General features: G+C 36.6%; 2 protein-coding genes across 2 annotated transcripts; one reads left to right on the top strand and one right to left on the bottom strand.

Moving 5' to 3' along the window:
* The first annotated feature begins 70,462 nt into the window (after window positions 1-70,462).
* On the top strand, window positions 70,463-87,613 carry LOC120780042 (UDP-N-acetylglucosamine--peptide N-acetylglucosaminyltransferase 110 kDa subunit-like). The gene is made up of 3 exons (XM_040112315.1): window positions 70,463-71,758; window positions 77,576-77,756; window positions 87,410-87,613. The coding sequence occupies exons 1-3, from the start codon at window positions 70,561-70,563 to the stop codon at window positions 87,594-87,596; spliced, it is 1,566 nt and encodes a 521-aa protein (XP_039968249.1). The 5' UTR covers window positions 70,463-70,560; the 3' UTR covers window positions 87,597-87,613.
* Window positions 87,614-99,096: 11,483 nt separating this feature from the next.
* On the bottom strand, window positions 99,097-117,007 carry LOC120780043 (CCR4-NOT transcription complex subunit 11-like). Its single transcript, XM_040112316.1, has 4 exons — window positions 116,597-117,007; window positions 115,412-115,551; window positions 100,543-100,708; window positions 99,097-99,350 (listed from the first exon to the last, which is right to left on the bottom strand). Exons 1-4 carry the CDS (start codon window positions 117,005-117,007, stop codon window positions 99,180-99,182), a joined length of 888 nt encoding a protein of 295 aa, XP_039968250.1. The 3' UTR covers window positions 99,097-99,179.
* Window positions 117,008-121,716: the final 4,709 nt, after the last annotated feature.

The raw sequence follows: 121,716 nt of genomic DNA, 5'->3' as shown, positions 1-121,716 counted from the left end.
TGTGTTAATATGTAGAGAATATATATGTAGAGAGATATGTTTACATATATGGGTGTTTGCTTTTGTATTTTCTCTTTTTATACTCTCGCAACAATGTTGCTAACGAGAGTATTATAGTTTTGTTCACATAACGGTTGTTTGTAAGTCCTAAAACTAAAAGAGTCAGATATAGGGTTATATATACCAAAGTGATCAGGGCGACGAGTAGAGTCGAAATCCGGATGTCTGTCTGTCCATCCGTCCGTCTGTCCGTCCGTCCGTGCAAGCTTTAACTTGAGTAAAAATTGGGATATCATGATGAAACTTGGTACACGTATTCCTTGGTTCCATAAGAAGGTTAAGTTCGAAGATGGGCAAAATCGGCCCTCTGCCACGCCCACAAAATGGCGGAAACCGAAAACCTATAAAGTGTCATAACTAAGCCATAAATAAAGATATTTAAGTGAAATTTGGTACAAAGGATCGCATTAGGGAGGGGCATATTTGGACGCAACTGTTTTGGAAAAGTGGGCGTGGCCCCGCCCCCTACTAAGTTTTTTGTACTTATTTCGGAAACTACTATAGCTATGTCAACCAAACTCTACAGAGTCGTTTCCTTAAGGCATTTCCATATACAGTTTAGAAATGGAAGAAATCGGATAATAACCACGCCCACCTCCCATACAAAGGTTATGTTCAAAATCACTAAAAGTGCGTTAACCGACTAACAAAAACGTCAGAAACACTAAATTTTACGGAAGAAGTGGCAGAAGGAAGCTGCACCCAGACTTTTTCTAAAAATTGAAAATGGGCGTGGCCTCGCCCACTTATGGACCAAAAACCATATCTCGGGAACTACTAGACCGATTTCAATGAAATTCGGTATGTGACATTTTCTTAACACCTTGATGACATGTACAAAATATGGGTGAAATCGGTTAAGAATCACGCCTTTTTTCAATATAACGCTATTTTGAATTCCATCTGATGCCTTCTCTGTATAATACGAGTATATACATTAGGAACGAATGATGATAGCGGAATAAAACTTTACACAAATACGGTATTTGAAAAAATATGTAAATGACGGATAATGAAATCTCGATTATCACTTTATCGTGCGAGAGTATAAAATGTTCGGTGACACCCGAACTTAGACCTTCCTTACTTGTTTTATTTTATTTTATATGGTACAATTTTAATTATTATATGTGCCTTTGCTTATTTAATTTCTGCAATTCTGCTTATTGTTTTGTTAAACATAAGAGGTATTCCGGAAAATATGAGAAGTAAATTAAATTTTGTTTTTTAGTGTGTGTATTTAAATACACGAACGTAAGCTAGTAAATAGGCATCGATAAAGTTAATATATGTATTTATATTATATATACTGAACAGTTCTCGGGTTTCCCGGTAAATTGAATCCAAAAATTAGCACCGTTTGGTAACCGCATTAAATTGTTAAATGGAATTTGTCATAGGTTTAATATTCCTATATATGTATACATACATACGTGCATATAATATATTAAAGGACTTGATACGCTCACTTTGTATTTTCGTACGATATGGTTTGCTGGGTATATGTACATATGTACACGTGTTGCGTTAATGCGTTTTGTTCCTCTTCCTTATCTCCAGCTCGCTGCCTCCTTCTGGTGTTGTATTGTTATGTGTATGTATATTTGTTGTAATGTTCGCGCCCGTTGGTTTCGTTTTTGTTTGTTTTATTGGTGTTTTAGTATTTCGCTCCCGATTTGTATTTTAGCTTATTGTTTAATTTTACCTTTCGCGCACGATTGTGTGAGTTTTTGTTTGTATAAAACTTTTAACATATATCTTTGGTTTTGTATACATCTATATGTAAATATGAACACAGCGCAATCTTATTTTTTCATATGTATAGACGTATGTGAGTATGTATGCTTTTTGCATTACCACTGTTTTTGTGTTTTCTTTTTATACTCTCGCAACAAGTTGCTAAGGAGAGTATTATAGTTTTGTTCACATAACGGTTGTTTGTAAGTCCTAAAACTAAAAGAGTCAGATATGGGGTTATATATACCAAAGTGATCAGGGTGACGAGTAGAGTTGAAATCCGGATGTCTGTCTGTCCGTCTGTCCGTCCGTCCGTCCGTGCAAGCTGTAACTTGAGTAAAAATTGAGATATCATGATGAAACTTGGTACACGTATTTCTTGGCTCCATAAGAAGGTTAAGTTCGAAGATGGGCAAAATCGGCTCACTACCACGCCCACAAAATGGCGAAATCCGAAAACCTATAAAGTGTCATAACTAAGCCATAAATAAAGATATTAAAGTGAAATTTGGTACAAAGGATCGCATTAGGGAGGGGCATATTTGGACGCAACTGTTTTGGAAAAGTGGGCGTGGCCCCGCCCCCTACTAAGTTTTTTGTACATATCTCGGAAACTACTATAGCTATGTCAACCAAACTCTACAGAGTCGTTTCCTTAAGGCATTTCCATATACAGTTTAGAAATGGAAGAAATCGGATAATAACCACGCCCACTTCCCATACAAAGGTTATGTTGAAAATCACTAAAAGTGCGTTAACCGACTAACAAAAAACGTCAGAAACACTAAATTTTACGGAAAAAATGGCAGAAAGAAGCTGCACCCAGACTTTTTTTAAAAATTGAAAATGGGCGTGGCGTCGCCCACTTATGGACCTAAAACCATATCTCAGGAACACCTCTACCGATTTCAATGAAATTCGGTATATTATATTTTCTTAACACCCTGATGACGTGTACGAAATAGGGGTGAAATCGGTTCACAGCCACGCCTTCTTCCAATATAACGCTATTTTGAATTCCATCTGATGCCTTCTCTGTATAATATTTCCGTAGCATCTATGGTTCGAAATTGGGCGAAATATATTCACAACCACGCCTACTTCCCATATACCACAATTTTGAAGTCCATCTGATTCGTTCACGTTAAAGTATATAAGTTCAACACCAGTGAAAATAACGGACCAAAACTTTTCACAAATACTGTATTTCTGGTGTAGCATAGCCCGAATAAAAATCACCCAGATCAGACCATTTTATTGAAAATATCGGTAAATATCTCAGAAATTCTAAACATATTCATAGGAGATGTGTTCCTTCCAACAGCGTTCGTCTGTGCCAAAAATGGGCAAAATCAAGCCAATATTTCTTCTTGCCCCCACATATATATATATAATATATATATTGGTCAAATTTTGAATTACCTTAATAAATTTGCATGGAAATATGTTCATACTTAAGTCAACGTGTTGGCCCCCATATACATATGTAATAACACGATTTCTGCCTTTACTTTTTACTTTACGCCAAATATGTATATTGCGTACTTCCTAAGATATCTTTAAAATATTATAAGAATACATATATGTGACCTGGAAAACGGAAAGGGGGCTTGGGTGTCAAAGAATCAATTTTCACTTTTTAGTTGGTTAGGATGGAAGATGAGATGCTTTTTCACGTGATAGAATCCAAAAAGTCATAACTTGTTTGAAAGTTAGCTCCCTTTTCGTGGACCAGGTCACATATTATACATTAAATTTTTTAGGCGCATGTAAAATCCAACTATATTTGAAAATCAGTAAGAAATACTAACGTAAATTAATGGTAGTCTAGTATCAAAGGCACGCAATTAGAAAACCTGCTTTTCAGATGGACCAAATTATTTTTAATTGTTTTAATTTGGCTTATGCGAAAAAATCGCGATGTACAAAGCACCATAGATAGCTTATGGAAGGTTTAGGTATTAAGACACAGATGTGTACATAGACGTAATAATTTACAATATTTAGCATATATATTTAATGGGAATTAGTATTTTTTCTTTAAAATTGTTTTCAATGTATTTGGCTGCAAATCCCCTTACTCAAATGTTATTGAATAATTTTTAAAACAAAAATGGCTTACCTACCTGCGTCTATGCATAACAACTCAAACTTTCAACCTTGATATATGGTATACTTAAAAATTGTTTTCACAAATTTTCTACCAAATAGTTTAGCCTTCACGAGCGAACTTTTGCGGAAGATGAACTCCTTTGTTTCAGAAAGCATTAAAAAATGCAATTTACGTAGGAGTTTTCCGTGTAAATACTTTCAAGGCTATTAAGCAAATTACTAATTTCTAAGATATATATATTTGTATGTATAATATATATATTATTATGCTAGATGTTTATACTTTCAGTTACACTAAATAACTTGAGTAGTGAAGTCTACATTTTTAGCTGAAGTTTTAATTAATTAAGTGAAAATTTACCATAGTGGTGTTAGCATCATAAATCATATCAATATAATAAAATATAGAACGAATCTATATCATCATCCACTTGAAAAGAAGACTGAAAGAAGACCACAAGTTACCCTAAAAAGAGAACACAGGAGTCATTCGGAAGAAAAATCAGAAAGTATTTACACACTTGTTTTAATGGATTATGATTAAATTATTTATGTTTTTAATAGATTAAGATTAAATTATTTATTTTCTTTAGTAAGATTGAATTTTAAGAAATTATGCCTAGATTAAATAAAAGATCTGTTGTACAAAGTCGACTTGAAAGTAGAAGACGTATTCAGATTCTTCGGGCTAACTCATTATATAGAGCTAGTGAGCAATCACATAATACTCAAAGCCAGGCTAATCGCAGATTAGATCCAGAAGTCCGCCTGTCAGAACAAAGTACCAATACAGTTCAACATAGGAGAAGGCGACAAAATCAAGAGGTTCGGTCAGCTGAACAAATCATAGATACCAATCAGCATAGAACCCGGCGACAAAATCCTCAATTTCGCTCTGAAGAGCAAAGTAGGAATACCAGAGAACATAGGTCCCGCCGGGAGAACCCAAATCTTCGGTCTGCTGAGCAAAGTATAAATACTGTTCAGCATAGGTCTCGGCGGGAAAATCCCGAAATAAGGTTAGCTGAACAAATCATAGATACCAATCAGCATAGAACCCGGCGACAAAATCCTCAATTTCGCTCTGAAGAGCAAAGTAGGAATACCCAAGAACATAGGTCCCGGCGGGAGAACCCAGATCTTCGGTCTGCTGAGCAAAGTATAAATACTGTTCAGCATAGGTCTCGGCGGGAAAATCCCGAAATAAGGTTAGCTGAACAAATCATAGATACCAATCAGCATAGAACCCGGCGACAAAATCCTCAATTTCGCTCTGAAGAGCAAAGTAGGAATACCCAAGAACATAGAATTCGACGCCAAAACCCTATTATTCGGTCAAATGAGCAGTCTCATAATACCGTAGTACACCGAGAACTTAGAAGAAATCCTAACTATAGACATTTAGAGCGCATACGTGATCAGATACAAAGAGAACGTTCAAGAAGAAATCCTGAAACAAGGAGAGAGGAACGTTATAGAGAAACGCAACGACGACAGCTTATCAGGAGGCAAGGGAACAAATTTTAAATCAGAGACGTCAACAACAAAATCTGGTCCGTATTCATAGAGAAAACTTAACAAATAGGCAAATTCAAAATGAAAGGCAGTCCCAACGAAATATATTAAACAGAGAAAATAATGTCTCTGATATTTTTGCAAATGGTGGCATTTCAAGAGATTTTCGAAGCATTTATTTTGAAAATATAAAAAAGGTCCCACTGAAATATGTATTTGCTGTGGGGGATTATGGTTTCCACATCAAGTACGCAAGTTAAATTTCGGAACTATAGCTCAAGTTCACCCAGATGCTACATCTGTTTTCTTTTTAAAGCAAAAGTTTCCTTCTGAAGATGGAAACTACAATTTTTGCTTAGCTTGCAAAAATGGGATTACCAAAAATAACATACCAAAAATATGTTTGTTAAATGGTCTAGACTTTCCGGATATACCAGATTGTTTAAAAAATTTAACCCCTAAAGGCTAATAATGCCTCGATTGCCTTTTATGACCATTCGTCCATTGGGATATCAAGGCCAAAGTTCGATTAAAGGTGCCGTTGTCAATATACCTATTTCTGTTAATAATGTTGTGACATCTCTACCGAGGACTTTTGATCAAACTCATGTGATACAAATTCACTTAAGAAGACGTATGGAATACAATCATGATTATATGACTGTTACCATACGGCCTGCGAAGGTTATGGAAACTTGGCGATTCTTAGTGAATACTCCTCTGTATCGTGAGCATAATATACACATAAATGAGAATTGGATTTCAGGCTTTAATAACCAAGAAGAAGTTCCCTTTGTTGCATCTGCTGAAGATGATAGATTGGTTCAATCTCTTTATGAGGAACAGACTTCCCATAATAATCACACAGACATTCCAATAGCACCCGTACCTGCAGAACTGAACCCAGGTAGTCAAGAGACTCTTTTAGACAATATTCCTATAGAAAACATGGAATATAACCGTTTAGTTATAGCGCCAGGGGAAGGGCAAAGGCCAATTGACATAGTTCAAGATAATAATTCGGAAGAATTGCCATTTGGAACAATATACGTTGGGCAAAAACGTACATGCTCTGAAACATATAGTAAGATAGTACGTTCGGAAATTCGCCGCTTTGCCCGCAGAGCGTGTACCATTCCGAAGTTGTTCTACGACTATAAAAAATTAGAACTACTGCAAATTAAGAATAGTACATCCATTTGCCTCCGAAAGTTTTCAGGTCGTAACCGTGTTACGGCTCAAAATGTATTAAATGAAAACTTTGTTCAAAACTTGATTCAACATGATGACGGTTACAAAGTTTTGAAAGGTGTTAGATCCTCTCCTGCTCACTGGGAAGCTGAGAAAAAAAAAGCAATTGCAATGATTCGCCAATTTGGGCTTCCAACCTTTTTCATAACTCTATCGGCTGCTAAATCTCAGTGGGCTGAGCTGTTGGTTATTCTGTCGAAAACTGTTGATTCAAAAGATATTTCACAAGAAGAAGCCAACATTTTATCAACCCAAGATAGATATCGCTTAATCCGCTCAGATGCGGTTACTTGTGCTAGATATTTTGATTACCGCTACCGGCAAATCCTTAAACTTTTTAAAGATAATACCGGCATTTTTGGAAAACATTTTGTAAAAAACTATTACTGGAGAGTAGAGTTTCAACAGAGAGGTTCCCCGCATATACATGGCATGTATTGGCTTCTTAATAATGCTCCCAAGATCAACCTTCAAAGTCCTGAGACATTGTCCGAAGTCATTGATTTCATTGACACTTATGTTTCAACAGATGGTTCAGTAAGCCACTTGGAACATTATTTAGATTATCAAAAGCATAATCACAGTCGGTCGTGTACTAGAGAAATAAGAGGATAACAATTTTGTCGTTTTGGTATACCATATCCACCAATGCCTTGCACATGGCATAAGGAAAGGCATAAGGAAAACTTTTCTAGAATTCAAAATGTTTTAAATTCAACTCTGACTACAGAAAATATATCGAATTTAGATAATTTTGGAAATTTCTTGAGCGATAATAGAATAAACATGTCTTTTGATGACTATTTGTTAGCTCTGAGATCAAGCTTATCAAAACCTAAAATTTTTCTGAAAAGAAAAATGCAAGATCGTTTTATAAATGCTTATAATCCTCTTATTTTGGAACTCCATAGGGCTAATATGGATATCCAATATAAACTGGATGCATATGCTTGCTGTTCCTATATAATTAATTATATTAACAAATCGAACAGAGGGATTTCTAGGCTCTTAAATGAAGCTATATCAGAAGTAAATGCCGGAAATTATACAATAAAACAAAAACTTCAACAAATAGGTCATAAATTTATATCAGGCACGGAAATATCTGCACAAGAAGCTGTTTATTGCTGCATTGGGCTTTATCTTTCGGAAGCTAGTAATGGAGAAATATTTATCAATACCTCACGACCGGAGGAACGTGTGCGAATGGTAAAACCTAGGGCGGAACTTCAGAACCTTACTTCAGATTCTACTGAGATATTTGTAGCTGGTATTTTAGACCGTTATGTGCAGCGGCCCGATCAGTTAGAAACTGTTTGCTTAGCAGATTTTGCATCTATGTTTAAATTTGTGAAATCCAATAGAATAGTGCAAGACAGTGATCATGAAGAAGAAGAGAGGGAAGATAATAACGTACCAGATATTGGGGTACCCATTGCACTTAGAGACGGTAGCGGTTTTGTTAAAAACGTACCAAACCAATTATTATTCGGTACAGAAGGTTTAGTCCTGATGTGACCAAAGTTGAGTATTTCCGCGAAATGGTAATGCTTTTCTATCCATGGCGGAACGAACAGGAAGATCTTATTGAAAATGATAATGAGCTAACTTGTATAACTCACCGTATTTTAATTGAGGGAAATCGGAAAAAATATGATGTTTTTGATCAAAGAGAACTGAAAGTGTCTTAGAAAGTCTTTATAATGAGACAGACTTAGAAGAAGCTGTGCAAAATGAACTACCTGTTGTGGAAAATGAGTTTCGGGTGTTAGCACTTCCAGAAATAAGCCCTAATATTAATTTGCTGGATTTGCATGGCGAACATACAACAGATAATGGTACTGAATCTGATTGCAATATTAGGCTTATTAAATTACCCCCTTTAATTTCGGTTGAGCAATTATTTTCTCTAGTTCAAGGTTTAAATATTAAGCAAAGAACATACATGACTCATTTGATGCATCAGATTAAAACAAGTCGACCATTTTATGAATTCATTGGGGGCGGAGCAGGTGTTGGAAAAAGTCGTTTGATATCTGCAATATATCAAGCTCTTAACCATCGCTTCAATTCTACACCTGGATCCATCCCAAGTTCTTTAAAAGTTCTCCTTTGTGCACCTACGGGTAAAGCAGCATTCGGGATAGGTGGACTGACACTTCACTCAATATTTTCTCTTCCTGTAAATCAGCTAAATAGAGAGTTGAGGCCCCTAAGCAGTGACATAGTTAACTCTTTTGTATTCCAAACTTGCTGATTTAAAACTAATCATAATTGATGAAATATCAATGGTGGGCGCTCGAATGTTTAGCTATGTTGATGCTAGGCTTAAACAAATTTTTAAAACAAACAACCCATTCGGTGGCATACCGATTATAGTGCTTGGAGATTTGAAGCAACTCTCACCTGTTGGAGATAGGTGGATATTTTCTTCTAACTCTAATGATGCTTACAGCACTTTAGTTGGTTCTCCTTTGTGGGACTTGTTCAAATATTTCGAATTAACAGAAATAATGAGACAAAGGGACGATCAAGCTTTTGCTATTGCGTTAAATCGTATGGCATCTGGCACTATGACAAATGATGATATATCATTAATTCAAACTCGGGTAGTTAATTAAGGGACAAATAATTTCAATGCCCTTAAGTTCATTCGAATTACAACTGAAGCTATTTCTTCAACTGCCAAAGACTCTGTAAGAGGAATGGGTATAGGTGATCAACAAGGGAATATTTTGGAAGGAGTTCAACTCTTCAAAACTTCTGAAACACAGGGACTTCCTTATCAGTTGACACTAAAAACCACTGCAAAATACATGATTACAGTGTATATAAACACATGTGATGGTTTAGTTAATGGGGTAACTGGAGAACTAATGCAAATTGATTATCCAGTAATTCTTTGGATTAAATTCTTGGAACCTTTTGTTGGTTTGATAGCACGATCAAAAAAGCCTCATCCTTTAGAAAGTTCTTGGACCCCAATTGAAAAAGTTATTAGATCTTTTCAATATAAAAGAAATGAGTAAATTATAATTGAAAGAAATCAGTTTGCAGTTGTTCCAGCTGAGGGAATAACCATTCACAAAAGTCAGGGTGCTACATATAATAAAGTTGTCGTTCATACTCGACCCAGAATGCCTAGAGCTTCGATATATGTCGCTTACAGTCGAACTACTACGGCAGTAGGTCTCTTTATTATCGGAAATTTTATTCCTCCTAATAAATTTTCTGAATCGGATCCAGTATTTAGGGAAATGATGGAATTGAGCACATCTAAAGCCCTGATTACAAGTTTCGATTTTATGATTTCTCGATCATCAGCACTTCAAATTTTATATCATAATGCTCAGAGTCTCCACGCTCACATTAAGGGGCTATACCAATGTGACACTTTCAAAAAAAAAATTTTTTTTTTTTGCTTTTTTCGATAGCTTATATATTCAAAAATATCCTGTGAAATCGGCGAGGTCGTATTTTAAATAGTTTTTGAATGGCAGCGTTCTAAATAGCGACCGCTCAGAGGTGCAAACATATATGTATAAGTGAAACTTTAAACGCGTTTTTCTCGAAACGACATTTTTCAAATTTGCTGACATTATAACTCAACGAGAAATTAACCGATCGACTTCAAATTAAAACTGGATATAGTTGAATACATTTGCTATACAATAGACTACGATCTTTTTGATTGGCTGAAAATTGTCAATTTGGCATTAAAAAAACGACATTTTTTTCGTAAAAAAACGATTTTTTTCAAAATGGCGCCATTTTCTTAATTTTTGATATTTTTCAAAGATCGTAGTCGATTGTATAGAAAATATATTTAAGTTTAATAAACATTTTGAATTTTTTTGTTTCAGCTACTCAATCGACCGGAATCATGCCAGCAGTTGAGGCACTTTTTTTTGGCACTTCCGCAGACAGCACATTACTCCGTTATTTTTCAATATTTTTGTAAATTTTTTTTTAATATAGCTAAAAATATACTTTATTACGTCCATAGAACGTCGAAACATTCAATCTAGTACTTTCTTTTAAAAAAAATCACGAAAATCGCCTAATTTTTCATGCGTCACACTGGTATAGCCCCTTAACGATATAAAAGGCGACTGTCTGATCCTATCTTCAGATATTTTATGCTTCGTAGAAACCTGGAGCACTCCTGTTGAACATTTTGAGATACCAGGATTTACTCTTATAAACGAGCTGAGGGGCCTTATAATTTATGCAAAGCATAGTGTTGCCAGCTCTATAGAACCGAAGATTATGAAGAAAATTTATTCAGGCCGCAAAGTTTTAGAAGCAGTTTTGTTTAAATGTTTCAACAACAATATTCTGGTTCTTTACAGAAACTCAGCTTTTCCCCTCAGGCTTTTTATTGTAGAACTTCAAGAAATTCTTACTACAGAGTTGTGCAATCAAAATGTCTTAATTGTGGGAGATTTTAACATTTGCTTAAAGTCTACAGGGTCTACAATAAAAAATCTTCTTCAAGATAAAAACTTTGTTCCCTGCTTAGTGTAGAATATTCAACTACACCTGCGGGGAGGCAAATTGATTGGGCATTTCAAACATGGATCATTCTCATGTTGATGCTATCACTTATGAGACAGTGCATAGCTATCATGATGGTATTTGTGTCTCTATTTCGGACTAAGGCTATGTACAATAGTATCTTTTTCACACATAAGGGCATTAGAATAGGTTAAAAATATGACATTATGAATTAATAAATAAATATTTAAACTTAGAAATTTTAAATCATTTGTATAATTTGTTAATATATAAGAATTTGTATAAACATAAGGTAGAATTAAAATAATTTAACAAATCTTTCAAAATTGTAATATTATATAATAAAATATACATTATTATATATTAAGAGAAATGCAGTTTTTTGAAAAAAAATATTGTTTTAAATAAAATATATATTTTTGGTAATATATAAGAATTTGTATAAAAATAAAGTAGAAGTAAATAGTTTAAGAATAAATGAAATGTACGTAGGATAAATTTTGCTATTTATAAAAGCATATTTTTAGGTTTTAAAAATAAAACATTTAATTATTAAAGTATATAATACTTATTACTTTTAAATCAAACCTATATAATCTAATTGATGTAAGAAATGAAATGTGCATTAACTTCAAAAAACGATTGTTTTTGTTTTTTTTTACATAGTCCTCAATACAGTCAAAATAAATGAAAATACAATTCAATACTCAAAGTACACAAATTGATCTAATCTTATTAATTTTACAGCAAAATAAAAAAAAATGTAAATGACGGATAATGAAATCTCGATTATCACTTTATCATGCGAGAGTAAAAAATGTTCGGTGACACCCGACCTTAGCCCTTCCTTACTTGTTTTTTCTGTTTTTACTTGCTCACCATACTAGCATACTTATGTATGTATCTATATATTTATTATGTTTTTGTATTTGTACAGTTTTTTATATTTTGTTTGTATAACCTTATGTTTTTTCACCGTAGTTTTGCTTTTGTAATGTTTCGAAAATGTTTGTGTAATATTGTTCTGCTACCAATAGCACTTGATTTTTCTTGTGTTTTGCTTGTTCACATCACTGCACCTTCTGTTGATTTTTTTTTTTAGTTATATGTATACATGTATGTATGTATATAAGTATATGGACTGGTTTTTTCACTGCACACTGTTTTTTGGTTTTTTTTTTGTTTTTTTTTTTGGTTTGATAGTTCGACACTCCTATTCTCCGCACTGCACTGGATTTTCTTTTATTTTGATTTGTTTAAAACTCCATAGTGCCTGTCACTATGGTTCGAAGGACCATGTTTACACGGGGGCAAGAAAAAATACTTTTATATATTTCAATACAATACACTAATTACTAATTAATTAAAATATTTTTTTTTCATTGAGTTATAAAATTCATAAGAAATACAAAATTTTTCCAAAAATAGTCAAATTTCAACCGTTAATATCTTTTAAACGGTTGCGTTTACGAAAAAATCATACGAGACCATATTTTAGAGCATTCAATTTCCTACAAAACGTAATAAACAAGATATTTTTTCAAGTAGTTGGAAGCGAGATATAAATTTTTCTATCTGATAATAAGAAAAAATAGAAAACCGTTAGGCGGAGGACCTTCCCGTTACAATTAAAAACTCATATTTGGAGAGGCTTTCTTAGAGGTGTCTAGGAACCTATTTTTGCGAGTACCAATTGAAAAAAAAAAAAATTTTTTGAATCACCCTAATGTACATACATATGTATATGATGTATAAACGAGTTAATTGTAACGCGCGGGTTGGGTGTCGAAACAACGAAAAAAATGATGTGCCAAGTGCCTGTGACGAATGTTGACGTGCGAAATGTGTGTAACGAAGAAAGTCTGTTTTCCCGATGCCCATCCTTTTTGTTAAGTGGGTTGGCGTACAGATGTGTTGAGTTTTGCAGTAGTGTCATCAGCTGTGGTGAATTACACTGTAGCATTAGGATGCGCCAGTTTTACCGGGTAGAGTAGGTGGATGCTTAACTCATTTAAACAGGCTCTATGACACCATAGTAAAGCCCATCTTGTTCTATGGTGTCTTCAAGTGGTGGAGGGCTTTAGGGAAGCTGGCCAAGAAGCTCGAAAGCGTTCAACGAGGTGCGCTAATTAGCATATGTGGTGCATTAAGATCTACTCCAACCATGGCACTTAATACAATTTTGAATATTACGCCGGTGGACATTGCCGGTAGGTGCATAGCCGCGAAGGTGGCTATCAGACTCAGAGAATCTGGTTTCTGAAAGGAACGTGCATCTGGTCATTCGGATACAAACTTTGACTGCATACCGGATCATCTGAATCATAGAGTCGCCATACCGAACTCTGGCGGCTCCTTCTCTGCCCATATACCGACGAGGGAGATGTGGGTGGGAAGAAGCCGTTGGAGGAGGGGGCAGCAAGCTTCTTCACGGATGGGTCAAAGCTTGGGGGGAAGGTTGGTGGAGGGGTCTACTGTCGGGAGCTCTCCATCAACTCCTGTTTCAGACTTCCCGACTACTGTAGTGTATTCCAGGCTGAGGTCGCAGCCATCAAGGTAGCAGCTGATTTGCTGCTACAGAGTGCATCCACCTTCAGACAAGTGACCATTCACTCATATAGTAGAGGGGCTATATTTGCCTTGAACTCATTCGAAGTGCGTTCAGGGTTGGTCGATGAATGTCTAATGTCGCTATCTCTAGCAGCTAGAGTTTTTGTGATTAGACTGGTGTGGGTGCCGGGCCATAGCGGAATTGCAGGCAATTGCAAAGCTGATGAGTTAGCAAGGAAAAGCACCCTAGAATCATTATCGGTAGAATGGAAACGGATCGGTGCTCCTGTTTCTTCTTGTGGTCTACTACTAGATAGCTGGGCCACGCGGATGCTCGTTCAACGCTGGGCCAGCACCGGCACTTGTGCGGTTGCAAAAGCCTTCTGGCACAGTATAGATCGCAGGAGATCAAATGATCTCTTAGTCCTCAGTAAGGCTAACCTCTCATGGTTAGTGGGTCTTTTAACAGGCCACTGTCCTATTGGCTTACACGCGGTAAGAATGGGTATCTTACCGGATGCTGACTGCAGATGCTGTTTAGAAGAAGATGCGGTAGAAACAAGCCAGCACTTCCTGCTTGACTGTCCCGCTTTTGCAAGACTCATACACTTGGGGGCGCATACCTTTGGACACCCCACCGAACTGGCAGGTGTTGAAGTTAAGCGTCTGTGTAACTATATATTGGCTACAAAGCGCTTCGGCAATCTGTAAGTGCGATTTCGGGAGTTTTCTTTTAATGGCATCACAAAGGACTAATTTGTTAGTCTACGTGGAATCATCGATCAGACATTTTTACCTACCTACCTACACTATAATGATAATGATTTCGGAGATATATACACTAAACTTATAAGAGAGAGGAGCCATGCCCACTTTTTCAAAATTTTTCGCCCACAGATGGCCCTGACTACTGCGATGCCCTGTGCCATTACAGTTCTATATCTTAATTTAGTGCTTAATAATGGCACTTTAGAAGTTTCGTTTAATAGCGTTTTGTGGGCGTAGCAGTGGTTCGATTACGCCCATCTACGAAAACTCATAATTTTTTTGCCAAGGAATGCGCATATCAAGTTCCAACAAGATATCTCAAATTAAGTTCGTTGCAAATTTTGACAAAAATTTCATTTTTATCTAAACGTAGTCAAATTTTTACCGATTTTTGAAAAGAAACATTCGCTAAATTCGGTATTAAGAATCCTGTTGGAACCAAATTAGAACTCAAATAGTTATCTCATAAAATATTGTGTGAAAATATCGCGAAAGTAAAAAAAGGAGATAAAGAGTAATAAAATGTAAGTTTATAATGCTAAATCAAATAAATCTCTTAAACTTAGTATTCTTTCTTTAACCATTCTTAAATTAAAAATCGGTTGATAACTATTTAATATTTTGCAAAAGTACGAAAAATTGTGTTTTTAGCTTAAGTCGAGATTTTAGAAGTGTTCGGTAAATTCCAAAATTTGACTCTCGTTCACCATGCAACTCATAAACCCAACGTGTTAGAAAGGAATGTGCGATCCCACGTACATAAAGGTTTCAGTTAGAATTGCCAATTGGGATGAATCTTAAACCAGAATATTTAAAAGAAATCTCCGAGAGCACTGTTGGGTATAAAACGGTGATTTTACAGATAAGTGGCTTGCAGGGATAGTCGCCTCAAAAGTATCTTTTCATTCAAAAAATTTATTAAATTTAACCATTGTTTACACTTTAAATTTCTGCTGGAAGCGTAAAAGGAATGTTGCGGAAATACTTACAATTAGGTAAGACTTTTTAATGTTCTGAAATGCCGAGTATCTGTTAGCAAACATGTAAGCGACTTGTTATTGTACACTTTTGCAAACGTTCAACTATTTGTTACTTTAGCATAGCATACCTATGTATGTCTTATGCATAACAAAAAGTATTTGTTACCCAAATTTCTGTTAGTGTTATTATTTGGGTCAGCAGTTTGTTATCTTTAACATGTAAACATGATAGCAGTAACAAGAATATCTGTTCTCTCATTTGTTATTATTTGTTACTTCTAATAAATTCAATTCTTTAAAAAAAATTCAGTATTTTTTATATATTTTGCTTTATTTAATTGTAAAATCATATTTACTTAAACTAATTGTTAAAATTAATTAATACTATATATGTATACATAGCGTGTGAGGAAGAATCAATTTTATAAATACGGGTTGTTAATATAGACTTTCAAAGCTATTAATACATATATAACTGTCTTGTCTCTTTTACGTAAATATACATATTATTTCAAGTTATTCAAACAAAGCACAAAAGGCAGGTATAGGTATAACTTTAAAATAATAACAATGTTAAATTTCTTTCTATAACTTTTGGCCCTTGCTACTATTGTGAGCTCTTTGTAAGTTTTGTAATACTTTTCTTAACTTTCTTGCTTCCTGCATACATCCAAAAACCATCGCGACCCTTTGCCATCTCAGCCAAAATAACTCCGCCGATAAAGTTGGAGCGGATCTTCAAGATGAATTTTAAATTTCTGGTTGTGGTAAAATGGAATTGAACATCTCCAAAACATCGATTTATCGCATTTTGACTGAACATTTGGGCCTACGAAAGGTGTGTGCCCGGTTTGTTCCGCACAAATTGACTGACGACCAAAAATTGCTCAGAATCCAACATTCGATCGACGATTGTGACCGATTATTTGACCAAAAATCAAATTTTAACCATTAATCACTCCCCGTGTTCACCTGATATGGCACCATACGACTTCTTCCTTTTCGGAAAAATGCATTTGTCTTAAACGAAAGCGTTATGCAGACGTAAAGGCCATTCGAAAGGCTTGCACCGGCATACTGGCGGCCATATCGGCTAACGAGCTAAAACACTCTGCTTTTGGACCGTGCAAAAAGCTATATTGAAGCAGAAGGAGATTATTTTCAATAAAATAAATTGATTTTGCCGAAAAGGTTTTTTTTAAGTCCTGTTTACTTTGGAAAGCACCTTGTATATCGATATCGCCTGTTTGTATGGTGTTAAACATTGATCCAGCGATTCCTTGTCCTCCAACGTTTATTAAATGCCATGTTTCTCATTTCTTATGCAGTTTCAAAAGCAGCGGTTTGATTAAACACATATCCATCAAGCAGCTGCAACTGTAAAAAAGTAATTTCATAATTTTATTAAGCTTTGTTTGTCTAACTTTAATATTATACTAATATATGTACTACTAAGTGCCACTAACCATAAACAGATATCGAGTGATATCACGGCCAGCAATGTCCACTCGTTATCAACTTCCTTCAATAACTTTTTCTCGGCTTGTTAATCTGCAAAAAAGAAAGTTTTTTATAAGTGTTAAGGGCCGTGGAAATATACATTTTTTTGTAGACTTTGGAGAATAAAATAATAAAATATGTAAACATTCTGTTGTGATCCAATTTCACAATACTATATACATATATATTATATATTATATATTATATAATATATACAATATATCTCTATATACATTTACCTACACTCAGAGGCATTAGAATGCCCACAGTGTCGGAGAGAACTTCTAGCCCACCTGGATAAAAGAAAGATTATTACAAAAAAATGAATTGTGCAAAGCCAAGGTCTCTTAATTGCATTCAGCGAAATATAAGTAGATTTTAAGTATTGACCCAATTCCACATATTTTGGATACACAGAATTACTACTGCAGAAAAAGGATTCTGTCTGAATTTCGATTACATATAGAGGTAATGGGGTTCAGAAATGCGGTACCTAGGGTCTTGAACAGATTTTATAGAATTTGAACAATTTTTTTTTGATAAGGTGGCATACACTAAAAGCATTATTCGTGAAAAGTTCAATCCCATTATATTAATTGCTTCCTGGTTTGGGTACTGGAAAGTAAAAGAATCAAGTGGAATTTAAAATTGTGCTATATGGGGAGTAGGCATTGTTATTGTTCGGGATAAATCATTTTCACAGGGTGACATAGGAACATGAAAAAAGTACCACGTTTAAAATTTTGTCCAAATCGTTCAGTCGGGTCCCAAGATATGGGATTTCACCAAAAATTGGACGCTTCCACGCTCATCGTTCAATTTTGACACCAGCTCTATTAAAGTCCTTTTGTACCATCTCGAGGGTAAAATTAAATGTCTATGGCGTACTTAGTTATTAACTTATCACGCTTTTAGTAGTTTTTAGCAGTATCGTTATATGGGGAGTGAGCGGGGTTATCCTTCGGTTTCATCCATTTTCACACTGTCGATAGAAGTTCTCATTGGATTTGTACTCAGCAAATTTGGCTGTTGAAGCTTAAGTGGTATAAGAGATATGTATATAAAACATATTAGAGGGCGGGGCCAAGCCGACTTTTTACAATTTTTTATCCACAGGAGCTCCTTACTATTGCGATCTCCTGTGCCAAATTAGAGTTTTATATCTTAATTTAGTCCTTAGTTATGGCACTTTATTGGTTTTCGGTTAATGACGATTTGTGGGCGTAGCAGTGATCCGATTACGCCTATCTATTAAGTCGAATTTTTGCGCTAAGGAATATGTAAGCAAATTTTCATCAAGATATCTCAATTTTTACTCAAGTTACGGACGGACGGACGGACAGATAGTCAACCGGGTTTCAAATTTTCTCGTCATCCTGATCATTTGTATATATACTATATACATATCTTTCTCGATTAGTTTTAGGTGATACGTACAACCGTTAGGTGAACAAAATATAATACTCAGTTGCTACCAGGTTGCAAGAGTATAATCGTGATTAAAAATCAGGGGTTGATCCTAAAAGGTTGAAAATTAAAAATTAAATTCTGTGAAAAAATTTTTTGTTAAAAACCAAAAACATTTAAAAGTAAGAAAATACTAAGTTCGGATGCAACCGAAAATTATTTAGGTTGTCAAAAAAGTCCTGCGGTATTTTTGCTGGTTGGCGCTGAAAGCGCGTAGTTTTAGTTTTATTCGTCGCATCGGATCATGCTATACCTTTTTGGAAAGCTCATTTCACGCGCTAACGCGTGTTTTATTGATTGTCGTTTCTTTTAAGTCGTTCGTGAGTTATAGCGTCGCAAACATGGAGCAAAATAAAGATAAATTACGGCATATTTTACAGTACTACTACGATAAACCCAAAAATGCATCTCAAGCCGCCAATAAAATTTGTGCAGTTTATGGACCCGATACAGTTTCCATTTCCACCGCACAACGATGGTTTTTACGTTTTCGTTCTGGTGTAGAGGTGGTCGAAGATGCGCCATGCTTCGGAAGGCCTGTCGTCGAAAATTGCGATAAAATCGCTGAATTGGTCGAAAGAGACCGGCATAGTAGCAGCCGTAGCATCGGTCAAGAGCTGGGCATGAGTCGTCAAAAATTTATTTCAATTTCAGTAAAAAAAAAATTCAATAAAAATTCCGCAAGACTTTTTTGACAACCATTATATGTATATAGTATTTAAATATAGACGTACGTGTTTATGTACTTTTTTATTTTTCTGTTTTTTTTTTACAAAAAATGGTATATGCTTTGTAATAAGTCATATACAATAACCGACATATTCGGCATAAGGTTTGTTAGAAAAAGGAAAATCATTATATGTAGTAACTATATGGGAGTTGGAGTAGTATCGGCTCGATTTTTTCTACTTTTGCCAATACAACATACTATTAACTCTTAACTTAATGCCTCTGATGTATTCTGTTATTGATTTATCGCAGTGCTACTTGGTGGAAATCGGCCGGGCGGATCCCAAAATACGCGATTTCACCTTAAAGTGGGCAGTGCCACGCCCATCGACCAACTTTTATCTCCGATCCTATGAGGCCCTCTCATACCGCAGGTGCTTCTTATTGCGGCGATCGCCTGTGCCAAATTTTAGTCTTTCATTTTATTGCTAAGTTATGGAAAAGTATAGGTTTTCGCTTAATGGCGTTTTGGGGACGTAGCAGATGTCCGATAACGCCAATCTTGGAATGTTGCAAGAGTATAAGTTTGAATGACCACCCTTAACATTTAGGGGCATGAAAAATAATTTTTCGCCGAGCACACTAAATTTCATCAAAAGCTGTCCAATCGTTTCGGATGAGTTTAACAAAAAATACCGGTGGTTGGAAATTCGTTTATGAGGTACGAAGAGTAAAATTAAACCGATTTCATCTAATTTTGTTATCATGACATTTACTAGTATTATTGGAAAAATGTCAACTGGTCCACATATTCCGTATCTGGAGATTTATTATGTAAGTTACAGATTGTTGCCTTCTTTTGTATTTTATTTAGAGTACTTTATAAGTTTATTCATTAACCGTATATTGAGGGCACGACAATCTGCAAATTCCTCTTATATGAAAGACCAAGATCCGCTAATTTCCAAGAAACATATGTACCAAGTTTTGTAAAGATATCGTAATTTTTGCTCACTAATCTATAATAGATGTAATAGCAACCGTTAGATAAACAAAACTCTTATATCCTGTTGCAAATTGCTGCAATAGTGTTAAACAGCTCTGCACTAAACCTTTTAAGTCTTTCTCCAAGAAAGCATAATGTCATTCTTTAATGAGGATTTTGATGTTATTCTGTTACAATTTCGGAGCAAAGATGTATTTATTACTCAGAACAGGGTATAATCAGTTTGCCACGAAGTTTGTAACACCCAGAAGGAAGCGTCGGAGACCCGATAAAGTAAATAAGTATATAAATGATCAGTATTTTGAGCTGAGTCGATTTAGCCGTCTGTCTGTCTGTCCGTCTGTCTGTATATATACGAACTAGTCCCTCAGTTCTTAAGATATTGTATTGAAATTTTGCAAACGTCATTTTCTCTTCAAGAAGCTGCTCATTTGTCGGAACTGCTGATATCGGACCACTATAACATATAGGTGCCATACAAACTGAACGATCGGAATCAAGTTCTTGTAAGGAAAACTTTCACATTTGACAATGTATATTCACAAAAGTTGGCATAGATTATTTCCTAAGATAACAGTGTAATATACAAAGAAATTGTTCAGATCGGTTAACTATAGCATATAGCTGTCAAACAGACTGAATGACCGGAATCAATTGCTTGCATGGGAAATATCTTCACGAAATTTGGTATGAGTTATTCTTCATATAAATAATGTAATATCGGAGGAAATTGTTCAGATCGGCTCACTATAGCATATAGCTGCCATACAAACCGAACGATCGGAATCAAGGGTTGAATGGAAAACTTTCGCATTTGACGTGGTATCTTCACTAAATTTGACATAAATTAAGGTAATAATATCATCTCCGAAAAAACTGTTCAGATCGGATTACTATGGCATATAGCTTCCATACAAAATGAACACATAGTTACTAAAAGAAAAGAAAGCACCTGTGGTGGGTATATTAGCTTCGCTGCAGCCGAAGTTAACGTTTTTTCTTGTTTTGTAAAGCATTCTTGTTCAGTAAAGCATTCAAAATAAATAATTCAATGTTTTAAATTGGGTAACTTGAAGATAAACTAACGTTGATTGCGACTCGACCTTGTGAAAATATGAAAACATGTATGTGCATTAGAGATATAGTTGTCTGCTCTGGCCGATCTCGACAAATAATCAGTAGAATGGCAAAATGGATCTACGTATTAAATTTCTTTCAGATATCTGAAAAACTGACGTAAAAACTTTTATAGACACGCAAAAGCAGACTTCAGATTCAAAAATTGCTATCCCAAAACCGGTTTTAGACCCATATTCTATTAGTTGTTCAGAATAATCCGCAGAACGTTTCCCGTATTCGATATTTTGTAGAAAAAAATAAACTCGCTATAATGTGCATATATGAATATTTTTTAGTCGCCTTCAAAGTAATCCCCACCAGACTTACATATGCCAACGATTTTTTCAGTCCTCAAAAAACTTATGATAAGCAGTTTTTGGGATGGCCTCCAGATCTTTCAGTGAATTTTGGTTTATCTCTTCGGTCGACTCAAAACGGGTTCCACGTAGCGTGCTACTGAGGTGTACCGACATAAGCAGCTATTGTAAACAAACTCGTTTACAGATCGCTTTCGAATTTGTCATAGTAATTAAGGACAGTCCTACCAAGTAAGCGAGATACATTTTTTTCGAATATCATTTACCCGGGGAATTTAATTACAATTTCCGTGTGCTTTTTTGCCACAAGGTACATTTTCCTTTTAACGAATAACCGCACGAAGAAATCTAAAAGCCACTAAACAATTTAATAGTATTTTGAAATAGTATTTAATAATAAAAAATAAAAACTTTATGGAGAACAATGTGAAAAATGATTAAATATCTGTTTTGTTTTATTTTCAGAAATTTCAACCATGATTTCAGATAAAAGCATTCTTGGTCGAATTTCTGCTTTTCATTTTTACTTGTTATAGAACATATGTACTTTCCTGAACGGTAGAGCTTGGTGAACTAGACTAGAACTAATGTTAAATATGACCATTTTGAGCACTTTTATGCGTAAGCATTCAATATGTAGTTAAACTGCATTTGCAAGCCTTAATGTGAGTGCATAAATTATAAAATATTGTATATTTACATAAAACATTTTTGCTTAAAGATATCTACTCGGAAAAACATGATGCCTAAATAATTAAAATCAAAATAGACAACTCCTTACTTCTTTTACAAATGTGTCCGCCAAGATACATAGATATAAGATAATGTAATGGTATTCATTTTAGTATGGTCCAGAGATTGCTCATACATATGTGTTCTAAAATGCGAAACTTTACTATTACTTTCCCTCAGCGGACTTTCTATTCCACCACCCTGAGCATTCGACCCAAAACCGGCCAACAACCCATATGCGTCACACACCACTCACCAGCATATATGTGTATTCATTGATGTGTCTACATACATAAATATGTGAATTAGAATGTATGTGTTTATCATTATTGCCAACGTCAATGTGAATGTCGTATACTGAGACTGTATCAAAGCTGTAGCTGCAGCCTATGTCGCCGTTGCTATCGTTTCATTTCTGCTCTAAACTTACGCTATGGCAACGATAGCAGCTACCGAATTCACAGCCGACGTTAGAACCACATGTTATCCTTCTTCATATATCGCAAGTCGTATGCAAACAACGTTTCCCAATGATGGTCTAGAGTTGATTTTCTTGGTCTTCGTTTCATCTTCATGCAAGTCTTTATGGCAGTGCTTCGTGGAGATGGGGAAGTTTGTTACAGCGACGAATACAAGTTCAATTATATGTGCACACATAGACGTGTGTAAGTAACTTCCTATGGACCAACGGTAAAAGTGTATGAGCAAATGTCCATTTCAAAACTCACAGACACAGCAGCAATGGTCAGCAATGGAAATTATCGATCGAAATGGCTTTGGGGTCAGGTGGACGAGTGGTGGTATGGATAGGACATGGAATCGGTGTGCATGTGGATAAAAGAGCTGAATAGTGGTGCTAGGAGGCAAAGTTTGTATATAAATGGTGAAAATAGATGAACATATAACGGACGGACAAACTAAAAGCAAAATGAAGGACTTTAGTAATTTTAGCTTGACGACGGGAATTGCGATAGCAGAAGTAAAAGACGGTAACGATGAAGGTGATGTGGATAGAAGTCGTAGCTAAATGTATCGGAGAAGGTGTAGGGATAACTGGGGATGTAGTATTGTTTGTAAGAACGTAAGCAAAAGGGATTGCGTTGACGGTGATGGTACACAGTACCTCATTGATGCGCTCGTATAGGGAGGTTCAGGTTAGCTAAACGACAAGTACGTACACGACAACGTCTAGCTGACCAAAAGGAATTGCGGGTTTTTCTTTATGTTTGTTGTTGTTTCTATTTTTGTGCTTAGCGTACAGCGGAAATCGTCATGTCAGTCTCCTTGCCACAATCTGTGTCCATTGATTAGGAGATGGGTAGGCCAATTCATGCCCGCGCAAGGATACGTTCATAACAATAGCGGATGAGTTGGAAGCCAAATAGAAATGTATGTAAATACGTACATATATGTATGTGTTGCAGAGGGTGTTTGGATACGCGTGGTCGTTTGGGTTGAGATCGCTGATTCGACGTCAACTGCTTTTGCCTTTACTTTAGTTTTATTGTTGCACGTGGTAGGGGTAATGCTAGCATGAGGTACATGTAAGTAGTTTTAAATATGGATAGCATAGTGGTGGGCACAACGATGCCGTTAAGTTGAGGTTCTCTGTGTCCGACAGCTTGGTTTGGACATGTTCTCAAGTATAAAGCTAAAGTCTGTAGCACGATGTTGCATAGCCCATCCTTTTCTTCTTCTACACACATATACGGGACATTGGTAAAAGTACAGGCGGAATAAGAACGTATATGAGTATTCATTTTACCGTCAGATGTTATTATCGAAACGGTTTGATGTTGACTAGGTGAATGGTTGTGCGGGAGGCTTAGGTAAAGTAAAAGGCGCAGTAAAAGGCTCTCACATAGCGTTAGAGCGAATTGCTGGAAACTTTGGAATTTCGCTGATTGTGTTCTGGCGACTGTTGGTCAGTGGTTTGTAGAAAGACTACAATGGTTTGAGATTGGGCGTGATGTTATTGAGTTAGAACAGCATACAAACTTTTGAAAAGATTCGTTTCCCTTGGCTACATCCTATACTAAAACCCTTTATTCCCAAACCTTTTATATAACATTTCTCAGAGTAAAAGCCATGCATGCAAATAAAAAGTTAAATAAACTGGTTGTGGGGATGCAAGCAACCAGGTCTAACGTTTTATTTCGCTTGATGAAAGTTCGAATCGTTGCACATAAATACTACTTTCCATGCAATTTTCAATAACAAAACTCGTTTCGTTACTGTGGTTTCTAAGAGTGGCAATGGTAACACAGAATTAGAAACACCTTAACTTTCTACCAAAGATTCATAAAACTTGAGTTTTTATTACTGATGATGCAGGAATATTTATATTTAGATATAAACATTCTGTATAAATAAATCGTTAAAAAATAATTATAATTTAACTATTCCTATGACATATTATTGTTCACGAACAGCGTAACACTAACGTTCTAAGTCTTTTTCGTCTCAGCTGTAAAAATAATTATATTTAGATATTAGTGTTATATGCAATGCGATATGAGATTATTGCTTAATTTTTTAGCTATCGGCGTACTATACATATACTTACATATATATTGATTATATTTATGCCATTTCCTGCTTTATTAGCTATGTTTGCAGCTTTCGTAACCGGCTTTTTCACCCTCTCTTCCACATTCAGATTCCCCATCAGTTTGCTCTCGAAAATTACCCGCAGGTCTTTGGTATGATGCTTAGTGGTTAACTCTTCCCGGCTAAGCTTTGAGAATTTCCTTGACGGGCTTTTGTACTTCTTTGTAAAGTTTACCGTATCCGTCTTATCCGCATTTATTTCCAGGTTAGTCGATATTACCAATTGAAAAATACTCCCAGGGTATATGACCCTCGGCTCGTTCTAAAGAATATGGACATGCCTTAAACATCAGGTATGGTAACAGCACTGCATCATGACTGGGAAAATACTGTCCATACCAGGGAATTTAAATGGTTCAAAACCTTTATGATATATCCAACAAGTTGGTAAAGGTCTTCTAGTGATTACTTACAGCGCGCAGTCAACTCCTGACATTTTTTGCATACTAGCAAGCGTGGATACTAGTGTCTTAAGCTTAGTCATCGCGGTTGTCTTTCCTAACTTGTCCCAGAAACTTTTCTTTTTTGGCTTTGTGAATTTATTTCTTATATTCCCTCCAGCAAAACGTGTCATCGGCTATCTTGGGCAGCTTGAAGAGTTACTGAACACTATGCCTACTTGATCCGGGCTCTCTGTTCTATAGCGGCGGCTTTTCTTTGCTTCTGTTGGATGGCATGTGATGCAATACATTTTTTTGAGAATATTATTAATTGTGACGGTTTCTTCCTCCAGTTCGGAGGTTCAGTCACCTATATTGAGTCTAATTAAATTCCCCATTACATTCTTTTTGTACTAATCCCTGTAGACTAGTACAAACGCCTTTTTGAAAATTAAAATGTAAGAATAAAAAAAATACATAGTACATTAAAATCAATTTGCGGAAATCGAGATAAACCGTTTTAATCCTTACAAATATAATTCCTTCCTTCCTTTTCTCGACCTCTGATCGGCCGTAAATTATTTACCCTTAATGTTTGTTATTTTGTCTTTCATTTCCTATGGAATCTGGATCGTACTATGATTATCTATCCAGGTCTGATGGTAGTGCTTTTAGGATTGTCTGTTGGACAAAAAGTGTTTTTTAATAAAAAATAAAAAATAAATCATTAATTACTTCATATTGACTGAGTTGAGATATTAACTCATTTTTGAACTATTCGAATCGGACATTCCATTCGAAAGATATCACGGATGTAAAAATGTAAATATTAGAAAAAAGTCGCTTGTGAGCGATGACCCACTTGGCTAGGTTGCAACATAATAAGCGATGCAGGTGCCATTGGCTAGGGAGACAAAAATATTTTAGATTGAAATTTTATTGTTTTGGTCGTGTTGTTAATGATTTTAAGTTTCATTGAAAAATTAATATACATATTTTTTTTAGATTTACGAATAGAAAACAAAAAATGTGTAAAAATATATTTAATACATACATAAGTCCATTATATTTCAACTAATGAAAAACGCGATGATTAGTAAGGGATTTTTTACCAACAGACCTAATAATAACAGTAACATAAAAATAACAATAACACACAAGAACAAAATGTTTAATGCTACTTTATCATTACTCATTGAATGACTCATCATCACTGTTAGATTCATCTGAATCAGATACTAGATAATCTTTATCGTCATGGTCACATGTTACCTGACGTGGTACTTTTGATGGTACTGAAGGTGGGACAATTAAATTTAGAACTTCCACCGGTAATTTATCTGTTCTCTTTCTAGGAACTTCTCCGAGTGAGTTGATTACCGGATCGGATGTTATTAAAAGCATACTAATGTAGTAAATCTATATTCGTGGCTATACGTGACTGCTTTCTGGTGTGGTGTTCGCGAAATCTACGGCAGTCCTTATTACGGGTCTCTTGAGATTCCTCCGAGAGTTGCCCGATTGGAAGAATACAAGTTCTAATTACCTCCGTACTATGTACCAGGATTTTGTGCACGATGCATCGCGATGACTGGCATATAGTATCACGAATATAAATTAACTTCCCACTCAGTTCCGGATTCATAAAGAACCTGCGGGCCGTATTCCCATCATTAGAGTTCCCATATCCAGGTTTCGGTGTGTGTACTATAAGTCTGGTTTTTAAGCTTTTGCCTTACTTCTTCCGAACGCTATTTTACACTAGCCTTTTCTATATCGCTTTTAGCTTGCCACATTTTTATGTCCAATCGATAACAAATGTGTAACATGCATTCAAAGGAACGAATCCAGGCGTGCAAAGTAGACAAACCGAAACTGTAATGTTCTTTTTTAACCACTACGTCTTTTAATTCGCCATTCATCAGTTTGGGAGTAGCACCACAGATGTAACATTTTTGTGAAGAAAGTGTACCAGTCAAAGCCTTACATACTTTTCCGTCTGCCATTGTAAGTAAAAAATTATGTTTTACCGAAATTTGAGAACCGCTATTATCACAAAGTATTGGAAGAAGTTGAGATGCTTCTTCCAAAACCTTGTTAATTTCTGATGTAGTAAAATCTGTTGTTTCCTTTCAAAAAATCAGCTTAATTGGGCGCGGATTTTGCCATAAAATATTTTGGCTGGCATCGTCACTAAATCTCAATGGAACAATAGCAAAAACAAACAGATACTCATCAGTAGCATCGCAGTTCTAAAATTTCTGTTTATAAGCGCCATGTCCGGAGCTCCCGTCACATCCCCATTTGCTGATTAGTGTGAATGACGAATTAGAAGATATATTTTCTTAGAATACTTCACATTGCGCTTCAATTAAACGTTTAGCGGTTTTATCCAAAATGGCTTGAAGTTTAATTTCGGCGCGCGTTTCTGTTACCAAGATATGCTCATCTGCAGGGTAACACAAATTTTTAGACTTACGTAAACTAAAATAGGATGGAAAAACTTTATGTCCCGCCTTCAATGACCATTTTCGCGTCTGTTTATACGAGTAACTTGTGCACTTAGAATCCACATAATAAGCTAATGCCTCATCACTTGTCAATTGCCTGCCTTCGCATGTAGTATTACCAGACTTCTTTTTTTCTGTAGATTTCAAACTTTCTCTAATCGAAGTAGCTATGTTTCTATTACCCTCCAAGCGATTTGCTACTTCAGCGGCTACGGTCAACTCGATGGCACTTCGCGATTCTAGTAAGTCTTCAACCCTTCGTTTTATTGTTTTAAAATACGACTCTTAAAAATTTTTTTTTTGGTCTACCTTGAGGTCGATTGCTTCCAGTTGATGAAGTAGGACAGAGATGTTCCATTTGTAGGTGAAATTGTAAATCTGATCCTTCTAACCAACTGCGATTTTTGTTTAAAAAACGTTCAATCGTCATATTTGCTTCAGTCCATTTTTTTGAAAATTTTGACGAAACACTCGAAATGTTTAACTTTATGTCCTTATGTGTATCAGGCGTTACATCAGTAGCACTAAATTTTGTCAAAACATAATCCACTAACCGGGAATTTCGCTCTATTTTACATTTACGCCATTCTCCAAATAACTCCATTTTTGAAATAAAGCAAACTCGATCTGGAAAAAGAAATAATTAAAAATAATGGGGGAAAGATGTGGTACTCGATCAAAGGTCATTGTTGCCGTTATACAATATTCAAAAATTAGCTTGGGTATATGTGGATAAAAAAAGTTGCATACGTTAAAAACTTGAAAATGAAAAGAACACAAACATTTTTATATGAGTTTTCAAAACCCCGTACAACGTATTAGCTAAACGCAAACCAAGTACTAAACTGCATAAAATATACATACATACCTTCTAAATTAAATTCCATTTCATCAACAGTCGTGGTTTGATTTGACATATCAAGAGTTGTTATAATCAGAGTACTGTCAATTATTTGATTGTTTACATTGACTTTTGTCCGCCTACTATGATCCAGCGAATCACTGTGACTCGCCCAGTTGGCTTCCTACGAGCGATGGCATCGAATGAGGAATCTGTCCCAATATCTTTATGTATTCTTTAAAACTATGCAACAGTTTTTGACGCATTTTTTTAATAGATAGAGTGATTGAAGAGGAATAACATTAAATAGTGGTGAAATACTGTTATTTTTGAGTTTTCTAATATGATGTCGTAAATAATTAAATGTTTCCCGCTTACATTACAAACGCAGGTTGAGCCTCCGATATTTAACAAAATAATGTACTAAATATTGTACACGTTGAAAAGGCCTACAGAAAACTCCACGATGGTATAGGTCTATCTTTTATGGATATTCCACAATATAGTATATGCATACTATTTCAAACTGATCCTTCCTAATAGATAATAAAATTGCTAAATCTTTGAAATAGTAGAATCGAATTGCAATCAAAAACATAGTGCAATGGATTATTACTGACTCAGTAATCAGTCGATCAATAATTTACCACGTGCATCCCAAAATACTGATGTCATAATCTTGCCAGTCTACTTTTTCGTCTTTCTACGCTTGAAGACCGGTTCATCATGTGCAGTTCACTAGTACGACTGTGGATTGGGCTGCAGTGTGAAATGATGGAGCCGTGTTTCTATTGTCACACACTGACCCTAACATTCGGTTTTATTATGAACTTGCGAGGCACCCACTTTGCACAGAGCTTTCACCTCTTTAGGGCGTCCACTGCCTTCATTGTCCTTGCTGCTCATATCGCTTCTTTCCAGCTTAGCAAATGTCTTTTCAACGGTGGATTTCCCTGAGCCTAAATTCAACAGTTTTTTCCCCCCAAAAAGCAATGCTTTATTAACCCATGAAATCCTTGTATGATGCATTTTTTTGTACACTAACACAAGTTGCTTCACAAAGTGCTATATCACATTAACTAATAGTTATAATCTAACTAATAGAAATCATGTAGATGGTAGTAGTAGTATTATCTATGGGTCTGCCACAGTAAAGCATGGACGGGTCCTCTAGTTAAATAATAATAATAGTAAAAGTTGGATGTTCACATCTCATCCTTTATGCTGGTGTTAAATAAAAGCTTAGGTAAATGATCCGATAAATGTTCAATCTCTTTTATTGAGTTTTTATAAAAACTTAACTATTGGTAATGGATATTAGCAAGTATAAGTTATCACTATCTCTATCTCTGTGAGACACGCAATATTAGTCATACCAAAAGTTCTGTTACAAGTTCAGGTGGTTAATTATTTTTTATTTTTGAATAAAGTCAGTTTTATTTAAAAATTTATATATTGGAGAGTAATATAAAATTTTTATTCGAAATGGTCACATTTTGCTCTCACACATGGTCATTGATCAAAAACAGCACGCATAATTTCCAATGGTATTGACGCATCTGTACTAACGAAAGATATTTGAGATTCACCCAATTTCTCTTGGGTATTTGCTAACCATATCAACCTACTCTGATCACAAATCGTAGTGCAAACAATTCAAATCTGGACTTCCGCATGACCAATCATCCATTCATAAACACAAAAAAACGTTGAATATCGAATTGAAAAATGTTATGCCATAGTACAACAGTTTTGTTCACCCAACGGTTGTTTTTACATTCGAAAACTAATCGAGATAGATATAGAGTTATATATAGTTCAAAATTACGAGACTCAGCTGGTAACCATGCCCATTCACCATATACCATTTATATCGAAAACTAATTAAAGTGCCATAATTTTCTAATGGTACGGATGGAGTTCGTGTGAGCCAAAATTAGACTATGGGTGGGGCACTTTTATATGAAATTCTATATATCCATTTCAACCAAACACGCCCCGTTAAACTATTACGACATTTTTTAGTTACATTTAACACTGCCAAGTATCATAATTATTAATTTCATATGATTCTTGCATTTTCTAGAATATTAATTGAGCACCTATGATATTTGTAGAATAAACAATAGTGTCTCTAAGTTATGCCATGTTGCGTACAAAATGTGTTGCATACTCAGATTTGGACCGAGAATTTTCAACCCCTCAGTTTTTAGAAAAAAATGTTGGTAAAACTTTGAGCTATATTATTGAAATTTGGAGAGAGTCGTTTTATGATAACAGTGTGCTCTTATTTCAAAAATGTAAAATATCGGGCCAATATTACCTATAACCCTTTATATCTCATATACGAAATTCAAACTCCGGCTGAATTTTTACCATTTACTGTATATCATCAGTATATAACATGTAAAATTAACTAAACGTATTTATAGGATATATTGTACTATATACAACTAAATTCCAAAAATGCCTTAAATTTGTTCACAATTTTCTTCAACTCTCATACATAATCCGTTATGAATTTTTTTAGAAATTTTAGCAGACTTTATGCAGATTATGTTTATAACTTTGGAGTTGATGTTAATAAACTTGGTTGTAAACATGTCGTGTGATATACCTGAGTAAAGACAAAACTTAATGCAATTATTCCATTTCCGTAGCCCCAATAAACGCCTATAGTGATATATTTTAATTTTGACTTCCTATTTATATTAGGCAAATGTGCGATATTTTAATGCAATTATGAAAGACTAAGTTTGAGGGTTATTGAACATTTTATACTCTTGCAACGCGAAAAAATTGAAGCCTTTGGGAAAATATGGGATTTGGGCGTAGCATTGACCCGATTTTATCTAGTTTTGCTAGTAACGCTTACATACATGCCACATACTAAAAAAATGTTCTCTGGATTTCATAGAGGCAACACACATAGAATCACCAATCTGATATTAGCTATATAGGAGCCAGGTCAAGTTTTCGCCCAACTTTATCCATTTTAGGCACAAAGATACACTGTTATGAGTAAAACACGCTCTTGCAATTTCATTGAGATATTTCGCATATTGGCTTATATATACGGTGTAAGGTCCAACATCTTTATATAAGGTATATGGGGCCTCAGGGAAGTATTGACCAGATAACCCCCATTTTTAATACATAGAGGCACTATTACCAGCAAAGAATTTTCTTTGAATTTCAATTGTATATCTCATAGACTGACCGATATTTTCAGTCAAAAGTTAACTATAGATACTGCAATTCACACACCCGGTATTTGGGGCTTCAACAGTTTTGGTTCGATTTGGAAAATTTTTGGTCATAAAGTGGCATACTTGAAAGGAATTATTAGAGCAACATTTTATCCCGTTATATCAATTGCATCTTAATTTGTGTACTGGAGTGGAATTTAAAATACTGCTATATGAGAAGAAGGTGTGGTTGCAGGCATTTTCGAACCATGAGATATTAATCTGAGAAGAATGTCGTTTACCAAACTTGGTCGAAATAGGTCGGTCGGTAAAAGTTGGCATCATCGTCCAATTTTTTCACCGGCTTCCATAAAGCCTTCCCACACCATCTCGGGTATAAAATTGTATGTCTCTGTCTTATTTAGTTAACGCTGTATCGCGCTTTTAGTTGTTTTTATCGATATCGTTTTCTGCGGATTGGACGGGATTTCAATTATTTTTATATTGTCGGAGGGGTGCTTAAGGGATTTATCCTAAATGAATATGGCTACAGTAGCTTTAGTGGCCTAGAGCATAAAAAGTCTGCGTAAACGGTACCAAACCAAGTAGCTCATTAAAAAATCGCTTTTAATTACTTTTTATAAAATTCACTTTATTTTGTTTTCATTAAAGGATATTGAAAATTTAATTGTGAAAGTAAAATTGAATAAGTTCCTAAAAATAACATTTACACAAAAACCTACAGACGACTAGAAAATTCATTTAATAGGAAGTTGGATATCCCCTACGTTTTAGAACTTCCGCTAGGTATTTTGGCATTGAATCAACAAGATTTGAGGTAATTGTGCGTTGGCGGGTTTTTCGTTCCATTCAATCCCACAGGTGCTCTATTGGATTCAAAGCTGCTTGGGAACGGTGTAGAGTAAGCAAAGCTTAACTATGTCTGCGGTATGCTTCGGGTCGTTATCTTATTGGAAATAGTAGTCACTTCCTAGACCCAATTCTTCCGCGCTTTCCTTCAAATTTGTTTTTAAAATAGTGAGGTAAGGATATACATATGTATGTCCAACTGCTCCACCACCACCATGCCTCACAGTAGGCCTTATCAAGTGCCGCGCCCGTTTTTCTACAATCTTGCGCCCCTTGATTCGAAAGACGCAAAACTTGCTTTCATCGAATGAAAGAACACTCTGCCATAACTCCCGGGGCTTGCTAAGGGGATCTTTTACGGACACAATACGCTTTTGCCTATTCACTTGCGATATGAACGAAGACAAAACTATAAACTAGGATTCTTTTTGTATGTCTATGTCACGGCGTAAAAATACAGCAAAATTTAAAGTTCCACCTGATCCTTTCACTTTTCAGTACACAAATCAAGAAACAATTAACTTAACGGGATAAAACTTTGCAAGAATGATGTCACTATTGTATGTCACCTCATTACCAAAAATTGGTTAAATTCAACAAAAACTTTTCTTTATAATAATACTAGAGGGCCCGTTCACGCTTCACTGTGGCTGATACGTATACATAGATAATAGTACTACTGCCATCTATATGATTTCTATTAGTTAGATTATAACTATTAGTTAATAAGATATAGCATTTTTGTGATGCAACTTGTGTTAGTTTACAAAAATATGGATCATAAAGCATTTCGTGTGTTAATAAAGCCTTGCTTTTTTGGGAAAGCACTGCTGAATTTGGGCTCAGGGAAATCCATTGTTGAAAAGACATTTGCTTAGCTGGAAGCAGGCGAATTGAGCACCGAGGACAATGATGCTCTAAAGATGCGAAAGCTATGTACAAAGTGGGTGCCTCGCAAGTTCACAATCCAATAAAAACAACGAATAACTGATTCTGAGAAGTGTATGAGTGCTCTCTAATCGTAATAAAACCGAATTTTTGCGTCGGTGTGTGGCAATAGAAACGTAGCTCCATTATTTCCCACTGGCGTCCAATCGACTGTCATTCTAGTGAACTGCACATGATAAACCAGTTCTCAGGCGTGGAAAGACGAAAAAGTCGGATGGAAAGGTTATGAAAACAGTAGCAATTGTATTATTTTTGAGGAAGAATCTGTTTAAAATTGTACGCATATATTCAAATGATTCCTATAAACATGAATTTTGAACAAATGCTTATTATTTTAAATATAATTTTTGAACTTATGAGTTGTATTAAATTTTGACATAAAGAGATGAGAGGTATCCTATGTCCTTACCCTGGTTCTAAGCTACCTCTTCACCAACCTTCACTCAAATCTGTTCAGCCGTTCTTGAGTTATAAATGGTGTAACTAACACAACGTTCTTTTATATACATATGTATATAGATTTTTGTGTATTAAAAATTGGTTGAATAGAGTTAGATATTCACGAAATTTGGTATATGTTATTTTTTAAGGCAACAATGTAATCTCCGAAGAAATTGATCAGATCGGTTTACTATAGCATATAGCTGCCATACAAACTGAACGATCGGAATCAAGTTCTTGTATGGACAACTTTCACATTTGACAAGATATATTCACGAAATTTGGTATATGTTATTTTCTAAGGCAACAATGTAATCTCCGAAGAAATTGTTCAGATCGGATTACTATAGCATATAGCTTCCATACAAACTGAACACATAGTTACTAAAAGAAATGCACCTGTGAAGGGTATATTAGCTTCGGTGCAGCCGAAGTTAACGTTTTTTCTTGTTTTTTTTTTATGTAGGGAACCTCGAGATGGTTCACCCTTTAGTAGTAGTTGCAACCGCGTGACCCCAAAGCCTTTTGGTTTAATTTGTAATCTCCGGAGGTTGTTTATTATCTCTACCAAGCTTGCACATTGTCATCAATTCGATAGTTATAAAATCGTCTTTCATTGACTTATAGACGCATACTTACCAATTTTCGAATATTGTTGCTGATGTTGTGCGAATTGCCATGATTATCGCTGGTTTTAACTATCCTCCCTCTTGCAATGTCTCCGTCCTCTACTCCTTTTATGATCTTATCCAATATCACGGTGTTGGCCTTTCTTCGTTTTAGTATGATTGTTCCAATTATAGTGACAAAAAATAGGAGTAGGGGAAAGGTGCAAACGCATCTTAATAAGATTATGCAGACTTGCTATGATTGCTATGCTTGAAATTCCTCATATTTTCTGTCTGCAAATATGGAACTGGAAATAAATCAATATGTTCAGTGAAAATTATTCTTTGTTCGGGTTCTGCCTCAGAGTATAATCGTGCCAGTCTGTTTAAGTTGAAGTAAATAGTGGCATTTATGATCATTTTGCGAAAGAAGAAACGAAAAAAGATTTCCTGATTTGTGTTTGTTTTGCATTTTTCAAGTGCAGTTTTTAATGTCTCAGCCAATTCGTTCATTCTTTTTGAGTAGCTAAATTCATTGTTATTTGTTATAAGTTTCTTTCAATTAAGTTAGCGATTCCGGTCTCGAGTGTTTAGAAGTCGTCAAAGGACGTAACGAGGACCTGCTATGTACTTTAATTATACTAGTTTACAGTACATTTGTTGCCGAAGAAATTTTAGCTGTTGCTGACTACATATAATATGTTATTTCCAAAAATATAATTTTAATATTTTTATCAGCTCTAGTTTCAGAGTTTCAGCTATGTAGGTATTACACAGAAAAAAACATGTATTTATTAAGAAAAATAATTAATCATTAAGTTCCCATATTTTTTAATTGTAGCAGAAGGTCTTCCACAAGTTCAATATAATTTTCAGATTTTTTATTTCCGAGAAAATTCTGCATCACAGATACAAATACTGTTCAAGCCTTTAGTTCTGACTCAGTCATAGAATTTCTAAATTGAGTATCTTTTGTAAGTTGTATAATTTGGGAGCCATCAAAAAATCCGGCTTTAATCTTTTCCATAGTGAGCTGAGGAAATTTTTGGCAAATGTAAGAAAAGCAGTTCCCATCTTTATCTAGTGATTTTACAAACTGTTTCATGATGCCCTGTTATATGTAATGGTGGAAGGATAATTTTGTTACGAGCTACTAATGAATTGTGGACTATATTGTGCTTTCCAGGATCCATTTTTCAGTTTTTTCTCACCCAATGCTCTTGTTTAGCTCTACTGCCCCAAAGACATACATATAAAACAGGGAAACTTGGTATAACCACTTTGTTGACCGATAAGAATGTTGACCATTTTTAAATCGACACAAATTTGCCACTCATGGTCATTGTATTTTATTTTGTTCAAGACTAGCGAAATGTTACAATATTCCTCCTTTAACTTTGTACTGTGGGCAATATGTACCCCAGCGTATTTATTTCCATTATGTAATAGAATACATTTAAGGCTACGCTTTGAGCTGTCAATGAATAAACGCCAGTCGTTTGGTTCGTATCGCTTCAAGCCCATTTTTATCAACAAGTTTTTGATATCTGAACAAAAGGTAATTCCGTTTTCTTCGGAAAAATAACGCCGTAATTATGCATCTCTTTCACGATAAAAACTTATTTTAGTATCCAAGGATAGCAAGTTTTTTCTTTTAGTCTTGATGCTAACTTAACTGTTAAGTGAACACAACTAGTACTTGGGTACTGCCATTTAGCTCGATTTTTAGTGTTTAAACCGTTTATGTTCACACCACAAAAATAACAGTCTACGAGATGATTTCGTGGTTCTCGCTAAATAGTCAGTGTTCCAAATTTAAAGGCACTTCTTTTACCACTTTTCCATAATCTTAAATATTCCACACAAGATTTACAAACACAATTGGGAGCCCAAGAATTCTCATTTTTATCCAAGAGCACCCCAAAATATTCAAAATAGGCATTTTTCACCAACTCTGATATAACTTTTCTACAATTTTTAAACACATATTCTCCGCATATCTGGCAAAAATGATCTGGTTTATTTAAACAACGTCTTCTTGAACTACTCATGACGCAAAAACTTGAGAAATTAATCTTAACACAGAAAAATACGCCTGTTTTCGATTAATATATATGCTTAAATGATAAAAATCAAAAACAAAGTAACTCGAGCTGCTCAAAAATGTTTGAGGGTAGATTTGACAAAAACAAGTAATAAGTGAAAAATATCAATCGTAGAACTCGCGGCAACAGACACAAAGTTCAATACTGTATAATTATTAATGACTCTAGCGTAACTGCGATGTATTTTAACCACGTTCAACAGATGTAATATTTCATTACCGTCACTTCCTAAGCGTCGTTGGACATGTGATTGTTGGAATTGGTTTGGTAGTTTGTTAGTCTCTTCTGCTATTGCTGCGAATGTCGAAATAATAGTATCATGGAATAGAGAGTTGCATGGGTTGGGGTCAAAATTCTGCTTTTTTGGAAATTCTGCATTCATAATTCCGGAAGTCGGAACACCGGGAATCAAAGTTATGGAAGTCAATATTCTGGAATTCAAAATTCTGGATAACGAAATTTTAAATTGCAAAATTCTGAATTGCAAAATTCTGAATGGCAAAATTCTGTAATTAGTGATTAAAAATGCGTGTTGATAACAAAAAATTGCGCACTTTTTTTGTTATCAACACTCATTTTTAATCATTAATTACATAATTTTGCCATTCTGTAATCATATGTTTTATTGCCTAGTAAGTAGTTTTTTACAATTGCATGATTGTATTTGTTATTGTTATTTCTTTGTTTGTTGTTGTTCATTTACTTTTTTGTACTACCATAATGATTTAGTTTACTATGTACCTACATATATGTACATACATAGTTAGTTATATGTATGTACTGACTAAGCAATGTGTTACTGCAATTTCATTAATAAAAACGTGCTAAATATTTTTATGAAATGATGGAAAATATAACTGTGGTGAAATCCAATAAAGGAAAAGACATGTTAAACGTCAACGGCTACTTCTTCTATGTATTTGGAACGAAAAAATAAGAAAACATTTAACTGGACTTGTTCTGAACGAATTAAAAACAAATGTACCGTCCGTATTGTCACACAATTCGATGGCTATGAACATGTTATACGAAAAAAAAGAAATGAACATTCTCATGATCCATTAATGGAGTATCTATTTGATCTTTATTTGTTAATAATGTTGTTTTTTGTCTTTCCGATAAACATGTTTGAATTTGGAATAATTTTGGAGGTTATGTTTTGTTTATGTTATATTATTATGTATGTATAAGCAAACACACACGATACACGATTTGGCTCAAATTTTGGGGAAAAAATTTCCAGAATTAATTCTGGAAAACGTAAATTCCGGAATTATGAAAAACCAGAATTTTGAAATGCAGCCAAAAAAAGCGAAGGAATTGCGGATCTCCGATTTCCAGAATTTTGTCGACCCAGAATTTTGATTCCGGAATTTCGACTTCAGAATTTTAATTTTAGAATTTTGACCGTTTCCCGAGTTGCATTCCTCTTAAGCAGCTACCTTCCCTTATGTAAATGGAGTAGGAGTTCTTGTAATTGAGGATTTTGCGTTGACCCAAAGCTAAATGCAAACTGGATAATCCCAAGAACGAATGGAGGGGAATTGTTAATATTTTAAATTACTCTTGTGTGCTTTTCGTTCGTTTAACATTACAAAAGTGCCTAGATCTTTTTAAAATATTTTCTCAACATAGAGTTTTGAAAATTTGTTCCATTTTCACTTGTCGTTTTAGCAAAAACTCTATCTCCTGGCCTATACTGTCGGGTTGGCATTATGTCCTTGAAGGCCAGTATTAAGTTAGCTCCTAATTCGTTTCTAAGCTCTTCTGGAATTGATCAAAGATATATCTCAAGTTACTCGCAGCGCGCAATTTCCGTAAAGTTACTGTGAAATCTTATAAATTGACCATTAAAATCAAAAGGTAACCTACCGAATTTATACTTTCCATTATTGGCTGAGATTGTCGATCTTTTTCTGCCAATTTTTTGATGGAAGCCTAACTCTAAATCTATTGTTGTAAAGACTTTATTTCTTTCCCATATGTGATAAATTTAAGATTGTGTCTGTTATTCGATACTAGTCACTTTTTTATGCTCTTGTAACATGTTGCTATAGAGTATAATAGTTTTGTTCACCTAATGATTGTACGAATAACATAAAACTAAGCGAGATAGATATAAGGTTATACTTGTATATATGTACATTAAGGTGGGCCAAAAAAATTTTTTATTTTTTTTTTTCTTAGTTACCATGAAAATCTCATCCGACATGACTAAAAACAAGTTCTGTTAAGACCTGAGCTCTTAATATTAATATTAAGACGTGCCTCATCGACATTTTCGATTTCCCATATAAATAACACAGGAAATTTTGGTTTTTTTGTTTGGAGTTTTAATGTACACAAACAAATAATTGATAAGCGAGAATCAACACTTATTCTTATAGGAAATTTAACGATCTACAAAAAAGGTCTAGAACATTTTTTGGCTGAGTCAACTCATTCAAAGTTATTCGTAGTTAAAGTCCAACAAAAAATTATAAAAAATGATTTCCACAATTTTTCATCTTATATTACAAATTTATGGCTAAGAAACATAACAAATCATATTTTTCTGCTGAAGTGACAGCTTATAGCTTACGATATACGGCATACGAATAAGTTTGCGATATATTGTAAGCTAAAAGCAATGTGGAGTCTCCACAGGCAATAGGCACGGCAATACAGTTAGCAAGACATAGATTTTATCCTGTCGAGATGCCCCGTAACATATAACCAAAGGCAGAAGAAAAAAAAACAACAACATAACAGTGGATATTTATGTATGTACATATGTATATGTATGTATGTATATCGCGATTCAACTATTTCGCTCCTTTATCTCTCTCTGGTATACATATACGTACGTATGTACATCGAGTACTTATCGTAGTTTCCTTTTCGCGCAATTAACATAACATCCCAAACTTTCACGAGCTCAAAAGCTGTACCATCTCAGGTACAAAACAAAAGGGGAAGCAGGCAGTATCGTCAAGCGTTTCGCTTTAAATGACGAAAACTTTAATCTGGCTTGGGAAGCACTGGTCGAAAGATACGAAAATGAAAGAGTATTGGTAGACAACCAAATAACAATTTTAATGAATTTACCAAAAATTCGACAAGAAACCAGCTAAGAATTTCAAAAACTATACTCGACAGTGACTTATTGTTCACCTGTGTTAGAAACACAAAAGATTTTAACAGAATCGTGGGACCCTACCCTAGTTAATATTTGTGCAGCAACACTGCCTGATGCTGCTTTGCTACGATGGGAGCAATCACTAGTGGCAAGAAAGAAATCGCCAAAATGGCATCAAATGAAAGAATTCTTAACAACTCAGTACGAAATAGCTGAGCGAGTTGACAAAAAAATAGTCCAGCCAAAAAATAATCAAAATGAGTCGAAGAAAAACTTTTTTAAACCCCAAGCCAGCAATAATATACAATATAATAGGCACGCTAATAGAAGCTAAACATTTGTGGCAAATCAAACAAATCAATGGCATTCATTATGTGAAATTTGTAAAGGAGGTCATAACATAAGATATTGCGAGAAATTTAAAAACCTATCCGTTTCTGACAGGAACAATCTTGTCAGACAACATAAACCTTGCATCAACTGTCTGTCGAATGCTCATGCGACAAAAGATCGTGAAAGCAAATTTAATTGTGTGTACTGTCAACGAAGACACCACTCATTGCTTCATATTAAAAATTTTCAAAATATGAAGCAAAATCAATTTCATAAAACCACCGGGTTAGTCACTACAACCCAAAGTGGTAATCCCGAAATCTCAAATCCCGAAAAAAGGGAAGAACAACCATGTTGCTCTAAAGCAGTAACAATTCAAGCTCTTCATTCAGAAAATGAAAGCAAAATTCTTTTACCCACTGCGGTCATCGCTATTGAACATAAAGGAGAATTATTCGAATTAAGAGCATTAATACATCAAGGTTCTCAAAGATCCTTTATATCATCTAAGGCTCAAAATCGGCTAAAATTGCCAGTCAAAAATTCTAATTTCCAAATTTCAGGAATGGGCGGAAGAATTATACAAAATTCAAACAAAATTTGCCCAATCACCATAGCCTCCGCAAACGCGGATATAAGAATAGATGCACAAGCCATCGTTCTACCGCAGCTCACAAATTTGCTTCCAAGCTGGAAAGTAAATAAAAAGCGATGGGAAAAATGCTCATATCTCAAATTAGCAGATCCCAACTGCCATACCCCATCACAAATCGATTTAATATTAGGTAGTAACTTAATACCTCAAATAATTCTTGAAGGTATAGAAAAAATATCCAATAAATTGTTAGCCCAAAATGCAATCTTTGGTTGGATATTAAGTGGCCAAGTCACAGAAAAAATTAATTATTTTACAACTGAAGTTGAAAATATTTCAAACGAATATTTAAATAATGAACTCAAAAAATTCTGGGAAGTAGAAGAATTACCCCAGACTACTCAACTTTCAGAAGAAGACTAGGCATGCGAGGCTTATTACAAGTCCACAACAACAAGAAACGAACATGGTCGTTATGTTGTGCGACTACCATTCGAACCCACTTTTCCTGAAACCATAGCTCTAGGCCACTCTAGAATATCAGCAGTCCAGCAAATTCTAAGCCTGGAAAACAGCCTGATAAAGAAAAGTGAGCTTAAATCAGCATATGATAATGTGATGGACGAATATCTAGACCTCAATCAAATGGAAGAAGCTGTACCATCTGAAAAAGTATCTAAAGGTAGATATTTATCTGCCACATCACGGCGTAATACGACCTGATAAAATCACAACAAAAGTACGAGTGGTTTTCAATGCCTCAAAGTGTACAAGCTCAGGCAAATCACTCAACGACGTACTATACACAGGGCCAACCTTACAACCTGATCTCATGCTGTTAATATTAAATTGGCGCATGTTTAAATACGTTTTTAATGGGGATGTAGAGAAAATGTACAGACAAATTCTAGTACATAAAGATTACCAAGATTTCCAGCGTATAGTCTTCCGCAAATCAAGTAATAGTCCAATCAGCGACTACAAACTTAAAACCGTCACCTTTGGTATCATTTGCGCACCCTATTTGGCGATCAGGATTCTGCATGAAGTGGCAAAAGCATGTGAAACAAATTTGCCCTTAGCAACTTCTGTGTTACAAACACAAACATACGTGGATGATATTCTAACAGGTAGCCACAGTCTGTCATTAGCGTGCGAATCACTATCTCAAGTGATCAAAGCACTAAATTCAGCGGGATTCCCCTTAAAGAAAATTACATCAAATCATCCCGAAATAATAAAAAACATAAAAAATGAAGACTTATTAGATCCGGATTTCCTTAAATTCGAAACGGGCAGTACAACAAAAGCCCTAGGGATTCAATGGAATGCGATAACAGATGAATGACGGTACTGAATGGGATGAACGTGTAAAACCTGTACGTTTAACAAAATGGGTTCAATTTGCTAACACCTTGCATACTATATCAGAAATTCAAATCCCTCGATGGGTAAATTTCACCCCCAACATTAACGCAGAAGTACATGGTTTCTGTGATGCATCTGAAAAGGCTTATTGTGCAACAGTCTATGTACGCACTCAGTATGATAATAAAATATCTGCACACCTCTTGGTAGCCAAAGCCAAAGTTGCACCTTTGAAGACACTCAGTCTGCCACGGCTTGAACTGAATGGGGCTCTAATGTTAGAAAAATTAATTTCAATAGTTCAAACCCATCTGAAACTAACCGATCATAAAACGTAGCTTTGGTCAGACTCAGAAATAGTTTTAGCGTGGTTAGAAAAACCACCCTATTGCTGAAAGACCTATGTATCTAACCGAATATCTCAAATTTTAGACTTAGTTGGCCCAGCAAAATGGCAACATGTTGCAAATGCAGATAACCAGCACTACACTCTGGTGGAATGGTCCAACATGGCTAACAGAATCACGAGAATTCTGGCCAAATATAATACCACCGGAAAGTCGGAAAATTGAAAAATTTCATATCACTTCAGAAGAGGATGATATTCTCCACCGATTTTCTTCATTTCCTAGAGCACTAAGAGTAGTCGCTTACATGCACAAATTCACCCAAAGACTTAAACAAAAAATGAAAGGGATACCACATGATCCTTGCGTACAACTATCGCATTCCGATTTGCAACATGCCAAAGTTAGTCTCATCACATACACCCAAACTCGCTATTTCAGTCGAGAGAAAGCAAAGTTACTCGAAAGACGACCACGAAGGGAAGCTCTCTTCTCGTCTTAAATCCATTCTTGGACACTACGGGATTGATAAGGGCAAATGGAAGATTAGCGAATTCCAGCCTCAGTTACAACGAAGGGCATCCCATTATTATACCTGAGAAAGTTTTACTCATTTATTCTTAATATATCTTCACCAGCTTACACTACATGGTGAGCATCGCTTGATGCAGCAAATGGTCCGACAAGAATTTTATATAACGCGACTAAAGCCACAACTTAAAAAGACAATTTTTATGTGTAAACAATGTACCTTGTACAAACATAAAATGCATACACAGATTATGACAGCTTTACCACCTGAACGCTGCAATTATGCTCTACCCTTTACTATTGATGGGTTGACTTTGCTGGACATTTCCACACAAAGGCCTCGATATTAAGGTCTTCTTCATTTAGAAAAGGGTATATGGTTGGCTTTGTATGTTTTACGACAAAGGCAGTACACTTCGAGCTTTGTTCAAATTTGACAACTGCGGCTTTCCTCGCAGCAGTTGCACGCTTTGTCGGACGACGCGGATTTCCCTCAAAGATTATGAGCGACAGTGGGAAAAATATTATCGGAGCTCAAAGACCTACCGAGAAAGATTGTTAAAAAAATATGCACCTCAAGGGATCGATTGGCATTTTATGCCTCCATGTTCTCCACACATGGGCGGACTTTGGGAATCAGCCGTAAAAAGCTCTAAGTCCCATTTAAAGAAAACGGCTGGTAATCATAAATACACTTATGAAGAGTTTACTACACTACTCACTCGTATAGAAGCCGTATTAAATTCCAGGCCTATATCTCCGCTCTCGCAAGATCCCTCCGATTTCACAGCCCTTACACCTGGACACTTCCTCAGAGGAGCTCGTCTAATTTTTTTTCATTGAGTTATTAAATTCATAAGAAATAAAAAATTTTCCCAAAAATAATCAACCTTTAACTGTTAATATCTTTTAAACGTTTGGGTTTACGAAAAAATCACAATAGACCTTTTTTGTAGAGCATTCAATTTCCTACAAAATCTAAGGAACAAGATAATTTTTTAAGTAGTTGGAAGCGAGATATACATTTTTCTATCTGATAATAAGAAAAAATAGAAAACTGTATGTAGGAGGAAATTCCCGTTACAATTAAAAACTCATGTCCTCCAAGCTTTCTTAGAGGTGTCTAGGAACCTATTTTTCCGAGTACCAAACGAAAAAAAAAACAAATTTTTTGTTTTGAATCACTGTAATATATATATATATATATATATATATATATACATATATAGTGAGTACCATACTATTAGCAAAACCATGTTTAATATACATATTCCTATTCCACTAGAAATGGAGTGAGGTCCGCAATTACTGTAAATACAGCATCCGCCACACCCAACGACACACCAAGGAGGCAACAAGGCACAAGCCCGCCCAGCCATTCATCCGTTCCACCAGTCAGGGAAGCAGGCGTGGAGCATTTAAAAGAATATGTACCGCCACGATGCAGTCTATGCCATCGACCCCATTTTTTGAAGAGATGCACGATCTTCAAGTCGCTGAAGCCCGCTCAGCGCCAACAGATCGCTAGAGCCCACGGCCACTGCATAACATGCTTGGCAGACACGCACGCCACGTTGGAGTGTATGTCAGACGGGTCATGTCAGTACTGCCACCGATCACATCACACATTGTTTCACCGCTTTCCTCGACGCGCTGATCAGTCAACACACGCCAGTCACCGGCATAATCAACAGCGGCACAGTCAACATGGGAATCAAGTGCAACGCCGAAGAGCCCATCGTTCTAAGCAGTCCCGAGGTGCACGCTCGCAGACACCACCACATCATAGTAATCGCAACCAGCGAAAAGCGACGGGATTCAGCGCTGTAGTGAGCACCCTACAGAAACTACAGAGGCTTCTAGGCAATTAATTCGCCTAGGGGGGCCGGGATGTTTATGCGACTTCATGGCATCTCACCCCTCAACACAAAATTCATCACACCACACAACATTCAGCACACAACACAACATTCATCATACAACTCACATTAATACAACACAACATTCAGCACACAACACAACATTCATCGCACAACCTACATCATCATACCACGCAACCCCACGCAACAAACCAACCACACTACACACACACCATAATCGTTTTCACCACCAAACCGATCAAAAAGGATTGGTTAGATCGGGGTGGACCCCAATTCGATTTCTACGCCCGTAAAATATACACACGTCTCGCCAGCTTATCAACGGTTGATCCGCTTTAATTTAATTTGTGGTCCAAAAATTGGAAAAACCTTTTCAGTCGTGCGTGTGGTTGTGCACTAGCAGCAGTGTATAAATAAAAAAATTATATTTAATAAAAAATATAAAATACTGTGAAGATATTTAAGTGTCAATCTGTTGAAGTTGTACCCGGATAAAAATAAAACATAAGTTGTTGAATTTTTACCTTTTTATTTTCAAATTATAAATCTTTCACTTAAACACAAACAAAAAGGGATACATAATCAAAGGCAAAAAGTAAGTACACCCAGTGGAACTAAGTGCAGCGAACAACACATGAAATGCTTTATGATCCATTTTTTTGTAAACTAACACAAGTTGCTTCACAAAAATGCTATATCTCATTAACTAATATTTGTAATCCAACTAATAGAAATCACATAAATGGTAGTAGTATTATTGTCTATGTATCAGCCACAATGAAGCGTGGTTTTAATATGGAAAACACTAATTACTGCACTTGATAACTTACTTTTCCACGCGTTGTCACTGAGCATTTCAATAGAAAGCCACGAAAATTCTTACCAGACACTTTGATAACGGTACTTTCCGAACATATACAAAAAAAATTATATTCAATTAAGCGAAAAAGTATCTCTATACTTTTACGTTTAAAGCAGCGCTGATTGTTTTGATAACTTATTTTTTCTACCTACTGTACACATATATGTATAGCACAAAACGAATCAAAACTTATTCTTTTGTTAAGTATATGGAGGTTATGGTAATAATTGATCGAATTTTACCCATTTATAGCACCATTAAACGCTTTTGTTTAAATTTAGATCTAATATCTTACAAAAATTTTATTTCCATATCAAAAATGGTGCAATTTTTATGGTGCAAAGGAAAATAATCAAACAGAATTCGAAATTTTTACATATGGGAAGTAGGCTTAGTTGTGGCCCGATTTCGTATTTTTCCAACTTAACTTATAAAATTCAAAATAATGTTAGCTACAAAGTTTTCTTAAAATTTGTTAAGTAGTTCCTGAGTTATAGAATTTAACCTAAAGATGGGCGGCACACCCATTATTCAGTTTTTATACCGATTACTATGGGGTATGCTTCTACACTTTTAATTGTTAAATTGAATGCTTCTACCGTATTTATTTAATGTCTTGTAGTCTATTTAGTAGTTCTCGGTATAACCATTTTATAGAGAGTGGGCATGGCTATCATCCAATTTGATTTATATTCAGATAGTATGAGTAGATGACAGAACTGCTTGTACTTAGCAAGCTCGATGGTTTGCGAGATATGCTCTGTAAATCTGTACAAGCAAAGAGGTGGTTAGAGTCATACGGGCACTCATTGTAGAAAATAATGTTTTGTTCATCTAACAACATTCCAAGGCTAACATAAGTGGTATTATACAAGTTTTAAAATGATGCGAATGACAATGACTTTATTTGAAGAGTTATCTTGCGACTTGATTATATATATGTACGTCGATGCTATGAAATATCTCACACAGCTTAGAACGCCAGACCGTTGTGGTACCTATAAACTTCTAAATACTGCATCATAAGCCTCTTACAAAACGACAAAGCGCTTTGAGCATGTTAGTAATTTGTTGAGACGGCTAATATCAGTTTCGGCTGTCTTCTGGTTTGCCGAAGGTAAGATTACCGAGATGTTGCAGCCTCAGTCTTGCAAAAGTAGGACGATGGAGGAGAAAGTGCTTGTACATATATTTTCTCCTAACACTTCTCCATACAACTTTGTCAGCTAGGGTGTCACAAGCTTTTAAGCTTTACTGAATGAATGCCTATTGGGTACAGCGCAGTAAGAACTCCAACAATTGCGGCAAGATGAATCTTGCTCAGGTCGCATCATTGCTGGCGGAGTAAATACACAATGAGAGGGAGTCTCCTCAGTATGTCCGCCGCTACACTGATGCAGCCACCTCTACCTGAAAAGTATTACATTGCTCCGGTAGCCTAAGTCTAACCTTTCCTCTTACCCATCCGCGAAAAAGCTTACTTCGCCTTTTCTCCAGCGACTTTTTTCTTCCACATCTTCCTCGTCGGTAACGTCTAAAATTTAGTGGCCTCTGCGACAAAGTTATCCAAGATTTTTGGAATGCAATTGAATGAGAAAAGAACACCGTCGTATTCCTATTCAGCTTTGCTGAGCCTTAGAGCACACTTCACAGCAATGCACCTATCGGCAAGCCACGCGTGCTATGCTTAAAATGACATTAAGTGCTATTGTTGGTGTAGTTCGTAATATATCGGAGATGCCGATGACAGTTCTTTAAACACACTCAAGCATTTTAGCAAGTGTAAAAATTTCAAGCGCCTGTCGAATACACCATACAAATAATTGGCTTAACTATGGTTTCAAAAAGGCAAAACCCTGCTATTAGTAACCCCACCTTTTCACTTCGGCTCCTTTTTTTTTTATTGGCGTAGACATCGCTAATTCGAATGTAGCTGAGTATACCACAACGCGCCAGTCATTCTTACTTTTCGCTGTTTGGCGCCAATTGAAGATTCCAAGTGTAGCCATATCCTTTCGTATCTTGTTTTTCCAACGGAGTGAAAATCTTTCTCTTCATCTGCTTCCCGCGGCTGGTACAGCGTCGAATACTCTCAGAGCTGGCGTGTTTTTATCCGTTCGGACGACATGGCACAGCCAGCGTAGCCACTATCTCTTAATTCGCTTAAAAATGTCAATGTCGTCATATATCTCGAACATCTCATCATTCCGTCGAATGCGGTATTCACCCTTGCCAATACGCATAAAAACATAAATCGTTCGCAGAGCCTTTCTCTCGAAAACTCGTAACTTCGACTCATCAGATGTTGTCATCGTCCAGGTCTCTGCATCATATAGCAAGACGGGAATAATGAGTGTATTATATAGTTTGGTCTTCTCAGTTCAAAGTAGCACCTGTTGGCAAGAGTTATTCTGCGTTGGATTTCGAGCCTGACTTTATTGTTGGTGTTAGTACTGGTTCCAAGATAGATGAAATTGTCTACGACTTCAAAGTTGTGACTGTCAACAGTGACGTGGAAGCCAAGTTACGTATGTTATGACTGTTTAATTGATGACAGGAGGTATTTCGTCGTACCCCCTTTACTACCAAACACATTTTCTTTGCTTCCTTATCTAGTCTGACGTGGGTGTTAAGGCCAATAATATCAATGTCATCGGAGTGTGCCAGCAGCTGTACAAAAGCAGCTTTGACATCGACGAATGAGTGCTGTGAGTGTTCTCAGAATGTAGGAGCGCAAGTCGATTAGAAAATCGTTCCGCTGTGATTGCAGCAGGCGTCGAACATTACTGGTTTTTGTTGACGTGCATTTTTTGCTTCACAGATGAGGGTGCGTATCTTCGCTGCAACTAGATAGTTTTTCGAGTCATTGCCAGGACCCTTGACGCACACACGTCTTAAACATTGAAGACATGTCTTCCGTATAATACAAAATGATCGATATGGCCTTTTGATCTGGAGACAGCCAGGTAGCTTGGCGAGATTTTCTATGCTAGTATCTAGTACTACAGCTAACCATATTCTATGTCGATCAGCCTCAACCTATTTGGGAATGTTTCCTCATGGAGACCGAATTTACGACCGTTCTGCCAAATATACTTTATTTGCGTTTATAGAAGACAGCCTTGGTCACATCGTCCTTCTCTACCGTCGGAGCGTGAGCGCATTGAGTGATATGTTGAAGAACTTTACTTTAATACAGATTGTGGTTACACGTTCATCCACAGGCGTGAATGCCAGTACTCGGTGATGGAGCCTCTCTCCCACTACAAAACCATACCGAATTTGCGCTTCTTTATTTGGACACTGTAGTAAATGCCACAATGACCTACTCATCTCTGTCCTTGTCCTGTCCATCGCTTTTCTTGGGCGGCGTTGATATCAGCTTTTAATTTTACGAGGGCCACAGCTTGGCGGATGTTTTTTGGCTACCCAGAGGGTACTTGATCTAAGGCGAAAGTTGCGAGCTGCTTGAAATCATTTCAGTCTTACATGTCTGGACGGCTAAACCGCTTCTTTTAGCCCGGTTGGATATGACGTAGACGATATTAAAGAAGTTTCCTTTCATCATAAGAAATATGAGGTTCTTGAGGTTCGATTTAACCTAAAATTTTTCAAGATATCGAAATGGGTGCCTTTTGTAAACTCCCTGTGCGTAAGAGCTCTCTCCAGCCATGGCAATATTGTGTATAAAGCAGTATCGATCGACCTGCCTTTGAGATAGGCATGCTGGGCCCTTAAAAATTTACACCTCGGAATTCTGCTTTTAATATACAGATGCTTGAGCCTCACCAACATTTTCAATGAAAATGAGGATAGGTCAATGGGCTTGATTTTCTTTGCACTGACGAAAGCTATCACGTCCGGCCTTCGATATAAAGTTAATCTTTCTTCCAAATAAGCTCCTATCTTATTTTTAAATTCATCTAAATGTAAATGCAACATGTGCATCTGCAGAGACATTTTACATTCGCTGATGAAGAAATTGATAATCACATCAGTAATCAGCAATATGGTCTCCAAGGTATCCATGCACTACTGCCTTAAAACTGTTCCAGGCCTTTTTCTCCTCATTACTAAGTAATTTTTAGTGTCAATATTTTTTTATTTTTACAACAAACGGGAAAATAAGCTCACTGTTCACATGTCCAGCTCATTTCGCCTTATTAAATTGTTAAATAATTGATTTTTACCTGATTGATTGTAGTAAACTTGATTCGGTCTTTCTCCCAAATTTTAATAATTACCTCGCAAATATAGTAAAAAACCATTTGCAACTTCTCGAAGACATTTTGTACTGGCTGTTACAGGAAAAAAATTATGAAACATATTAGTGGTATTCGTTAAAATGTGTAAAATCTTCGGAAACCGTATACATTCTGTCAGGAAAGTATCAAAATTTCTATATTTCCCCCATTCATCTCCCGCTTATATGGAATACGGGTAAATGTTTTGTCCTAAGTTAGTACAATTATCTTTAATTACGATGCCAAAAATTAACGCGATATGTCAACCAGTGTGTTTACAGCAGCTGTTTATGTCACTCGACCTCAGTAGTGTTTGTCGAATTTTAAAATCTAAATCAACGTATTTATAATAAATTTTGGCCAAACACTCAAAAAATATCATTGAGCAAGCACCGTATTCATCTGATAAGGCCCCCTGTGGCTTTTACCTTTCTCCACACTGAAATATCCACTTCGGGGAACCCGCTTCGACTCAATTCAAGACATCAAAACAAATTCTAATGTCTATAAAAAATGTTTTGACGATGGGATGAAGCGTTGGCACATGTGCATTGCTTCAAATGGATGTTACTTTGAAGGCGATAAAATAAATTTGGATGATGATTGAAAATGTTTCGTTTTATTTATAAATTCCGGAATCTTTTTTGACAGAATGTAAGTTTATGATTATTCAATTACATGTCAAAATTTGAGTTATAATTCTTTTACGCACATCAGATAAGTTTAAGTAGCAATTTCGTTATGCCAGCATGTGCTTAAACTTACAGGATTATGAATGTAAAGGGTCAGTTTAAACTCCAAAATGAGAGAATAGGACCTTAAAATTAAAATTTGAATTTTCTTCCACTACTGATTACATTTTAAAACTCACAATAAAAGCTTAAACGAAAGCGAATTAACCCAATTCATCGCTGGACAGAGTCACAGGAGCTTCATTAGATACAAGCAGCTGCCGATATGTTAAAAGAGGCTCCAGAGTCGCTTGAAAAATTAAAAATAACAATTTTATTTATTTGCGTATGTTTATTCTAGGTTTATTAATATTTTTTAGAAACCAACGACCCATAGGTTTTACCAGAAATAATTTTTGAAAACACCCATGTTGTTGATACGCTGGTAGACACAACTGGAAAGTCAAGTTGTATGAAAGTTTAGTCATCTGACTATACCCCCCAGTGCCATTAAGGAGCCTTTCCCCCACAGAACACATTTAATATTGGAAATTAAAAAACAATTAAAATCCTATTGCAAATTCGCTTTCGATTCAGAAGAAAATATTTAAATTGGAAATCGGAAAGTTCGAACTAGAAAAAGAAATTCCAAGTCAGGGTGATGGTACTAGGTCAGTATAGTAAAACCCTCAAAGGCTTTGGCGTTCGTATGTGTCAGTTTTTTTATGACCTTTTAAATTTTTTTCTTATCCTTTTTGCGCCTCCTTTAGTCGCACATGCATAGCAATTCAATGGATTGTGACCTTCGCCAGGATTAGTCCAAGTCATTGGGATACCGAATGGCATACTTTCACATCTTCTATTTTTCCAATCTATTAGATGGTTGTAGCAGCTTTTACACACTATATTTGGTACCCCATTTTCGTTCACTATAACATTTTGGTTGAAGTACATCTCGTATGTTTGAACAAAATCAGTACTGAAATTTCCCCGTTTTTTATGTGTTGAGGCATATCGAGTTATGTTAAACTACGTTTTTGCCAAAATGTTACAACTAAGCGAAAAAACATCAAGATAAGGAAAAAATTTAAAAGGTCATAAAAAAAAACTGACACATACGAACGCCAAACCCTTTGAGGGTTTTACTATACTGACCTAGTACCATCACCATGACTTGGAATTTCTCACCCCCCATACAATAATCCCAAAAATGTTCCACAGTGTATTCGGCCGATTGATCGTATGTTACCAAGTCGTAAGCATAGACCCAAAACTCATCGCCGGTATTATAACAATCCGCTTCAGAATATATAAAAGTATACATACATATGTGTGTATGTATACTACGACTGCGTTGCGTTAACGTCTGTGAAACAATGCTTTCCGACTGCCAGGATGTTCTGAACCGTATTATTACCGGCGATGAGCCTTGGGTCTATGCTTACGAATATAAATTAGTTATTATTTTTCGAATTCCACATAATTCAAATTATTATTCTCGTAAAGAGAATCACATATGGTAAACCTGAATGGATCAACATTATAAATGTACAGGATTACCATATTTCACTTAACGGTATAGGTATAAATCAATCACAAATTTAGTTATCGGTATAAAACTTTGCTTAAACGAAAATATAAACATCTAAGAAAGGTCTAAGTTTTCGTGTATATTTTAATTCAAAATAGGAAATACTGCATCCTCTATTTGCAAGGAGCAAAGGAGATACACTGTTACGAGAAAGAGAATCCTTTCGAATTTCACTCAGATTTTTTCCTACTGATTGAAAGCCGGCTGTTCGAAAATATGGATATCAGGTATATGGGCACTAAGAGAAGTATTGGACCGATTTTTTTAATTTTTAACAAGGGGGTTTGCTGTTATCACAAAAATATTCTCCGCGAATTTCAATACTAGATCTCCTATGGTCCGATTTGCGCTATTTATGCAAAGTTTTAATAAGTTCATGACTTTCATTGATGTGTGATTTGTATACTGTAAAGTAAAAGAATCAAACACGACTTAGAACTTTGTTATGTGGGAAGTAAGCATGGTTGTCAACTGATTTCATTTTCGATAAGAATGACTGGGTAATCTTTCACACCAAATGGTGTTGTTACTGAGATACAGGATTTCACCTAAAAGTGGGCGTTGCCACAGCCATTCTCTAATTTTTTCAACGGATACCATAAATCTCTTTCCTGCCTTAATGATTTTGAAATTTAATGCTTGTGGCTCATTTATTCAGTAAATTATCGCACTTTAATTCATTTTCATCATAACCATTTAATGGGGAATGGGCGTGAAGAAATGTTGAAGGTACTTCTTCAAAGCAAGCTCTGTAAGTTTGTACAGACGGTCACATGGATATTAACACCATTTTATATTCACTTAAAATATTTATATTGTTCAGTTTTAATAATAATAATTTATCTCCATCATTAAATTTTTCTATAGTTCTATATTATTTACATACTATTTTTTTAAATTTCAACTGATGGCTCCTGTATTTTATTATGTTAATATACATAGAGTATTATTTATATTAGTTTGGAAAATTTATAAAAAAAAAAGTAAAATGGTCTTGCCTTCTAATAGGTACATGTCTTCAAAATCAGTATAGATACAATAACAAAATTCACTTAAACATATTTTTATAAAAATTCCTATGTTTTTATGTTAGGTATACTATTGACCTGATTCAAGCCATTTTTAACATAAAGACATACCATTGTCAGAGAAGTATCATCTCTGAGTATAAATAGTATATCTCACACATTGACCGATATTTTCCAGGGGCTTGCACAGTATTTTTTTGTATTTGAACAATTTTTGATTATAAGATGGCATACGCTAAAGACATTATTCGTGCAAAGTATAATCCCGTTATGTTAATTGCTTTTTGGTTTGTGTACTGGAAAGTAAAATAATCAAGTGGAGTTTAAAATTGTGGTAAGTATATGGGAAGTAGGTGTGATTATTGTACTATTTTACCCATTTTCACAACGTGACATAGAAATATTAAGCAAATACCACAACCAGATTCTGTCGAAACCGCTGAGTCGGGTCTCGAGATATGGTATTTCACCAAAAAGTGTGCGGTACCACCCATATTGTACAATTTTTACCCTGATCCCTATAAATTCTTGTCATGCCATCCCGGTGGCAAATTTTTGCGTCTCTAGCGCATTTAGTTATTGATTTATCGCGCTTTTAGTAGTGTCGAACGGTACCGTTATATGGGGAGTGAGCGGGGTTTTCACTATCGGTAGGTGTTCTTGTAATTTGTGCTGGGCGAATTTGGTTGTTGTAGAGTATATACATATACAATAAAGCACCCCTGGCTACTGCGTTCCACTGTGCCAAAAATTTGTTTTATATCTTAATTTGGTGCTTAGTTATGGATTTTTATAGGTTTTCAGTTAATGGCGATTTGTGGGCGTAGTAGTGGCCCGATTACGCCCATCTACGAACTCGAACTTTTTCTGTACTAAGAAACATGCATACCAAGTTTCATCAAGATGTCTCAATCTTTACTCAAGTTATAGCTTGCACGGACGGATGGACAGACAGATAGTAACCCGGATTTTAACTTTTTTCGTCATCCTCATATATAACCCTATATATTTCTCAGTTAGTTTTAGGTGATACGTGCAAGCGTTAGGTGAACAAAACTAAAATACTCTGTAGCAACAGGTTGCAAGAGTATAAAAATATGCACACAAAGCAAAAATTATCGCTGACAATTTGTTTTAATAGAGGCATGTCCGAAATGAAATGACCGGATGAATGATATAAACAACATAACAATTTGACAGCACAATCCCCATCTTAAAAAAGTTGACGCAATAACCCATTACATAACATTTATTGAATTCATTTGTTATAAAAAATTTTATAAATGAAGAACATATTGACCGATTTTGTACAAACTTCATACAATATGAACCACCTACTAAAGAGTCCGAACAAAGCCTCAAGATTTGGTTTGGATAGGTGAAGCCTTTCTGGCTAGATGAGTTAGCTCTCCCTTCTATACACCCGACACTGAACGACCACACGACAACACACCACACTAACGCGATCCAAATATGAAGACACCACATATGCAGACATTCCAAATGAAGACACCACACACTATTACACACGAATATACACCACATGCGGACATCACACCACAACTCTACACTATCCAACAATCACAACCGAGCTCCTCTTTTTTTCGTCGATCTCGCACCGAGCGAACGTGTCACGCAGCGTCAATTAAACATCCTCTTTTTTCTACATCGAAGTTGTCTACCAAAGTGCAGTGGCAGTGAATAAAATAAAAAAAAAACCCAAGCATACTGTGCTTTTTCTCTTAGATATTTTGCGGGTGAACAAACTGTGTTTTTCTATTGAATAATTTGTGGTGAAAGATCTAGCGCCGAGGTAAAGGTGGCTAAAACCAACGAATTAAACATTGGTCCTTCGAGCCATAGTGAGAGGCACTATGGAAATGTAAACCAAACAAAACAAAAAAAGAAAAAACAAAAAATTAAAATATTGAGCGGTGACACATATTTGCATATTTTTTATAAACAAATACCGAGTCAACAAACTTGAAAAAAAAAATCTAAACAAAATTATACAAGTAGGTACAATTAAAACAGTGAAAAAAGTGAGAAATCAACGATCAGTGACTAGATAAGAGTGCAGTGCAGTGGCGAAATATACATATGTACATACAGACATATATGTACATAAGGGTGAATAATAGGCAAAACATTTGCCCTCAAAAGAAAAACAGAGAAAACGAAGATGCAAACTACAAAAAAACATATACATACATACATATATATACGTATAAAGAGCGGGCGTGAAATAAAGAAATAATCGACATAGCGGGCGCGAAGCCGGTTCAAATAACAAAAACAAACATACATACATAAATAGCCACCAAAAAACGGGCGCGAAGTAATACAAAAATAACAAAAAAAGATTTTAACAACAATATCACCGTCTGACCAAAATTCACCGCACCAAAAGGACTGGGAGAAGAGACCACAAACGCACACACACTCTAATCCACAATACACTCAAGTTGCCCCCAAAACCCCTGGCGGAAATACAAGTGAGTTGTATCGTTCCTATCAGTATTTATATATGCATATGTATGGTTTTTTAATTGCAAAAATTAAAAATAAAGATAAATTTGCGGTTCTAAAAATCCGTTAGAATAAAAGAAGAGAAATCCGTTGCCAAACTGTTTTAGAATTCGGTTTATTTCCCGGTAAAAACCGAAATACTGCTAAGAATCAAATCAGTTTGGTAATATGTATGTATAATAAATAATTGATTGCCGATAAATACTTACCGTTGTGTGAAAACACAAAATTATTTCAACAACAAAAAACCTTTTTCAAGTATTTACTTGCACCAATTTCCAGCGGTACCCCTTACACTTAATGAAATGTAAGCAGGACTGCTTAAAATAAGCTAAAGGCAAATCATAAGCAGACAAAAGAGAGAAAATATTTTAACTTAAAAACATACATACATACATACGTGTAAATGAAATTTTATATATATCATATACATATATCTCACATATATTTATGTATATATCTATAACGTGCAAATAGTAAAACTTACTCTTTTATACATATATAACAGTCTAACAACATATAATAGTAAACTCTACACATTTACTTATATACATGCAAGTTAATACCACCAGTTCATATGACCATATCTATTATTTGTCACAAATATGTAACATGACACTTACGACCCATAAGGTCCATCATAAGTGGATTGGATATGTACTAGTTTAGAAAGAAATATGAAACATTGTACTTTGCCAAGATGTAATTCATAGATTGTAAGATGAATCTTTCCACTTCTAACATATGGTCTATCTCAAGTGGATTGTAGATATACTTCCTAGAATGTAAGAATAATATTTGTATCTAGGCTTAAGCAAAATATTGTATTTAAGAAAACGTAATAAAGAAAACGAGGCAGTTGCCCGTGGCTGCCCACAAAACTCAAACAGAACAAGTAAGGAAGGGCTAAGTTCGGGTGTCACCGAACATTTTATACTCTCGCATGATAAAGTGATAATCGAGAGTTCATTATACGTCATTTACATATTTTTCAAATACCGTATTTTTGTAGTTTTATTCCGCTATCATCATTGGTTCCTAATGTATATACTCGTATTATACAGAAAAGGCATCAGATGGAATTCAAAATAGCGTTATATTGGAAGAAGGCGTGGTTGTAAACCGATTTCACCCATATTTCGTACATGTCATCAGGGTGTTAAGAAAATATTATATATCGAATTTCATTGAAATCGGTGTAGTAGTTCCTGAGATATGGTTCTTGGTCCATAAGTGGGCGGCCCACGCCCATTTTCAATTTTTAAAAAAAGCCTGGGTGAAGCTTCCTTCTGCAATTTCTTCCGTAAAATTTAGTGTTTCTGACGTTTTTGGTTAGTCGGTTAACGCACTTTTAGTGATTTTCAACATAACCTTTGTATGGGAGGTGGGCGTGGTTATTATCCGATTTCTTCCATATTTCAACTGTATATGGACATGCCTGAAGAAAACGACTCTGTAGACTTTGGTTGACATAGCTATAGTAGTTTCCGAGATATGTACAAAAAACTTATTAGGGGGCGGGGCCACGCCCACTTTTCCAAAAAAAATTGCGTCCGAATATGCCCCTCCCTAATGCGATCCTTTGTGCCAAATTTCACTTTAATATCTTTATTTATGGCTTAGTTATGACACTCTATAGGTTTTCGGTTTCCGCCATTTTGTGGGCGTGGCAGTGGGCCGATTTTGCCCATCTTCGAACTTAACTTTCTTATGGAGCCAAGGAATACGTGTACCAAGTTTCATCATGATATCTCAATTTTTACTCAAGTTACAGCTTGCACGGACGGACGGACGGACAGACAGACATCCGGATTTCGACTCTACTCGTCAACCTGATCACTTTGGTATATATAACCCTATATCTGACTCTTTTAGTTTTAGGACTTACAAACAACCGTTATGTGAACAAAACTATAATACTCTCTTTGGCAACTTTGTTGCGAGAGTATAAAAATTAATTTGCACATACGTGTACATACGAGGGCTGCTATATATATTTCTGGCTTAATAATGAAAATAGGAATATTTATCAACGAAAATGGTTTTATTGTTTTTCAAAATATTCTCCATCAAGATTTATACACTTTTGCATGCGCTCAAACCAATTTTCGAAGCACTTTTTCCACTCCGATTGAGACACCTCGAAAACATGGTTTTTGAATGCTTCAACAGCATCTTCTGGCGACGAAAATCGTTGACCACGCATTATTTTCTTGATGTGAGGGAATAAAAAGAAGTCATTGGGTGCCAAGTCAGGGCTGTACGGCGGATGACCCATCAATTCGACGTTTTGGCCGGTCAAAAAGGTGCTGGTTTGAGCCGATGTGTGAGAGCTCGCATTGTCATGGTGCACAATGATTCGTCTTCTCTTGTTGGTTTTTCGAATTTCTCCGAAGACTTTAAGTAAACAAATTGTGGTGTACCAATCAGAATTGACCGTCCTATGTTGCTCAAGCGGAACAGTCGCCACGTGACCAGTTTTGCTGAAGAAACAAGCGACCATTTGCTTCGAAGTGCTTCTTCCACGAACAACTTTCGTTGGATCTGGCTCGTCTTGGAAGACCCACACGGTCGATTGCTGTTTTGTTTCGGGCTCATACGCATAGATCCATGATTCGTTACCTGTGACGATCTTATAAACGTCTTTTGAAGCACCGCGATCGTATTTTTTCAGCATTTCTTTACAACAATCCACACGAGTATTTTTTTGAGCGATTGTCAAATTATGCGTGATCCAACGAGAACAAACCTTTTTTACGGCCAGGTGTTCATGCAATATCGAATGTATGCTGGTGGGAGAAATGCATAGGCATGCCTCTATCTGAAGGTATGTTACATGACGGTCTTGCATTATCAGTTCACGTACGGCATCGATGTTTTCTGGCACAACGGCTGTTTTTGGAACGACCTTCACGGAATTCGTCTTTGAGCGAGCGTCGGCCACGATTGAATTCGTTGTACCAGTTTTTCACAGTGCTATAGGATGGTGCTTCATAGCCATACAAAGATTTTAGTTCATCGATGCACTCTTGTCGTAATAATCCACGTCGAAAGTTGTGAAAAATGATCCCACGAAAATATTCACGAGTTAATTCCATTTTTGGAAGAGATGAATTTTTAATTCCTGTAAATAAAACAATTCACGATTAAATGACAAAACGTTCTGAGTGATGTTATGCTAAAGAATGTCAAACTTTCCAATGGAAATGTCAGATTGCACCTGGCAACACTTAATGTTGCCTAGGCCAGAAATATATATAGCAGCCTCCTATGTTTTTGTACGAGCATCAAACGTAAATCGGAAGACGTAGTCTATTTTAGAGAGTATTGTATGTCAAAACATATTCCTAATATTTTAATGTTATTTACAGAAGTTATTTAATTGTTGTCGAAAATTAGTTGCGGGTATGAACATTTCTTTTTTTTTAATATTTTACATTTAGAAATTGAGATAAATGCTCCGGACAGAGAACCCGATTTTTCGAACTTTGCAAGTACTTCATTGAATACATTAGTTGCCGCGGATCTTCCAAATTAGTGTACATAAAAGCAAAATCTGCATACATAGTTATTTTAATATTTTGTATGTACCTGTAGAAAGGCAGATTCCAATTCACAGTATGCTATCTTACTGTCTATGCGAATTGACGGTAAGGAAAGATTTATAATAGCGTAGGTCGTGAAAACGCCAACGATGCTTCTCCCGGATGTACTCGTATTCTTCGGAAAAATTTCCGTCAGCGGAATATTGAGAACAATGTCGGGCGAAAGTTGCTCGAATATCTATGGAATCGCATAGAACCGTTCCATGTTTCCATACTGGTTAGAAGTTTATTGTAATACCAAAGTTTTTAGAGGTTGCTGAAGGGGAAATTATCGAGGTGAAAGTTTAAAAATTCTTTCTCTTGGCCGCCCTTTTGAAGTATGCATTAAATTTTTTGCAACTAATTATATTTTTATCGTGAATTTTTAAGCGCGAAGGTCTTGGTGCTCTATATTTCACAGCTGGGGGAGGCTTTCGAAACTTTTTGTTTTGCTTTGGAGAATTGAATTGTTTGCTGCAAAACGTATAGCTTTTGTAATAATAGATGTTTTTTTGGTCTATATTGCCTGTGGGTTAGTTATTCATATTGTTTATTATTTCTGCTTGAAATTTGTTCCACTTTGCTTAGTCTGTCTTAAATTTATGATCCTACACAATCATGTCCATTCTTTTTGTGAGTATACTAGCTAACCCCGCAGCCGTTGTCCTGCGTGAAATTATGTGCTTTGAAATGGAAAGAAAGTTATATTTATCATTTCATTTTTTTTTTTCAATGTAACGCAGCTTGATAAATAACATTTTTTGGTTTCTGTTCCGGTGTACAGAAAAGATGGTTTACCAACTCGTGAGAACGCCACGTATGTATATCTGACCGTGTGAAAAACATAGCATTTCCAAATTTATGCCACACACTATGCGACTATCCTTGTGTCCTGTTGATTGTCATCTCAAATGCAATTTTCACTGGAAACGGAATACGTTTGAACTGAAATGGCAAATAGTTAGAACTCAAAAGAACTTTTAGAATCAAGCATTCTGCCCCCCTTGTATTATATAGTGCAGATTGTGGATTTTGAAGGCTGATATGTCGAAATGTTTATCGCGAAAACATGTTCCAGCAAGTGTAATTGCTGGCTTACTTCTCCAAAACTTGCACACATCGTACCATTCATAGTACGCAACGACTCAAATAAAGTGGAACCGCGTACATTAATCAATAGCAACCGAAGTTAGAAGCAATCGTGGGTTTTTCGGGTGGATTGTGAAAACTCGTCTTAATGTGTTGAGAACATACCTGGATGTCCATCTACTGGTTTGCCTTGCTTTCTACGTAACTATTACTTCGACGATGCATTCCACGTATAATATCAAGGCATTTTCGAATGAGCAATGTTCTCGGATCACTGACGAAAGTTGAGAAAAAACTCGTCAATGTTAATTTAGTTGGTTTTCCAATATATTCTCTGGGTTGAAATACACTCTTTGGCCATTCTTCTAATTAACTGCGAGACGCACAACAGTCGGAAAACGTTCATGAATTGCAAAAGTAAATATCTTACTTAACACTTCATTGCAGTACACGTAGCGACCCATTTGTTATTTCTTTCGGGGACGGACTTGCAAACGCATTTGATCGATTTCAACAAACTGCAATACTCAACATTGATATGAGTTTTGAATGTGAATTAGACAATAGTGGTGAATATAGTACTGTAGATGTGTTGTCAACTTCGATATTCACTCTTCTAAATTGAATGCTGAATGTTCTGCCATTGTCGTCTGGTGAGCGACGCCGATACAGTGAATATCCATCATTTCCCATTTCCGTTTCCGAAAGAAAAGCACATGAGTAGTGTTTCGTGCATTTATTGTCAGACATACAAACCAAAGAGGGATTGTAAAGTTCGCAAGGTCCATGAACCATATTGGTTTTCATCACTTCGTATAATTCTGTTTCTATCTCTGGATCAGAAATTTCCGCAGAAATGATTTCATCAAATTGATTTGGTGTAACCACCATCCACCATCCAAAGAAGAATATTTGCGTGCGGCAAACCTCTCTTTTGCCACTCAACAGAGTACATCCAGCATCTAACTGCACCACATATACGTTGCTTTAAGATAAAGTTTACAAAACATCCCAACTGTTGTTTGAAAAGTTGTCCTCTGACATCGTGACGATCGTTTGCTGATTGCCCGCGATCCATAATTTCATTCGTATGTCATCGCATCCTGGGAATACTCGGTCATGTGCCATGGGCTGTCAATATACATACTTATGTTGATGCCAAAACGAACGCGACCTCTTCGTGGCATCGTAACAAATTTTAATCTGTAATTGAGCACTTTGTGTGAAACACACATAACGTTTTCACTGAATAAATTTCAATAATTTTTTTTTTGAGTAGCCGGAATAAAGAAAGCAAACGACAAATTTGACAATTGAAAAACAAAAGGAAAAAAGTTGAAAAAAAAATTTTTGTATGAAAAAAAGTTATTTTTTTGGAATCGTCCAATTTTCCGACTTTTCCTCACGAAAAGCATACGGTTTTTTTATTTCTAAACTTTCCTCGATCCACAGCGAACAACCTCTGAAAATTTCATCAAGATTGGTTCAGCCGTTCCGTTTGTATGGGAAAAAGAAAAGGGCTCTTTTTAGGGGTTTTCCGGCAATTATTCGAATCTTTTTCGCCATAAATTCATTGATCTCTTATAATTTTTGTAGCGCCGAAAGAAGTCATTTGAAAAGACGAATTGTACTCTTGTATATGATTTAAAAAATGTTTCGATTCTGGTGATGTCTCAAAAATTAATAATTGTAATGGTTCAGGAGGCGGTTCAAATTCCGGCAATTTTACTTTCCCGTTAGCGCAACACATTCCAGCCGTTTCACCCGAGAACTTAGCCGCTTCACAATATGGGCATATAACATCCATCATTCCAGTATATCCATGTACATTATAGTCGATTGAAACCACGACGTCATATTCGCGTAGGTCTTGCTGGATATCTTGCATGATGAGCTTCTTCAAATCTATTTCGTGGACGTCGCACTGCACTTTGTGATACTCTTTGTGACAACACGCCCCGAGCATTTCGAGTACGTCGACTTTGGACGTGCCGGCATTTTCTTTAAACTAATTTCTTATATGATCACTTCGTTTGAAACACACATAAAGTTTTCACTGAATAATTTTCAATAATTATTCTTTTAAATAACCGGAATAAAAAAGCAAGCGACCGAAATTGAACGATTAAAATAATTTACAAATCAAAATATTGAAAAACAAAACAAAAAAGAATTGTATGAAAAGTCACTTTTTGGAAATTTCCAATTTTTCGACTTTTCCTTATGAAAAGTATATGGTTTTTTTTATATCTAACCCTTTCCAGATCCACAGCGAACAACTTCTGATTTCATGAAGATTGGTTCCGCCGTTCTCGAGCGTTAGCGTTACATATGTACATATGTATACATACGTAAAAATATATACGTTTGTATGGGAAAAAGAAAAGGGGTGTTTTTAGGGGTTTTCCGGTAACTTTCGTAATTTTTTCTTACCTAAGAACCTTCTCCTCATAATAACAAAATCAGCCAAATCGGTTCAGCCGTTTATGAGTGATGAAATTACAAAGAAAGTGGCATTGATTTTTATATACTTATATAGATTTTGTAGCATGTAGTTCGGTACCAGTATTGATTAAAATTGGTTCACCTTTAAGTTCGGAAAAAAGTCTTCACTCGATTCTGGGAGACTGTTCGGGGGTAGAAAGGGGAGGTCTACATTGGTGAAAGGTGAATGCGTTGAGAAGTGTGTGGGAGCGCCATTATTAAATAATGTCATTTTGTGGTTTATTGTAAGGTTTTCAATTATCAAGCCTCTTGCATTTGATTTGGGAGAGCCCCAAAGTGGATTCCAAATATTGAAGGTGCCAACTCATAAGACAGGTTTGAGAAGCTGTTTATACATATACCTTAGGTCAGTTTCGTTAAACGCTTGTTGGGGGGGAATTGTATGTATTGACTATACAAATTGAATGATTAACTTTTAATTTCATTGTTATGGTTGACAGTGTTGAAGTTATATTAAAAGTTTCGTCGATATGTATCTTTTAACTAGTGTACCAACTCCTTGTTTGTTAGATTGTACTATAGTATGTTGTGTAAATTAAAAAAGTAGCCAATGTATTGTTTGGAATAAGATGTTTTGTTAATATTTCTTATTGGAATGTGAGTCTCTTGAATACATATTACATCAGGGTTATTTTCTTTGATAAGTACCTAATTGCACATAATGGTAGTCGCTCCATTCATGCTCCACTGAATAATTTTTCCTACTAAGTAAGATAAGACTTTATAATTTAAATTTTGCTCGAAAACCCGTTCGGTACGTGGCGCCAATTGGATATTCCAAGCGAAGCCAGGTCCTTCTCCGCTTGGTCCTTCCGACGGAGTGGAGGTCTTCCTATTCCTCTGCTTCCCCCGGCGGGTACTGCGTCGAATACTTTCAGCGCTGGAGTGTTTGCGTCCATCCTGTCAACATGACCTTGCCAGCGAAGCTGCTGTCTTTTAATTCGCTGAACTATGTCATGTCGTCGCATGCATCGACATACAGCTCATAGTTCCATCTAATTCGACATTCGCGGTGGCCAACGCGCAAAGGAACATAAATCCTTCGCAGAACTATTGTTTCGAAAACTCGCAATGTCGACTCATCAGATGTTGTCATCGTCCATGCTTCTGCACCATATAGCAGGACGGGAATAAAGAGTGACTTATAGAGTTTGGTTTTTGCCCATCGAGAGAGAACTTTACTTCTCAATTGCCCACTTAGTTCGAAGTAGCACTTGTTGGCAAGAGATATTCTGCGTTGGATTTCGAGGCTGACGTTGTTGTTGGTGTTGAAGCTGGTTTCAAGATAGACGTCTGTTTGTTTGATGACAGGAGATATTTCGTCTTGCCCTCGTTCACTACCAGACTCATTTGCTTTGCTTCTTTGTCTAACCTGAAGAAAGCAGAACTAACGTCGCGGATGTTGAGGTCAATGATATCAATATCATCAGCGTATGCCAGCAGCTGTACACTCTTAAAAAAGATTGTATCTGTTCGATTAAGTTCTGCAGCTCAAATTATTTTCTCCAGAAGTAGGTTGAAAAAGTCACACGAAAGGGGCTCGCCTTGTCTGAAACCTCGTTTGGTTGCTGCTCAACCAGCAGCAGATTGAAGAAGTCGCACGATAGGGAGTCGCCTTGTCTGAAACCTCTTTTAATATCGAACGCCTTGGAGTGGTCCTTTGCGATCCTAACGGAGCTTTTGGTGCTGCTCACCGTCAGTTTACACAGCATAAAGACAGCTTCTTTTTGTGGTGGCAAAAGCAGCTTTGAAATCGATCTTTTCCTAGATTTGGCGCATGGTGAATATCTAGTCAATTGTTGACTTGCTAGATTTAAAGCCATACTGATAAGACCCAATCAGTTTGTTGACGGTGGGCTTTAATCTTTCACACAATACGTTCTATAGAACCTTATACGCTATGTTGAGCACTCTTATTTCACGGTAGTTGGCGCAGACTGTGGAGTCTCTTTTTTGAGGATTGGGAAACGCACACTTAAATTTCAATCCTCGGGCATGCTTTCGACGGTTCATATTCTACAAAGATGCTGATGCATGCTCTTTATCAGTTCTTCGCCGCCGTGTTTGAATAGATCGGCCAGTAATCCATCGGCCCCCGCTTTGTTGTTCTTCAGATGGGTAATTGCTACTCGAACTTCGAATCGGGTTCACCATCTTCTGATCTTATGCCTTCACTGCCATTCAGCAGGCTGGTGTTAGTATGGAGGTGTTCCATCCATAATTTTAATTTTAGTATGCTCTTTGCATCGGTTATTATCATATAACCTCTAGGTGTTCTACAAGAGTACGCTCCGATCTTGAAATCCTTTGTTAGTCGCCGCAGCTTTTCGTAGAATTTTGGAGAATTATCCCTGTCGGCCAGCTTGATTCGCTTGCGGGTGCGAATCTTGGCTGCAGCAAGATAGTTGTCCTAGTTGATGTTAGGACTTCGAAGCGTTCGCACGTCTCATACACTGGAGACGTGTCTTCCGTCTATCACAACATGATGGATCTGGTTGGTGGCTTTTCAATCCGGAGACAGCAAGGTAGCTTGATGTATTTTCATATGCTGGAATCTCATGCTGGAATCAACCCATTTGGGGATGTTACCTCGTGGAGGCTGAATTTACTGGCTATTGTGCGAAAGATACCTTCCTTGCCCACCCTGGCGCTAAAGTTGCCAAGCTCGATTTTGACATTGTGACGGGGGCAGATCTCACAGGTGCGCTTCAAGCGCTCATAGAAGTCATTTTTGGTCTCATTGTCTTATCCTTTCGAAAGGGCGTGGACGCAAATCAGCGATATGTCGAAAAACTTCGCTTTAATGCGGATTGTGGCTAGACGTTCATCCACCAGGGTGAATGACACACCGAATTTGCGCCCCTTTATATGGCCACTGTAGTAAATGCCACAGGGACCTACATGCCTCAGTCCTTATCCCGTACATCGCATTTCTTGGACGGCGATGCAGTCAGCCTTAGTTTTCAGTCTATCAGTGTCCGATCATTGGATTGTTAAATAAAAGTCCCAACTTAATTGCTATGCACTTACATATCTCATTTCTTATTCAAACAACTTAACGCTTTCGAGTTTACAATTTCTTTCTTATAGCTCTTTACTTAGCAACACTATAATTAGTATTGTGCCTGCTGCACAACCCTGCAGCTCTTATATACAAGACAGTTAACAAAACTTCGGCACTCGAGCATTCTGGCAACTACGAATACCGCTGATTACTTAATTCTGTGCATTTTTTTTCTATTTTGCTCTAACAAATATATATTATATTTAATTAGGCTTCGAAAAGTGTTCGGTGGAACAGAGTTCCAGGCCTTTTCTTTTTAGTTAAACGGGCCCAATATTTTCCTTAGCAGTTTTCCATAAGTTTTCGATTAGATTCAGACTTGGTGATTGCGCTGGGCAAGCCACTACCTTAACACCATGATCTTAAAATCCATTCTTTTGCAAAACCCGAAGTCTATTTCGGGCTGCTATCTTGTTGGAACTGACAAAATGCAAGGCGAATTCTATTCAGCATAGCGGAGTATGACCCTATATAAAATTTTAACGTATATATACCACTTTAATGAGGTATCCGCATACTCTCTAGTATGAATTCATTAGACTAGCACTAGACTAGCAAAAAGCGAGCAGAGAAATTACAAATCGATCTTGTTCAATTGTAATAAACATTATAAGTATATCATAAAAATTGGAGTGAAATCATACTTATTTATTTTTAGAGCCAAACTGAATTTTGTTGAAGGAAGTATGTATGTCAAGGTGTGTTCCAAAGTAAACAGGACTTAAAAACAAAACAGAACAAATGGTTTTTAGGCGATGTTAATTTATTTTGTTCAAAATAGTCTCCTTCTGCTTCAATACAACTTTTTGCATGGTCCAAAAGCATGTCCAACGAGTGTTTTAGCTCGTTGGCCGGTATGGCCGCCAGCATGCCGGTGCAAGCCCTTTGGATGGCCTCTACGTCTGCATAAGGCTTTCCTTTCATGGGCAAAGGCATTTTTCCGAAAAGGAAAAAGTCGCACGGTGCCATATCAGGTGAATACCAAACGCTTCAAAAAGGTAGAATACGGCATTAAATTTTTAGCCGGGTGGCCTCTTTAATGATATCTTTCGAATGTTGGATTCAGAGCAATTTTCGGTCTTCAGTCAATTTGTGCGGAACAAACCGTGAAAACACCTTTCGTAAGCCCAAATGTTTGGTCAAAATGCGATAAATCGATGTTTTGGAGATATTCTATTCCATTTCCATGAATTTCAGGGATGATTTCGGCTGATTTTTGATGAATTAACGCACAGTTTCCATGGAATTTCCGGTGATCACGGATTTTGATTGGCTCACATGTTGATCGTCATTTATGTCCTCACGACCACTTTGAAAACGTTGAAACCACTCGTGCACTCTGCTACGGGATAGGCAATCATTGCCATAAACTTGCTTCATCAATTGAAACGTTTCAGTAAAAGTTTTACCAATTTTAAAACATATTTTAATGTTGGCTCTATGTTCGAAGCTCATTTTCGCGTCGATAGCTCAAACTACTGACACTTAAAACGCAATAACTTCACTTCCAATAGATGAAATGTCTTGAAATTTTCACTGGACAATCGATAAGGATAGATTCTAACGCACCAGTCGACATATAGATGGCGTCATCAGAGGCGCTAGAAAAAAAGTTCTGTTTACTTTGGAACCTACCTTATATTTCGTCACCAACACCAACCTTGATTTCATTTAATAACACGTTCAAAAGTGAGGTGGTCGAATTTTCAAAACACAATACGTTAGGTGCTTCTTATGATGTTTATGCTGTCGGGCTATTTGGGAGGATCCTTGTTTTGTGATTAATCTAAAATGTAAATAAATTTATTAATCAACTTTTAACGGTATATGTTTGCTTAAAGATGTATCTTCTTCTTCTGAGTTTAAAACAGCGTGCCGATCGTTCTTCCTTTTCGCTGTTTTGCACCAGTTGGATATTCCAAGTGTAGCCACGTCCTTCTCCACCTGGTCGTTCTAACGGAGTTGAGGGTTTCTTTTTTCTGAGAGTCTTTGTTAGCTCTCAATTACCTACTAGACAAAATTATCTACAACTTCGAGGTCTGACTGTCAGCAGTGACGTGGGAGCCAATCGCGAGTGCGCAAACTTTTTGTTTGATGATAGGAGATATTTCGTCTTGCCCTCGTTCACTGCTAGACCCATTTGTTTTGCTTCCTTGTCCAGTCTGGAGAAAGCAGAACTAACGACGCGATTGTTGAGGTCAACGATATCAATATCATCGGCGTACGCCAGCAACTGTACACTCTTATAGAAGATTATACCTTTTTTTATTTTCTCCAGGAGTAGATTGAAGAAGTCGCACGATAGGGGTCGCCTTCTCCGAAACCTCGTTGGTATTAAACGGCTCTTTTCAAAGGTCTTTTCCAAGATTTGGTGCTTGGTGAATAACTGGTCAGTTGTTGATTTTCCAGGCCTGAAACCACACTGATAAGGTCCAATCAGTTTGTTGACGGTGGACTTTTATCTTTCAAACAATACGCTCGATAGAATCATAAATGCGATGTTGAGAGGCTTATCCCACGGTAGCTGACGCAGATTGTGGGGTCTCCTTGTCACTCAAATTCCGATTGTGGGTATGCTCTCGTCCGACCATATTCTATAAAGAAGCTGATGCATGCTCTTTATTAGTTACTGCCGTATTTGAATAGCTCGGCCGTCAATCCATCGGTCCCGGTGAAGGAGCTGAAGGCCATCTCGAAAGGTGTTTCAAGGACTGGAAAAATCGTTGGCATAAATAAATTTTATCTTGTAGGGACTATCGACAAAATAAATATTGATGAATAATTAAATATTTTTCGATTTATTTACAATTTCCGGGTACATAGTCACAAAACAAAAACCGAATCAAAGTAAACATATCGATAATAATGATTAAACCTTTTATAATTGAGGCATAGTAAAAGAGATTGTAGAGTGTAGGTTTATATCCTATACGAAATATAATGGGTTGTCAAAAAAGTCTTGCGGCTCTACACCAGAACGAAAACGTTGAAACCATCGTTGAGCGGTGGAAATGGAAACTGTATCGGGTCCATAAACTGCACAAATTTTATTGGCGGCTTGAGATGCATTTTTGCCTTTATCGAGTTGTACTGTAAAATATGCCGTATTTTCTCTTTATTTTGCTCCATGTTTGCGACGCTATAACTCACAAACGACTTAAAAGAAACGACAATCAATCAAACACGTGTTAGCGTGTGAAATGAGCTTTCCAAAAAGATATAGCATGACCCGATGCGACGAATAAAACTAGAACTACGCGCTTTCAGCGCCAACTAGCGAATATACCGCAAGACTTTTTTGACAAACTAATATACTAGGCAAGAGATGCCTGCCGGTGCGATTGGTGCTCCATTTGCTCACTCCAGACAACAAAAGTTCTTTTGGGGTTATTTAAGCAAATTTCAAAGGAGTTTCTGTGTCGTTTCTTGACTGTCCACGAAACAAAGATCCTGTGTTCACACCAGAGACCAAGTAAAGTCGAAACAGTGGACTTCACCCTGTAAACTACATGGACTACCTGGACAAAAACAAACCGGTACCAGGGCTCATTTGAGTTCTTTTAACTTGGCTACGTATTGGCCACACCCCCCAACTTCGCCACGGTTAAACTCATGGATTAGGCCACGAGCTGCTGCTTATTCAGCAATATCTCACAGATTTGTGCGAAGTGTCTGAAAAGCACTTAATATTTTTGTTCAAAGCATGGCTTAAAAGAAATTCAGTGTTTTTGTAAATTCATCTTTAAGAAAACCAATTTGATATTATATTAATAATGTTAATTAATTTATTTATTATATTTTCGTTACTACTTTAGTGACGAGTTACTTAACTATAATATGAAAAATTTGTATTGTTTCTCAAGTTTAAAAATACTACTATTTTTACAGGTTAAGGATGCCGAAGATTGTTACAATACTGCTTTACGCTTGTGCCCAAATCATGCTGATTCCCTTAATAATTTAGCGAATATCAAGCGAGAGCAAGGATATATTGAAGAAGCCACTCGCTTGTATCTGAAAGCGCTTGAAGTATTTCCAGACTTTGCCGCTGCTCACTCCAATTTGGCTTCGGTATTGCAGCAACAAGGAAAATTAAAAGAGGCTCTAATGCATTATAAAGAAGCTATTCGTATCCAGCCAACTTTTGCGGATGCTTATTCTAATATGGGTAACACACTAAAAGAGCTACAGGATATTAATGGGGCGCTACAATGTTATACACGTGCGATTCAAATAAATCCCGCATTTGCTGATGCTCATAGTAACCTTGCAAGTATACACAAAGATTCAGGCAATATTCCTGATGCTATACAGTCATATAGAACCGCCTTGAAATTAAAACCAGATTTTCCCGACGCCTATTGCAATTTAGCTCATTGTTTACAAATTGTATGTGACTGGACGGATTATGATGCTCGAATGAAGAAACTTATCAGCATTGTAGCAGATCAATTAGAAAAAAATCGTTTACCTTCTGTACATCCACATCATTCAATGTTATATCCATTGTCACACGAATTCCGCAAGGCTATAGCAACGCGACATGCAAACCTTTGCTTAGAAAAGATTCATGTCCTCCACAAACCCGCATACAAATTTTCACGGGAGTTGCCCACTGATGGTAGATTGCGCATTGGATATGTAAGCTCAGATTTCGGCAACCATCCTACCTCTCATTTAATGCAATCAATCCCAGGACTTCATGATAAATCCTGTGTTGAGATTTTCTGTTATGCTTTAAGTTCAGATGATGGGACAACGTTTAGATATAAGATCATACGCGAGGCTGAACATTTCGTAGATTTGTCTCAAATTCAGTGCAATGGTAAAGCTGCTGATCGCATTTATTCGGATGGAATTCATATATTAGTTAATATGAATGGATACACTAAAGGCGCTCGCAACGAAATATTTGCATTACGCCCCGCTCCAGTGCAAGTTATGTGGCTAGGATACCCGGGTACTAGTGGTGCAAGTTTTATGGATTATATCATTACCGATTGTGTTACCAGTCCTCCGGAACTTGCTTCACAATACAGTGAAAAGCTGGCATATATGCCTAATACATATTTCATAGGTGATCATAAGCAAATGTTTCCCCATCTCAAAGAACGTATTATAGTTTGCGATAAACAACAAACATGTGTAGTTGATAATATCGCCGTCATAAATGCAGCAGATTTATCACCGCTAGTAGAAAGTACCGACGTCAAAGAAGTGCGAGAGATAGTAAATGCCCAGAAACCTTTAGAAATTACACATAAAGTTGCAGAATTACCAAGTACTACCCAAATTGTATCTATGATTGCCTCCGGTCAAGTGCAAACATCTCTTAATGGGATTCTTGTTCAGAATGGGTTAGCTACTACCCAAACAAATAACAAAGCTGCTACTGGGGAAGAAGTACCACAAAACATTGTCATTACAACTCGCCGACAATATTTATTACCTGACGAAGCAATAGTATATTGCAATTTCAATCAGTTGTATAAGATAGACCCACAAACTTTACAATCTTGGGTATCGATTTTGAAAAATGTGCCAAATTCAGTGCTATGGCTGTTGAGATTCCCTGCAGTTGGAGAACAGAATATTAAAAAATCTGTCGAAGCATATGGTGAGTTGGAAATATACATACATACATTTATTTTATTGATGTTATGAATAAATGGCTTACGCAGCGACCGTAACTGTTATGAGGAAATGGGCAAAAAAGTTTAAAATGATTTATACAAGTATATTTTCCTCACAAAATCATCGTTATAAATCGATATTTATTTTTTGCTTACAAAACAAGAGTTATTTAACAACAGTTATTTATTACTTTTATAATAATGATAATTCACCGCATAACTTTTATTCTGTGAGCAATAACTTTCTGTTGTCAAATTACTTTTATTTTCTAAGCGAAAAATAAAAATTATAATTAAAAGATTATCTTGTGAAGAAAGAATAAAACTCAAATTTTAAAAGGTTTCTGTATCTTCATCATATATATCCGACTCTTCCTTTATAATGATTTTTTTAGTCAAAAATTATGCAATAACTCTTATTTTCTGTCCCTGGTTTTATCAGTAAATTTCAATAATATTTAAATTATGGGATTTTTAAATAAGAGTTTAGACTGCCCTTAACATTAGAAACAAATTAAATTCCAAACCAAAACAACCACACCAAAGCCGCTCAAAAATCGAGGTGATGCTACTTCTTTATATTCGTTATTCGTAGTTTGGTTCGGAGGGACAGACGGTGAATAAGGAGTTCATTTGGCCGTATTGAGGCGTTTGCATTATTAAATATTTTGCGTTTTATTTACAATTTCCGGGTACCTTTTTGTCACAATGTACACAAAGTATAACCATACACCAACCAGAAAAAGTTGACATTTCCTAATTTTGCAAAGTAATTCATTAATAAACTAATACTAATATTTTCCTTAGGCTTCGGAAACGAACCATATATTAATTTGTTAACAACTAATTTTGATCGACACAAAATAATATTCTTAGTTTATTACATTAATTCTTAATCGAATACAACTCGAGTTGAAACCGAAATGCAACTCTGCGGGTTCTTGTCCGCGCTGTAAATTGAATAGAATAGGCCACTTAATTGTGAGAAGGCGAAGAACGTTGTGACCATTCTCAAGAAAGCTCCAAGCATTTCGGGCGAGGAAGAAGGCTGGCTCCTCAGAATCTTTCGTACGCATGACGAAGAAGAAAGCTGGGCTAACGACATATAAGGTACTGAAAGTTCCGGATAGAAACGCCGTAACGAAACCGCAAAACAACGAGCTAAGAAGCCAACTGATGATTTTGTTAAGAAATTCGATTGATGCATAATGGATGGCAAGAATTACGTTTTAGCTGACTTTACTCAGCTAACTGGACACAAATTCTAGAGGAAATATTGTTGAATCAAAGCTAAGAAACAAAATGCAAAAAACTCCTTGTGTGGCAGGCAATTTGCAATTGTGTCAAGAGGAGCAGCTCATTCGTTACATCGGGTACAATCAGCAGCGAAATATATGTGAAGTAATGTTTAGAAAAGAGACTGATCCAATTTTTAAGCCAACATGAAGTGTCCCTACTTCGCTTCATGTCACTGTAGCAAAACAATCTCAGAACGGTTCCAACAAAGTGGAGAAATAGGTAGTACCTAAAAAAGCGAATCCACATAACTGTCTAGAACTAAGGCCGATGTTGAGATACTGAGCTTTAGTAAAAAGAGAGATGAAAGGGAGCAAAGACCTTCAAGACTTTAAAAGAAAGTGGTATTCAGCAACTATGAGAATATCGGAACTACCTTAAAAAGGCTGGTTGACGCGGTTCCTGAAAAATAAAACCTTTTTATTATTAAAACATAATTATTGGTTTAGGAGGATGGAGTCATGTGTAGAAGTTCACGCACGTGAGGAAAGTTCTCTGATTACCATTCGCTCGGGAGTGGCCAGAAACGATTCCATTACATATAGCTCAAGAAGATCACGACTTCCTGTTCTAGACGAAGTATCCTCTGGGTAGACAAAGAACATCCGTTTGAAGGGGAGCTAATTTGAGAAAGCGAAACAGGGCAGGGCAGGGTTGTGCGCTGGGTTTGGGACCCGCCACGTAAAAAAACGCACCCAATGGAAAATATTAATCAGCCTCGGATGAGAGACCCCCCTTTTGATGGCGACCATGGCAAACGAAATAAGGACTATGATATAATGGCATGCACCTGGAATGTCCGGTTGCTTTATTGGGAAGATGCCGCTGCCCAGCTGGTTGATGTCCTTGTGAAAATAAAGGCTGACATCACCGCCGTCCAAGAAATGCGATGTACGGGATAAGGACTGAGGCACGTAGGTCCTTGTGGCATTTACTACAGTGGCCATATAAAGGAGCGCAAATTCGGTATGTCATTCACCCCATTGGATGAACGTCTAGCCACAATCCGTATCAAAGCGAGTTCTTCAACATATCGCTGATTTGCGTTCATTCCCCGACGGAAGAAAAGGACAATGAGACCAAAAATGCCTTCTATGAGCGCTTGAAGCGCACCTGTGAGATCTGCCCCCGCCACAATGTCAAAATCGAGCTTGGCGACTTTAACGCGTGGGCAAGGAAGGTATCTTTCGCACAACAGCCAGTAAATTCAGCCTCCACGAGATAACATCCCCAAATGGCTTGAGGCTCACCGACTACGCCGGGGACCGAAATATGGTTATCTGTAATACTAGATTCCATCATATGAAAATACATCAAGCTACCTTGCTGTCTCCGGATCGAAAAGCCTCCAACCGGATCCGTCATGTTGTGATAGACGGAAGGCACGTCTAAAGTGTCTTAGACGTGCGTACGCTCCGAGGACGTAACATAAACTAGGACCACAATCTTGTTGCAGCACCCGCCTCTGTGCAGCAAAAAAGCGCACATCAACAAACACAAGAAATGTTCGACGTCGAGCAGCTGCAATCAGAATAGACAGCCCAACGATTTTTTTACTAGACTTGCACTCCTGCTCTCTGAAAGCACTCAGTCTAAGGGAGCTGTGGGACAGCATTTTAAGTTCCTTACGTACAACTGTAAACGAAACCATTGGTTTTCGAAAAAGGCAAAAGAACAGCTGGTATGACGAGGAGTGCCGTGTCACAGCGGAGAGAAAACAGACCAACGTTTCAATCCACCACAACACGTGCGGGATGGGATAGATACCGAGAGTTGAAGAGGGAAGCGGGACGCATTTGTAAACAAAAAAAAAAGAGAGCCCGAAATGCGTGAGTGTGAAGATCTTGAGAAGCTGACCGACAGTGGTAATTCTCAAAAATTCTACGAAAAGATGCGGCGACTAACAAAATCTTCTACAGTTTTTTTTAAATCAAATATAAAATTTTTAAATAAAGTATTTTAGTTTACAATTATAATCGAAATACTAATTTAAAAGATTTTATCGTTTTTGTAGCGGACAATTTTATTCGGCACAGTCCTTAGTAGCCGTTAGGCAAAAGCGAGTTTAGCAGCTTAGTTTTAGTTGAGCTAGCCTTATTTGATTTTTTTTGCATTAAATTATTTGGTCCAATTGTAGTCTGGCTTCACGACAATAGATCAGTATCATCGCCCTAAGTAGCAATAAATACATTTTCAGTATACCGGAACAGATGTAAAAATTGTGTAAAGTACAAGACTAAGCATTTTTTCCTGTGGCACTCCAGCATTCATGCATCTAATGTCAGATGTCATATATGTATCTTTACATAAAGTCACCTATTTGTTAAATAGGACTTAAAAATTAGATATATTTCAGAGGAGTGTATTATTTTTTTTTATACGAGGTTTGTTTAAAAATTATCACGAATTTATTTATTCATGAATATCTATTTCCTTACGAAATGTGTGTGCACGGTTTATTCCGCACAAATTGACTTACGACCAAAAATTGCTGAGAATCGAACATTCGAAGGTTGATTATTAACCACTGCCCGTATTCACCTGATATGGCACCGTGTGACTTCTTCCTTTTCGAAAAAATGCAAATGCCCACGAAAGGAAAGCGTTATGCAGACGTAGAGGCCATCCAAAGGGCTTGCACCGGCATACTGGCGGCCATACCGGCCAACGAGCTAAAACACCCTTTCGACATGCTTTTGAACCGTGCAAGCTGTATGGAAGCAGAAGGAGACTATTTTGAATAAAATAAATTGATTTTGCCGAAAAAACAATTTGTTCTGTTTTTTAAGTCCTGTTTACTTTGGAACGCACCTTGTATTTTTATACTCTCGCAACAATGTTGCTAAGGAGAGTATTATAGTTTTGTTCACATAACGGTTGTTTGTAAGTCCTAAAACTAAAAGAGTCAGATATAGGGTTATATATACCAAAGTGATCAGGGTGACGAGTAGAGTTAAAATCCGGATGTCTGTCTGTCCGTCCGTCCGTCCGCGCAAGCTGTAAATTGAGTAAAAATTGAGATATCATGATGAAACTTGGTACAACACGTATTTCTTGGCTTCATAAGAAGGTTAAGTTCGAAGATGGGTAAAATCGGCCCACTGCCACGCCCACAAAATGGCGGAAACCAAAAACCTATAAAGTGTCATAACTAAGCCATAAATAAAGATATTAAAGTGAAATTTGGCACAAAGGATCGCATTAGGGAGGGGCATAGTTGGAAGTAATTTTTTTGGAAAACTGGGCGTGGCCCCGCCCCCTACTAAGTTTTTTGTACATATCTCGGAAACTACTATAGCTATGTCAACCAAAGTCTACAGAGTCGTTTCCTTTAGGCATTTCCATATACAGTTCAAAAATGGAAGAAATCGGATAATAACCACGCCCACCTCCCATACAAAGGTTATGTTCAAAATCGCTAAAAGTGCGTTAACCGACTAACAAAAAACGTCAGAAACACTAAATTTTACGGAAGAAATGGCAGAAGGAAGCTGCACCCAGGCTTTTTGTTTTAATTGAAAATGGGCGTGGCGTCGCCCACTTATGGACCAAAAACCATACCTCAGGAACTACTATACCGATTTCAATGAAATTCGGTATATAATATTTTCTTAACACCCTGATGACATGTACGAAATATAGGTGTAATCGGTTCACAACCACGCCTTCTTCCAATATAACGCTATTTTGAATTCCATCTGATGCCTTCTCTGTATAATATATAGTACATTAGGAACCAATGATTATAGCGGAATAAAACTTTACAAAATTACGGTATTTGAAAAATATGTAAATGACGTATAATGAAATCTCGATTATCACTTTATCATGCGAGAGTATAAAATGTTCGGTGACACCCGAACTTAGCCCTTCCTTACTTGTTTTCAAATAATATTTACCTTAATAATATTTGTTGTGAAATATTGTTGTAAAAACTTACAATGTTCATGAATATATTAATATTGTATGATTAAACAATATACAATTTAAATAATTCTGCATTAAATATTATAAATTCCTATACGCTAGGCTAGACATATCAAAGAGTTATTTCATGCAGATTCAGCAGTAAAGTATTGATAACATCGGCTGCTAAAATTTCATACGTTTACATGTAAATCAGGGTCTACATCAGGGCCGCTGAAATTTTGAAAAATTATCACAAATACAAGGCGGAATTGTTACATCTTACATCTAAACGTTCTATTTATTAAAATAATCTGTAAGGATATTTGTATGAATAAGATATTATTGACGAAAATAATGATGAAAGTAATGCCATTTATTTAAACTGATTCTCCAATTATCCTAGGCCCACTAATAATTTACATTGACAAAGTGAAATAATTGTTAGTACTTATTATGAGCCCTAGTACTGATTTAGATAAAATAAAAATGTATTTAAGAAATACTTAAAAAAGATGGAGTACAAATTAGTATTACCCATATTTTTATTGATGTAAAAAAAGTTAAAAAAGTATTCATATATTTTTTCTATTTGCTAGGGTTGTCTGGTGATCGCGTAATTTTTTCGAACGTAGCAGCGAAAGAGGAACATGTCCGCCGCGGCCAATTAGCAGATATCTGTCTTGATACACCGCTTTGTAATGGGCATACTACTTCTATGGACGTTTTGTGGACGGGAACGCCTGTGGTGACTTTACCAGGAGAGACATTAGCTTCAAGGTATATGTTTTATGGTGGTCGGTAAATTAAAGGCATGCTTGCTGTTCTAGATTTTTTAGAATATGTTGGCACATATGCCTGTATAAAAGATTTATTCTACGCATGTATTTGTGTTCATAGCAGATAACGGCCAACGTTAATAGAAAACAAGAATATTGCAATATGTTGCTACAAATTATAATAGTTCTAATCGAAAACCTTTAAAAGGCTCCACAATAAAGTGCAAGACCATTATTTAGTACAACGAACTGCATTAAGAATCGGCATCGACTGGTCGATAATTTTTTAAAAAGGGTGCGCGTCCTTGCCCTCTAATAACTTTATTGTAAATACTATACACTTATACTATGTTCGGACCGACAACGAAAACATGTTTTCGTCGGAAAAACTGGTTTTCGCACGAAAACATGTGTTTTCGTCCATGTAAAATCTGTCAAACGAAAACACAGTTTTCGCTAAAAACTACTTGAAAACACTCATTATAATCGGTGCCTGCTCTAGTTTAATCGATGTTTTTGGAAGACATATTTTGCCGACTCTAAATTGTCACTTGATATTTGTTTACATTCCATATACAAATCATACACAACAACAAACACACGCAGAAAATTATTTGCAATGGCTGTAAAATATGCCAGACCAAAACCCATGTTTATTTTCGTGCCGTCATATATCACTAGATTCTGCAATGGGTGTTCTCTTGGCCTTGCATATTTCGGTATAGGATTTTTGCATTTTGTGTCATCGTGCAATCTTGCAAGAACAAGAGAATGCCGCTATTGATAGTTGTCAGTGAAAACTCATCGAAAACACACATTGTCGGTCCGAACGACTTAGATGCAGCAAACCGGTGCATACAGACGTAATTCAGTAGCATAAAAATTCGATAAAAATGTCATCGCAGTGTTTATTTAAGCCTTATATTATATTTCCGCCCTAAATTAAATTATTGTACTCCAAATTATCGATAATTATCGGTAACACGTCTCGGTTGTTGAGCAATTGGTATAACTCCGATTTTTTTTGATGTTCCGTTAAGTAGATTTTTTAGTTTTCAGAATTATATTCCTTATAAGTGATAATGCATGCAAAGGGGGAAAAATTGACATTGGATAGAGAAAAATCATTATAAAGAAGGAAAAACTTTCTGAGAAATAAGAGCGACTGTTGGCTTAACACATTCCTCAGTATAACGAGTAATTTAAAACTTAAAGAAAAATGGGGTCTACGTTTCCCGGCCGACCACCTTTACACACATGTCGCGATGTTTTGCAGTAAGTACAATGAAATCTTAAGCTGACAACTAGAAAATTTTCGGAAAATATTAAGCAACTGTTTTCTGTCTGTTAGCACTGCTGTGCTGTTCAATGAAGTTTAAAATAATCGAATTTCCTCAGCCGTATTGCACGAAGAAAACCTTTGATATCATTGGTTAATCGACAGAAGTGACTTACCTATGCAAAGGAATATGTAAATAATTCCATTGAATTCTGGAAAAAGTACTTTTTACGAACAAAAGTAAGTTCTGTATTTTGAAGGAAAAAACAAGCAGCTTGTGTGGAGAAAACTTGACACAGCCACCATATTAAAAATGTGTAAGCAAATATTAAAAATTTGAAAGCAACTGTAAAACATGGTGCAGGTGGAGCTATGGTTTGGGATTGTACACATTTAGTCGAAAACTAATTTTTCGGAACCTACACGACTTATTTTAACCAAATTCAGCAAAAGAAACACGCCTACTTCTCATACTACTGTGTTCAACTTTAAAGGTGAATTTTTAATTTATGCTTCGCGTGTTTTTCGAATCGTTAAATTTTTTTTCTGTAAGTTGGTAGTACTGTTAGTGACATCTATGCTAAATTTCAATTCAAAATATTCATTAGTATTTGAGATACACATCGTTTTGTGAGGCTCTAAAAGTGAATTCTTCGTTTTTTATAATGTCTGAATTTTTTGTACAAAGAAGTGGGACTAATTCACCATCTCATACTACATTGGTTATTCGTGTTCATTTCGCAACATTTTCAACTAATAACGAGCCGCAAGCACCGCATTCGTCTGATTTACATGCGTGTAACTTCTGCCTATTCAGAAAATTCACACGACCACTCCAAGGACACAGTTAATACTAAATTGAGGATATCAAAAGTGTAGGTTGTGAATCGAAGACGGCTCTGATGGTCATTACGACGGAGATTTTTTCAAGTGCTATGATGACTGAAAAATTCGTTGGCATAAGTGTATTGCAGCTGGAAGAGAGTACTTTGAAGGAGATGAAATGGACAAAATTGTATTCAAACCCCCAGATACCGAATATGTGAACCCCTGTCCTATTGCAGACTTCTATTGGAAAAATAACTAAAATCTGCTTAAATAATTTGGGAGCAATTGTTTTCCTGGTAATAGTATGTATGCTGTATGTCAAAAATAAATTGAGTCGGATCAACAATTACCTTAGCCTTCATATACCAAATAGATCCGGTTGACTTTATAACGCATATGTCGCCCAGTATATGATATATTTATAAAATTAAGTGAGCTTGTTTTTCTAATAACGGTGAAAACGTGCTCTATCCTCAATATAACTTAAATCAGGCTTTACGAAGATCTAGTTGACATTACTCCTTATATATTGGTCAAATAGCATCTTTAATTACTTTTAATTTAATAATATGTAGATATCTTATCCGAAATTATGTGAAATTGATTCCCGAGTTAGCCAAACTCCCGTATAATATATATACTATATAATGACTTTCTTTATTCAAACAAACCTTATGCCGAATATGTCCGTCAGTGAGTTACATATTTATAAAATTGCTGGAAAATATGTTCTCGGGTATACCAAAGTAATTTCAAAAGCTTGTGCAATAGGCTCCGGCCTGCTCTCAATATATCTTAGGTAGTGTTATCCGAGTTCCCACCTGCCTTTTAACCGTGTAGGTTGGTCAACATGTGTGATATTTTAATGAAATTAAGTGGAGAAACTTTCTTATGGTGGTTTAGCGCTTAATAAGAATGGAATTGGTTTAGCGTTTAATATGAATGAAATTGATTTAGACCTTAGACTAAGCTTCATATCCCTAATGTAATAAATCCAAATCCTTTGGTAGACGTTTTGTACATCTTCTCAATATATTAAATTAAGCCACTTTGATTGAGTTTAGGTCAGATATATCTTATTTGAGGATGATTCTAATATAATGAAATATTATGAGACTAATTTAGTCTAAGAACTATAAGACACATAAGGATAGACTTCAACACAAATATGTATGTATGTGAACCCCACCCAATTTGAATTGGATGTTTTTTTCTAATTCTTCTTCTTCTTCTTAATTTGCGGAGACGCCGCTTACGCGATTATAGCCGAGATAACAACAGCGCGCCAGTCGTTTCTTCTTTTCGCTACGTGGCGCCAATTGGATATTCCAAGCGAATCCAGGTCCTTATCCACCTGGTCCTTCCAACGGAGTGGAGGTCTTCCTCTTCTTCTGCTTCCCCTGGCGGGTACTGCGTCGAATACTTTCTCAGCTGGAGTGTTTTCGTCCATTCTGACAACATAACCTAGCCAGCGTAGCCGCTGTTTTTTGATTCTCCGAACTATGTAAATGTCGTCGTATATCTCGTACTGCTCATTGTTAATAAATCTTTCGCAGAACCTTTCTATCGAAAACTCGCAACGTCGACTCATCAGTTTTTGACATCGTCCAAGCCTCTGCACCATATAGCATTATAGAGTTTGGTTTTTGTTTGTCGAGAGAGAACTTTGCTTCTCAATTGCCTACTCAGTCCGAAGTAACACCTGTTGGCAAGAGTTATCCTGCGTTGGATTTCCAGGCTGACATTGTTGGAGGTGTTAATACTGGTTCCTAAATACGAAATTATCTACAACTTCAAAGTTATGACTGTCAACAGTGACGTGAGAGCCAAGTCGTGAGTGCGACGACTGTTTGTTTGATGACAGGAGATATTTCGTTTTGCCCTCGTTCACTGCCAGACCCATTTCTTTTGCTTCCTTGTCCAGTCTGGAGAAAGCAGAACTATCGGCGCGGGTGTTGAGGTCGATGATATCAATATCAGCGGCATACGCCAGCAGCTGTACACTCTTATAAAAGATGGTATCTTCTCTATTTAGTTCTGCAGCTCAAACTATTTTCTCCAGAAGGAGGTTGAAGGAATCGCACGATAGGGAATCACCTTGTCTGAAACCTCGTTTGGTATCGAACGTGTTGCTCAGCGTCAGTTTACACAGCCGTATTAGTTTTGCGGGGATACCAAATTCAGACATCGCGGCATAAATGCAGCTCCTTTTCTGTCGAAAAGCAGCTTTGAAATCGACGAAGAGGTGGTGTGTGTCGATTCTCCTTTCACGGGTCTTTTCCAAGATTTGGCGCATGGTGAATATCTGGTCGGTTGTTGATTTTCCAGGTCTAAAGCCACACTGATAAGGTCCAATCAGTTTGTTGACGGTGGGCTTTAATCTTTCACACAATACGCTCGATAGAACCTTATATGCGATGTTGAGGAGGCTAATCCCACGGTAGTTGGCGCAGATTGTGGGGTCTCCTTTTTTATGGATAGGGCATAGCACACTTAAATTCCAATCGTTGGGCATGCTTTCGTCCGACCATATTTTACGAAGAAGCTGATGCATGCACCTTATCAGTTCTTCGCCGCCGTGTTTGAATAGCTCGGCCGGCAATCCGTCGGCCCCTGCCGCTTTGTTGTTCTTCAGGCGGGCAATTGCTATTCGAACTTCTTCATGGTCGGGTAATGGAACGTCTGCTCTATCGTCATCGATTGGGGAATCGGGTTCGCCTTCTCCTGGTGTTGTGCATTCACTGCCATTCAGCAGGTTGGAGAAGTGTTCCCTCCATAATCTAAGTATGCTCTGGGCATCGGTGACTAGATCGCCTTTGGGGGCTCTACAAGAGTATGCTCCGGTCTTGAAACCTTCTGTAAGCCACCGCATTTTTTCGTAGAATTTTCGAGCATTACCCCTGTCGGCCAGCTTATCAAGCTGTTCACACTCACGCATTTCGGCCTCTTTCTTTTTCTGTCTGCAAATGCGTCTCGCTTCCCTCTTCAACTCTCGGTATCCATCCCATCCTGCACGTGTTGTGGTCGATCGCATCGTTGCGAAGTAGGCAGCCTGTTTCATCTCCGCTGCTATACGGCACTTCCGAAAAGCAATGGTTTCGGTTGCAGCTGTACGTTAGGAGTTTAAACTGCCGTCCCACAGTTCCCTTAATCCGAGTTGTTGACGAGTGCTCTCAGAGAGCAGGAATGCAAGGCGAGTAGAAAATTGTTTGGCTGTCTGCTTCCTTCTGTTTGTTGGCGTGCGTTTTTTGCTGCACAGAGGCGGCTACGTATCTTTCCTGCAACAAGATAGTGGTCCGAGTCGATGTTAGGACCTCGGAGCGCACGCACATCTAAAACACTGGAGACGTGTCTTCCGTCTATCACAACATGATCGATCTGGTTGGTAGTTTTTCGATCCGGAGACAGCCAGGTAGCTTGATGAATCTTCCTATGCTGGAATCTAGTACAGCAGATAACCATATTTCGGGCCCCGGCGAAGTCGATCAGCCTCAACCCATTTGGGTATGTTTCATCGTGGAGGCTGAATTTACCGACCGTAGTGCCAAAGATACCTTCTTTGCCCACCCTGGCGTTAAAATCGCCAAGCACGATTTCGAATTCATATACTTTAAAATGATTAGAGCAGATTCTGGAAGTTTTGCTAAACTCTTCATCGCAAGAGATATAGCAGATCTGCTTTAAGTCCTCATTTTTTAAAAATCTCAAACGTATATAACCTACATATATGTACTTGTATACACTAAGACGGGTCAATTTGTGTTCATTAAATTCGCGTTTGTGGGAAATGTTTTACGGTTCATCAGGAACAACTTTACCTATGTAAGTCTAAAATCGGTTTCGAGCCAGCGGTTTTTAAGTCATGTTTAATTTTTCGAGATTATAAAAATTTCTTCGTTCGTTTTTGGGATATATGAAAGAAATTTAATACATGGGTAAAGCTTGTGATTCTTTGGATCATTTGTTGGATTGGAGAAAATCGCACTACTGTGCCCAAAAAATGAGGTGACATTTGAATTTAAACTGCGCGCGTCGAAGGATTTGGATTGTTTTTTTTAGGTTGGTAGTACTGTCAGTCATATTTATGTCGAATTTCATGTCAAAATATTCATTAGTGTTTGAGTTTTGTCGTGAGTTTTGTGAGCTGCAAATTTTAATTTGAAATATAATCTATAGTCACTACCACTTCTTTTGATCGGTTTCAATTCTGATTCCGACAACTATCAGATTCCACAACACCCCTGAATATGAGTTATCACTTTTACAGAAAACCGAATTCAAGGTCTTTTATTCGATTCCAACGATCATGAAACTTTCTGAGACACAAATTCGAAAACATCAAATGACAATGCCAATTATAAAATGTATACAAATATTGTTTCTTATCTGCTAACTATTACACTAGTTTACAGTACATTTGTTGCCGAAGAAATTTTAGCTGTTGCTGACTACATATAATATGCTATTTCCAAAAATATAATTTAAATATTTTTATCAGCTCTAGTTTCAGAGGTTCTGCTATGTGGGTATTACACAGAAAAAAACATGTATTTATTAAGAAAAATTGTATTAAGGAAAATAATTAATCATTAAGTTCTAAAAAACTTCGTTTTAAAGCTCTTCTCCGATGTGCAGACTTTGGAAAATGACGTATTAGAGACCAAAAATAATCAGGTATCATATTTGTATCCCAGAAACCCTGATAGCGCTCTTCTCCTCAATTTTCCGGAAACCTCTCTAGGTGACTATGGAGGAAGTGGAGTTTTATACTCATATTGCATCCCATATTTTTTAATTATAGCAGAAGGTCTTCTACAAGTTCAATATAATTTTCAGATTTTTTATTTCAGAGAAAATTCTGCATCACAGATACGAAGGCTTCAGTTCTGACTCAGCCATAGAATTTCTAAATTGAGTATCTTTCGTAAGTTGTCTGATTTAGGGCCATTAAAAATCCCGGCTTTAATCATTTCATCAGTAGTGAGCTGAAGGAAATTTTTGGCAAATGTAAGAAAAGCAGTTCCCATCTTTATCTAGTGATTTTAAAACTGTTTCATGATGCCCAGTTTAATTATATGCAAATGGTGGAAGGATAATTTTGTTACGAGCTACTAATTAATTGTGGACTATATTGTCCAATGCTTTCCAGGCTCTATTTTATCTCTCAAAGGGCCAGTTTTTTCTCACCCAATGCTCTTGTTTAGCTTCTACTGTCCCAAAGACATGTAAAACAGGGAAACTTGGTAGCAAAACTTTTAGTTGACTGAGATAGAGCATGTTGACCTACCATTTTAAATCGACAACAAATTTGCCACTATGGTCATTCGTATTTTATTCTTTGTTCAAGACTACAAATTACAAAATTCCTCCTTTAACTTTGTATCAGTGGGCAATAGGTACCCCAGCGTATTTATTTCCATTATGTAATAGAATACCCATTTAATGCTACGTTTTGAGCTGTCAATGAATAAACGCCAGTCGTTTGTGTTCGTATCGCTTCAAGCCCATTTTTTATCAACAAGCTTTGATGATATCTGAGTCAAAGGTAATGCCGTTTTCTTCGGAAAAATAACGCCGTAATTTCTGCATCTCTTCTCAATGATAAAAACTTATTTTGAGTATCCGAGGATAGCACTTTTTCTTTTTAGTCCTTGATGCTAACAATTCTGAAGCTTGTTTAGAAAGATTTAAATTTCCTTCAAGATCATTCAACTACTTTTGGGAAAAGCGTTTTCCGCTCATTAGACATACCTTCAAAATTAGCATCAGCTTCTGATGAGCTTGGTCTTTCAATGTCTTGCTCTAATGGTTCAGATATATTTTAGGCTCTGAAGAGTTAGGTGAACGCTACTGGACGTTGAATATATTTTTCCACAACCCGTACACTCGCCGCCATTTAGCTCGATTTTAATGTTTAACCCGTTTATGTTCCTCACACTACAAAAATAACAGCTTTACAGATGACTTTGTGGTTCTCGCCAAACAGGTCAGGTGTTTTATTTTGTTTAAAGGCACTTCATTTACCACTTCTTCCATAATCATAAAATATTCCTACTACAAAGATTTACAAACATAATTCCAGAGCCCAAAATTTCTTATCAGTTTATCCAAGAGCATCCCAAAATACTTTAATAGGTATTTTCAACAAAGTCTGAAATAACTTTTTATAATAATTTTAAACACATATTCTCCGCATATGTAGCAAAATGATCTGGTTTATTTTTAAACAACGCCTTCTTGAACTACTCATGACGCAAAAGTACAAATTGAGAATTTGAAATATAATCTAGTAAAATACGCTTGTTTTCGATTAATATATATGCTTAAATGATAAAAATCAAACACCTCTGAAAGTAATCTCTTCTTTGCTCAAAAATTTTGAGGGTAGATTTGACAAAACAAGTAATAAGTGAGACACAATATCAAAACATCAAAACTCAGCGGCAATAAAATGACAAAAATATTGTTCAATACTGTAAACTAGTGTTACTAGCCAGCAAAGTTCTGGTAGGAAAACCGTTTCTGAACCTATAAAAACAGCAGAAACTAGCAAAAGAGTGCATATGTTGTGTTTAAAAATTGAGAAACTTGCAAGTTTCCGTTAGTGCAATTAACAGCATATTATATTATATATTTCAATCATTTGCTTTGATTTTGTTTATTTTCATTGTTTAATTTTCGAGTGTTGAAATGAAATGATTGTAAAAAATAACATTTCCATATTTTCTTGCTAGTTTCAGCTAGTTTTTCGTTTCTTTTTCGTTATTTGCTCTTTGTGAGAGTAACTTGCAATCTTCAGTTATGTGCTGAGCACATAGAGAGCGACACGACATGAGTGCACGACAGTGAACTGTAAATGGTGTCGTGAAGCCTGCTACATGAATATTTGTAAGACGGCAGCGACATATCAAACACAAACACAACACGAAACAACAGAGCTGTCCATTTTGTATGTACACAATTTCGTTGTTGCCATACTAATACCTTTCATTTCAATGAAATTTTAATACATATTTTGTTCAACGTGAAATTTTGTATGCAAAAAATAAGTATTTATTTGTTTTAAAATATCAATTGTTATTACAAATGATATAATAGAGCTATTTTATGCTTCTTTTTGTAAAATAACGTCAGCTTTGTTAGAGCTTTGAATAATTTTACATATTAGTGACATCACTCCCCTCTACTGTCGTTAGCAAAATTAGAAATAATTTTAATTTAGCGAGAGCGACAACCGAGAGCCTGCTGTCGTGTAGTCGTGCAGCTGTCCATAACAATATGTGTATTTTAATACTTGAGCGATATGTTTCAAAGTCTCAAGTAATCCACTTCTTCGTTAGCGTTTGGGTACTTATGAGTCATTTGCGATTTTTCTATTTTATACAAGTATATACGTATGTTCATATATGTGTATATTCCTAAAGAAGCAAGAAGTTATACATACGAAAACATAAATACATGCCTATACACTTTTGTATGAGAAATTAATTTGAAGATTTTGTTTATTATAAGAAGCGTACTATTTTATAATATTATTTTATTTACAGAGTTGCTGCATCGCAATTGGCTACATTGGGATGTCCGGAACTTATAGCACACACAAGACAAGAATACGAAGACATTGCGATTCGTTTGGGTACTGAAAGGGAGTATCTGAAAGGGATGCGAGCAAAAGTGTGGAAAGCACGAGTGGAAAGTCCATTGTTTGATTGCGCCCAATATGCTAGGGCTTAGAAATGGTTTTAAACTAATGTGGGATCGGTTTGCAGCCAATGAACTCCCAGACCATATTTCTGCTGTTTGTTTCGGACAAGTAGAATTTTTCTATACACTTATTTTAAATATTTATTATTTTACTTATATGAAATTAGAAACTGAATGTTGTTTATAGAGCGGCTTAAGGTTATTAAATAGAGTCACTTGTATATTTTGAATTTTTTGTTAATATTCTAATACTATCCACGCATTTTCATTACCGAGCCCAATATTCAGAATAATGTAGATTTGTTAATCTTACGGTTATTAGATATAGCACTAAAAAATCATACAAATATTACGGCTGTAATTTCGGCTATAATTACGAAAAATTAAAACATACAATTATTATAATTATCCGTTTTGAAGTTCGGATCTTTCGGTAATCCTTCTAGGTGCGTATCTGTATCCTTTTATTTTAATTATCGGAGGCGCTATTGAACTCATTTATTATTGAGTCTGTATTCGTGCGGATTGGAGGAGCATGGCGTAACTTGATCATTAATTGTTTAAGAAACCACTCCCGAAAGACATCGAATTTTGGTGGAAGTATACATATAGTGAACGCGCTCTAACTGTGCGAACTTATCAAAAGTTGTGATTTTGGCTTGGAAAACGAAGAACCCAATTAAAAGTTTTGAATGTGAGGAACTGGAAGTACTCCATAAAGATTGTTGAAGAATTTTTGGAAGTCACTCAAGCAGACATTTCAAAACGTTTAACCGCAAGTAGAATCAACGACAATTCCGAAGGACACGAAATTCGCGACCGGCCTAATGTTGCAAAGCCGGTTAAAAACTATTTCGAAAATAGTGGCTGGGGATTTTTAGCATCACTCGCTTCATTGTACACATCTTGCCCCTTCTTACCACAATTTGTTTCGATCAATGCAACGGGTATCAAAAACAAGGCTTAGTTCGTTCTTGGCCGCCAAAACGGCCCAGTTCTTACAGATGAAAGTTAAGTTTCGACATTTTTCGTCGTGCATCCCAATGTCAGAATTTTACCCAACTTAAGGGCTAAACAAATTTTAACAACTTAAACAGATATACATACATACATAGAATTATAATAATACATAAAATATAGGGCGCAAGTAAGTTCCCGCTGTTTGTCAACAGATGGCTCCAGCATATAGGGGTGATCGAGTCTTATATATCCAAAACTTAACATAGACATTTGTAAAATAGACTGCGATTCTAGATGCTTTCAGTCATAGAAAGCGTATGTGCCGTCCTACTTGAAACAACGTGAAGGGTTTCGTCGCTTCAAAGATGGTGAATTGTAGACGTTGTTCGAGGATCCGTGTCAAACGCAAAAAGAACAAGCATTGGGAGTCACCCGCCAAGCCATTTCAAAGATGAAAAGTTTTACCGTAATGGTATTTGAGCTTGCCAGAAAGATGGAAAAAGTTGTGACCAGCGATGAGCAATATTTCGAATAATTTTCTATTTATTAATTATTATTTATTAACAGTTATTCAAACTGTGAATCATTTTGGCCTTGTGAAATTCATTTTTGTGTTCAATAACGCGAAAAAGTAATTTTTCTTATAAAAATGTCTTCAAAACAAAAAGAAACCACTAAATCTCAGCGTAAAATTATTTTACATCTGCACAACCAAGGCAAGTAGTATGCTGAAATAGGTGAAATTATTGACAGAAGCCGATTCACAATTCGCAACATCATAAGGCGGTTTAAAGAAGCACCATTTTTAAAAAGTGCTGACCGTAGCGGTCATCCTCGAGTTTTAAGCCATCGCGAAAAGCTGCACATTGTTCGGAAAGTCAAAATAGATCCGAAAATATCATCTACGCAAATTTCTGCTGAGGTGAAAAATTAATTTGGAAATGTTATTCATGTCATGACCGTTAGAAATGTACTACATGCGGCTGGCTATGATTCGCGTGTTGGCCGAAAACATCCGTTGATATCTTTACGTAACCAGAAAAAGCACTTAAACTACGCGTACGAGTATATCAAAAAACCAAACTCATTCTGGGACCAAGTATTTTTCTCAGATGAGTGTAAGTACAATAGCTTTCTGGGCGTTGGTCGTACTTTGTCGTGGAAAAGCCAAACACTGAATTTGAAAAACAAAATCTTACTCCAGCAGTGAAATACAGCGGTGGTCTCGTAATGGTGTGGATATGCATGGCTGCTGCATGTGTGGGTGAGCTGGTATTTGTCCATCAGACAAAACGATTTATTTAATTTAATTTTAAAGGATAATTTGAAAGAAGTGCCCAAAAACTAAATTTACCAATCCGGGTCATTGTCTTGCTGAAATGTGCATGATCAGCAAGCCAATGCCCCGAAACATTCGGCCCATATTGTAAGAATGTGGTTAACCTATAACACCGCATACGCTTTGTCCCATCCTCCACAATATCCTGAACTCAACCCAATTGAGCATTTGTGTGTAGGAGTTGGAAAGGCGGATGAGAAAGCGGGCCGTTTGCTATCAAACCAGAGTTGAAGAAGGTTTTGTGGAATGGCACAAATAACCCAGCAAACGACCCAAAAATTTGTTTATTCCATGCCAAGGAGTCTGGAAGCTGTCATCAATGGTCTACCCACCAAATATTAATTTAATAGCATACTTGTGTGTGTGTGTGTTTTCGCTTTATAATTTACTCAGTGTGCCAATACTTCGAAATACAATCACTAACTTTTTAAAGGATCCAAGAATTGTTACAATAGAATAGTCACTGTACTCACAACAAGTGAACTGACAAAACGGCACATTACACAACTTGACACTGAGTTGCTAACAAATTATAGCTGAACCAGAACTATTAGTTATTCGCTAACGAATTCACCAAATATTGCGAAAATATTGCTGAAATATGAAAATGAAATACCAAAGCCGCTTTTTATGATAAGTACATATTTTGGGAAGAAGAATTCAATTCCGTTATTTTAAACGATGAAAAAAATGTATTTTGGACGGTCCTGATGGTCACCACAAAAATTGGAGCAATACTCGCCAGTCTTGCCACAGGTGCTTAATAAAAGTCCGAGATATGCTTTGTACCTACTTGTATCAGCGCTGAAAATTATGTTGACATATTGGAAAGTGAGCTTATTACATTCGGTGAAGGGCTCAATGGCTAAAACTGAATATCTCAACATGACAACGCTCCGATACTTGTACCAAAGTACATAAAAGTTTTTGTAACTACGAAACAGTACGATTTTTTAAAACAGCTGAAACAGGACATTGTTAAAGAACGGGCCAAAATTGATATAACAACGCTCAAAAAGTTGGCAAATTCAATGCCGCGGCGACTACAAATGGTCAAAACTCACAAACGGCATACAAGTTATCGAGGCTTTTGCTTCAGCTCAAAAAAAAAAAAATATGTTTTTAATTTTTTAAGGTCCGTATGACATTCGTGGTAATTTGATGACTATGTCATATTTACTTCACATTTATTTTTTAGAATCAAAATAATGATAATTGCAATTAAGCGCATCATGCAGATGATTATGAGCGAAAAATTGGTAATTAAAGCTGTAGTGTGGGTTATTTTTACTGTTTCCAAGTGATGTGTATTGTTTAGATGAAGATCCTTAAAATTAAAATTTCTTCTTCTTAAAACGATGGTTTATTCGGTTGTAAAATTGCTGCTAAATTTTTCATTAAATGAGTATGTTTGGTATTCTATCTACAATGTGAAATTGCAGTAGAATAGCATATGATCCGAAAAGATTTATGTTTGGCTGTCAATTTTTACCGTACCGTAGCATGTCGAACGAGTATTTTAGCTCGTTGGTTGGTGCAAGCTTTTTGAATGGCCTCTACGTCTACATAACGTTTCCTTTCATGGGCAAATGCATTTTTCCGAAAAGGAAAAAATCGCACGGTGCCATATCTGGTGAATACGTGGAGTGGTTAATCGTTCAAATGTGATTTTTGGTCAAATAATGATGTCCTTCGAATGTTGGATTCTGAGCAATTTTTGGTTGTCAGTCAATTTGTGCGGAACAAACGGTGCACACACCTTTCGTAAGCCCAAATGTTGAGTCAAAATGCGATAAATCGTTGTTTTGGAGATGTTCAATTCCATTTCCACGAATTTCAATAATGATTTCTGCTGATTTTTGATGAATTCGCGCACAGTTTCGATGGAATTTCCGGTGATCACGTATTTTGATTGGCATACATGTTGATCGTCATTTATGTCCTCACGACCACGTTGAAGTTGAAACCACTCGTGCACTCTGCTACGGGATAGGCAATCATCGCCATAAACTTTTTTCATCCATTGAAACGTTTCGGTAAAAGTTTTACCAATTTTAAAACAAAATTTAATTTTGGCCCTTTGTTTGAAGCTCAATTTCGCACCGATAACACAAACATACTGACATTTAAAACGCAATAACTTCACTTCCAATCGATGAAATGTCATGAAATTCTCACTGGACAATCGTCATTTATGCCCTTGCAAATATTGAAATTTTAACTTATATAATTTCTGACATGTTGAAAAATGGATGGGACATTTTTATAAAAACTGTTAAGAAAAGAAAACGTAGCTAAAATCGTTTCTTTCTTTCTTTAATGGATACTGCAAAAAAGAACAGTGATAAAAGTCAAATAATTTTCAAAATTATTGAATTATACCCTGATAACATCTTTTGTTACATTAATATATTAAACCAAACATAAAACTGATATTTAATAAGCAATTCACTTACAATTCCTTCTCAATCTTATCGCGCATTCAAAATGTTTATGATGCGTTTGTTACACAAGTGATGCGCAACAATTTACTGACTGAACGTGTTACCTCGGCACTGTTACTCGAATTTTCGCATAGAACGTGATGCTTTCGCATTAAAAGCAACACTGCCGCAGTTGAAAGTGTTGCCAAAAATTTAACCAGAACGTGACACTTGACAAATTTGGGACACTTCTGTCGTGATTGCCAACTCGAACGCACCCAATCTTATTTATGTCCGCTTATGTGTTAAACGACCGTGAAAGGTAGAATCGGAAGACGGCATTTGAGATTTCATACGGCTTTCTTGTCTGCACGGGTTGCACGTGTGTTTTGCTAAAACATTTCTACTTGTCGTTCTGGAAGGTTTTTTTCAATCTGTAAAGTGAGTATGTAAAGAGAAACATCCACATTTATTTTAATAAAATTGGCAGCAAGTCTTACCCTGCTGCCGCTGAAGGTTCGTAACAATATTCAGTTTCGAAGGATACCGATATTGCTCTCTAAAATTGTATTCTAAAAAATAGTAAACTTCTCTTTAGCAACTATTTGGAAACCCAGAAGTCAAAGGATGCATTGATGCAACTCATCCAGCTCTGGTAAAACCCTTTGTGTATTTGTAAACCTTTAATACTCTTCTTTTTCTTTACTGACGTAGACGCCGCTTACGCGATTATAGCCGAGTTAAAAACAGCGCGCCAGTCCTTTCTTCTTTTCGCTACTTGGCGCCAATTGGATATTCCAAGCGTAGCCAGGTCCTTCTCCACTTGGTCGCTTCCAACGGAGTGGAGGTCTTCCTCTTCTCTGCTTGCCCCAGCGGGTACTGCGTCGAATACTTTCAGAGCTGGAACGTTTTCATCCATCCGGACAACATGATTTAGCCCAGCGTAGCCGCTGTCTTTTAATTCGATGAACTATGTATGTCAATATCGTCATATATCTCATACAGCTCATCGTTCCATCGAATGCGATATTCGCCGTGGCCAACGCGCAAAGGGCCATAAATCTTTCGCAGAACTTTTCTCACGAAAACTCACAACGTCAACTCATCAGTTGATGTCATCGTCCAAGCCTCTGCACCATAAAGCAGGACGGGAGTAATAAATGACTTATAAAGTTTGGTATTTGTTCGTCGAGAGAGGACTTTCCTTCTCAATTGCCTACTCAGTCCGAAGTAGCACCTGTTGGCAAGAATTATCCTACGTTCGATTTATGCGATGTTGAGGAGGCTTATTACACGGTAGTTGGCGCTGATTGTGGGGTCTCCCTTTTTGTGGATTGGGGAAAGCACACTTAAATTCCAAGCGTCGGCCATGCTTTCGCCCGACCATATTGTACAAAGAAGCTGATGCATGCTCCTTGTCAGTTCTTAACCGCCGTGTGTGAATGGCTCGCTTTGTTGTTCTTTAGACGGATAATTACTATCGACTTCTTCATGGTCGGGCAATGGAATCGTCATCGATTGAGAATCGGAATTGGGATTCGCCATCTCCTGATGTTGTGCCTTCACTGCCATTCATCGGGCTGGAGAAATGTTCCCGCCATAATTTTCGTAAGCTCTGGGTATCGGTTATTGGATCAGCTCTAGGTTTTCTGCAAGAGTACGCTCCGGTCTTGAAACCTTCTGTAAGCCGCCGCATCTTTTCGTAGAATTTTCGAGAATTACCCTGTCGGCCAGCTTGGCAACCTCTTCATACGCATTTCGGCCTCTCTCTTTTATGTTCACAAATGCGTCTCGCTTCCCTCTTCAACCCTCGGTATCAATCAAATCCCGTGTTCGAATTTCGATTAAACTATTGTGAACTTCGGCAATCAGCCGATGTGATGACACATTTTATTACAAATGAATCTCCCCAGGCTGAAGTTTTTGAAGCAATACAGGGGTCGAATCGTTACATCCGTGAACGTATCACTTGTCACGTAAAAGTCTGTATTTCGTATTATGATATACGTGATCGTAACGCTTCTATCGTAATCTCAGAGAACGTCTACAGACGTTCTCTAGTAATCTGGCATGATGACATACTTACGTGAACGAGTATATAACCGTATCCGTTCGTTCGAATCGTCGTTCGAACGCAAACTACCAATCGTAATAGACAAATTTATGGAAATGTGAGCAAAATTTTTTTAAATTTTGAGTTTTTTATCATTTTTAGGAATAAAAAACATAAACAAGAACCAGGGCATGGAATATCTCATTAAAAATTAAAAAAAAAAATTATTTATATGAACAAAATTTTTGTATTTTAGTTGGCAATAAAAATTAAATTATTTACCAGGTTAGGAATATATACATTTTTGAATTAAAAATATTTATTTAGTCGATTGCGGTGAAGCGGTTCACTACCCCGTTGTCCATTTCTTGTGTGATAAGAATCGCAATTTTTAATGCCAATCACCGCATACGATTGACGTATCACGTAATTTTCTTTCGTATGTTTGCCGATCCGTGCACGGATGTAACGATTCGACCCCAGTTTGATGAAACTGAATCCACCTACTCCTATATCAATATCTATAGGCTAGACGTGCTAGAGCTTTTATTGGGAATTCATTATAAATTTAAAAACATGCTTTATTAATTTAAATACAAACCATTTTTATTGTACTTTTAAAATAAAATATTGTTCTTTCTTTAAAATAAATATACTAAATTTTATTCACAAATTTTATTAACATTTAATTTCAATAAATGTAAATAAGATGTGTTAAAAAAAGTAAATATAGTTCATTAATTTCATTAACAAAAAAAGAAAAATTTGAAAAGAACGAAGAGGTTTCCTATATAAAACAACATTACTAGTAGCTTTTCTTTGCAACCAATAATTTTATTTTATGAACTTCGATTTGTACCTTTATAAGTTCTAGTTCAATCTCTACATTGTGACGTTTTGTTTGTTAGTAAATTATCTTGATTTCTAAGAAAATTTGTAATGTCTTCTTTTAAATTGCTTACTTACTTCTTTATTTCACTTCGTATTTGTAGACTTTTTCTTAAGTTAGCACATATTTCTTTCTGTATTTGCAGTTTCATACTTAGTAGTCCAGTAGTAGTTTTATTCTGGCGTTGGCCTTGTAATCAGGCGTTGTACTTATATTTTCCGTTGGGTTTTCAATGGCACTTTCGCCGTCAAAGGTATTATTCAAAAAACTTTGGTCTTTTGTATCTGTGCCTACATCACGTTCTTCATTCTTACTTGTTGTTGTTGTTTTAACGGTTTCTCAATCCCCGTTAGGATGATAAGGGTTATCTGAGTTGTCGTCGACGTCTCGGGAGGCCCAGGAAATGTGCTGTTTCGACGGGGTCGGGCCAATGGGAAAAGGGTGTTAGATGAGTAGGGTTGGTAAGGCATGCAAGGGGTGGTCAGTGTCATACGGAGACTCGTTGCATGCTGGACATACATTGGGTATGTCAGGGTCTATACTGGTTAAGTAGGAATTCAACCTGTTACAATATCCAGAACGCTAGGGTTACTCGCGTTTCTTGCGGCAACTCGAGTCTTCGTCTGCGATGGATGGTGGTTTGACTGCAAGAACGCCATTCACGCGAAGGGTGTCGGTAAAGGTGTTTCTACGAAAACATCCCAGCAGAAACTGCTTGGAGAGGAGTTCATTATGCTCCTTAACTTGGAGCATAAGCGTCTCACTATGTAGGTGTTCGATGGGAGACAAGAAGCATCCCGTCGTGGTCCGGAGTGCAGTATTCTGACAAGTCTGGAGTTTCCTCATCTGCGTGCCACTGCATCTAGGCGACCAAATTGGTGCTGCGTAATTGAGGACCGGCCGGCCAAATGCCTTGTATGTTGCCAACAACGTTTCTCTGTCTTTTCCCCATGTGCTGACGGCTGGCGCCTTGAGGATTTTGTTGCGGCTCTGTACCTTGGCGATAATCGCGGTAAAAGTTAAACGCTATGGGCCCTCCAGTCAAGGACAAGACTGGTTGGGGAAAGGTATAAAAAAGTGAGCTGTGAGTTGACAGTTGGCAGATGTGAAACATCGAAATTATTTTATACAATTATTATGACAGGAACTAAATATAGTACATAAGTGAAATATCCCTAATCGTGAACATTCTATATTATTTTAAGTTCTCTGCTACATATAGACTGCGTATCACCCATATATTCCATAATAATAAAAATAAAGCGTGGTGATCGTAACCACCTCCTGTATCGCCACGGCGACAATCATGTTTACCCACGCCTATATGTAGATGTTTCACATCAAAAACATCACGCGTTTATATTATCGGTTAATATTGGTTAATTTATAGGTTTGGATTGATTTTAATTGCAGTTAAAAGGAAAATGGTTAAAAATACAAAGCAAATTTGTGGAACAGGAGGTGGGCCGTACAATCAAGTAAATTTAAGTTTCCCCGAAGAGGAGGTCAGCGGTATGATTTCCCTTAAAACATCACTGGAGGCATTGAAAGGTATACAAACATCAGCATACATTTCAGATGACTTCCTTAGTACAAATAAGAAAAGACATATCTTTCCAGCCCCAAATACAAAATGAAATATAATTTTTATCGTCTGACCAGCAAATGGACTATGAACTTGTATTAAAGAATTCTAAAAAACTATCTCTAACTCTATTTGCTTCATTTGTAGGCATATCGTCTGTATCTTTCTCATCTTCGTTGGAATATGCATTTTCAGTTGTATTATGTTTTCATTTGAATTAAAATCCTACAAAAAAACGAAATACTGATTTTAATAAACCTATTGTTTTCTCGATAACAATTCGGCCATTAGTGTATTATGTGTTGAGTCTCCTGCTCTCTGAGATCACTCGTCAACAACTCGGTATAAGGAACTGTAGGACGGTATTTCAATCTCCTTACGTACAGCTGCAACCGAAATCATTGGTTTTCGAGAAATACAAAGGAATAGCTGGTACGACGTGCCGTGTCGCAGCCAAGAGACAACAGAATGCCTACATCAAGATACAAGATAGATATCGAGAGCTGACACATTCCAATTAAAAAGTCGTTTCGAACTGAGTGTTGATAGCCTCCACTCGCCAAAAGGGGCATAGTCGCTGCTAATCGAAGAATTGGTGGTACTGCGGTTGATAAATGCGCGTTAAATTCTATTTCCGATAGGATGAAAGTAAATGCGTCTTTGGTCAGTCTAAACCGCTTCCTGAATCTGTAAATGATTTAAAATAATAAGATCTATACCAAGTTAAACGGTATAATTAAAAATGTTCCTACGCTGCTTCAGGTAAAGCCATGGGATTACTTTTATCACGAATCCTGGACCTTATGTTCATTTGGTGATGTTCTTCATCTGAATCAGATGAACTTGAATAGAAAAACACGTTAGGGTTAATTTTATTGTAAATTTATATGTATATAAACGTATTATAAATTTGAATATTTACGTTCAATTCCAATTCAAATACTTCTTTTTTTTGTTATTCGAAAATGTCATTTAGAGCTACACCAGGGAAGTTATTTCATAAATTTTCTATTCGTTTTGCATCGAGTGCGACGATCCGCACACTCGACACGTTACGAAATTTCACTCGATTCGATTACTTGCTCGCTCGCGACTGCCGCGATTCGGGTCCTGGATTTTGAGTTCCAGGCAAGCCGTCAAAAGTTTCCCCATAACTGTGTTGACTCTCGACGTTATGAGGGAAAGTCCTGAAGCAGCAAATGGCTTCCTTATCCGTGCAGAGGATTAGTGCCGCCAGGCCTTTCATCTCATCTGATGTCGATTACTGTGAATATTTCGCACTACGATTCGAAACGAAACGCTCTCGAACGTATTTCGCAATTTTCTTTTGTATGGTTGCCAAGGCTAAGCACTATTTGACATGCTGCGTGGATGCGCAGGTCATGACGTAGTTAATTCCCGTTTTATTATACCACTTCACGACGATCCTGAGGAAAAACTTGCATTAGCATCTGGGGATTTCCTCATTGGGCCGCCACTACTGACGGTCCCTTAAGCAGATATCAAACATATTCCTAGCAACCGACTAAAGCAAATGCAACGGATACGTCAAATACAAGGATTTTGGGAGCGATAGAGTGAGGAGTATATTACCATCCTGCAGAGTAAAACAAATGCCTTCGGAGCATGAGGAATACAAGGGTGGATGATATCGTCCTAGTAAAACGAGAGTACCTGCCTTCAACCCACTGGTGTCGGGGTCGAGTGACAACAGTACGTTCCAGGGCTGATGGAGGTGTTCGTTGTTTGAAAGGCTAGATGAAGTAGAGTAGAGGTCCAAAAAAAATGTTGCGCGCCCTAGGCTAAAATTAAAGACACTTATCGAAGAGACATATTGTAAAACCTTTATTACATTCGAAAGAGTAATACTTTTTACAGAAGACTCCAAATTTAATTTAATCTGATGGTCGTCGATTTATTTGACGTAAAGAAGCCTAACCGCTGACCGATAAATAACAATTCAATTTCAATAGCGTCTACTGCACATACAAAGTAGTAATTTTCCTGAAAGGATTTCGTTTTATGAAAACTACAAGTTTATTTGGTCTTCGAAAATGCAATTATTATGGATTTTTTTAATTTTTTAAGCACACTGGATTTTCAATAATAAATTTCAATTCCATTATAAAAATAAATGAAGCGACTTTTACACACTCTTAAATGAAACTAAAAAGTTCTTATAGTTTAGGAGATAAATCAGTTCAAAGTCAAACCATCTTCCTGTAGAAGTTTTTTTGTTTTGTGCGCTGTATACTATCTACCATATGTACATATGTATATGTATGCAAAGAAAACCCTATTTTATTTTATTTACTTCTATAGCATCTCAAAACAATTTACTTTACTCGTAAAATATTAATAAAACTATTTTGGAGATATAGTTTCATTTTTGTTCGTAGAATACGTTAAACTTCCGTTGTTGGTACTAGAGCCATGTTCTCCAAGTTCCAAATTCTTTAGAAGCCTATATAAACCTACAGCTTCTTTTATTCGGCTGAAACCTACGCAGAAAGCTTCGATTTCAATTAATAATTCCTGCAAATAGAATAAAAAAAAGTATATTGGACGTATTTGAAAATAATATATTCAGATATTTCTAAAATTTTATTTGGGATTGTTGTCGTTTACGCTTAAAATGAAAGACATATGTACATATGTAAACTGAAAAAATCGTGCAAGGACAGTAGCTTTCCAACGCATGTTGGAAATATTGGATTAATAATCAAGCTACGCCGTCCTTGGCAAACCGCAACGACTAATTAAGACTTATAAAGATTAGTAGTATAGCAAAAAATTCTTCCTTCCACAAAAAACATAAACGAATCTATAAGGTCTTAACTTATATCGTACCTAATCCCAATTGAAAGTGTGATAAGCGCTTTTGTGCTGTTAACTTAAAATAAGTGGCCATTTTTTTAATAACCTAAGTATTATAAGATTGCATACTGCTACAGAGGTGAGATGAATTATACAGCCATCGATACTATAATTTTAAATCGGTATTTTCACACTTCATTAAAGTATAGCTCCACCAGTTCAATCGACTCATTCATCTAACGGTTCATTGCCACACCTAAACCTACATGATCACAATAACGATTGAAATCCGGATGACCTTGTGTCTGTCTTTACGTCTGGGCAACTGAGATATTTTGATAAAACTTGGATGTGTACCATAGGAAGGTAGGTATTGCAGATGGGTAGTATTGAACCATTCCCACTGCCCACCTTTATCCCAATCTCAAGATCTGCTCGGGCGATTTTAACCAAATATGGCATATATGTAACAGTATCTTTACATTCTTATATTACGAACGACAACCTCGCCTACTTCCTGTATAATACTACTTTAAATTCCTTTTTTTCCGACTTTCATCTTGCAGTTTATAAATCATGAACTAATGTGCTTTTAATGAGTTCTTTTTTATGACCAAAAATTGTAAAACTCAAGTTCCCAGATACCGACTAAGTGAACCCATAACTATTGTTAACTTTTCCCATAAATACCGGTATAGGTCTGAAGTATTTTATTGAAAGCGTGAGCCCTTCCTAATAATGTCATGTCTGTGAGTCAAAAATTTATTCTGTCAATGATATTTATACCAAAGTCGACGCACTTATATTCTAGACCACTTTTTCGTCAGATATATCAATATACATACATACGGATATATAGCTATAATGAGAATTTATGAAATTTGAAAGAAATATATTTGCGGAAACTTACCTTGACATTAATTATTTTGTTCCTTATAAGTGACTGCAAGAAAACACAAACTAAACGCACCAGACGTGACTGCATATATTTGTCCTTAACAGTCTCACATGTAGAGATGCAATTGCTGATATATAAATGTATAAACTCTGTAGGTAAATTCACTGAAGTAGTAAGCCTGAAAATTTAAAAATAAGCAAAACGTTAATATATATCGTCACCTAAAATGCAAAATAACGTAACAACATTTTCGAAAATTTACAGTGGCGTGAATGAAACACGAAATAAAATGGAACAAGAGTGAAAAAAAATTTAATATTGGTTAAAACTGGTTTATATTTGAGCGCAGAACCTGAAAATGTTGGACAAATGTCATATTATGAATGTAATTTGAAGTAGTGAATGTAATCAATAAGATACTCATTTTCGAATTCTCCACCGAGAGATTTCAACATTACTAAACCGATAAGACTTAACAACAAAACAATATATCTACAAATAATCATCTCTATACTCGTAATATAAATCTTGTATAAGTTATCACGCGACGCAAGAATGTAAAATATTGCGCGTGGCCTGAGTCAGCAACAAGTAGCGCACTCAGAGTTATGAACGGAAACAACAAGTTTTGAGTTGCATCCAAATTGCGCGTGGACTGAGTCAGCAATTTTACGTACTCACGTCTGCCAATACCATCAGCTCATATTCATGCTTACGCCTGCAAATACCAGCTCATAATACCACAACTGCTTCGCAGCAGCGGCGGCAGCAACAGCAACGGGTAGTTTTGTAATTAGAAGTTAAGTTTAGTTTCTGTTTTGGTGTTCTTCGAGCTGGACGCGCTCCACTCGAATTAATAAAGAGTTAATAAAACAAAGGTGGCTTATTTTTAATAATTGGCGCCCAACGTGGGGCTGTGTTTAATCAAAGTAGTTTGTCGGTGTCGGTTAAAAACGAGCAACTACAATCAACCAGCTGCCACAAACAATCAGGATTATGCCGCTGAAAAGCCGATCGAATCAAGGACCAGCCAGCAACTGCAATCAACCAGCTATTGTAAGCGAGCAGCAGCTTTCCATTGGTGGATCAGGACAGGAGGAAGATCGAAGCAGCCGGCAATCATGAATTTAATGTAAGTTGAGAAACTCGAATTTCAATTTTAGAATCAAAGATCTAAATATTAAAATCTTTTTGTTAAAAAATAAAATATATTAAGAAAGTGAAATTTAAACTCTAATAGTTTACGGTGCGTCCGGTATTTATTTCGTGAAAGTAGTAATAACTTTTTCAATGATTAATTGAGGAATAGTGAAGAGTATTGGTTACACGGTATATGAATAGGCCAACCGTCAACTTAATTGACTTAGTCTCTAGCTTTGAAAATATTAAATTATCAGAAGAAGAAGAAGTCAAAATGAACGAAACCCAGCTTACGCAGATAGTGAACGCGGCGGTCAGTGCTGCTGGAGTACAGAGGCGGGAGTTTGAGAATAGGCTTAAGGTCATGCAGGACCAAATTGATAACGTATCCCAAAAACCCACTATAACGACTTACGAAAAAATTAAGATAGTAGCGGGTAGAACCTGCGAAGAATCGCTGGAAGTTGTAAAGTCTCTACCCGAATTTTCCGGTCAAACCGAAGGTTATGTGTCCTGGCGTGAGGCGGCACATAACGCATATGAGATTTTTAAGGACTACGATGGTAGCTCACGGCACTACCAAGCCGTTACCATTATAAGAAATAAAATTCGAGGCGCTGCCGATGCGCTTTTATCGTCGTTTAGCACTGTCTTAAATTTTAACGCTATTATAGCCCGCTTAGACTTCACTTACTCCGATAAGCGGCCGATCTACTTAGTCGAGCAGGAATTGTCGACGTTGAGGCAGGGCTCTTCCACTGTGCTCGAATTTTATGATGAGGTTGAGAAAAAGCTCTCCTTACTTGCTAATAAAACCAAAATGTCTCATGAAGAAAGTATTGCAGGCGCAATTAACGAGAAATATAGGGCCAACGCTCTTAGAGTGTTCATTTCTGGGTTAAGGAAGCCCCTTTGCGATATTCTCGCATCGCAACCTAGTGACTTGCCATCCGCCCTGGCACTCGCTCCAGGAAGTCGATGCGAATCATGGAACGTTACATTTTTCGCAGCAAGCTTTGCAAATAGAGCATCTGATGTGACCAAAAAAGCAGAGAGCAGCCAAAGGGGAAAAGATAACAATAATCAAAACATGCTAAATAGAACAAATTCGGATAATCAGAAAAATCCTCATTTCGTAAGGCAACACCGGGGTGATAACCAAAATAATGGCCAATACCGCCAACAAAATTTTCAGCTGAACCGTCAAACAGGATATCGGAACTCTCAGCCGCGACAGGAACCAATGGATGTGGATCCTTCATATTCTCGCCTACGGCAATTTAAAAGTAACGTAAGAGACGACGGTGGTCAAAAGCGTCAGGCAGCGTCAGACCGTCGAACAGGACCAAAACTACAAAGGGTAAACAATTTGAAGGAAGATGGAAATACCGAGTTAAGCTCAGACTCTTACGAGGAGCTATCTGAGCCAGTTGTTGAGGACCTAGATGCAGAAGAGGTGAATTTTTTAGGGGTAAGTCCCTTCTGCCCTGGATTTCTAAGTCACTAGGTGGGCGGGAGGTAAAGTTTCTTGTCGACACGGGTGCCTCCAAAAACCACATCAGGCCTCTAGAGGGCCTAAAAGGAGTGAAGCCTGTTGATAAGGAATTCACGTGGTGAAATCCCATCTGGTGGATTCACCTTCAATATTGAAAAAAAATGCGGTAATAGATTTGTTTGGAGTGGTATCTGAATTTTTCTGGTCCTGCCAAACTCTAATAACTTTCTTTGGTGGAATATTAGGTTTGGACTTGCTGAACAAGGTTCAAGCCAATATGAATTTTGGAAAAACAAAATTATCGAATACAACTCTGGTAAGGAAATTATTCATTTTCCATGGTCAAGATGTTAGTCATCTCCAGCTCCATACCGAGTCAGTCCCGGTGAGCATAAAAGGGGAATTTAATGATATGTTAGAGCGCGTTTCAGGAGTTTTTGCTGATTCCAAACGAGAAACTACTATACAACACTAATATTGTGGCTACTGATCCGTACTAGGGATAATGAGCCGATTTACGCAAGGTTCTACCCATACCCAATGGGAGTCGCTGATTTTGTAAAAACAGAGATAGAGTGATCTCCTCCAAAATGATATTATCCGGTTCTGCAGTCGCCATGCCACAACAATCCCATTTGCCAGACAAAAAGTGGTTTCTATGAGAACGGAGTTATAAAGGAAAAGATTAGTAATTGATTTCCGCAAATTGAACGAGAAACCAGCTGAAGACTCATATCCCATACCAAATGTAGGGGTAATATTATCAAACTTGGGAAAAGCCCAGCTCTTCACAACCTTGTACCTTAAGTCGGGTTTCATCAAATTGAGCTCGCCGAACGTGATCGCGAAAAAACCGCTTTCTCTGTGTCTAATGGGAAGTATGAATTCTGCCGTCTTCCCTTTGGCCTTAAGAATGCACCTGGCATTTTTCAGAGGGCAATAGATGACGTTCTTAGGGAACACATTGGCAAGTACTGCTTTGTTTATATTGATGATGTGATAATTTTTTCACAAAACAAGGAAGACCACTTGAAGCACGTAGAGGTTATTTTAGTGAGTTTGCTTGAAGCAAATATGAGGGTTTCTGTTGAGAAATCAAAATTTTTTAAGGCAGAACTACCTCGAAGGAATAAAAACATGCCCGCAGAAAAAATTGAAGCAATCCAAAACTTCCCACAAACAACATTGAGAGGTGTTAGGTCCTTTTTTAGGAATGGCTGGAGTATTACAGATGCTTCGTTCGTGACTATGCAAAAATTGCTAAACCAATAACTAGTATCATAGGGGCGAATTTGGTAAAGTGTCGGCCTCTCAATCAAAAAAAATTGAAATATCATTTGAAGGAACAAATGAATGCATTTAATAAATTGAAGAGTATACTTACATCAGAAGATGTTATGCTGGCCTATCCGGACTTTAGAAAGGCTTTCGACCTAACAACTGATGCTTCTTCACACGCCCTAGGTGCGGTCCTTTCTCAAGGGGGGAGACCGATTACAATGATTTCCAGAACCCTTGACAAAAAGGAAGAACACTTTGCAACAAACGAGCGAGAGCTTCTGGCAATCGTATGGGCTCTAAAAACCCTTACACATTATTTGTACGGCGTTAGGAATTAAACATTTACACTGATCATCAACCCCTAACCTTCGCCAGTGTCTGATCGTAACCAGAATCCAAAAATAAAGCGATGGAAAGCTTTCATTGAAGGATATAATGCCAAACTGCACTATAAACCAGGAAAAGATAATTTAGTAGCTGATGCTTTATCACGCCAGTTTATAAACGCACTAGATCCAGAACCTGAATCGGATGCTGCCACCATTCATAGCGAACAGTCTCTAACTTATACGGTGGAAACAGTTTCAAAACCAGTAAATGTCTATAAAAACCAACTAATTTTTGGAATCTGGCTTACATCCCCTAGACAAAAGGACATTTGTTATTTTTGGAAATAAGACACGCCATATTCTCACGTTTCCTGATAATGAGGAGTTTGTTTAAAATGTTATCAGGAGGTGGTAAAATCCGACGTGGTCAACGGCATTCACTGCGACCTACCTCTGCTGGCGCAAACCCAAAACTGGCTAGGGAGTTACTTTCCCAAATACAAGATTCCATCACACAACTAAATTTGTCACGGACATTTTTGATCCTAACGAACAGAATTGAAATAATCACGCAAGAACATAATAGAGCCCGTATCGTGCCTCTCAAGAAAATGTTAAACAAATTCTTGAAGATTATTTTTTTCCGAGAATGGAGAAAAAAGCTAAGGAGGTGGCGTCTAATTGTAAAGTCTGCATAAAAAGCTAAATATGTCAGACATCCGGTAAAGCATCCCATAGGAAAAACACCCATTCCATCTTTTCCCGGTGAATTTCTCCATATTGACATATTCTGTACTAATGCCACATATTTCCTTACTTGTGTGGAGAAGTTATCTAAGTTTGCAGTAGTGCAACCAATCCCTTCACGAACCATAATCGATATTAAGCCGCGTATTCTGCAACTGGTCAATATGTTCGCAGGAACCAAAATTATTTTCTGCGATAATGAAAAATCATTAAACTCAAATACAATAAGATCGTGCCTTAGAGACCTTTTCGACATTGAAATTGTGAATGCTCCTCATCTGCATAGTACTTCTAATGGACAGGTGGAGAGATTTCATAGCACTATGGGGGAAATAGCTAGATGCCTCAAATTAGAAAAAGGAATTGAAGATACTGTGGACTTAATTTTACTGGCCACAATTCAATACAATAGGAGCATTCACTCCGTAACTGGCGAAAAACCCGTGGATGTTTTTCATTCCCGGGTAGGTGGGACAGAAGCGAAAAAGGCTCAAGAAGCAATGTTAAGGACTCATAACAAAAACAGGATAGCAAGAACATTTGCCGTTGGGGAAACAGTCCACATTAAGTCGAATAGACGGTTGGGAAACAAACTTACCCCCTTATATGTGGAGGGCATGGAGGACCTGGGTTCTACGGTCAGGGTTAAAGGTAGAATAGTTCATAAGGATAATCTCCGATAGTCGAATAAAATAATTTTTAAATCTTACGATCTTCTTTGCTTCTGTCTTTCCTTGACTTTTTAGACCTCTGCTCTTTATGCTTAGCTTGACCTCGACCTCCACAGTTTGTAAGATTGTGGATTACTCACACTCAGACTACTTTCCGATTACGAATGGTGACGTGGTTTTATGGGACTTGTACGATTACATCAGACATACGACAAACCTGACTGCCTACGCTGAATTGACCATTGACACTCGCTCAGCGCTAAAACTGTACCCAGAAAGCCACATGACGAAACTGATGAATGCTGACCTGGACCGAATCGACAAGCTTCTTCGGACAGTAATGGGACCGACAAGACATTCACGTAGCCTAAACATCTTGGGAACTGCTCTTAAGGTTGTGGCAGGCACGCCGGACTTCGACGATTTTCAAAAAGTAACTTTAGAGCTTGATAGGCTTAGGGACAATAACAATCGCCAAGTAGCAATAAACTCAAAGTTCCAGGAACAGATTACCGATTTAACCAATACAGTAAATGAAATTTTAAGAATAAAAACTAGAACAGATAGATACCGGACACCTTTACGAAATTCTTTTGGCCCGAAATAGGGCTATTATTACAGATTCTAGATAACATTATCTTATCAATCGCCTTAGCACAGTTGGGATTATTAAACCCAATCATTTTTGATAATATTGAAATTGATTCAATCTTGAAGACCGAGTCTCTCAACAACTTAACTGTAACTGATTTGTTATTAGTCTCTAAGTTTAAAGTATTTCATGATAATAACCTTTTTCACTTCCTAGTTAAGTATCCTAGACCTAAGCTTATGTGTAAAAGAAAAATTGTATTACCAGTAGCTCACAACAACAAAATGCTGTCACTACGCGACAACTCCGTAGCAGTTTGTGGTAAAGACATCTATTCCTTGGATGGCTGTGCAGGGACTACCATGCAGTTTTGCAGAAAATCGAACATAACAACTTGCGCTCAACAACTGGAAGCCAGCGTCACCGCAGAGTGTAGAACAACATTTGGCGAACTAGATCCCTTACAAGAAATTGATGATGGCATGGTCATCATAAACGACTCCACCGCCACGGTAACTTCTGAGAGCGAGACCATTTCGCTAAAAAAAGGTACTTACCTGGTAATGTTTCCTGATAAGGCAAGTATAAATGAAACAATCTTCGTTAACCGGAATGGCCTTCCAATAAAGGAAGCTGAAATCCCTTGGGCGACTCGGATAAATATAATTGGACACGATAACATAATGAGCTTACCTTACTTGCGGCACCGAGCGCTGGTAAATCGCCAGCTGATGGAACAGCTAACCGCTGGGTATGAAAAAGGATTGACAACTACGTCAATAATTCTCATGGTCATAATAATTATCGCCGTGCTTTTTTCCATAATAACATTCTATAAAAAGCTGAAGCGACAGGCTACAATTGTAAGAGTAGTAGAAAATATCACTCAGGTGTCAGGAGAAAGGTCCGAGGACGTCCCTCACTTAGGAGGGGAGGAGTTATCACGCGACGCAAGAATGTAAAATATTGCGCGTGGCCTGAGTCAGCAACAAGTAGCGCACTCAGAATTATGAACGGAAACAACAAGTTTTGAGTTGCATCCAAATTGCGCGTGGACTAAGTCAGCAATTTTACGTTCTCACGTCTGCCAATACCATCAGCTCATATTCATGCTTACGCCTGCAAATACCAGCTCATAATACCACAACTGCTTCGCAGCAGCGGCGGCAGCAACAGCAACGGGTAGTTTTGTAATTAGAAGTTAAGTTTAGTTTCTGTTTTGGTGTTCTTCGAGCTGGACGCGCTCCACTCGAATTAATAAAGAGTTAATAAAACAAAGGTGGCTTATTTTTAATAATTTATATACGACGTCTAATTTCGTCCCCTAGCCTTAATATTTAGTTATAACCCTGTTAAACCGGCGCATAATATTTAATTTTTTTTTTTATAACGCATTTTCAGGTGTTGAATTTCAAAACTGTTAGGTAAGAATTCAACTTTTATTATTCAACGAAGTAGTGAAGTGATCACAATGATGTTTGGAATTCATAAACTTTTATTTTTTGTCGTAGCCTTTTTGCTACATTTATTTTTATATCCGCAATATTTACAAGTGGCGTTCCAAAATAAACAGCGCCCCATGATGGCGCCATCTACATGTCGACTGGTGCGTTAAAATATGCTATCTTTATCGATACGAGTAGTCCAGTGAGTCCATGACATTTCATAGATGAAGTTATTGCGTTTTAAGTGTCAGTATGTTTGTGTTATCGGTGCGAAAATGAGCGTCGAACAAAGAGTCAACATTGAATTTTGTTTTAAAATTGGTAAAACTAAACTAAAAGAAGGAGACTATTTTGAATAAAATAAATTGAATTTGCCGGAAAAACCATTTGTTCTGTTTTTTTGTAAGTCCTGTTTACTTTGGAACGCCCCTTGTATATTCAAATCAACCTAGTTAACTCAAATGCTATACATATATGTATGTTATATAAACTCAACCAAATTTAATATATTACGTACAGACATATAAGGGGTATTCTGGTCTAGAAATTAAAAAAAAATTGACTTTTTTTATATTTGCAAAGTTTAACTATTCAAATTCAAATTATTTTCGGAGATATAGGCATTTTTCTGACCCGGCATCCAAACTGGTTCGGCCGGAACTAATCGAACAAAAGACTTTACGCGAAACTTTAAACGCGTTTTTCTCAAAACTGACTTTTTCGGAACGATACCCACGATTTCTCAGGTTCTACTTGACCGATTTACTTGAAATTTTTATAGAGTCTTCTTTATAGGCTTATCTATGGTTGGAACTAGCCCCATCCCCAAATTTTTATTTTTATTATTTTTAAAAAATTCGAAATAGTCAGAAAAAGTGATCCAAAAAAACTTTTTTTTCAGGCAGTCGCCATTTTGTGAAAAAAAAATTTTCCCACTTTTCCGTAGTTCCGGCCATTGCGACATTATTCTAGATTAATAATCTTTTTTTTTTTTTTTGGTTTCAGATAACTAGGAGGGTTGAAATCATGGGTATGGTCACGTGGAAATTTTTAGAGGGCCCCCACTTCGTCAGCTCATAATTTTTGAAATTTTTTACTTTTTTTAGTTTTTTCTGTACTCTTCTAAAATTAACAAATAACTAATAAAAAAATGCATAGTAAAAATATTAATTGCCTTTTTTTTACGACACTTTAAAAATTACCTGAAATTTATGCTTCTAGACCAGAATACCCCCATAAGAGAACAATCAACCAGTGAAATTGAATTCATTATATTATGGATAAGGTATTCAGGCCACTTTTCAGTCCGATTTTTTCTTCATACTCAGCGCTAAACCACATGTTTATGAAAACATACCCACATATGTACATATGTATTTCATTGAAATAACACATACTTAATCATCTTGTAAATTATTACAATGCATATAGCAAGGCCAGATCGAAAAGTGTCGGTATTAGTCTTAGTCTGTTCACCTGAAACTTTTCAAGATAGATATAAAGTTATGGATATATAAATGATCAGGGTGATTAGATGATTTTAAACCCAAATTTAAACGATGATTTGAGTAAATATTTAGATATCTCGGTAAAACTTGCCTACTTATGTTTCTTACCACCCAAGGAAGGTTGGCGTTGCAGATGTAATCGGACCACTGACACGCCACCAAAACGCCATTAAACGAATTCTTATAAATAACACTAAATTTAGACAAAAAAACTGTAATTTTGTACAGTGGGTCGCAGTAGGGAGGGACACCTGTGGACTAAACTTTTTTAAATTTTTCTGCCCTTATTTGGTTTAATGTACATATCTTCCATATTGCGAAAACGACATCAACCAAACTTGTGGAGAAGAAGCCTCTTAGCATGGGTAACATCAGATAATCCATTTCCCATATAACGTGCGATAACTCACTGAGTAAATGTATTATCAAAGTTTACAACCATGACGGCAATTTCTTCTATGTTCGAGTGCAAAAAAGAAACTGCTTGACGGTGTGAAGTTTCACACAGAATTCAAGTATTTAACACTTTGTCAATTTGCGAAATCGGATTATAACCATATAAACAATTTTTAAACACATTCCTGCTTTGATTTTACAACATAAAAATCAAACGGCAATGATATTATCCGAACAAAACAAACACAGATAGGTATCCCAAAATTGTCGAAACCGACCAAAATTTTTCAATGACCTATACAACAAATATGTGGAGTCCAGTGCAAAAAAGATGATTTTTACTGAAAATATCGGTCAATCTGTGAGGATTAGTATTGAAATTCGGGGAGAATATTTTTGATTTTTTTGAACGGGTCAATACTTCCCCTATGCTATGTTCGGACCGCTATCAAAACCTGTTTTCCTATCCTATTTTTCCGAGTACGAAACGAAAAAAAAAAATTCTGGCATAATCATTTGAAACATATGTGTGTACATTAGAGTGATTAAAAAAAAAAATTTTTTTTTCGTTTCGTACTCGGAAAAATAGGTTCCTAGACACCTCTAAGAAAGCCTCTCCAAACATGAGTTTTTAATTGTAACGGGAAGGTCCTCCTACATACAGTTTTCTATTTTTTCTTATTATCAGATAGAAATATTTATATCTCGCTTCCAACTACTTGAAAAAATATCTTGTTCCTTAGATTTTGTAGGAAATTGAATGCTCTACAAAAAAGGTCTACTATGATTTTTTCGTAAACCCAACCGTTTAAAAGATATCAACGGTTGTAGTTTGATTATTTTTAGGAAAATTTTTTATTTCTTATGAATTTTATAACTCAATGAAAAAATCATCAATAAGGTTTTTAGAGAGGCTTTCTTAGAGGTGTCTAGGAACCTATTTTTCAGAGTACCAAACAAAAAAAAAAATTTTTTTTTGATCCACCTTAAAATGCATTGATGTTTGACGATGAATATCTCGTAAACGCTTAACTTAATCGAAAAATCAAATGAGACAATTTTTATAGAGCAGTAAATTTCCTACAAAATTATGAGTTTCATCATTCATAATAATTTTTATTCATTGAGTTATAAAATTCATAATAAATAAAAAATTTTGCCAAAAATAATCAAATTTTAACTGTTAATATCTTTTAAACGTTTGGGTTTACGAAAAAATCATAGTAGACCTTTTTTGTAGAGCATTCAATTTCCTACAAAATCTAAGGAACAAGATATTTTTTCAAGTAGTTGGAAGCGAGATATAAATATTTCTATCTGATAATAAGAAAAAATAGAAAACTGTATGTAGGAGGACCTTCCCGTTACAATTAAAAACTCATGTTTGGAGAGGCTTTCTTAGAGGTGTCTATGAACCTATTTTTCCGAGTACGAAACGAAAAAAAATTTTTTTTTTTTTGAATCACTCTAATGTACATATGTCTATTGATGAATATATTTTGGAAGAAGCTGATGTTCGGGAACAATAGAAAAAAAATTATCCGGAAAAACTTTAGAATACCGTCCCCTAATTTTCAAGGTAAAATAGGTATGGGCGGATAGAGGAGGTTCTCCAGATCCAAAATATAAATGTAAAATGTATTTGCCTTTTATATACTCTAACAATTCAGAAATTCGTTTGTATACATTTAATGCACATTATATAGTACAAAAATAACAAAAATAGCTACTATGCTATGTTTAAGTTTTTTCTCCTTTCTATTTCTTTGTACATTAACAAAACGGTTGAAAACTGACAAATAGCTAGCGTTACTTTGTCGAAATCTTTTGCAAATGAGCCGAAGGAAATAAAGCAAACAGATTATACGAGTACCCCAATGACAGGAAATAAATAAACGTATATTTTTGGCGTGGAAATCCTTTGGCGGATAACCTTGGTTGGACCAACAGCGGGGTGTTCGCAAATTTTTTTCGCGTAGAACTCCTTTTTGCGTTGACGGCAACAGGACGCGCTTAAAAAAAATTGCCCTTGTCGGACCAACACCGGGGTGTTCTCACTTTTTTTACATAAGTAGGACGCCTTTTTGCTTTGGCGGACTTTGGCCGCGCTTCAAAAACAAAAAGCTTACCTTAGTCGGATCAACAACGGTATATCGCAAAAGAAGGTAAATAGTGATTTTTTTTATTGTCCATCACCGATTATGGTTCCTGTCTTTCTTTTTGGTCATTTGCAAAATTAGTAATGGTAACACTGGTTATTTGTCAGTTTGCAACCGTTTGTTATGTTTGTGTGAATAAATATAATTGAAGAATAAGTTAAATATTGAATTAAAGTTATTTGCGCACTATATTACGTGAAATCGATGTGTACAAACAAATTAGTGAAGGGTTAGATTGTATAAAAGGAAACAATACAAATGTAAGATACATTTGAAAACGAAAAAAAATCTTCAACTTTTTTTTTGGTTTTTAACAATTATAAAATATAAATATAGGTGCACTATCTTGTTTTTGTTCCTTATGTTTTTTTCGTTTAAGGTTAAAAATGTTGTTTAAATAGCATTATTGAAAAATAAATATTTATTTACATGTAGGTATACTTTTTATTGATTAGGTGATCAAATTAAGTGGCATTTCTGTAATTGAACGCATTGTTCAATTAAACGAGTTTCCCGTGCTCTAAATGTAAGCAAACAAAAAAATTGTGATTTGTTATCGAAAACGGATCTAAAACATATAATGTCGGTCAGAACGACTTTGATTACACAGTCCACAAATTCTTTTTTCAATATCGGTCCGAACTTAGTATAAGCCCACATATACTTAATATAATTAAAGCACATTCATTTCGAGGTTTCTTACTTTTTTCAAGAAAAAACACAGAAACTTAAAATTTATGGGCAATGTTTATTATTAATCGAAAGAACATTCTTTGGTCTTTATTTATCTGCGTTTTTTCAGATGGTCCTTTCGTTGAGTCCTATTTTCGATAACTCGACTCGTTCGAGCAATTTGACTGATAACTGGCGAATGACTATATAATTTTGTATTTGCAACTCAAAGTCTTTTTCTTCGCGGAGTGTCGCTTATGATGGAAACAATTTATAACTGTTAAATTTTGAGGGTGAACTTTATACCGCAACTTAATGAAATTGAGAAATAATTTCTTTCTAATAACTGTGAAAGGGATAAATGCCAAACAACACAGAACAAAAATTACAGAACAGCTTGACACGACTCACGTGTGATCTGTCAAAAAAAGGCTATTGAAAAAATTACCACTACCGAGTGGTAGAGTCAGTTATTTTCGAACTTTCGGTAAGATGCGGTATATCTTAATGAAATTGATCAAAGTCGAAACTTATTTGCGCGATTGAAGCAGATTAGACGCAACAGATATTGATCTAATACAAAGGTTTCAATCGAAAATGTTTCGAACAATTACGTGTTCACCATGGTACATGCGTAATGAAAATATCCATAAGACCTTGGTATTTCTATGGTAAAGAAAGAAGTAGAAGATAGCAGAATTAAATATATATCTAAACTCCGAGATCACCCAAACCCTTTGGTAGGTTTAAAAGAAGAGATATGCCTGCGTATTAAAGAGCAACGTATCGCCAAAACAGCTCAATCACTTGCTTGAGCTTGTCTAGTTTTTAAATAGATTTAAGGTTTTATAACTTATTCTTAAGCTTAAAATGAAGCACCAATAAATAAAATAATATAAGCAAAAAAAATTTGCCGTAGTGATTAACGACCATCCAACCAACTTGGCAAACAACATTTTTTTAATTATTATTAACCCGGAAAATTTAATTACAATTTTTGGGTCCTTTTTTGTCTTAAAGTATATGTGCGTATGACATTACCATACAAATAAATACACAAACCTACATACTTATATGCGACATACGATATCGATGCAGCTCCACAGGCTATGTAGTGATAGTTGGGGAACCGCAGGACTATGGAATGTATTATACGATGGAATGTTACGCCTACCGTTCCCAAAAAAATACCCAAATAAGAAGGCAAAATAACTTTCCCAAATTTAAAACATCTGCAATGCGACCATAACAAAAACTAAGGATTGGCTCACGGAAACTAAGCTGCAAATACTATTTGCAAAATATTTTTCCGCGGCTCGCAGAAGTCTGCGCCGATACGTACTAAATTCATGCTCTTACATAATTATTCATATTTACGATGATTTATAGGCAAAGATGTTCGGCACAGCTCGGATTTTCTACCAACAACAAACACAATGTTATGATGCTTTGTCGTCGCGTCAGTCCTTCGACAGATTTTTTGGTTGTCCGTTGTCCACATGGTCTTTTCAGATGTTAACAGAAACCTTTTTATGCCCAAAGCAAATAAATATTTAAATATTTTATTTATAAAACCTAAATTAATTAAATAATTAGGTAATAAACGAATATGTAAGTATACATTGGAATTAGCATTCTTTTTCTCATTTAACAATGAAAATGCTCAATTATGTTATTTTCGTGTCGCCTGATATTAACGCTCATTCAAAACGGTACTCCTCCGAAAAATGAAATATTTTGATAATGATTGCACTGTGAACCCTCTCTAGGATGTACGTTCTCTGATATTACGTTTTGTGTGAATTTCTGGCAGCACTTGTGCGCGCAATTTACACAAATAATCGGACAACACTTCATTTTTTGTCTGCCCATCAGTAGAGTATCAGTATCGAAGAAGCGTCAAGTGCTAATGTACTGCTCGAACGCACCCATATTTTACATAAAACTTTATATCTCTCTAATGTACATATGTATGTATGCTTAACTCTACATCTTTCTCGATTAGTTTTACTGCAAGGATTACTGCATGCAATTTATGAAAGCCATAATACCCCCCATTTTAACCTCTATACATGAGACACGTACATATGTATATCTTTTTACCTGAATAGTTTTCCGAAACAATTAGGTCCCTTTTCGTAGAAGAGAATGATAAAAAACATTAGGTAAAACAACTTATAGGTTGCTAATTAATCGTGTTCAGTTAGCGCTTTTAGCGCCCGCAGTCAGCTCAGATCAACTCGAATTTGATTAAATAATATTTCAGAATGTGACGCAGTTTCCTATTACAATACACATCTTTCATTGTACTATATACATAAATAGTTGTTTTCTATACTTGATATTCTATATTTTTTTAATATTCAAAAATTAATAAACAAACAACAATATGTTTTATATATCAGTTTTATTCAACCAAAAGTGGTTCAGTTGAAATATTTTTTACCTGTTAACAACCTCCATTGAGTGTAGTGTTATGTCCATTTGTACCAAAACATTAAAATATTCCGTTATTTCGACCGTTTTCATAAGCCTCAGCAAAATTTCTATTGATATAAGTGGATTATTTTCTACTAATTGGGGCAACTGAAAAATAAAGCAATAGTGTACTCCTTTTAGTTTATTTATTTAGCTACTTATGTCTATGAACATTAATTTAGACTATTAGAAAATTAATAAATTAGAATAATAAAATTACAATTAAAGAAATAGATAACTAAAAACAGAATTAAGGGCGTTAATGAAGGAAACAGGAAGTGTCGTTGATAAACAGCACCAAGAGAAGAGGGCCTTAAACGTTTCCTTGTAGCACCCCCGATGACGCAATGAATGAATCGGATGGCACCCCATCGACAATAACAACACAACGACTATTGTGCAAATATGACTTAATCCACTGCAAGAGGCAGAGTGAAAACCAAAAGAGTATAATTTTTTAATTACAATATTGGGCGAAACTTTATCAAAGGCTTTAGAAAAATCTATGTAAACACAATCCACTTGAAATCCAACAAAGAAGGCAGACATTCAATAATCACTAAAAGCCGCTAAATTTGACACAGTAGAGCGACCAGGTGCAAGCCCATGCTGATTGACCTTAATGATTGATTTAACTGCAAAAAATAGAGTAACTCAACAATTTCGGAAATGGTAGAGAGCTTAGAAATAGGAGTAATTGTATTGAAGACTGCATCCTTTCTACCACCTTTAAGGATAGATGCAATGAATGTCTATTTCCAGTTAGAATAAAATTACCAGAAGATATGACAGGATATTCCAAGGGAGCGGAAAGACTAAGTCAAATTTTATTGTTAAAAAAAAACGCAATTTCAAAAGTTTTTTGTAAGCTACTATTGCAATCGCTATTCACAAAATCGAACTACTATCACAATTCACAGAACGGAATTGCTGTGGCGTTTCACAGAATTCGCAGAACTGCTATTTACAGAAAGTGAAAGTTGCGATATTCGGCTTTTTCAATCCTAGTGAAAAAATCACCGGTAGTGAATATCGCTCATCAATATAAAGAAGACGATACAAAAGTATTAATCTGCTAATTCTAAGTCACTTAATGTGTAATTTTTGTAATATTTCATTAATTATATAGTATAATAATGCAAACACACAATACCTTAGATGGAGTTAATCCTATTTGATAAATAAAGTTTGTATGCTTCATAACATCTTCCAATAATGTTTTTTGTTCATGAGGTGTTAAAGGCTGGCAAAAAGCAAGAGTTAAAAGGTGTTTGGAGTATGCATCAATGCAGTTCGAGTTATCATATGATACAATCTCATTACTGTCCCCTCTATTTTCAAACCAAATAAGTTCATCTTCGAAATCCATAAGCGGTGGAGCCAAAGACAAAACTTCAGGAGTAATTGTTTTTTTACTGCACAGAGTTCGACCAATTACTGTCGACAAATTATCTGTTCTTGCCGGTAGCCAATGAAAATTAGTTGATGGTGTTACGCAGCTTATAACACTCGACATTACGTTAATAGGAAGATCGTTGGTATCGTCGAAGTCTACTCTTTTCATGGTGGTTAAGAGCCTAAAAATAAACCGCAATAATTATAAATGAAAATTACCATTTTAAGCTATATGCATATATATTTAGTAAGTAAAACATAAGTATATAATTTAAGTTTATAGGAGCAGATTAGGTTTCTTTGGATACATAATCAACTTATAGTAGTAGTAGTAGTGGGGTGTAATGGGGTATAGTCATGCCACAGAGTAAGCAGTTACAGTCGTAGGCCTGTACCCAATTCCTACTCTTGTGTCCTGTTGTTGTAACGATGGTAAGGGTTGGTAAGATGTCGTTGACGTCATCCAACGGTAGGCTCAAGAAACGTGCGGTTTCGACGGGATCGGACTAAAGGGAGAGGGGTGTCAGATGGATGGGGTTAGTGGGGCATGCAAAGTGGTGGCCAGTGTCATGCGGAGACTCATTGCACGCAGAACATATATTGATATGTAGGGGTTTATTCTAAATCTAAAGATTTATGGTCCTTTGCGCGTTGGCCACGGCGAATATCGCATTCGATGGAACGATGAGCTGTACGAGATATACGACGACATTGACATAGTTCAGTAAATTAAAAGACAGCGGATACGCTGGCTAGGTCATGTTGTCCGGATGGACGAAAACACTCCAGCTCTGAAAGTATTCGACGCAGTACCCGCCGAGGGAAGCAGAGGAAGAGGAAGACCTCCACTCCGTTGAAAGGACCAAGTGGAGAAGAACCTGGCTTCGCTTGGAATATCCAATTGGCGCCAAGTAGCGAAAAGAAGAAACGACTGGCGCGCGGTTGCTAACTCGGCTATAATCGCGTAAGCGGTGTCTACGCCAATTAAGAAGAAGAAGAAGGGGTTTATTCTAGATAGTTAGGAGTTTAATCTGCTAAAGTATTCTTCTTGGGTAGTGGTTTGACTCCAAGTACTTTACTGAAAGGGAGTCGGTGAATGTGTTGACGGCTTCACTATAAACGGCCGTCAGTGCTTGTCGGAAGTTAGTGGTTTTTGGAAAGCACTGCTTAGAGAGTAGTTCATTATGCTCCTTAACCGAGAGCATATGGGCCTCACTATGCAGGTATTTGATAGGAGTCATCAAGTGGCATTCTGTCGTAGTCCGGAGTGCAGTGTTCTGACAAGTCTGAAGCTTCCTCGTCTGCGTTTCACTGTATCCCGGCGACTATATTAGTGCGGCGTAGTTAAGGACCGGCCGCACAGTGAATCGCCCGGATCATAGTAGGCGGGCAAAAGTCAATGTAAACAATCAAATAATTGACAGTACTCTGATTATAACAACCCTTGATATGTTACAATTTCAAGTAAGAATCGCGCAAAATATTCTAATACAGTAAACTACAACAAGTTAAATCGCAGTGATACGGTGTTATCATTTTTATGTCTCCAATTTAAATAATAAATACAATATAAATAGTGATTTAACAAGGTTGGCAGAGAAAAACATAACTGTTGATGAAATGGACTTTACTTTAGAAGGTATGTATGTATATTTTATGCCATTTAATACTTGGTTTGTGTTAAGCTAATACGTTGTACGGGGTTTTGAAAACTCATATAAAAATGTTTGTATTATTTTTATTTTCAAGTTTTTAACATATGCAACTCAAGGTAGGCATAGCTACTTCGATTAGAGAAAGTTTGAAATCTTCAGAAAATAATAAGTCTGGTAATACTACATTCGAAGGCAGGCAATTGACAAGTGATGAGGCATTAGCTTATTATAAACAGACGCGAAAATGGTCTGTGAAGACGGGACATAAAGTTTTTCCATCCTATTTTAGTTTACGTAAGTCTAAAAATTTGTGTTACCCTGCAGATAATCATATTTTGGTAACAGAAACACGCACCGAAATTAAACTTCAAGCCATTTTGGATAAAAACGCTAAACGTTTAATTGAAGCGCAAACTAAAGTTTTCAAAAAGACAATATATCTTCTGATTCGTCATTCACACTAATCAGCAAATGGGGATATGACGGGAGCTCCGGCCATAGCTCTTATAAACAGAAATTTGAAAACTGCGATGCTACTGATGAGTAGCTGTTTGTTTTTGCTATTGTTCCATTGAGGATGAGTGACGATGCCAGCCAAAATATTTTATGCCAATTGTAATGGACTTACAAACAGATTTCTATGCTTTGCAACCAATGAAAAACGCGATGATTAGTAAGGGATTTTCTATGAACGCACTATCATTGTTATTGTAATTTTCTCTATTTTATACTTTCAAGTAAATGTTATTGTATGTTCTGAAATATAAAAAAAAATAATTAAATATATTTCTTACACAAATTTTTGTTTTCTAATCGCAAATCTAAGAAAATATATTAATTTATTATATGCAACTTAAAATAATTAATCAACACGACCAAAACAATTAAATTTTAAACTGAAATATTTTTGTCCCCCTAGCTTGTATTAAACTGTGGGCCGGCCTGTTGCCTTGTAAGTTGCCAACAACGTTTCTTTGTCCTTTCCCCATGTGCTGCCGACTAGCGACGTGAGGATTTTATTGCGGTTTTGGCATTTTGCGCAGAAGTCGGGTAACACATCGTTTGGCTTTGTCTAATGGTGTAGTGTAAATTGCCGGCTTAAATAGCTCGCGCACTTCTTCGGGTTCGAAGAGGCATGGCCATTGAATTAAATTTCAACTGTGTCATCATATATTTTTGGATTAGACAAAGCCCTGACAGTAGTCCAAAGCTTACTTACACCGGTGGAGAGGTTACAGGATTTCAAGTGCTCTATCCACATCATCCGCTTTATTGGCTTACCATTTGCCCAATCTCCAAATTTAGATTCCTTGTCCGGGGATCACAGGGATTTGAATTGCGTAACGTGTCGCTCTCGCTAGCTAAAACAGCGTCTTCGGCTAGGAAATTACGGCGGAGTTCCGCGATTCTTCCTGCCGGGATGAAGCAAGCGGCTGCTGCTGTGATTACCTTGCGGAATTGATGTTCGCCCGCGATTACGTCCGTAGGAGTGGATAAAGCGGTGAAGGCGCTCTTAGTAAATTATGTGGAGCCGACTCAGTTAGCTTTGTTAAAGTTAACAAATTTGCGGTTGTCCACAGAAATGAACTCGGGAGCTTACCTGATTGAGATAATCATTGGCAGATGGTCTATTGCGAGCGTTAGCATAGGGAGCCAGGATAACCTATTTATCAGATCACCGCTAGCAATAGTAATCTCGGGCGAGCTATTAATGGTGCCCATATTTCTAATGGGGCTTCGCCTTCATTGTGCAGAATGACGAATCGTCTATCTCCATCCCACTACGATTATTCGGCAGGCAGGAATGCCAAAGATCGTGGTGCGTGTTAAAGTCGCCTAGTACGAACGGTTTTCACCACGAAGTAGCGCACCTCTAATCGGGTGATATCCTGTAAGGCAATATGTAACTGGGGAATGTATATATTGAATATTTAGAGCCCGACATCACCTGACCGGATAGCTACACCCTAACATTCTGATCAGAATGGGAATCATGTTGCCTATTAGGTCTCCTACGGACCGTGGGGATCCTTTGTTGGCCACTCAGGTAGAGTGGCAGCGCAGGCCGCGAACTAAGCGCAGGTTACACAGCCATAGAGGCTAAGCTTTTGACAATTACTACAGCGGTCTTATAAAAGAGCGCAAATTCGACGTGGGATTCGTGGTGAGAGAAAGATTCAGTCGGCATTCACTCCGGTGGTTGAGCCACAACCCGCCTCAGAGCCAAATTTTTCAACATAATACTGATTTACGTCCACGCTCCGGCGGAAGAGAAGTCCGATATGACCAAAGAAACCTTTTTATAAACGGCCAGAACGCGCTTATGACAACTGCCCCCGCCACGATGAAAAAATTGTGCTTGGCGATTTGAACTCAAGGATGTCATCTTTTGCTCAACTGTCGGAACATTCAGCCTACAAGGCGAAACCTCTCTAAATGGGTTGAAGCTGATCGACTCCACAGGAGCCTGAAATATAGTTGTCTGTAGTACTAAATTCCAGAACCAGAAAATTCATAAAGCTACTTGGCTAACTCTTGAAATATTAACGACACTCATCCAGTGTTCTTGCCGTGGGTACGCTCTGAGGACCTAACATTGACTGGGACCACTATCTTGTTGTAAGCGAAGATACAAACACAGGGAAGGTACGATGTCGAAAAGCTAATAATAACTGTTAGCGAAACGGTTTTCCACTCCTGCTTTGTGAGAGCACTTATCAGCAACTCGGTATAAGGGAACTATGAGACGACATTTCAAGCTCCTTACGTACAACTGCAAATGAAAGGTTTCGTAAAGGTCGAAAGAACAGACGGTACGATAAGAACTGTCGTGTCGCAGTGGAAAGAAATCAGATAGCCTGCCTGGAAATGTTACGGTCGACCACAACATGAGGAGAGATATCGAGATTTAAAAAGGGAAGCGAGATGCATATGTAGACAAAAAGAAAGAGGCCTAAATACGTGAGTATGAATAGCTTGAGATTCTGGCCGACAGGGGTACTGCTCGAAAATGTTTACGAAAAGATGCGGTGACTAACGGAAGGTTGCAAGACTGCAACGTATACTTGTAGGTCCCAAAGTGGTGATCTAGTGGCTGATGTTCAGCGCATGCTGAAGAGAGGAAATACTTCTGCAGGTTGCTGAACGGCAGTGAATGTGTAACATCTAGAAATGGTGAACCTGATCGCCCCATCGATAACGATGGAATAGAAGTTAGCATTGC

This window comes from Bactrocera tryoni, unplaced genomic scaffold (assembly GCF_016617805.1).
Source record: "Bactrocera tryoni isolate S06 unplaced genomic scaffold, CSIRO_BtryS06_freeze2 scaffold_121, whole genome shotgun sequence".
Classification (NCBI taxonomy): Eukaryota; Metazoa; Arthropoda; class Insecta; order Diptera; family Tephritidae; genus Bactrocera; species Bactrocera tryoni.
Note: the sequence above shows the minus strand (reverse complement) of the source record. Positions and strands in the feature narration are given on the sequence as shown.

Bases quoted from the DNA above. Each gene is read 5' to 3' on its own strand.
- LOC120780042 (XM_040112315.1), top strand. From the start codon at position 70,561: ATGAAGAAACTTATCAGCATTGTAGCAGATCAATTAGAAAAAAATCGT. The intron at 71,759-77,575 runs GTGAGTTGGAAA...TCTATTTGCTAG, and splicing joins AAAATCTGTCGAAGCATATG to GGTTGTCTGGTGATCGCGTA. The intron at 77,757-87,409 runs GTATATGTTTTA...TTTTATTTACAG, and splicing joins GGAGAGACATTAGCTTCAAG to AGTTGCTGCATCGCAATTGG.
- LOC120780043 (XM_040112316.1), bottom strand. From the start codon at position 117,007: ATGAAAAGAGTAGACTTCGACGATACCAACGATCTTCCTATTAACGTA. The intron at 115,552-116,596 runs GTATTGTGTGTT...TTTATTTTTCAG, and splicing joins TAGGATTAACTCCATCTAAG to TTGCCCCAATTAGTAGAAAA. The intron at 99,351-100,542 runs GTAAGTTTCCGC...TTCTATTTGCAG, and splicing joins ACAAAATAATTAATGTCAAG to GAATTATTAATTGAAATCGA.